General features: G+C 41.9%; 4 protein-coding genes, 1 long non-coding RNA gene and 6 other non-coding genes across 12 annotated transcripts; 3 read left to right on the forward strand and 8 right to left on the reverse strand.

The window, feature by feature from the left end:
* Positions 1-7,991: 7,991 nt before the first annotated feature.
* On the reverse strand, positions 7,992-8,062 carry TRNAC-GCA (transfer RNA cysteine (anticodon GCA)). Its single transcript has one exon. It is a non-coding gene; the product is annotated as a tRNA-Cys (tRNA).
* A 985-nt stretch (positions 8,063-9,047) lies between these two features.
* Positions 9,048-11,818, reverse strand: SPMAP1 (sperm microtubule associated protein 1). The gene is made up of 3 exons (XM_020997755.2): positions 11,569-11,818; positions 9,953-10,052; positions 9,048-9,244 (listed from the first exon to the last, which is right to left on the reverse strand). Exons 1-3 carry the CDS (start codon positions 11,773-11,775, stop codon positions 9,087-9,089), a joined length of 465 nt encoding a protein of 154 aa, XP_020853414.1. The 5' UTR covers positions 11,776-11,818; the 3' UTR covers positions 9,048-9,086.
* Positions 11,819-15,268: 3,450 nt separating this feature from the next.
* RPL23 (ribosomal protein L23) lies at positions 15,269-19,772 on the reverse strand. The gene is made up of 5 exons (XM_020997722.2): positions 19,664-19,772; positions 17,987-18,070; positions 17,510-17,638; positions 15,504-15,617; positions 15,269-15,407 (listed from the first exon to the last, which is right to left on the reverse strand). Exons 1-5 carry the CDS (start codon positions 19,674-19,676, stop codon positions 15,325-15,327), a joined length of 423 nt encoding a protein of 140 aa, XP_020853381.1. The 5' UTR covers positions 19,677-19,772; the 3' UTR covers positions 15,269-15,324.
* Positions 16,628-16,765, reverse strand: LOC144458101 (small nucleolar RNA SNORA21). Its single transcript, XR_013487653.1, has one exon. It is a non-coding gene; the product is annotated as a small nucleolar RNA SNORA21 (small nucleolar RNA).
* LOC144458100 (small nucleolar RNA SNORA21) lies at positions 17,751-17,884 on the reverse strand. The gene has a single exon (XR_013487652.1). It is a non-coding gene; the product is annotated as a small nucleolar RNA SNORA21 (small nucleolar RNA).
* Positions 19,773-21,659: 1,887 nt separating the features above from the next.
* Positions 21,660-21,731, reverse strand: TRNAC-GCA (transfer RNA cysteine (anticodon GCA)). The gene has a single exon. It is a non-coding gene; the product is annotated as a tRNA-Cys (tRNA).
* A 2,014-nt stretch (positions 21,732-23,745) lies between these two features.
* On the forward strand, positions 23,746-23,817 carry TRNAC-GCA (transfer RNA cysteine (anticodon GCA)). Its single transcript has one exon. It is a non-coding gene; the product is annotated as a tRNA-Cys (tRNA).
* A 2,932-nt stretch (positions 23,818-26,749) lies between these two features.
* On the reverse strand, positions 26,750-26,821 carry TRNAC-GCA (transfer RNA cysteine (anticodon GCA)). The gene has a single exon. It is a non-coding gene; the product is annotated as a tRNA-Cys (tRNA).
* A 601-nt stretch (positions 26,822-27,422) lies between these two features.
* LASP1 (LIM and SH3 protein 1) lies at positions 27,423-90,460 on the forward strand. The gene is made up of 7 exons (XM_020997407.2): positions 27,423-27,661; positions 37,045-37,139; positions 51,126-51,210; positions 62,505-62,612; positions 83,823-83,976; positions 84,649-84,764; positions 86,582-90,460. Exons 2-7 carry the CDS (start codon positions 37,084-37,086, stop codon positions 86,753-86,755), a joined length of 693 nt encoding a protein of 230 aa, XP_020853066.1. The 5' UTR covers positions 27,423-27,661; positions 37,045-37,083; the 3' UTR covers positions 86,756-90,460.
* An 11,164-nt stretch (positions 90,461-101,624) lies between these two features.
* LOC110215892 (uncharacterized) lies at positions 101,625-108,262 on the forward strand. Its single transcript, XR_002326639.2, has 2 exons — positions 101,625-104,193; positions 104,815-108,262. It is a non-coding gene; the product is annotated as an uncharacterized LOC110215892 (long non-coding RNA).
* Positions 108,263-115,771: 7,509 nt separating this feature from the next.
* Positions 115,772-142,254, reverse strand: FBXO47 (F-box protein 47). Of its 2 annotated transcripts, XM_020997731.2 has the most exons (12): positions 142,019-142,254; positions 141,061-141,185; positions 137,575-137,781; positions 135,955-136,125; positions 132,736-132,812; positions 130,765-130,842; positions 129,202-129,310; positions 125,811-125,987; positions 123,441-123,587; positions 122,759-122,901; positions 119,765-119,924; positions 115,772-119,471 (listed from the first exon to the last, which is right to left on the reverse strand). In XM_020997731.2, exons 3-12 carry the CDS (start codon positions 137,753-137,755, stop codon positions 119,359-119,361), a joined length of 1,356 nt encoding a protein of 451 aa, XP_020853390.1. In that variant the 5' UTR covers positions 137,756-137,781; positions 141,061-141,185; positions 142,019-142,254; the 3' UTR covers positions 115,772-119,358. The 2 variants fall into 2 exon arrangements, with proteins under 2 accessions (XP_020853390.1, XP_078012143.1); XM_078156017.1 differs by lacking the exon at positions 130,765-130,842.
* Positions 142,255-142,853: the final 599 nt, after the last annotated feature.

The raw sequence follows: 142,853 nt of genomic DNA on the forward strand, positions 1-142,853 counted from the left end.
CTAAAAAAAAATTTACAGTGAGCCATTATTCCAGCTCTGGACAGACTTAGGGAGATAGACTGAGAGGTCTGTGGACTCTGGGGATGGGTCTGGCCAGGAGTGCATGTAGTGCTGAAGGAGAACTGAGGCTGAGCACCAGGGCAAGAAGGACTGAGGCAGAAAGATATCCAAGGGGATCCCTGAGCTAGTGCAGGGTGCAGGAAGAGGTGCCATTTGGCAGCTTTGTAGCCCATTAGGGCCCCTAACTGCATGCATAATGAACAAGGAACAAGCTCCAGGACAAACATAACAATAGCTATATAGCTCTAATCCCAGGAGCAGACTTGGATTGTTTCTAGCCTGTGATCTAGGGTGGAAGCTTGCACAGTGGAATAACCAGGGCAAGAGTTCAAGACAAAGGGAATCCTGCAGGTCAGTCGCTAAACCTGAAGAGCTTCCCAGGAGGCTAAAGTGACTGAGTCCCGAAGCAGTCTAATGAACCTCCCAACCAGGAACAAGCTGACAGACCCAAACCAGGATCAGGAGCTTGAAAAACTCAAACCAGGTGGGAAGTGAGCAGACTTTGCCCCAGATCACATTACTTTGGGAACACTGAGAGCTTGCAGATCTCTAGGTTAAGCTGTGAAAACAGTAGAAGCTCAGGCCAGACATTTCTCTCCAAAAGCGCACAGAACTTAGCATTCACATAAAGTCCATACTTAAGAAGTAGGCTGTGAGAATGAGCAAACAAAAATCCCACATAAAGATGTATTGGGGCAGTTAAGTGGCACAGCAGATAGAATACCTGGCCTGGAGTCAGGAAGACTCATCTTTATGAATTCAAATCTGAACTCAGATATTTACTAGCTATGTGACCCTGGGTAAGTCACTTAACCCTGTTTGTCTCAGTTTCCTCATCTATAAAATGAGCTGGAGAAGGAAATGGCAAATCACTTCAGTGTCTTTGCCAAGAAAACCCCAAATGGAGTCATGAAGAGTTAGACATGACAATAATAAATGCTGTCCATATGACAGGGATGACAGGTAAGCTCTGAGCACAAACCCAGAAGAATAAATTATTTCGAAAACATCCATAAGCAAAATGTTTTAGAAAAATGTAGCCTTGGGGCAGCTAAGTGGTGCAGTAGATAGAGTACCGCCCTGGAGTCAGAAGGACCTGAGTTCAAATCTAGCCTCAGACAAATAACACTTACTAGCTGTGTGACTCTGGACAAGTCACTTAACACCAGTTGCCTCACCCCCCAAAAAATGCAGCTTGAATTTAGAGCTATGCCCAAAAGGCTATAAAACTGTGTATACCCTTTGAGCTAAGAATACCATTACTGGCTCTGTATCCCAAAGAGATTTAAAAAAAAGGAAAAGGGCTCACATGTACAAAAAATATTTATAGCAGCTCTTTTTGTGGTGGCAAAGAATTGGAAATTGAGGGGCTATTTGTCAATTGGGGAATGGTTGAACAACTTGTGGTATATGAATGTAATAGAATACTATTGTGCTATAAGGAATGATGAGCAGGATGCTTTCATAAAAACCTGGAAAGACTTACATGAACTTATGCTGAGTGAAGTGAGCAGAAACAGGACAACATTGTACATAGTAACAGAAATATCGCATGATGATCAACTGTGAATGACAGATATTCTCAGCAATACAAAGATGCTAGACAATTCTGAACGACCTATGATGAAAAATATTATCTACTTCCTGAGAAAAAACTGGTGGAGTCTGAATGCAGATTAAAGCATACTGTTTTTTAAAAAACTTTTTTTCCCATGTGGTTTTTTTGGGGGTGTCTGTTTTCTTTCACAACATGATTAATACGGAAATATGTTTTGCATGACTGCACATGTATAAGATTACTTGCTTTCTCAATGAGGACGAAGAGGAAAGAGGGTAGGAGAAAACTTGGAACTCTAAACTGTAAAAAAAGAAGGCTAAAACATTGTTTCTGCATACAATTGGAAAAAAATTTCCTATTTTAAAAGAAATGCAGCTTGGATAAGTCTAACTAGAATTTTTGGAAGTTAAAGAAAAAATTAGGAGAAGGGCTAAAAAATGATTTTTAAAAACAAATAAGAGCTGTGGAAGAAAGATAGCAAAAGAGGATTAATACCTGAGAACAAGGGATACAAAACCTTATCCAAGAAAATAATTCCCTGAAAGTTAGAATTGACCAAATAAAAGCTAATGGCTGTTGCACGAGACATCAAGAAATAGTAAAACAAAGTCAAAAGATTGAATAAAAATAGAAGAAAATGTAATGTATCTCACAGCAAAACAATTGACAGATCAAGGAGAGTTAATTTAAGAATCATTTGTCTACCTGAAAGCCATGACCAGAGAAAGAGCTTGGGCATCATATTTAGAGTAATCGTAAGAGAACAATGACAAGATCTCTCAGAACTAAAAGGCAAAATAGAAATAGAAAAAGTCTACCAGTCATCTCCTGAAAGAAATCTCAAAATGAACATTTCTAAGAATATTGTAATAAGAATCCAGAGCTCTTGAAGTGGTCAGAAAGAAAGAATTTGAGCACTAAAGAACCACAATTAGGATCACAAAAGACTTAACAGCCACCATTATAAAGGAGTAGAGAGCTTGGAATATGATTTTCCAAAGGGCAAAATATATAAGCTTACAGCCACCTGTAAAACTGAGTAAATCCTATAAGGGGAGAAAAAAGAATCTTTAATGAAACTGAGGACTTCCAAGTATTCCTGATGAAAAGACTAGAACTAAGTAAAAATTTTGACCTACAAACACAGGAGTCAAGAGGAGCATAAAATGTAAACATGGACATGCAATCAAAAGGGACTAAACAAGGTTAGACTGTTTACATTCTTATATGGAGAGAGAATACATGTAGCCCCTCAGAATGCCATCATCATCAGGAGTCACAGAGGGAGTCTAATTTGACAGAAGGTCTAGGATTGATTCTGTTATATTTTAATAATCTTAAAAGAAGCATGGAAAGGGTGAGGAAGAGGAATATATTGGAAGATGGGGGAAGGTATCTAACATAAGTATGGTACAAAAGTAGAAATCTATACTACAAGTAGAAGGGAGTGGAAGGGTCCAGGTGCCACTTTAACCTCATTCTCATCTGACCTAGTCAAAAGAGGGAAGAATGCGCGCACACACACACACACACACACACACACACACACACACCCCACACACAGAGTTGTGTACAGAAATACATTTCACCGAAGAGGAAATAGGAAGGAAAGAAGCTAAGGGAAAATCAGAGAATAAGAGAGGGGGTAAATTAAGGATGAGATTAGTCAGGAGCAAAACAATCTCTTAAAGAAAATAGGAGAAAAAGAGAAAGAAAAGTGTAAGACAATAGAATACAGGGAAATACACAGTTAGCACTCATAATTGTGAGTGTGAATGGGATGACTTTACCCATAAAATGGAAGAGGATAGTAGAATGGATGAGAAACCAGAATCCAATAATATTGTTTACAAGAAACACACTTGAAACAGAATGGTACAGAAGAGTTAAAATAAAGAGACAAAACAGAATCTATTATGTTTCAGCAGAAATACAAAAGGGGTGGCAATCATGATTTTAGATAAAGCAACAGCAAAAATAAATCTAATTAAAAGAGATAAACAGGAAAATTAAATTTTGCCAAAAGGTGCTATAGCCAATGAATTAATATAAATGCTAAACATATATGCACCAAATGGCATAGTATTTAAATTCTTAAAGGAAAAATTAAATGAGATACAGTGAGAAAAGTATAATAGTGGAATATCTCAATTTAATCCTTTCAGGTCTAGATAAATCTAATTTAAAAAATAAACATAAAAGAAATGAAGGCATTAAATAGAATTTTAGAAAAATTAGATATGATAGAATTCTGGAAAATATTGAATGGAATATTATAAAGGAATACCTATTTCTCAGCTGTGCATGGCAATTTCAGAAAAATTTGAAAAACCTCACAAATCCAGAAAAGCAAAATTAATATATCTTTAATGACCATAATGCAACAAAAATTAAATTAATTAAAAGGCCATTGAAGAAAATAATGAAAATTGATTGGAAACTAAATAATACCAAAGAATGGAATGGGTGAAGTCAAAGAACAAATCATAGAAACAATAAATAATTTCTTTTTTTTTTTATGGCAAGGCAATTGGGGTTAAATGACTTGCCCAGGGTCACATAACTAGTAAGTGTTGTGACTGAGGCCAGATTTAAACTCGGGTCCTCCTGGCTCTAGGGTCCATCAATTGGGCTACCACCTGCCCCAATAATTTTATTAAAGATAATGACAGCAATGAGACAATATATCAATATTTTGTGGATGCAGCTGATGAGGTAGAAAGGAGTGCTTGAGGCAGATGGAACTAGCAGCTTGTGAGACAGGAGACAGGATGCAGGATGTGACCAGCCAGAAAAGTGATCAAAGAAGACTATGCATTGAAGCCCCCACCATGGACTTATTTGTGTGCTTTCACAAAGCACCCTCAGTTCCAGAACTACTTTCCCCCTCCCCTTTCCTGTTCTCTTTGCTTATCACCTCTGGACTGTTATACTGAGAAATTAGCGAGTTAGACCGAGACTAACTTAAATTGTAGACTTTATTAGTGCACAGCTGCCAGGGGTATTCACATCCAAATCAAGCAGCCCCCATCAGGGGTCTAGCTAGGGTTTATATAGGGAGTATAGGGAGGGGGATGGATCTTTGAAGTTTGGCAAGAGGAAGAGTTTTTGGGCTGGTCACACCCCTCTCCCTCTGTCTAGACATGATAATGCTCTGCAACAAAGGGAAAAACTTTCTCACAATGGAGGCTTCCAGAGATATGATCTGAGGGCTGGGGCCTGAGCAGCCAGATAAGGGTTGTGCTGAGGCCCATGCATGAATACTGCTAGGCACAGTGTCCTTGGGCTGGGGAGTGGTTGTCAGAGATAGTGTTTCTGAGACTAGGGAGGCATTTCTGGGGCAAAAGTATAAGCACAAGCATCCGAGCACCACATCATTACAGGTCAGGGATCACACAAACCAGACCAGGTGTCCTGGTTTCTGGTATAAACATAATTATCTCAAGCCATTATATTGCAAGTTTTCTTATCCATGTGCGTTGGAGGTACGGGCTGTGCTTAAGCTATGCAAGAGTACATTTCATTATTGTTTAGATTTAGGAGGAAAGAGGTCTAGGGCAAGATTAAGCAGCAACTTCTGCTTTCCATGGCCTAAAGGGTCCTACTACCTAAATGGTAAAATAATGTTCTGCATTACAGGACTACCTGATATCCCAGGCTTTTTGGAGCCATGCTTGCTCCTCCTATTCTCTTGTTCCCTTCCCCTATTCCATAAAATTGAATTTAAACCATACCATTGACCTAGTTAACCACCTTTGCCTCCTACAGGAAGCAGGGGCCACTCTGCCCCCTTAGGGGAGCAGGGCCTGTGGCCTATGCTCTGCTTCCTGCATGGAGCAGAGCCCACTGGGGCTCTGCTTCATGGGGAGCAGGCCCACTTGGGTACGTCACCCCAATAAATGCTTTCCCTTAATTTGGAGACTGTCTGAGTGATAAATGCTTTCCCTTAATTTGGAGACTGTCTGAGTGAATTAGGACTTGTATGTCTATTCCTCATCATTTCAGGTAGCACCCCAACATTCTTGAGGTCCACCCCGAACTCATCACCAATGGCTATAGAGGTCTAAGTGAATTCTTTCCCCTCAACCAGCTCTTCCAACTCTGACCTCAACATAGCCAAAGTAGGGCTTAGGGGGAAAAGTGTATCTCTAAAATGCTTTCATCAAGAAAAAAGAGACAGAGCAGATGAATGAATTGGGCAACCAAAAAAGAGTAGAAAATTAACAAATTTCAAAAATCTCAAACACCAGAATAGAAATCTTGAAAATCATTAACAAAATTGAAGGAAGAAAACTCATTGAATTAATAAATAAAACTAGGGCTGGGTTTTTTTGGGGGGGAGTGGAGTGGGAAGGGAATTGTTGAAGGTTAAGGATTAGGGGTGCTGGGACCCCAAAATTACATTAGCGGTTCCTGTCTGAAAGAATTCAACTCAAGACTTCTATCAGCCGAAGACAAGGTTTATTAGAACATTAGTCATATTGAGCAGACTCTTTAGAAATCTAAGCATTTGTATCCCTAAAGCAAGCAGGACAGATCTTAAGAATCTGAGCCTTTGCCTAGACCTTAAGAATCTGAGCACTGGCTAGATTTTAAGAATCTGAGCACCTTAATGGAGACAAGATAGACCTTGTATACAGAAAGAGTGTGGGAGGGATCCAGGAGTGCCCAAGTAGTCTGGGGTGACTGGAGGAGGGATTCTAAGGAAGATCTAGATGGGAGTGGCCAGTAAGCTGAGGTGAACAGAACCGGGGACCTGGACCACATGGCCCTGGGAGAACGGGAATCTGGTTAGGAATAAGGGTGAGAAGTGGCCAGTGGCCACTGAATTGGGAGATTGAGCATGGCCACGTTGAAAGGCCAGGTGAGTAGATTACAGCCTGAGGCAAAAACTGGGATTTAGGAAAGTCTGAAGATTTTCCTTTTTGGGGTCCAGATCCCAAAGACATGGTCTTTTTCTTTTAGGGGTTCAGATCCCATCCTCATCAGAATCACAATAAAATAGATAAGCCATTAGCTAACTTGATTTTTAAAATGAAGAAAAACAAATTACCAACATCAAAACCAAAAAAAGGTGAATTCACAACCAATCAAGAAGTAAAAGAAATCATTAGAAGCTATTTTGCCAATAAAACTGATAATCCAAATGAAATGGATGAATATTTTTAGACAGCACAGGGAATTTTAAGATTTGGCTTAATCATCTTCAGTTCTCTTCCCTCAGGGTCTTAACTCAGAGGTTTTTCACCACTTAGCCTAGAGGGACTTTGTTTATAAAGCCTTTCCTCTCGGGAACTCCTCCAGAGGGTGGCTTGGTGAGACAACTCACCCTAATTTACGGTGACTATCTAGTACATTTCTCAAATCTTTGTTTTTTTGTAGGCGAGACCATATTTAGGCAATAGTCATTTCTCCAACATTCATCAAACAGTTCTGGGATTTGGAGTTGCCTAGGTTGTTGTTGCTGGTTTTTAAAAAATTGTTTAAAATACTCTAATGATTTTGGGTTGGTTTATGCTAGAGAAAGGTACGGAAGCAAATCTATTCCCCAGGGGCCAAATTTGTTGTTTATGCAAGAGAGAAGGAAAAAAAAAAAGAAGAAGCAATCATGGCCCCTGGGGGCAAATTCGTTGTTAGACCTTTTCTTATGTAAATCGATTACTCTAAGCCTCACTTTCTTGGCGCTGATGAGGCCTGTCCAAGTTTTACGTCTTTTGCTAGGTATGGAAAGCTCCACTTAACATCAGAAAAGGAGCTTGAGGAACAGACTGAAGGCCAGAAGTGGAGAATACGGGGAGCCGTGACTTGGACAGAACTGCGCTTTGGGAAAATCACTACCGGGAGAGTAAAAAGAGGCAGAACAATTAGAAGGCTATTGCAATAGTTCCATTGAGAGATGATGAGGGTCTGAACTAGGAAGGTGGCCTGAGAGAGTGGAGAGATGGGGATTTAGGCTGAGTGATGGTGTAGAAATAGAAATGACAAGGCTTGGCAAATGTTTGGATACATGGAGTGAGTGAGAGTGAAGAATTGAATGTGACACTGAGATTGAGAACCTGCAAAACAGGCAGGTCAATCGTGCCCTCCACAGAGATAGGGAAGTTAGAAAGATGGCCGAGTTTGGGGAAAAAATAAGGAGCTCTGCTTTGGAGGTCTTAACTCTAAAGTAGTTAAGGGACCCCCGACTCAAGTCATTCACTGGACTTTACAACACAAACTGCCGTTCAGCCCTAAGCAACAATTTCCAAAGGAAATTCTTATGAGGAATATTTGCATATCTTCACAGTGTTCAGAAGTTTGGGCAATCCTCCCTTCTCAATGAGAAAGAGTATTTAAATACAGCTGGGTATTTTTATAAGAGAAAATATGGCTAAGGGGGCACCCGGATTTGAACCGGGGACCTCTGATCTGCAGTCAAATGCTCTACCCCTGAGCTATACCCCCACACACCCTGATCAGCCCGTCTTCCTAGTCCATTTGTAGTGACTCACTCCTAATAGGTTCCACCCATACTGGTTTCTGTGTGCTAAGCTCCTCCTTTCTTTCTACGTTCACTTTTCATCAAACAAAAGACACCAGGGTAATACAAACAGCTTGGGTCAGTTGAAAAAAGACTTGGTCCTATCTTCCCTTTGATTGCATACTTGACACACCCTGGAAACTACAACCCCAAAGACTGAAAAGGAAACCAGCCCCATCCTGCATGCAGAAAGCCTACACTTCATAAAAATGAATGGTAATAACCTTCCACTTTTTGACTGAATAAAACTATCAGGACACAATCAGACATTCCTTGGACTAACCCACTGCTTCCCAACATACATACAGAATTCTGGATTTGAATTTGAGCTCTGCTACTCAAGACCTCGGGCAGTCACAACCTCTCAGCTCATTCCTCATTTGTAAATGAGAGAATTGGACTAGTGGCCTTCTAAGTTTCCTTCCAGCTCTAAATTTATGATCCTGTGAATTCCAACTCATCTGCTGAAGGAAAGGCCAGTTCCCAGGAAAGGAGAAGTTCCACATTCCTCCCCTTGGGCAACCCTTATCTTTAGGAAGCCCTTCCTAGAGCCAGCTTTAGGTCCCTCTTAGTGCCTGTCTTGTCCTGGATGAACAGGGAGAATAACTAGGCCTTGTCACCCCATGGGCAGGCAGGCATTGTCATCTCATGGGCAGGCATTGTTTTTCAATTCTGTTTCAGCCTGAGAAAGATTATAGAAATGGTGTGAGAACCCTCCCTTATCTTTCCACTCTCTCCCTCTCTACTATCTTAGAGAAGACTAGAGGTCAGGAAATTTGTGGAATTTTTTCTATTCTATACTTGACTTGCTTATCTAGGAAAAAAGCCACACCAAAGCATTTGGAGCCACAGGTTACTAAAAATAAAGCAGATTAAAAATCAAAATTTATTTAAATGTATATACTGAGAAATAGGGTAAGGAATGGAGAGGAGAGAGGTTAGGCTGTGCTAAAATAGTGGAAATGCGGTGACTTCTCCAAAGACTGATGTTCGCTGGCGAAGGGCAGGGGTATTTCGGCGATAGCCAAATCGCCCATTGTAACCTCTGATTGTTCTAAGATCTGCATTGTAGCTGTCATGCCCGGTCACCTGCTGAAAGGAGTGCCCTTTTGGGGCAAAGAGAGGATAGTTAACTCTCCTAGTTCAGCCAGCATCTCATCCTCTCCCTCCTGCACACTACTTCCCCTGCCCCCAATAAGAACAGAATGGGAAGCAAGTAGAGGGGTGCTTGAGTACTCGGAATTAGGGGCAGATGGAGAGTATTTTAAAATGTTCCAAGCTCTTGGAATGAAGCATTAAATCTTGAGGATCATACAGTCGAAAATCTCTAAATACTAGAGATTGTTAGAGGTGAGATAAGAAACCAAGGGAAAATTACAAATAAAAGTAAGGGGACTGGGCTATCTTAAACATTCCTAGGTAGCAAGTGAAGGAGTCTTGTTCCTTTAGTGGAAGTAAATCTGCATTTCTTCTTTGTTGTCACTGATCCTTGGTCAAAGGAACCCATAGGTTCACCTGAAAGAAGGGGGAAGAGTTTCCCTCCACAAAGGTAAGATCTGTTCTTTGGATGAATGCCTTTCTCATTGCTGCTGCATTTGAACCTCCCTCAAGTGAGAAGGATGCTACAGGTAGGAGGCAGCATAGTTTTCCTGGTGGGGTGTGGAAAAACCCGAGGGCCTAAATCTAAATGTCTAGGTTTCAGCCATGGTCCTGTTATAGCATTCCCCCTCCCCCAACTTGTTTTGTATAGGCTTCAATTCCCTTTGCCCAGTGCCATGCTCCCTCCCCCTTTTGGAAGGTGAAGAGGCTCTTACCTGCCCCTGCCCAATTTCTCCTGTTCAGATATCTCTGTCCTGGCCCAAAGATGTGGAAGTAATCTACTATCCAGCCATCTTGACTTGTCCCACCATGGGTCTGAGGGGGTAGGGAGTAGGAAAGGAAGTATAGTTGTCATTTCTTCAGTGACAACACTTACAGGTCCTGTCTCCTTGAGGCTGAAAGAAGTCACTAGGGTAGGGCAGGGGCCACTAGGATTTGGACACATTTAACGGGTGCCTATGTTCTTCTTGCCAAGAACTTAAGGCAGGGCATAGTACTTTCCAAACTGCAGATAACATTGTGATATAAGGGTGTGTATGTGTGTGTGTGTGTGTGTGTGTGTACATACACACACACACACACACACCTGTATCCACATGCACATATATTGAGGAATAAATAATGATTATGTATGGGCTCAAAAGAGGCAGCTGGATGGCTCACTGGATAGAACTATAGCTTAGTGGACAGAACTAGAGTGCTGGCCCTGGTGTCAGGAAGACCTGAGTTCAAATGTGGCTCTAGATACTTACTAGCTGTGTGACTCTGGGCAATTCACTTAATCTCCATTTACTGGAAAAGAAAATGATAAACTACTCCAGTATCTTTGCCAAGAAATCACCATGGACAGTATGGTCTGAGGAGGTTAGGAAGAGTCAGACACAAGTGAATAACAGCAAAATGGGCTCAAAAAGAAATTTCCCTTAATCCTCATCCTCCCTCCTCCCCAAAGAAATGTACACAGACACACAAACATGGGAAGCAATGGCATGGAATAGAATTTAGAAAGATCAGCAACTCGGAAAGTGTGGACCTACTTGGGATGTATGGTTTTCTTGAGATGATGCCAGTTAGGTAGTACTTAATACTAAAGTTAACTAAGAGCTTAGAGAGATGTGTAGATACTTCCCTCTCACCCATAACTACCTGGAATAGTCCAGAATAATAACAATTGGGAGTCTCCCGATTTTCCATCTTCTAGAAGTCCACCCACTTTCCCTTATGCCATAAAGGTCTAGAGCTACAATTATGACGTCACAAGTCATAAGGGTGAAGATAGACTCCAGAAGCTACTTTCCCTTTGTTCTGTCTCCTGACGTCGTCTCCACTGTCTGGAGACTGTGGATGGCCCCCTGGGAGTCAGGAAAATGACATCATAGAGGGCTATGCAAACGATTGGAAAGCTTAATTCAAGCGGGAAAGAGCTGGGCCACCTCTTCTGGTTGACCCTTCAGCATCCAAAATAGGAACTTCCAAAATTGACGGCTTTATAGATATCACTTTTTCCCCCAAATTCCTCCTTTCTTCCTGCTGTCACATACTTCCCTACCAAGTTTCAGGTTTTTTTGGGGGGGCGGGAGAACGAGGAGGGGAGATTTACAAAATGAGACTGGGTTCTGTCACCCACCTGGGAATTAGAGGAGATGCTGGGGGAAGGGGAGATCGTGGATGTTTAGCTGTAGGAAGCTGGATTATAGGACTTTACTCCAGTTACCTCATCCTGGACAGCTTCTTAGGGGCAGAGAGGGTGGGGTCTACTTGGGAACAGGGAGGGAAAGAGGACCCCCTAGGAAGACCCGTCCTCCTCTCTTCGATCTCCGGACCCTCTCACCTGGTCCGTTTTTCGCAACACGGACTGGACCACAGGAGATTGGAAGTAGGAACGGGCGTGAACGTCCAGCTGTGCGTTATAAGGAGGTAGAGCAGACCAGAGCTTGGGCAAGGTGCGTTCGTAGGAGCTGGCAATGGAGCTCAACGCCACCCCATCTAGAATGAACTCCTTCTCCTGCCGCAGGGAGCGCTCCGACAGCCGCACCATCTCAAGTCGGCCACGCGCCCGGTGGAATTCCCTTTGCCAGGACCCTGAACAGTTCCTCACTTTTCAGGCCCCGCCCACATTGTTACGTGATTTCAAAGCCCCTAGCGCCACAAACCCGACCCACCCTCCTCTTGCACCCAGATTCCGAGGTCCTGGGGAGCCGTAAGGTTCTCAGCCACGGCCAAGACCGCAGTTTAGGGACAGCCTGTCTGAATACCTCTTGGTTGCTACAAAAGGCCAGACAGAGGAAAAGAGGCAAATGTTTTAGGGATGCTCCAATTAAATCTTGGTCTACCGATCCTGCCCTTCCCAAAGGAATGGCAATAAAACCTTGGCCCCTTTTACTGTAAACCTAAATAAAGGATTAACTCTGTGCTCCCCAAGGAAACCGAAATTGGAAAGCTCCCTCTGAGGACTCCCATGTTCCTACTGGAAGTTTTTCCCTCCTCTTCCAAATGTTGGGTTATTTGGATCAGAATATCAGAGGTAGGAGGAAGGACCTTGTTGAACCTACTCATTTTCACTGATGAAGTGGGACTTAAGAGAAGTGGATTCAAGCCCTGGGCCTGTTTCCTCTTCTATAAAATTGAGGGGTAAATCCCAGATGATCCCATATAACTCCCATGACTAGTGCTCACAATCCAAGGCTTTTTATCCAATAGTCAATTCAACATGCATTTATAAATTCCTACTAAACACCAAGGGCAGGGAATACAAAGGCAAACAGAACAGCTCCTGCCAAAAAGGCTTACTTACACTTTAATGGAAAGCACAGAAATGAGGGTCCCTGGGAAGCTCTTCTCTTCAAATGTAGATTTCCTTTTCCCTTAGATTATTAGATTATTGCTAGTTAAGGCATTTCCCAGCAGGGCAAAAGACTTACGAGGGTATTCAAATTTTGTTTTTGTCCACATAAACTGGGCAATGCCCTATCACACACACACCCATTGTGTCCTCTGAATGTTGATTCAAAAAAATGTGGTATGATAACAGGTTCAAGAATGGGTAGGTTTCAAATGTAGATTTTTTGGAGAGGGACAGATGGAAAGACAGGAAATTTACTCCTACATGCCTTTTTGTAGAAGGCAGGTGTGGAGTGAATGAGACATGCCCAGGTCTCTTCCATTTAAAAAACCCTTCACTTGGCTATACTATGATCCCTTCAAGCTATCACTGGATTTCTTTCCTTCACAGTCAAATTCCTAGAAGTTCATTGCCTCCACCCTAAGCTCTGTAATAGACTGCTTTGGGGGATTGTTCTTAAGTACCCAAAAGCCTAAACACAAAACTGAACACAGGGTAAACACTAAGACTTATTGATCCTCACTTTTAAACCTCAATTTGGCTTCAAACATCACCATTCAACTTGAACCACTTTTTCCAAGATTATCATTTTCTTACTGGCTAATCTCATTGGCCTGTATTGTCCTTATCCTCCTTGACCTGTATTAGCATTTGACTCACCCACTCCTCCTATCTCCCCACTTTCTTGACACTGATTTTTCTCATACTATTTGTCTGGCCTACTTCTCAGTATCCTTTGCTGGATTATCATCTATATCCCATTCCCTAATCACAGGTATCCCTCAAGGTTCTGTTTCAGAAGGCCCTTTTTTCTCTCTACACCTTATCTTTGTGATCTCATCCCTCTCCAATGAACTCAATAATCTCTCCTCAACTCAGTTTCCACATCAGGGAGATGTTTAACTGCCTGTTAGGATATTATCCATCTCTAAACAGATATCCTATTAAAAGCAACATGTTTAAAATGTCATCTCGTAACTCATAGGTCTCCCAGCCTATTTCTGTCTAAAGAGGGATCTCCTAAAAAAATTTAAAATAAAAAAAAATATGACTTGTACAGCTAGGGTTATGTATCTGAGGCCAGATTTGAACTCAGGTCCTCCTGACTTCAGGGCCAGTGCTCTATCCACTGTGCCACCTAGCTGCCCCTTTAAGATAACCTTAAAAGCACAGATCTGACCATGTTACTGTCCTGATAAGTAACCTTCATCAACCACGTGTTCTAATACAAAAACAAGCAGCGAGGCTCTTAAAAGTCCTTCTGGCTTATTTCACATTACTCTTCACAAACATAATTATTCCAGACCAAACTGGCTTGTCATTGTTTTGGATGCAAAGTGGATGGCAGTAGGGAGATTCAGCAATTCGTGACTTCCCATCAAGAGCTGTGTGAAAAAAAATCAATCTTTCGTCTCTTCCTTTTCAATGAGGGAAGTAAGACTGTATCTGTTACTTTACTTCTGTGGTTGTAAGCCTTCTCTTTTCCCATCAAAACCCTCTCATTAAAGGATGTCAATTTAGACTTGGCCTTGGAGTCAGGAGGACCTGAGTTCAAATGTGAACTTACAGACACTTGACACTTACTAGCTGTATGACCCTGGGCAAGTCACTTAACCCCAATTGCCTTACCAAAGAGCAATATCACCCCAGGGGATGTTCAGGTACGCTACTAATCCACTACTGTACACTCTAGGGCCAGCATACTACCAGTGCCCTAACTGAGCAACAGACAAGTTGGTTGGTCAATAAACGTTTGTTAAGTACCTACTACCGTGCCATGCACTGTGCTAAGCACTAGACAGTCCATCCCTGCCCTGGAGTTCAAAATATAATGGAGGGAAAACAATATGCAAATAACTATGTACAAATGAACAACATACAGGTTCAATTGAACATAAGTCCAACTCTCTCCCTTGAAGCATCTGTGCCCACTAATTTATAAGTGTTATAGTATAATGGGCTTGAAAAGAATCCCTCTCCTAAATAATCCAAACAGACCATATTCTCTCACAAATCAGACTTTGTCAGTAGATTCTATCTGAAGGCATATATGTATTTCTAGTTGGTACCCAGCTGTTCTATAGATAGCAAACCCAATCAACATAAAGGAACTAACACTCTTTTACTACTGGCAACACAACACAGTGAAAACTCAAAACTACCAAGTCACTGACCCAAGGAAGCAACAAAGAAAAGAAATAACCCTGGTACACAGGGTATTGTATGTCAGTAAAATTACTTGTTCAGTTGCTTTCTATCACAAAAGATTACCAGAGTGGTTTGCCATTTCCTTCTCCAGTTTAGTTTACAGATGAAGAAACTGAGGCAAACAGGGTTAAGTGACTTCCCCAGGGTCATTCCACTATTAAGTATCTGAGGCCAGATTTGTACTCAAGTAGACTCCTAACTCCAGGCCAGGTAATCTATTGACTTCACCACCTAGCTACCCCTAAGATTACAAATCAGATCACATTTTGTTCAAAGGCCAATGCTCTAATTTGTCACTGACACATTGGAGTAGACTGAATCAACCCCAAGCGGATGGTTCTGCTTTAGGATAACAGAAATGCTTTACCACAGGTGGGTCAACTCCAAATTGTTAGAACAAGAAAAACACAGGCTAGTTTTCAGATTTCAATGGCTCTGAAAAAAATCAGGGCAAAAAAGACACAAGGCAAGAAAGCAAATATATAGGCAGACACTTTAATGAGGCTTTTTTTTTTTTACAAATAGGCTTTAGGAGAATCAAGCAATGCTGCCAGCATTAGATGCAATCCTGGGCCACAAGTCAGCACACTCCTTGGCAACAGGCCCTGTGATGGCTGAACCTACAGAAGAGAGAAGGGGGAAAAACAAAAGCTGAATAGGGTACTATTCTTTGGAGGAACTAACCACCCAACCACAGAAGAAACCAAAATCACTACCTTTCATCTCGCCTTTGTTGTTTACTATGACCCCCGCATTGTCTTCAAAATATAGGAACACACCATCTTTTCTCCGATACGACTTCCGTTGCCGTATTACCACTGCTGGATGAACTACAGAGGAAAAGTAAGGTCAACAACAAATGCAACACTAAAGGTATATTAGAGAACATGGAGGAAATACTGACATTCCTTTACCTGGTCTCCCATACTTGCCTCAACTACATATTAAAAATAAACTTTAAAGATACTTGGGAATCTCAACCAGAGTTCAAGCTCTTATCTTCAGCAACAAATATCCTTCATAGATTAAAAATTTAGAATTGTAAAGGACCCTAGAGACCATCTAAACGCAGCCTCCTAAAGAGGACCCATAAAGGTAAAGGTACTTCCCCAAAGTCACACAGGCATTGAGTAGCAGAGGTGGGCTTTGAACCCGGGCTCTGACTCCAAATGCAGTGCTTTCCCTTACACCATGCTGCTTGGCCATTGGTTCTCAAAACTTGTAAACTGAACAAGTCTCCTCTACCTTAAGACGAATCAATTTTGAAAACACTTAAGAGCTTTTCTTCAAAACTACTTGAACTCAAGTATAGGGAATACTGCCTCAAATGCTCTATTTAAACTCCTAAGAGAACAGGCTTTCTACCTTTGAAATGCTAACAATACACTTAGGGGAACGATCCAGAGAAAGGTTCTTAGCTGGGGGTCTATGATCTTCCCCCAAAATTTGATATTTTAAAAATTCATTTGACACATAATCCCATGCATTTTATGTATTTAAAAACAGCATTCTGAGAAGGGATCTAATCTGCCAAAGGGGTTAATGACAAAAAGGGGCTAAGAATCCCTGAAACTAAAGAACATACCACAAATATGGAAACAAATATACTAGTTTGATACACATATAAAGGGATTTTAACAAGGGAGAGAAAATTGTGGACTAGAATAGCCAGGGAAGGTTTCAAACTGGTGAGACACAGGGACTGGTAAACTCAGTACTGAGGGCCAAATCTGTCTCACCAGCTAATGTTTTTTACATTAAAAAAAAATTCTTAGCTAGGGGCAACAAAGGCAGTGTTGCCAAACCATGCTCTAACACACTGATTTAAAAAAATCTGTAGACCTGTCACAACACTGATTGAGACCAACAGCACATCCAGCTGTCACCTCACCCAAAAGTGATGGTTCTGTTATATTCTGCCCTTTCTGGACGACTTCCCAGGTCACTGAAGAGACCCGTAAAGTGCTTTCAAAAGGGAATACAGCTTTACCTACTTCTCCATAAGAACTTGACCCAAGTATGGTAATAAATATCCAGGCATCCTGAGAAACAAGGCTTTGAAACTAACCTAAACTCCAAAATGAGACAAAAACTTGTTATTCCCACATATATGAATCACAGGCTTTTAGAATGGATCTCAGAAACCCTTATTTTACATATAACTCATTACTCCTTCAGGATATGTATATACAATGTGCTCTCCCTACACAAGATTCCTATGATGTATACCTCACAGTGCAGATACTGTCACCCATACTATGAACAGGTTCAGAGAGAAGTCAAAAACCATCCAGATGGTTGTGGAAAGGCCAGAACTAAAATCCACTCATTAAAGGAAGCAAAAGTCAACACCATGGTGCTTCAGGGTGGGCTTAAATAAAATCCCTTATGATGAAGTCAAACAGTTCAGTCTCTTTCAGAGTACATAATTATCACTGAGATCACTACCAGTGGGATCTACATACTTCTCAACAGAAATTCAAGGCTTCTTTTTCCCTGTATCCAGTCTTCTTTCAGAATTTAGCGTCCCCATATTAAAAGTGGACATTACCCTGGTAAAGGGGTGCAGAATCCACCAAGGCAAGCCACTGTTGAGCAGACAGACACAAGGCTTCAGGGCCACAGCATTTGATACAACTGAAATTCTTGACAAGGGATCATATACAGAGTAGGCCTTTTAATTCTCACCAAAAGAATGAGGGGAGATTTTTCCTCTACTCACCCTTCTTCCGGAGTTCTGGTTTCCCCTTTTTGACTGTGGCCATTACCATGTCACCCACACCAGCTGCAGGAAGCCTGTTCAACCTCCCCTTAATCCCCTTCACAGAGATGATGTACAGGTTCTTGGCACCTATAAGGAATAGAGCTATAGCAGTGCTTTTTTCATCATAAATGGCTACCAGCCTCCATAAGACATTTATTCTTACCATTCCACTTCTTCATAATACCTGTATGGCTAGATGTATTGTTACACCACTGATTGAAGCCAAACAGCACAAGCTGCCACTTCACCCAAAAGTAGTGTCATTTTGTTTACCCTTTCATGACGACTCTATGGGTCACTGCAAGAAGGCCCATGGAGTGCTTTTTGAAGGGAGGAGTTAAGTACAGCCAGACAGTCAAATGCTTCTCAATGCTTTCAGACACTTATCAGATAACAGTTAAATCCAATGGAAGAATAAGAGTCAAGCGTACTCACCTGTATTATCAGCACAATTGATGACAGCTCCCACCGGGAGACCCAAGGAAATTCGGAACTTTGCTCCTGAAGACCCACCACGTCCTAGGAAAGATATACAGGAATCAATCCAGGGTCCAAAAAGCCTTTCCCCTAACTATGATTTTATTTCTCCTTAAAAAATTGCTTTTGCTGCCTTACAACACGACTAATGTGAAAATATGTTTAATAGGAAACGTATATGTATACCCAGTATCAGACTGGGTTACATCTTGGGGAGGGAGGAAGAGAAAAATTTAAAACTCAAAAGCTTATGGAAATGATTATTGATAAATTAAAAACAAACTTTAAAAAATGTTCTATTAACGTAACCTAAAGCTATATTAGTTCTTTCGGCTGCCACATCACAATGGTGACTGATGTTGTGTTTGTGTTTTGTATGTTGTTATGTTTGCATATGATATGATCCAGTCACGTTTTACCCATCTTGTGTTCTTTTTTTATTGCAAATGAAGTATTTGTTGCTCTTAAAAAAACTGCTTTTGTTTTTCTACTTACTTAGAATCAAACTTTTAGGTCAGAAGGGAACTCAGGAACCATCTTATTCTACAGATAAGTCACTTTCCTATTGAGAAACTTCAGGCTCTTATAAGCAGAAGCCCTATTCAATTCATCAAGAATTTATTAAACCTGTACCTGTGCTAGGTACTATGGATATAAAGGGAAAAAAAAGTTCTATTCCTCAAATTTATATTCGATTAAGAAGAAATATGTAAACTGACAACTAAATTGAAATGGCCTCATCATGGAGATGATATGTGAGCTGAGCTTGGAAGGAAGGCGATCTCAGCTGAGTGTATTCCAGCTAATAAAGACCACCTATACGAAGGCATACGAAGAATATGGGAAATTTGAAATACGACGGTAGAGTGGGTCTAGGGGAGTAAGGTGCATCAGGCCGGGAGAGCTAAGCTGGAATCAAAATGAAAAGCGTTCCAAGGGATAAACAGAAGAGTCTGCATTTTTATCCTGGGCCAACAGCAAACCACAGCAGCCTTTTGAGCAGGGGAGTGCTAAGGTTAGACCTGTGTTTTAGGAGTAGCAATTTAACAGCTGTGTGAAGTATCAATTGAAAAGGGAAAAAGAAGGCACGGAGAACAATTAGGACTGCAACAATTAAAAATGGCACGGTGGTCGTGAATGTCGAAGGGATATACCAGCCTCCTCCACAACACAACAAAACCCTAAAAGGGAGTTGCATGTTACCCGCACTGCTCCCCCCAACCCTCCTTTTACAAACAGTTCTCTCCCCTCAGTAGAAGCCCTAACACTCCAAGCCTCCATCTATGGTGCCTCCCCTTGGCCTTCTTTCCGGGCTTCCCCTCCGGCGGCCATGCCAGGGGGGCCGGACTAGCCTGTAGCCCACGCCGCCAAAGCCAGCCCCTTGAGAAGATTGCGAGTGGGCCAGAGCCCGGGCTCATGTGTCACCTGGGTCAGGAACAACCAGCTGAGCCCCTTTATCATCCCCTCTCCTCCCACCTCCGGGGCCTTTCCACTGCCTTCTCTCAGGTCCAGGCCTCTCCCAATCGAGGCCCGGGAGGAGCTAAGAGCGCCCACTTCTCCATCCGGCGGCTCTCCAGCAGGCCCTGATCCCGGGAACAACGGATGGCGGCGGATTTCCCAGCTCAGGAAACTCACCTCGCTTAGACATCTTGGCTCCCGGAAAACAGGAAAGAGAGAGGAAACGCGGAGGACTTCGGGATATGAACTGAGAAACTCCGCCTTGTCCCTCTTGTCACGTGACCGGGGGCCTGTGTCTTTTCTGGGAGGAACGTTCCCCTGTCATGTGACTATAGGGAAAAAAACTGACAGCCTAGCGATGAGGCGGTGCAATGCACTTTGGCGCCCTCTTAAGCCCTGGCGGGGAACCTGCAGTTCGGAGCTGGTACTTTCTTCCTTCTCTTATTTGAGTAGCTGGAGGACTAACGGCTGTGGAATATTGTATTATTGTTCAGTCGTTTTTAGTCGTGTCCGACTTTTCGTAACCCTTTTTGGGGTTTTCTTGGCAAAGATACTGGAGTGGTTTGCCATTTCCATCCCCAGCTCATTTTACACATGAGGAAACTGAGGCAAACAGGATTAAGTGACTTGCCCAGGGTCACAATGCTAATGTCTGAATTCATATTTGAACTCAGGTCTTCCTTATTCCTGGCCTGGCACTGCGCCACCTAGCTCCCCCTATGCTATTTTTAATTATACTACATTACTTATATTTAATCTATATTAATTATACTCTATAACAATAAGACATAAAACAAGAGAATACAAAGAATAAAACAGAAACAACAAAGATAAAAAAAGAAAATTCCGTAAAAACCATCACCCATCACCTGGATTTGAATATACACAACATTAATAACACATTAATAATAATAATTCTTTAATCAATATGAAAATCATATAACTACATATTAAGTGGAAATGAATTTATCATTTAAATGATTTATTACATAAGTGTTACATCACTTCAATCAAATGATATCGCAATTATGTATGACCATATATTAATCATTTTAAATGCAATTGCATTATGGTTTTATTATTGATAATTAAATGTTATAATTTCAATTAAATTATTGATATATCATTGTTTATATTGTTTTCATGTCGATTAATAAACTATTTGTATTAATATGTTATTAATATTGTATGTATACAGTTAATGGCTGATTGGTTTTTACCGAATTTTCTTCTTTTTCTTTTTGCTGTTTCTTTTATTCTTTGTAATCTCCTTTGTTTTATCTCATTGTAACAAAATCGTGGCTCTTTGGGCAGGAAAAGGAGAGAGATATATTCAGAAATTAAGAAATTAAGGTGCTGTCAAAACAACACACACAAAGATAAAAAAATCAGTACTATGGTGAAAGAGATATAGGGGTTAATTCAATTCAGTTCAACAAGAATTTAATAAGCTTGGTGCTGGAGATAAAAAGACAAAATGGAAAACATTTCCCTCAAGAAGCTTACATTGTACTTTAGAGAAAACAATAAGAAGAGACTCAAGAAATGTCGTCTGGGCCCTTTCAGTTGTATTGAGTATCTTACCTTACCCCAAATGAGATAGTACATGCGAACCACTTTGCAAATTATGTTGTATAAATGTCAGTTATTGTTCTAAACTTTAAGATGTTAATTTATTAATCTGAGGGTGGGTGCTTACTTCAGTGGTGTAGATCCAGCCCACCCTAGCTTAGCCCTTCCCCATATCTTAATAGATTTTCATGAATTTCTTGTGGTGGAAGGAAATATATCTACACGTCTACACCTGAGCACTACCTGTGCCACTATAGGCCAAGACAGAGATTATATTTTACTGGCAATCGGTTCATGAATCCAGGGCTCATCAGCACTCCCCATATTACATCAGTCAGGTTTGTCCTGTACGACGACATCACACACACACACACACACACACACACACACACACACACACACACACATTCACCTACACCTACATACTTCTATCAATTGGCTTACAACTGACTCCAGGTATGTTCCAGTTTACTTGTAGGGAATTCTGGCCACCTTAAATTCTTTTGGTATACTGGGGTACCATTCTTAGAAGTCTGAAGCATTTGGAACTAAAATGCTTCGTGGTTTTGCATTATTTAATTAATTTAAAAGACACCTTTTAAGGGGGCACCCGGAATTGAACCGGGGACCTCTTGATCTGCAGTCAAATGCTCTGCCCCTGAGCTATACCCCCTACAATGTTTCACTTCATTGTTGTCACTTAACTGGATTATCAGCAAGGCCCTTTGCATACAAAATATTCTTGGTATGTGTAATAAAACTGACTCCATTTTCCCAGACTCAGAGAAACAATAATTCAATTTTTCAAGCTTCTTTTTTTTTGTTGTTCTTTCCATTAACTTTGTTTTAGTTATTGTGTATTTTGTTTTCCTTGTTCTGTTTACTTTACAAAATCCAGTTTTTAGCGGGGGATGGCATTGAAGAATGCGATCTGCACTTAACCAACAGGTCAAATGGAAAGTAGAGGGAGTGCCATCTCCTTACTACTGGTCTTCCATTGTTGCCCTCTTCTGCGGGGAAGTTCTTCATTTCTAATCTCCACCCTACTGGCTTACACATTGGGTTTCATTTCCCTTCGGTGTTAAGGCAGCTGGGAAGTTCTTTGAGTTTAAATTCTATCATAGCAAGTGTTAGAGGCCCCATACTATAAATTTATTGTCCAACTTCGACTGCCCCTTTCCTGATTATTGAGATCTGTTTGTTCATTTAATTTATCCTTCTTATTCACAAAAGAGAAAACTTTGACTTCACCTCTCCCCATCTTTCACTTTTGGCACAAGGCCTAAAATTTTACTTTCCTGATATCAAAATAATCAGGTATTATGTCTCCCAAATCTTTCTTATCTCAGAGGAAGAGATGTTCTTTAAATCCTCGTGATCTCATCCCTCCTTTGCTCCCTTAGTTATCTACTTAGATCTTTAGGTTTGTCAAACATTAGGTTACTATGGTCATTTGCTAATGTATATTTCATATACAATCTATTCCACTGATCAATTGTTCTATTTCTTATCAAGTACCAAATTGTTTTGATGATGACCACTTTGTGATGTAATTTGAAACCTGGTAGTACTAAACCGACTTCCTTCACTTTCCCCCCCATTGATTCTCTTGGTATTCTTGACATTTTGTTCTTCCAGATGTATTTTGTTATTATTTTTTCTCAGTCTATAAAACAAATCTTTGGTAGTTTGAGCTTTCCACACAATAAGCAAGCAAGTAATAAAGGATCATCCATCCATTCATTCATTCATTCATATATTCCTCCCTAACTCAGAATAATCCCTCCATTCTCTATTCTTCTCTAGTAGTTATTACCTACTAGTACTACTATTAATAGTTCGGCACTTCCCCTGTTTGGTAGTTATCTGTCTCTCTGGACTGCCATATTCTTTGTATAATTCTTGCTTTTGGGGTGTATGGGCTCAGTACATAATAAGTGAATAGTTGAGTTAGCAAAAGCCATTCCCTTTCTTTCTGTGTGACCATGGTATGAAGTTAGTATATTTGTTTCAGATTTAGAGGAAGTAATGCAAGTCTTTCCTCATTCTTTTGGTTTAAAGTCAATATATTTGTTGCTTCTTAAAAAGAAACAGGCCGTGTGTTCAAGTTTGGTGACCTGTAGCTCTTTAAGACTTGACTGGCTTGCCTTAATTTTTTCCTCTGCAAAATAGATAAAAAGTAACTATATATTTACAGAGATTTACTTGCTCTGAAGCTCAGGTTTTGTTTTCTTTGGCAGACAGCATGAGACACCATTCTTGTCTAGTCCTGGTACAGGACTAGAAAATAAGATATTATTTGAAAGTAAGACTTTATTTTGCTAGTACCCAGAGGAAGAAAGGTGGATGGATTCCAGAAGAGAAAACTAGGAAAGTTGTTTGATGAGAATAGTAATGTAATTCTTTATTTATTCTCTTTACAATTTATGAAATCTTTGTTATCCTAGAAGTTCTCACATGATCCTGTGAGTCAGAGCACCACATCTTTATCCTCAATTTACACATATTGGAAATGAAATTAATGTTTTCAAAATTTGTTGTCTTAGGTTTGGGATTTTAAGTATTGCTTATACATTGGGGAATCTAATGATGTATATTGGGGAAAGAATCTTTCCAGACTAAATTAAAACTTAGCGCAAGAACTTTACAGCTGCAGAAAAGCAATTGTGGTAGCTTCCATCAACAGAGGGGGTATAGCTCAGTGGTAGAGCATTTGACTGCAGATCAAGAGGTCCCCGGTTCAAATCCGGGTGCCCCCTCAGTAGCAACTTTTGCATTTTCATTGGAAGGTTTCAAATACATCAACCCTCTCAAAAAACAAAACAACAACAAAAACCAACAAACTAACTCGAAAACTCCAGTGCCAACTCCGACGCGAATGAGAAAACCCGGCCAATCGACTGACGCAGAACCAATGGTCACGTATCCCTGATGAAAGGCAGAGTGGAACTGGAATTACTTGGGATGCTGTACCTCTTCAATTTATGTTGTTATGGCCCGAGGCCGGATGCTCCAGATTCCCCATCACCTGTACTTCTCAGAGCTGGGAAGACAGAGGATCCGGACAATGGGGGTGCAAAAGCAAACCAGACCGAATTCCCTGAATTACAGGGCTACACGCATATCTGGGTTACCTGGCTCCTGGACAGGATCGCCTGGGAAGGGGGTTAGGGGCGGTGCTCTGCCAACTACAGGCATCCCCCCAAAAAAAGTCCAGCATTGTGTTTACATTTAATTTACAAATCCCACTCCTTCTCCTTCCTCTTTCACCTAAACCAAGTATGTAGGGCTGCTCATTGCTTTTCTGCTTTTCCAGGACACTCCACTTCATTTGCAGGTTGGACTTCTGTGGCCAACATAAATAAATAAATATAAAACAGTATAATATAAGATACATCTAAGATATGGACAGAACATATGTCATCACATGTGTATAGAAATGTATATGTATCGAAATTTATATTATAAAATATTATAAGTATATACAATTTTCACGTATGTAACCCCTGTTCCAAAGCCCACTGGCTTTGGAACTCTCATTTTTAGTGGAGATGATTACATATTTATTAATCTATGTATATAAAACTATAATACGAAAATGTGTGTGTATATGTGTGCGTATGTGCGTGTAGGTAATGGGTAGCTAAGTGGTGCAGTTGATAGAGTACTGGGCCTGGATCCAACTTCAGACACTGGCTGTGTGACCCCGAGCAAATCACTTAACCCTGTTTGCCTCGGTTTCCTTATCTGTAAAATGAGCTGGAGAAGGAAATGGCAAACCACTTCAGTATCTTTGCCAAGAAAATCCCAAATGGGGTCACAGAGTCGGACAAGACTGAAATGACTGAATAAAATTGTTTCCCCTATAGAATGTAAGCTCCTTGAGGGCAGGAATGGTTCTTTGCTTGTCTTTGTATGAGACTAGCACTATTGCTTCCCAGGTAGCATGCTGTTAATTGATCTATCCTAGCTTATTTTTCTTTTAGTTTTTATTGTAATCAGAAGAGTTAGGGGAGAAGGCACATAATAGGATTAGTTCTGGGTCCCTCTCTTACTTCCCTAAACTTGGCTTTGGGAAAAGATCCAGGGCAGGTAGAGGGAGACATCCCTAGGTTTCCAGGTAAAGTAATTCTGCAATTCTCAAACCTCACCAGGAATATTGTCAAGGGAGAAGATGAAGAGCAACATCTCTTAAAGGGTGGGTTGGTAGTTCAGAGGAATAATTTCTGCCTCCTAAAAGATGAGGTCATGGGTTCAAGTCCTTTGGAGATCTTGGGGAGTAGGAAAGCAAAGGCACGTGGGAAAATTATGAATGGGTTTTTTACAAGGCAATTAGCCACTCTTGATTTTCTTCAGAAATCAAGTCCCCACGGTTCTGCTGGCTGTATTGGTTCTCCTTATAGGGTTGAGAGGGTGTTTTTCCTAATAGAATGGGAGGGTATCTGGAGGAGCTTCATTTTTTTTTCCGCTGTTTGGGTGGAAAGTGAAGTAATAAGAATGGAAAGAATGCAGCATCAGATTCCCATGGGCCGGGTGAGAGATGACAGTCTTGCTCTGGATTTAAAATAACGCGGCTGACCTGTAACCCAGGAAGCATGCTCCGCTCCTTCCCTTATTTTTTCCCTTTTTTGGGGGCAAAAAAGCAGTAGGGAAAAGGATAGTCATTACTGTGGATTGTTTAGGGTCTCTTACTTTCCCCTCCTCCTGTATTTCCCCTGGATGATAATAATAATAACCATATAAGCAGTTCATTGCCATCCCAGCATTAGACTGCAGTGATGAGATTAAGCAACAGGGTTGGTATTTTAATGTTTGCATTTGATTTATCTGAGTTATTTTTTGTAATGAAACAATCACAACATAGTAATAATACTTTGTGTCTGCACGACACTTTTAACTTTCCCTGGACTATATAACTTTTACGGAAACTCTTTCCCTCCTCATCTTCACCTCCTGGCTTCCCTGAAATCTCAGCTACAACCCCACCTTCTCTGCCTTTCCCAATCTACCTTAATGGTAGTGCCTTCCTCCAGAGATGATTTCCAGTCTATCTAGTCTATATCTGGTAAGTACATAGTTGTTTGCAGGTTGTCTCACCCATTAGAATGTAAGTTCCTTGAGGGCGGAGACTTTTCTTTAGCTTTTTTTGTATCTTCAGCGCTTAGCGCAGTGAAGCTAAGCACACAGTAGGCACTTAATGTGGCTTGACTGATAGACGACTAATGCCTAATGGGGATTAAGGGAAACTACACGTCCCTTATCTTCTCTTCCCAATGAAAAGGAAGTGGAAGATGGAGGGTGAACTGAGGTTTGGGTTTCGCGCGACCCTTCAAGCTACGGATAATTGGGGAACTTAGGCATAGCTTTTTCCTCCCGCAACCCCTGACCTCCTCCGCCCTCCACGCTGTACTGAGTACGGAATTGAGGGCTTGCAAGGTAGCTCAGTACTTCCAAAACCTTTGAACTGGAGGCAGTGCAAGGTCCATGCTGGATTCCCTCCCTCTCCAGGAGCAAAGACAAATAGAAGGCCTTTTTCAGGGAGACTTATCCACGGTTAGGGAGCAATAAAAGCGTCCTGCATTCTTTCCTTTTTTTCTTCCGACTTATGGTGTCATTTTAAGACACCGTTCTAGAGACAAGGTCCCAACTAGAATAATAAATAATTCTGTAGCAAGAAAAAATTGTCACCGAAGGGGGCACCCGGATTTGAACCAGGGACCTCTTGATCTGCAGTCAAATGCTCTACCACTGAGCTATACCCCCACGCCGATTTCTGTTTTGGAAGTAACCCTTTTCAGCCAGGAGAGATGGTCGTTGCTGCTACCGCTGCAGGCCACATGGGGTGGATGGGAGAGGGAAGCCGGAGGGAATCTAGAACCCTGCTTCGCAGACAGTTCCTGGAGGTCAGGGTGAAGTTCTTGACCTGGCAGAGATCTCGGCCCTAGAAAGTGCAAGGTGCAGATGCAATTTGCTTGCGAGGCTGCTTAGAGGGGCGTGTCAGGGGGAGATTTCCCTTCCCCTTACCTCCCTCAGCACACCTCAGACCTCAGAGAGAGAGAGAGAGAGAGAGAGAGAGAGAGAGAGAGAGAGAGAGAGAGAGAGTGTGAGTGAGTGTGAGAGTGTGTGTGTGTGTGTGTGTGTGTGTGTGTGTGTGTGTCTGTCTGTCTGTCTGTCCCTGGGGTCGGCACCCCGCCCCCTTCGGCCCCTCTCCCTTCTCCTTCCCTCCCTTCCCGGGCTCGCCCCCGCGCCCCCACGTGAACGCGCCCCGTGGGCGCGCTCCGCTCGCTCCCCAGCCGCCCCTCGGAGCGCGCCCCCGTGTCGGCGGCGGCCGCGCGCTCCCCGCCCCGGTGCAGCCCCTCCTCCCGGCCGTGTTTATTAGGGGAAGCAGGGCGGAGGCGGAGGCCAGTTCCTCAGCTCCAGCCACCGCCGCCGCAGCACCGAGCCTGCCTGAGAAGGAGGGAAGGGAAAAGGGAAGAAGAAGACCAGACCAGACCCGAGAGCCTGGGCGCCCCCGGCCCACTCCGCCTGCCACCATGAACCCCAAATTGCGCCCGGTGCGGCAAGATCGTGTACCCCACGGAGAAGGTGAACTGTTTGGACAAGGTGAGCGAGCTGCCGCCGCCGCCAGGCTGCCCCCTCGGGCTGCGTCCCAGTGAGCCGGGCGGGGCTCAGGGAGAAGGGCGTCCGGAGCCTGGCCTCTGCCGGGTCCTGGAGGAACCGCCTCCCCCTCCCCCAGCTCGGACAATTTAAGGGGGCGGAGGGGGGACGTGAGGTGCAAGATCTCTGCGGGAATCAGCAGGGAGGGTACTCAGCCTGGCTGGGAGCAGCCCCTGCTCCAGCCACGGGGATTCGGGGTTGGGGGCGGGATACTTCCATTTGTAAGGTATCAGTGGAGGGGGACGTCCATGCCTGTCCACGGGCAGCCCCGGGAGGCGGCGTGGGCTCCGAGATGCTGAGGTTGGGGGGTGGGGAAGGGCTCTAGTTTGCTAAAGGGAGGGGCGGGGGATCCAGACTGTAGGACTTTAGGGGGAATAGACTTGAACCCCTCATCTCCAGGCTCCCCCGTGCCCCGGGAAGGAGCCGCTCCCTCTAGCGCGCTGAGCGCCAAGTAGGCGGAAGCGCCGGATTGGGGGAGGGGGGCGGGGCAGAGACTGGGGGCCCCCTTTACACTCTCCCTTTTGGGTGTCTGATCCTCCCCCCAATTTCTTGGCTGTAGGCTGGGGGCCAGCGATGGAGACTAAGCACAAGGATGAGCCCATCCGAGTGTTTGTGTGTGAGGGGATCCCTAGATAAGAGCCTCTTTTAAGGAGAGGCAGACTGAAACACCCCCACCCCCAGGTTCGGAACTCCCTCTTCTAGACTTCCTCTTACCCCTAAAGGGTAAAACCGTCAAACTAGCTGCAGCCTGGAGCTAGGGACTGTGGCTAGGCCTTTTGGATGCCCAGTTGGAGTAGATGGGGATGAGTGGAAGAATGGGGTGGGGGGGCGGTTGTCCTCAGGTGGGGTCGGGGAGCTTGGTTGTAAAACAAAGAGTGAACTGATTGTTCAGTAGGTTGCTGGTGGGGAGGGTGTCGGGGGCCAAAACTGGCTGAGTTTAAGGGAAGACTAAGAAACTGGGGGGAAAGGTGTTGGGAGAGAAATTCCTTCAACACTGGGATGGCCTTTATAAAATCCTCCCTTCCTCCCCACTCCCCAATGCCTTAACTTACTCATCTGATTCCCATTAGTCTGTTTTGGGTATTGGGTGGGGAAGTGGAATGGTTGTGTTTCCAATTCAGGGTTCCTCCCTGCAGTTCTCCGAGTTCTATTGAGGAAATACAGCATGTCCCCACACTACCTTCCCCCCCCCAGGTGGTTTCCCTGGAGCCACGTCCACCTGGCGACCTTGGGAATGTACCTTTTCCTTTTGTCCTGGTCCCTTCCCTTCGGTTCCTATCTCTTCCCCCTCCCCCTCCTCTCTTTTTTGCAGGCCTGAGTGTTCCGTGTCTTCTTTTTTTCGCCCCAGAACTGTTCTTTGGGGAACTGGGGGAGGGGAGGGGCAGCCCACTCTGGGCTGGGATTTCCAGGCCAAGTTTGTTCTGGGACTTGGCTGATTTTTCTTTTGGAAGGCCAGGGATAGCTCACTGGACACTTTGTTTCTTTCCCCCTTCTCTCCTCCCCCTTCCTGCTCTAACTTCCTTGCTGTCCCTGTCCTCCCTGAGTCAGAGGGTGAGGGGGTGAAGTTTCTATTCCTCCAGAACTTGCCCTTGGAGCTCTGGGGCTGATGTTACTGTGTTACCTCTGCCAGGGTCTGGAGGGATTGAAGCTGGGAGAAAAGAGATAGCTTATCTCGACTTCTGCCTAGGAGGAGTGGAGTTAAGGGAGAGAGCCTCTGAACCGGCTCCAATACCTTGGTGAGTGGGTGTCTAAGTTTAGTTTGGACACCCGGAGGGGAGAGTTCTAATGAGAGCTCCTGAAGCCCGTGGTACCCTAGCTTGGCATTTGGGGATGTGCCAAGTAGCCTTTAAAGGGGTATATCTCCCTGGCCCCTTTCCTTCTCCTAGGAACAGGAAACATTCATGAAGGATTCAGAAAGTAATAGAATATAGTGAAAAGGGCTCTAGTTTTAGGTCAGAGGAACTGGGTTCAAATGCTGCTTCTGACAGTTACTACTATGTGACCTTGGCAAAGGCCTGGCACCTTCCTGGGACCTCAGTTTCTTTATCTGTCAAATGAGGGGTTTGAGCTAGCTGGCCAGTAAGGTCCCATCTATAAATCTGCACCTAGTGTACTTGGAGTTGGAGGGTGTATTAGGGAGGGAAGGCAGGAAAGGGGTGCCAGGTCATGTCTTTTGACGATGTGCCCACTTTATACACTGCTGGGCTGCAAAGTACTGCTTCCCTGAGCCCTACTCAGCCAGTCTGGAGGAACTGAGAGTTTGAGGAAGAGTCCTTTTTGTTTGGTGAATGGGAGGGAGGAGAAGTAAGGTCAGGAATAAGGGGTCCCAGAAGGTGCCCTGTGTTCCTCCTGGCTCATAGGTTGCCCTCCCTTGATGCTCCCTTGCCTTGGCTGGAAGAGGAAGTGTAGGTGGGCACTAGGCTTGTCATTGGGAAGTCCCTGTACCTATTCACCATCCCCTATCCCCTCCCTTTCCTCTGTGTGACAGCACACAACCTATAACTGTCTCCTCCAGGTCAAAGCTGGCAAAGAGATTCCACCCTCTTACCCCAAGTACAGAGGTGGACTATGAAGAAGGCCAGGAGTTGAGTGAACAGTTAAGGGGATTCTGGCTTCCTTAGTACCCAAGTGCAAGCCATTTCCCCCTTCCCACTCCAAGGCGGGTCCTTGAATGCAGCTGGACCCGAAAGCTGGCATGGAACAAATAAATGCCCAGCTTCAAGCTGTAACACTTTATGTTTTGGCTCTAACTTTACGTGTCTCCACTTAGTAGAATATGGGGGAGGGGGCTCAAAAAAAGCCCCGGAGTTTCCTATTTGGGGCAGAAGAGATCTTGCTTAGATGCATCTTTGGTTCTCCTCTCCCTTGCTGTGACCCCTAGGAGTGTGCCTTGCACCCAGAGATTCAAGAAGAAGATATTTTTTAAAGGGGTGAATTTTTTTTACTTAGCTATGGGGTAGGTAATTTAGTTAGAGGCAAAGGAAGGGACAGCATGATCTCTGGAGAGGAATATTCCTCTTATTTAGGATGTTAGGAAGAAGGCTTGCCTTCCTCTGCCCTGTTTCCTTGACACATTTGGGAGAACCTGGGGGCTCTGTCCCAGTCCTTAGACCATGGCCAGGAGTGTGGCAGAACTTGTAACACCAGGGGTGGAAGAGACCTTGTACCTCCATTACTCATTCCCTTTCTTCTCTTCTGCCCCAGCTGGTTCTTCCTTTCTCAGACTCTCTGACTTTGGACTCAAATACTGTGGAAAGCTCAAAAAAAGGGAGGACCAGTTTCTTAAAAGCAAGAATATGAAAAAAGTAGAGGGAAGGTTTCCCCCCAACTTTTCCACCAGAGTTAGGAGCCCTTCAACCTTGAGGCCATAGTTGTGAGGGAGTGTCTTCGGGGTAAGGTGCAGAGTAGAGAGGGCAAGAGTTGTTCTTGGGGTTGCCACTAGGCTGAAGTCACTGGACTCACGTAGGACCTAGAGTCACTTTAAGTATTGTTCTCTTTCTTCCCCACACCAAATCCCTTCCCATTTTCTTTAATGTAAGGAGAGTGAGAAGAGGCCTTGTTATTTCCTGAGCCTAGGCCTGGAGAATGGGAGATCTGGGAGACCAGGGCATTAGTCATTCATTATAATAATTATTGTAGTTACTGGTTGCTTAACAAAAAGGTCTGTTTGGACTAGGTTTCAGTCTTTTACAATAGGGTTTTCCTTGAAAGCTAAGCCAGATTGGTGACTTTTCCAAGGTTGAAGGCCCTGGAAGGGGAAGGAAAATTTATTTCCTGGGGGCAATGGGAAGGGGAGGGCCAGGCCTGAGTCATTGCCCAGCCAAAACAGTCTACTAAGTGCAAGGTATGTGGGAAAGGGATTCCCCCATCTGGAAACTTAAGAGACCACAGAAGCCTTCTGGAGTAGGCCTTTCTCCCTCCCCCCATATTGCTGCCAATTACTTAGTCCTTTTTTTGGTACAAGCAGTTAATGGGGCTTGGAAGAGTTGAGGAGCCCCTGGCAGAAGGGGGAAAGGGAACAAGCATTTATTCTTCAACTCCTGTGACAGGCACTGTGCGAGGCTCTTTAGAAATATCTAGTTTGGTAATGCCCAAACAGGCCATACGGGAAGACGTGAGAAGTCCTAAATTCCATATGTCTTTTTTATAGAGTAAGTCCTGGGTAGGGAAGAGGTTGTGGGGTGAAGGACTTTCTGTAGACCTCTTGACCATTCACTTTAGCCTGAGGAGTGACGTTTAAGTTCCTACCCATGAGAACCAGAAAGAAACAATGGGCTCCATCTGTAGTAAGGAAATATTTGTGTTACAGTCTTAGAAGGACTTTGCCCCCTAAGAGTCATGGGACTCTGATATCCTGAAAGTCTGATATCCTGAAAGACAGGGAAACTGCTTGCTTTCTGAAGACACTTAGGTACTGTACTGCCTGGAGGCAAGAGGATGAGATGGCATTTCTTGTGGGGTCCTGGCCGGTTCCATGACTGTCCTAGGGTCATTCTCTCTCTCTAGCCAGGGAGCACCCTCTGAACCTCTCCCCACCCCCCCCTCCAAAATCTATAACACAATATCATCCAGGTGGCTGCTGGTTTTCCCTAGTAACATGTTTTCCTTTTCTCAGGTCCCCTTTGGAGGTGTTGAGCAGACCTTGGCCTTGGCCCTAACCTCCTTCCTCCAGCCAAATGGAACTTAGAGGACTCTAGATTTTTCAGATTCCCATAGGGGAAGGGAAAGAGTTGGGCTAGGAGCTTCAGTCAGCAACATCCTTTTACTGATTTCAACCCCTTCCTCATCATTTTATTAAAGTGTTCCGAAACCTGGTCCTGTCTTCCCTGTCAGTAAGTTGGAATGTCAGTGATTCCATCCCTAGCCTGGTTTCTTCTTCCCTTGTGCTTTCCCCCATCCTTCTTTCTCCCCCTTATTCTCCCTAGAAACAAGTTGTTCTAAATTCCTGGGTGCTCTGCTTAGTGGCTGGACATCCTGGGAGGTAGGGCTGGGGTGGAGAGAACACCTGGGGCAAGGGGGGAGAGGGGAGTCCAGGCCCAAAAGTCCTAGGTCACTGGGTATTTCTGTGTGTGTGTGTGAGAAAGTGGGTCATGGTCTGGATTTTGGAGAATGTTTTTCCTGGCAGGCTTGTCTTTGGAGGGGAGGAGGGGCCCCAGGCAGGGGCATTGGCAAAGACCTGACTGGGTGGTGTCAGAATCGGGGCATTGGGCCAATACCTCCCTCTGAGGGGGCTAGAGGGTGGGGGGTGTTGTGAGGGAAGAGGACCTTCCCTTCTCCTAGGGACCAAGTTATAATCTGCCCCTTTTTTTTTCTTTCTTTTTTTGTCCTGGGGAGGTAAAGAATAGGAGAGTAATTTGAATTCTAGCATTTATCAGCACCTAGTATATACCAAGCTTTGGGCTAGACCCTGTGGATACAAAAATGAGAATGAAACCAGTCCCTGCCTTCAGGACACTTATAGAATAATTACAATGACCCTAGCTCCCATTTCTTTAGAACTTATGGCTCACAAAGTATTTTCTCTATGGCTTTACTGCTGGGGAAATAGAGTTAAAGGAGATAGAGGTGACTGTAATGTAATCATTCAATTCTAAATTTTTCATTATACTCATAGCTGGGAGACAAAGATAAAAACCTGGCCCTGCCTACCTTTGTTGAGCTCCTATTCTAATGAGGGAGATAACACGTAAATAACTAGATAAATGTGTATACTTTAGTGGGGAAGGCTCCAGCTGCTAATGGGGTAGGAGTGGGTGGGGACAAGGAAAAGTTTCTCATGGAAGGTAAGATTAGAACTTATTCTTGAAGGAAGCTGAGGAAACTGAGTCACAGAGGTGAGGAGTAAGGGCATTCTAGAAGGCATGGTAGACTGGCACAAAGCCAGAAGATGAAGTATTTTTTTGGGAGGCAGTTGGGGTTAAGTGACTTGCCCAGAGTCACACAGTTAGTAAATGTCAGAGGCCAGATTTAAACCCAGGTCCTCCTGACTCTGGGGCCAGTGCTCCTTCCACTGGGCTACCTAGCTGCCCCAGAAGTGTCCTGGCTTTGGGTATCCATCCTGATTTCCTTGGCTTGACAAAACTGATTTGTGGTTATGCTGACTCTGGCCAAAGCCAGCCTCCTCAGTCATGTGATTAGAGAGATATCTGCTCCCCCGAACCCCTCTCTGGGCCTTTTAGGAGACTAGGGATGTCTCCACTGGAGAGATTCCTTTGGATCTCAGCATTATTTTCTGGAGTCCCCCTATTAAAAAGCAAAGTCTTGTGGGTATTGAGGGGCGTTTCCATTTACCTTCAGGATATTAGTTGACTGCTTGGAGAGTCTCTTGGGAATGGCTCTGGAGGAAGGGGAGCTGTGGTAGCCAGAGTTGGCAAACTGAAAGTTTGGCCTTAGGCTCACCTTGGCTTCTGGTAGCTGTTCTTCTTTAGTTAGGATTCTTCCCCCTCCCCCCAGGGAAGAAGGGCCACAAAATGTGAGGGGACTGTTTTAGTCTGATCTCCTAATTTAGTTCAGCCTTTTAATTTTACTAAGAAGGAAACAGAGGCTCACAGCAAGGCTGCTCTGTGGAAGAACTGAGGCCTAGATCTCCTGATTCCCAATGGGAGGGGGAAGAGAGAGACCTTACTTGCTTGAGTGCCAGGAGTCCCTGGGGATACCCCCATGTTGGCAGTGAAGTAGAGAAAGATATTGGTGCATTTACATCTCCTTTGTATCTTGTTGGACTCTCTCCCCAGCCAGGAATTTCAATTCAGTTACGTTGTTCCAGCCTCTACAACTCTGGTCTGCCTCCCCTATAGCCCTTCTTCAGTTATTCTGCCTCCCCCATCTTGTCCTTGCTGGCTTTTATCTGGATCCCCCGCAATAGATGTGGGAACCAGGGCTGGGTGAGATGGCCCCAGTAGACACTCCTTTAGAGGCCGATCCAGGAGGGAAGGGAGGAGGGGGGAACGAGATAGGGCTGGTGAGTGGGAGGGAGTTTGGTGTTGATGTAGTCTGTCAGCACAGGGAAGGGGGACCTCAGACAACTTCAGTTCAACCCTGATGTTCAGAAGAGAAGTGAGATCCAAAGTAAAGTGAGTTGTTTGAGGCACACAGTCTTCAGTGTCCAGTTCTCTTATCTACTGAGCCCCTACTTGGCACATAGTAGGTGCTTAATAAGGACATCTGGGTGGCACGGTGTACAGAGTGCCAGGACTAGAGTTAGGAAGACTCTCCTTCCTGAGTTCAAATCTGGCCTCAGACATTTACTAGCTGGGTGACTCTGGGCAACTCACTTAATCTTGTTTGCCTCAGTTTACTCATCTGTGAAATAAGCTGAAGAAGGAAATGACAAACCACTCCAATATCTTTGCCAAGAAAACCCCAAATGGGGTCATGAAGAGTTGGACGTGACTCAACAAAGATGCTTAATGAATGCTTGTTGACTTAGCTGGGACCCAAGGTTCTTTTGGCTGTACCCCATTGTAGCAGGGTCTAGAGCCTTGGGTGCGGCCTTTTGACTGACTGCAAGTTTTACAGAACAAATTTCCTTAATAAAAGGAAGTTTTGAAGTTTGGATTTAGTCAAAGGGCCCCACTTGAGGACCTAGAAGACTGAATTTGGCCTTGAGGCCAAAGGGTCCCCATCCCTGGTTTAGGCTCTTCCTCCTTAGCTTCCTCCGTAGCTGACCTCACATTCTCTCCCCTGGGACTCCCTGACAAAAGCTGGCTCTGGCACTGAGGACTTTTTCCCATCCCGGGTGTTCTGTATGTTAGACTTTGTGACCTAGACCAGGAGACAAGAATGCCCCTGTCCTCTGACAGGGCTGGTCACTGCTCTCCCTTTTTGGGGTTGGTCCAGGAGAAAGAAGCTGCCTTTTCCTCCCTAGCAGTTGCCTCTTAGCAACTGAGCCTTTAGCTTTGCATAAACAATTAGTTTGTGAAGGCCCATGGATGAGCTGGGGGTGGGGAGCTACTGATTGGCCTCTCCTTCAGGGAGCCAGTCTTGCTGGGAAGTATCTGGACTTAGAAGAGTGTTTGGAAATGGTACTTTGTCCTCCCTTCTCCCCATCCTGTCTCCCTCAGCATCCAGGCATTTATTTTGTGCTCCAATTTATAGGAGTCAGGAGACTAGACGCTGCCACCTGTTAATTGCGTGAATCTTTCCTGGCTTCTCTCTGGGCCTCAGTTTCCTCTCACTCATTTCTGTCATATCTGACTTTCCATGACCCCATTTGGGGTTTTCTTGGCAAAAATACTGGAGTGGTTTGCCATTTCCTTCTCCAGTTCATTTTACAGATGACGAAACTGAGGCAAACAGGGTTAAGTCACTCGGCCTAGGGTCACACAGCTAGTAAGTATCTAAGGCTGAATTTGAACTCTGCTCTTCCTCCTCTATAAGATTAGACTAATAGGGTCCCTTCCAGCTTAACCTTCCCAGGAGTCTTTGAGATTCTGAGTAGAAGGGTACTTGAGACCATTCTCTTAGTGAGCTTTCCCTTCCTTTGGGGGCTGATTACATAAGTATATTTCACCATTCTTCTGCCTTCTGACAGCTCCAATGGGCCAGTTCTGGAGAGCGGTTTTGGCTCTTACTGGCAAATGTGTGAATCGCTTCAACTATATAAATGGGAGTGTGAATGTACTTGGCAGTGATATTCTACCTAATGTAGAATTCCCTTCAGTGCCTTCCAGCCTGCTCAGGTGTGACAGACTGGGCAGCCCACTACCACCAGCTGCTCATTTCTTGTCTGTAAGACTGATTTAGGACTGGAAGAGAGCTTTTGAAAGACCATCTAATCCAGGGGTCTGGGAATGTGTTTTCTCAATATGTTGGTATCTATATTGCTATAAAATTGCTTTTCTTTATAGTCCTATGTGTTTTATTTTATGCATTTAAGAAGATTATTCTGAGAAAGGGTCTCTAAGGCTTCATCAGACCCATGACACAAAAAAAGGTTAAGATCTCCTGCTTTTCATGTTGCAGAGAAGGCAGTTGAGGCCCTGAGAGGGTAAGCAACTTGCCTGGAGTCACACAGTAGAGTCTGGAATTGAATTCAGGTCCCTCTGGCTTCAAGTCCAATGCTATATGCCACCTTGCTGGGAAGAGACCCTGTGAAATGAAATATCCTCAGGGTATACCTGCTGCTCTTCTCCCCAGAAAGCAGCAAAAACTTGTGCCAGTGGGTCTGTTCTGTGTGCTCTTTTCCACCCAGTGAATGAGAAGCAAGGCCTTTGTGCCCCTGGCATTGGTTTTGAGTTTTGGGGAAGGGAGAAGAGGGCTTTCTTCTAGGGAAGTGTTCTCTGGGCATTCAGAGCTTTGATTCAGCCTGTCTTTCTCCTTGCCCACAGTACTGGCACAAAGCATGCTTCCACTGTGAGACCTGCAAGATGACACTGAATATGAAGAACTACAAAGGCTATGAGAAGAAACCCTACTGCAATGCGTGAGTCCAGGGCTCTGGGTATGGGAGGGGAAAAGGGGGGAAAGGGGAGTGGGGAGGGAAGAGAGAAAAGAAAAGGGGGAGCAGGGAAAGGGAAGAGGGAGGAAGAGGAGAGGGGGAGAAAAAAGAGAGAGAAGAGAATAAAAGAAGGGGAAAGAGAAGGAGGGAGGGAAAGAAGGGGAGGAGAGAAATGAGGGGGGAGAAGACAAGAAAAGAGGAAAGACAGGGATGGAGGGAAAGAAGGGGAGGGGGAAAGAAAAAGAGGGAGGGAGGGAGAAAGAGGGGGAGAAGAAGAGGTGAAAGAGAGGGAGGGAGAGAAGGAGAGGAAAGAGAAACAGACAAATCACATAGGGACATTTTTTGGACTGTGTCTGAGCACAGTGGTATTTCTGGTTGAGTGTTTGCAACGGGCATTTATGGAGGAGAGGGAGGGTATTCGTGTGTGCACTTGTGAGCAGGCACATTTCTTCCAACTCAGTTTTCCCTCCTTTTACCCTTTCCCTTTGCCTTGTCTCTCAGTTTCCTCTTCTTAGGTCTGCATTCCTTCCTCTCATATACACAAATTCCCTGTAACCTGAAATGCCTTCTGCAAACCTGCTCCATTTAAAAAAAAATCCCTTTTGTGTTTCTCCCCCTCCATCCTCCACCCTCACTGCTCCTCTCCCCCTCCCCCCAAGCTCCTTACTTCCTAGTATCCTATGTTGCTGCCCAACACCACTCTTTTCTCTTTCTCTCCCCCCATATCCCATCCCCCCATTTCAGTGGGGTGCTGGTGAACTGGACCCCTCCTTCCTCTGGAACCAGTGACTGCTACATATGAGGAGGAGAAAAGTCTGTGTCTGGGGAGGGCTGACTTAAGAGAGAGAGAGAGCCTGGCTGCTGCTGTTTGAGTGTTATGTATGGAGGAAGATGTGGAGGAAGAGCCCTTCTCCCTCCTTCCCTGTCTTCTAGCTGACCTGTTATCATTGCAGTCCAGTAGGGAGAACCCTGCATTTGGAGTGGAGGACCAGAGGTGTCTGTCGTCCCTGGGTCTGCCACTAACTAGCTCTGACTCTACTTCCCATCTACCAGCTTCAGTCTTTTTCTCCTTGGTAAACTAGGTGATCTCAAAGTGTATTTCCAGCTCAAATTTTCTGATCTAATAATTCTTTCTGGGTTTGGGTCTATAACAAGGGCTGTTCTTTCAGCAAGCCCTAACTATATGCTGGGTACTGGGATAGGTTCTGGGGTTACAAAGAGAAAAATGAGATCATCCCTGCCCTCAGGAAGTTTGTTCTGTTGTGTGTTTGGGGAAACCAATAGGTACACATAAAAGTAGATGCCACACACACACACACACACACACACACACACACACACACATTTATACACAGTGCATATACACACAATACACACACACACATATACATATATATATATACATTTATACACATATGCAAATGCATATACTTACATATAGTTATGCATACACAATTCATGTATACACATATGTATACAGACATGCATACATATGCACACACAAACCTATAGTAACAGGTGTGGTGATAAATACCGTGATCTCTGCTACTGGGGAGGCTGAGGCCTGTGGACCCCTTGAGTTCGGGTGTTCACAGTTGCAGTTGGGAGAAAGCCAATGTCCTCACTAAATTCAGCGCCGCTATGGTGAGCCCCAGGAGTGGAAGGCCACTGGCCTTTGGGAGGAGGGGCGAACTAGCCCAGGTCAGAAAAATGGAACAAGTTAAAGCTTCCATCCTCATAAATCTTAGAATCAGACCACGAGTGGCCAGATGTGTCTCCTGCCTAGATAAGATCGAGAAAACCAAGCTCAGAATAAATATAGAGCAAACGAATGTTGTGGATTTTTTTCCCCCCTGGTTGGGGGAAGAAGGGGTACCCTGCTCTGCCTGTGCACACCTCCCCATTATTAACAAAGCAGTTATCTGGGGCAGAAGTATCAAATGCATAAGCTGCGTGTGGCCCATAATGCCACAGGAGCTAGATTAAAATGTAATTGGGAAATATGTTGCAAAAATTGATAAAAATGCAATAAAACATAGATGGTATTTATAGGTGGTTTTCTAAGTCAGTATGTGGCCTGCTGAGTATGTGCAGGTTAGTGGTCCCTGTTTCTGTTTGAGTTTGACACCACTGATCTAGGGCATAATCTGGGAGAAAATATGATAATGGTTTTAAATTGTTGCTCCACTCTTTACTAGCCATGTGACCCTGGACAAGTCTTGTCATGGTACCTTCTTTGGGGTGTGGTGGAGGTGGGGACGGGTCATTGGAGGCAGAGGACCAGTCATTCCAGAGTCTTTCTCTTTAGTTGGCTTGGGCTGGGCAGCTTTTCCTATCACAGGATGTAAATGTGAAGGATTATTGTAGGCAAAATCTAGAATGTGCTTTGGAGAGATGGTGAGGACTTGGAGATTTTGCTTAGGTGGGGGGGACCCCTTCCTGTGTCATAGGGAATCCATAGTTCTAAGTTGTTTCTCCATTTAATTTCTGTGGATTAAAATTCCTTTCTGATGATTGGGGGCTAGAAGAGGGAGGGGCAGACTCCCCCCTCCCCAAACTGTCCTTATTCTCCCCCTGCAGCTTCATCTTCTTTCCTAATAAGCCTCTCTTCTTTCACCCCCCCCCAAGGGAAATGGGACATTCCTCACATTCTTACGGGCTCACACAAGTCTAGTAGAGGCTCTGGTCTTTAGCAGCTTCCTCCCAGCATGTCGGGGTGGGGGTAGAAAGAGGGCAGTTAACTCCTCAGTGACTGGATGTTTTTGTCTGATTGAAGTCCTGCCTGGAACAGCCTCTGAACTCCTCTCCTAAGACAATATCTTATTCTGTACCCGAAAGGGTCTTCTGAGGATTTTCCCCTAGTTAAGAACTCCTTGGGCCTTGATGGTGGATGGTCTAGCCTTTGTTTTCTCTCTTTCTTATCTGATGCCGTGGTCCGTTCTCCCCACTGTGCTAGGAACAGTAACATCGGGACCTGGAGGATGCTGAAATGTCAGTGAGTGCCCAACTTGTTGAGGGAGGGCGATGTTAAGGGGAGGAGGAGGACAAGAAGCTATTACATTTCCTTAGCTGAATCCTGTAACCCAGCAGAGCACAGCAGTCTCTTGTCTCACCCTTGGCTCTAGGCCAGCAAAGCAAGCTTTCTTTCCTCCTTTCTTTCTTCTTCCTTTTGCCTTGGCCCTGGGTAGGAGGAGGGGAACCACCTAGCTGTCTTTAATCCAATCAGCTGATTCTGTCCCTTACAGGAAGAAGGCCCTATCATCCCAATTCTTCTCTGAGCTCTGATTCTGCATGTCTCCAGGTGACAGAAACTTGAACGATCATTCCCCAAGGTCTCCTGTCCTTCCCCTCCCAAAAAAACTCCAAAACTCAACAACTCTGCTACCAGTGCTTCAGGTGCTTCTGGCCTTATGCTTATTCTGAGAGTTTTTGGCACCAGGAGCTTGAGCTCTGCAGTTTTTCCACACTTTCCCCTCCCTGCCCCTTTCCTTCTCTTCCAAAGGTTGGGGATATGAAGCCATCTTTCTTTCCCTACCCCACCAACCCCTCTCCTAGGATGCCAAGGTAGTCTAGCATCTAGCATTGTTTGGGGGATGGAGGTGGGACAGACACTTAGCTGATTTGGAGATTCTTCCAACTCTTCAGCTGTAAGCTGGTCTCCCAGATGCTGCTCCCTCACCCCCAGGAAGGTACAAACAGGGCATTTTCTTCCACTGGGCCCTGTGGTCTGTTGGGAGAGTATTTTTTCTACTGTCCCTGCTTCACCCCCAGGGAAAAGCTCATTGGAGCTGCATGCTTTCATGGAATGTGGATTTAAAGGTTAGAAAAGAACTCCAGAGTCATTTAGTCCAATCCCTTCATCTTACAGAGTAGGAAATGAGGCCCAGATAGGGCAAGTTACTTGCTCAGTGTCACGCAGGTAGCAAATAGAGTATGAATTCAATTCCAGATCCTCCACCTTCACATCTCTTGCTTTTAACTGTGCTGCTTTGGGAGGAAGCCTTCCCCCTCTTTTTCCCACTTGCCAGCATTCTGACTCCAGAACCCTTCTGTCTCTGGTTCATTTGGTCCAAGTACAGGCTGTCATCTTTCCCCCTGCTTTCCTACTCCCACCCCCTTAGGAGGAAGAAGCAGCAGTGACTCCATTGTTTCCCTTTGCCCAGACCACAGACCTTTAGGATCTTGGGAGGCCTTGGGAGTCCAGCCCTATGACCTGCTTTTCCCATTCTGGGCAGAGCTTGACAGCCTATGTAGAATCAGCCTTGTGCCAAACCCAAGGGCAGGCAGACATAGTTCCTCAGTGTAGCCTGTTGGGAGGAGTGGGATGTGTCCTACCCTAGTGTGTTGGGAGTGGAGAGTTGAATGGGTAGAAGAATTCCCTGGCCAGGCTCCCAGTACTGAGATGAGCCCAAGTCTTTGAGGGGAGCTGTTGGAGGTGGGGGGTTGGTGGCAAGTAGCTGGAAGTGAGTAGCTCTTTCTTCCTTCTCCTCTTGGCTTCACAAGCTTGGGATGTGGCTTCTGGAAAATGTCTCAATCGACAAAAAGGCCTCTTCAGTTTCTGTGAATTTGGTGGGGGGGGGGAGAGGAACCAAACTGGCGGCATTGGCTCCATGCCAGTAGTGAGCGTTCCTAGGCCCTGAGACTTCCCGTCTGGTGATGGCACCACACACATACAATCTCTCTCTCTCTCTGTCTCACACACACACACACACACACACACACACACACACACACACGTGTTCACAGAGGAGGTGGGGGATAGGGGTGTGTATGGGGGTAAACTTGATACAGGCTATATTGGAAGAGAAGTCTAGTGCTTATACTCACACCAGATCTTATCACTCTCAGAGGTGTAAGACACACATCCTTGTACACACAGGCATGAAGCTGGCTGGCTGTACATAGTCTTATAGAGAGGGGGCCCTGAAAAGTTTATGTCAATGTAAATTTTTGGTAAGGTGGAACGTATTTTAGATATATCAGGGTGGAGGAAGACAGGTTCTAAAGATGCCTTTAGTAAATCTTTCTGTAAAGCAGAGAACCTTTTATAATGGGAACAAATAGACCCCTTTCCCCTCCCCCAAGTCATTCATCTGGCAGGAGTTCTGTATACTGAGTTTTCTTAAAGGGAGGCACACCTTCACAGAGGCCCTCTCTGAGTCCCTTTGCAAATGGGGTATCAGCTTACTCTAGTTTGCCATCGGTCCAGAAGCAAGCTGTCATGGGGGTGGGGGTGGGGAAGAAGCAGTAGAATGGGTTTGTGCGTCTCTCCTCTGTTTGACCCACAGATAATTGGGAAAGGAGATGTTCTGAAGCTTTGGGAGACTTTGCTGGGTCAAGAAAACCTGGTGGGTGGGGCAAGGGGAACTCGGAGGGATTGTGGTACAGTGGAAAGAGGGGCTGGATTAAAGGAGTCAGGTGGGTGTCAGTTTCTTCCTCTGTAAAATAGCACCTACCTGCCGGAGTTGCTGGGAAACTCAAATGAGACCATAGGGAAAAGTGCTTTGCAGACATTTAAGGGCTATATAAATGTGAACTGTTGTTTTTATTAGTCCTGATTCTGCTATTAATAACAGCTAACTACCTCTGTGACCTTGTTGGGCAAGTCACTTCACTTATCTAAAATGGGGGGGGGTTGGTGTCGATGACCCCTGAGCTCTAAATTAATAATAATCCTATTAACTTAGAAAAAGGGAGACAGTCCTAGGGACCCACAGATTTTGGGTCTTTCCTTTTAGAATGAACTAGAAGTTAGGAAGCCTGGGTTCTAGTCATGGCTTTGCCACTGACTAGTTTTGTGACCTCAATTTTCTCACCTCCAAAATGGCCTGAACTAACCCAAACCTGATACTTGGTGGCCCCAAGAAACAAACACACTCATCTCCCGTATAGGACAAAGGCAGACCAAAAGGAGAGGTGAAGGAAAGAGGGGTGCTGGCTTGGGAGGAAAGGCTCTGTTTCTGAGGTAGGTAGGGTGGCCAGTCTGTTGGAGAAGAACTCTTCTTGCCTATCCCTCTGTTTGCCTGTTCCTGATTTCTAAGAAACTCAGCTTTTTTTAGTTGGTGTGTTCTTTGAGAATCTAAATATGGGGTCAGAGAAAGAGAATAGCAAGGTGTTGAAGAGGGTTGGGAACTCACTGAACATAGACTAAGAGATGAAAGTTAGAGGCTCCCCAGGAAGTCATGACCTGTCCAACTTCCCAGAGGTAGTAAATATCAGAATTTGTGCTCTTGGACGAAGGAAGTTAACAAGCAGTTAACAAGCAGTTAACAAGCACTGCTTCCTGATCTGAACTTTCTTCTCAACTTTTCTCCCTGTCACCCAAATACTTTTCCTGGGGGAAGTTGGGGGGGATCTTGGCTTAGCTCTTCCCTATCCCATCTCAAAACTTTTGTCTTCAGGGACTGTGACTGAGGAGGCTTAAGGGGTTGAAGCTTTGACTGGGAAATGTCTGACCTTGATTGGAAGCTATAACCCAGGGCTGCTGACCTTTTTGGAGCCTGTCAGGGGTGGGGGTGGGAGTTAGTGAAGGATTTATATTATAGGATGGTAGGCTCACAAATAGCTTCCCAAATGTTCTCTCACACCTAGAGAATCAAGTTTTTCCAATTAGAAGACTGAGAGTTTGTTCAGCCAAATCTAAGTACAGTTATCCCTTCCACATCCCTTGATCTGGAAAATCCCCACAAAATTTTTTTATCCACCTTTTGTACCAGAGAAGAAGAAATTGTGTATATTTATGGTGTTAAAAGATAAAATATGTGATATTTTATGCATTTCTGAGTTTCTAAACTTTTTCTGTGTCATCTTTTGGCTTTCCCATGTTGTAACTGTTTTCTTTTTGTAATTCTATGTATCTCATGTTACTTTATGCATTTAAACATTGTGCATAAAAACTTTCTGAAAAGGAGGTACGTAGGCTTGACCAGACTGCCAAAGGGAGGGGTCTGTCACACAGAAATGATTACAACCCTCTGGATCAGAACCAGCCAACTGAAAACTAACCAGGCTTCTTTTTTGCCTTGCTCATTGCCATAGGGGGTTTACTGTCTTGTGGCTCCCCATTCCTGAGGTCGGGGAAGTTCTTGGCCTCTACTCTTTATCTCTGCTATTGCCTCATTAGGCCCCTCAGTGGGTCAGAAAGGGAGGAACTGCTTCCAGGAACAGGGCCAGACTCCCTGCCTCCTCAGCACTATTTTCAAGGTGGAGGGTGTTTCTAGGAATGAGCGACAACTTCAGCAGCAGGATGTAGAAGCTATGGGTTATTTGAAGGGACCTGGATTATTTCCTTTGTTTATTTGTCCTAAGTGGTTAGCAGTACCACTTTCTTGGGTCTAAAAAAACAAGCCTGCAGTTTTTGAAGGGGCCAGACTTAGTGAGAAAGGGAGCTCACACTGGGTAGGAGATTGGGAGGGGGGAATGGGGCTGCTGTCCCCACTGGTCTGCCTTGACCTTGTTGCTTTTCCCATCTTAGAAGCTAGCTTTTGGAAAGGTGGGGGAAATTAGGACTGCTAGTCTCTTTAGAAAATTGCCCCCATTGTCCATAACCTTGAGACTAGTAGCTCCAGGCTCTAGGGGAGAGAATGGTTTTCTAATCCACTCTTGCCTGCGCTATGTCCGTCTGTGGGTGAGATGCTGGCCCTTTCTTTCCTCTGGGCCCTCTCAGTAGAGCTTCTCTGGTTATCCCCCTCTTTGTCTGCTGCTCTAGGTAGATTGTAAAACAGAGAGAGAGGAGGTCTCCCTCCAGAGAGAGGACAGTAGCTGGTACTGTTCCCTTCTCAGAAGGCAACCCACCAGTGGCAGTGGGTTGGTGGTAGAGAATTGGGGAGGGGGAAGCCTATGCTATTGACTCTTCTCCCATTTGTGGGAGAAGGCTGCAGTGGCCAGTGCCCTTGGATATCCCCCTCCACCCCCACCTCCTAGATGTGAACATGAAAGATATGAGATGATGGTAAGGCAGAATTGTAGGGGTGGGAAGCTGGGGGCACCTGCTGAATGCCAGAATGCCAACGTTGCCCTTGCCATCATCACCTTAATCCCTGCCTTGGCTGTTAGCGTTGCTGATAGCAACAGCTGTCACACCGCAGGGCCCCAGACACCTGTCTGTGTCTTCTTATCTTGACAGGCGGGGAATAGCTTTGTCTTGGTTTTAGCCTTGTAAATGTTGGATTTTTCCTTCCCTTAGACCTGGACCTGAGCTTGCCCCCAGCCTATGTCTGCCAGCCTCTCCTGGGGATGACCAGAGAAGGTTATGATGATGATGTTGGTTATGGGATTGGAGGGGCAGTTCACAGTGATGTACCAACTACCTGGAAACTGATTTGGGTTTAGGAAAAGAGAGTCAAAGCTCCCCTCTACAGGGGCTTTCAGATGAGAACAGAAAAGGTTTACAGGAACTAGAAGGGACCTTGGAGGCCATCTGTCCTACTCTTTGTAAATGAGGAAACTGAAACCCAGAGAGAAATGACTTGTCCAAGGTCTCTCAGTACAAACCAACAGGATTCAGACCTAGAGCTCCTATTTCTAAGTATCTTTTCCAGTATAACACTCTGCCTGTCCTTATCACCCAGGAAAGCCTAAAGCTGGAAGTTAGGCGGTCTGGGTCCTTGTATCCTTCCTTATTTTTCCCAACTGGGGACCAGTAGGAAAGCTTTTCTGCTGAATTGCTGAGGGACATGAGAGAGATAGATGGGTGTGGGGGAAGGGCAACCTTAGGATGGGAGAGGAAGTATACTAGGGATTTCTTAGCTCCCACTTCAGAGTAGGAACAAAATGGGGGTGGGAACTGGGAAGTCTTAAGGGGTTGAATAAATTTTATGTCTATCCAAGTTACTAGGCCAAAGACTCCCCACTCTTCACCCTCCAAAAGGATACGTGACACTAATTGTAATCCTACTTCTCCCCTGCCCCCCACCTCATTCCCCCACCTGGCCCATGCTTTTTACCCCAAGGTAGAGTGAGCCAAGGCAATAGGTATCTATCTGGAAGGAATCAGGAGAGACACATATGGGCACAGGGCAGGTGCTGACATGGGACCAGGTTGTCTCATCTCCCATTCTAGGGCTCTCCCTCCCCTTGAACTTCTTTGGCTTTATGCTTCATGTCTCTACTGTCTCTGCCTGCTTTCCCTTTCTGTTTAGTTGTCTCCTGAATGGCCTCCCCCACCCAAAAACTCTCCCCTTTCCCTTTGCTGCCTGTGCACGCTTGCTGGTGCTCGATTCTGCCTGGAGCTGGGAATGAGGTTGCCATGGGAACCTAAGGAGCAGAGAACCGGGATGGGGGAGGGGAAAGGAGGGGAGAGCCCTATATGTCTCACCAGTGGTGCTTCGGGTGGTGGGGGAGCAGATTGTGCCTAGCAGCAGTCCTGAGTATCTGTTCTTCTCCCTCCCCCCCATTTATGAAAGGGGTGGGATGCAGGATGAGGACAGCAGTGTTGAGGGTGAATGAGCAAAATTGGTGTCTCTGGCATTCTCTCCAGTTGAACCAAGGTAATCTGATGTGGGATTAAAATTCCCATTCTTAGATTAACCTCTGTTGGCATCCAAGCTGGTTCTCCCCTTGCCTACCCCCACTTCCTCCAGTTGTCAGGGTGGATTGGGCGTTCCAGCTGTCACAGAAGCTAGGGCCTGTCAGGGAGAGGTTGTTTCAGGAGACTAGCTCACAGGGAATCTGAGGGTAAAGCATGTGTGTGTTGAGTGAAGTGGGGGAGCTGGGGTCTCCCCAGAACCCCAGTGAGAAAGAACAGGATGCCAGTGGGTGGAGAATGGTGTGTGTGTGGGTGTGTGTGTGTGTGTAGGAGAGGTGTATGAGTGCATGCTACATGGATGTGTGTGTATGCATTTTTCCTTGGAGCTGACGCTTAGTTTTAACCCTATACAAGCAGAACCACAGGAAATGCTTGAACTTCCTCGTTCTTCTCCCAGCTATGGGTATCAGCCACACTGACTGCTGCTTACCTCCTCCCCTGTCCTATTTCCAGTCTAGCAACCTTAAACACACACACACACACACACACACACACACACACACACACACACGAATGTGCACTACCGCCACCACCTTACAACAAATAAATGCAGGCCAGCCTTTCTCTGTCCAACCTACCAACCTTCCTTCCCCCTCTCTGAATACACACACAGAAGTCTTGAGCACAAAGACTTCAAAGTGAGATGAGCCAGCCCTCGAGGGGTCCTTTCCCCTGCTTCCAAATCTCACCCTAGCCAGCCAAATGAGGCTCTTCTGTATTTAAAAATGCACCACCATCCCCACCCACACACACCCTAGCCCCATCCCAAGAAAAGAATGACTTTGCAGCTTTATCCTGTTCCAGGCTCTCAATGCAAGGAAATTCTTCCCAAGAGTTCCCCTCAAATACTCCTGTTTGCCTTTTGTGGTCCAGTGATGTAGAGGGAATATCCTTCTCTAGAGCCCCCCAGCAGTATGGAATAAAGCTGCTCTGTTGTCTAGACCCATGCTGTCTGGTGGCTGTAGACACACAAGCACACAGCTTGATGAGGCTGATCCAGATGGACTCCCATGTCATCCCACCAACTCTCTCAAGAGTCATCTCACGACTTTCTTATCAGCCCCCCTTATATAGACCTCTCAGGCTTGTCCTTTCCTCACTCCACTGTGGGAACTGCCTGTCCTCATGGAGGGTGGGATTGTGACGTGGCAACCACTGGGGAGGGTTTGGTCATTTATTGGTTTTAGCAGTAGAGGACCACAACATCTGGGGTCAACATGGAGAGTTGGGCTGTCTTTGCCTGGCCTTTGGCACACCGTTAACTATTTCTGTTTTGGGAGTGATGATGATGATAGATTCACATTTATGTGGGTCACATTTACAGTTTACTTGGTACTTTCCTCACAATTAACCCTGTGAAGTCAGTGGTACCAGTTTGTGTGTCCGAGTTTGCATGGCCTTAGGAAGCATCAACAACACTTCTCCAACTTAGGTCTTCTATTCCTACTCCCACAATTCCTCAGTTTTCAATATTGATTGTACTTTATATCTATATCCATACCTATATCTATACATATATACATATGTACATACACATATATGTGTCTCTCTCTCTCTCTATACCATCCTTCCTCCATAATCCCAAAAAATTTCTCTCTGGCTCAGGAACATATAGTTGACTTTTAGTTGTAGAGGTAGGTGGACTTTTCCAATCTTACTTGGTTCAGGCTGATGATAAACTGAGTTTGCCGTGAGCATTGAGGTGAACGGTGAAGGAGATCCAGAGAATTGGTTAAAACTGTGGCTAATCAACAAGAGAGCACAATAGAGGCCTCAGTGGGTAAGGGCTGGCTGGGATATTAGTTGTTCAGTTGTTTTTCAGTTGTTTCTGACTTTTTGTGACCCCATTTGGGATATTCTTGGCAGAGGTACTGGGGTGGTTTGCCATTTCCTTCTCCAGTTCATTTTGCAGATGAGGAAACTGAGGCAAACAGGGTGAAGTGACTTGCCCAGGGTCACACAGCTAGTAAGTGTCAGAGGCCTGATTTGAAGATGAATCTTCCTGACTCTGGACTTGGTGTTTTATCCATTGCACTGCCTAGCTGCTCTGGGATATTAACATAGGCATTATTCTTGGCTCCTCACTCTTCCCCACCCTGAATCTCTGCCTCCATAACATTTCTTGCATCTAAACCCTTCTTACTACTTACACAGGCATACTTTGGGGCTTCATCTCTCACCTGGCCTCCTTATTGTAATGGCCTCTTAATTGGTCTCCCAACTCAAGTCTTTTCACACGTTTAATTAAAATGATTTTCCTTAAGAACAGACCTGAATGTGTTCCCCTCAGTACCTTCTAGTTATTGCCTCCAGGATCAAATATAAACTTCTTTGTTTGGCTTTTAAAACCCAGCCAGCTGACCAAGCCTCCTCCCTACTTTTTCAGCCCCGTTGTACATGACTCCCCATTCCCGGCTCTTTGATCCACTGGGACTGACCTTGTTGCTTTCTGCACATGTTATCTCCATCTCTCCTCCCTGTGCCTTAGCACTGGCCATCCCCCATTCCTGGAAGCAAATGAGATCAAGCTCTTTGCAACCCCCCCCCCTTTTTTTAAAAAAGGCAATTGGGATTAAGGGACTTGCCCAGTTAAGTGTCTAGTGTTTGATCAGAGGCCAGATTTGAACTCAGGTACTCCTGACTTCAGGGCTGGTGCTCTGTCCACTGCGCCACCTAGCTGCCGCTCTTTGCAAACCTTAAAGTGCTATGTAAACACTATTTATTATTGTGTTGCTGTGTGCTCTCATCACCATCTCTAAGAATCATTTACTTCTTTCCAGACAGACCTCCAGCATGCCATCTCCTGAAGCTTTTCCTGATTTCTCTTCCCTTCTCCCCTCCCAAATTACCTTGTATTTTCTAGTATTTATTCTGTGCATAGATAAGTGTATATTATATAGTCTCTTATTGCTGGGGTTAATGAGGTCAATGGGGTCCACTTGCGATCAGTGAGGTCTCATGTGGGTAGATTTGAGGGGGTGAACTTAGATGGGGGAAAAAAACTATTTCCTACTAATCTGCAACTGAAATTTAGCATTTCCTTCAATTATGAATTTTTAAAAAACTACATAATTTTCAGAAGAGGTCCATAAGTAGGTTTATCAGACTACTGAAGGGGTCCATGACAAAAAGAAAAGTTCAGAACCCCTGCTTTATAGAATATAAGCAGGCATTGTTTCCTTTTCACCCCAATCAGCTAGCATAGTGCCTGGCATCTAGTTAAAAAAAACCAAACAATAATAGCTAACATTTATATATTGCCTATTCTGTGCCAGGTACTGGTGGAGAGTTTACAGTTATTATCTCATTTGAATTTTGCAACCACCTTGGGAGGTGAGTGCTATTATTATCTCCATTTTACAGATGAGGAAACTGAGGCAAACAGAGCTTAAGTGTCTGAGTCCATATTTGACTTTGGGCCCAGTGTTCTCCCCACCATGACACTTAATTGCCCCTGGTTTAACAATACTTTTTGGTTGATCTTGGGAAAGAAGTCAAGTTACCAAGCATTTATTAAACACTTTCCACATATCAGGCACTGTGGCAAGTGCTGGGGCTATATTGAAAGACAAAAATTCCTTTTTCTTTCTTTTTCTTTTTTTCAAAAACTCCCTTTTCTTAAGGGGCTTATTGTCTGAAGGCGGGGACAACCTTCACACAACCAGAAACACACAAGCTATGGACAGGACCAATTGGAGCTAATCAAAGGGGGGGAAAGGCACTAGCATTAAAGCAAGGATTGAGACTTCTTGCAGGTGGGATTTTGAAGGAATCGAGGAGGTTAGGAGGGAGAACAGAGGAATAGGCAGTGAAAAGAGGGTTGGGAGAACAGTGGCAGGGAGCCAGGTTAGGGAAGGATTTAAAAGCCAGTCCGGAATTTAGATTTGATACTAGAGATAACAAGAAGGCCCTGGAGATGATTGAATAGAGGGATTTCATGGTCCTACCTGTGCTTTAGGAAAATGGACTAGATGGCTGAATAGAGGGTAGAATAGAATGGAGAGAGGCTTGAGGCAGGGAGACAGCTCCAGGCTATTGCAGTAATCCAGCTGATGGGGCAGCTAGGTGGCACAGTGGATAGGGAAGACTCATTTTCCTGGGTTCAAATCCAGCCTCAGACACTTAAGAGCTGTGTGATCTTGGGCAAGTCACTTCGCCCTTTTTGCCTCAGTTTCCTCATGTGTGAAATGAGCTGGAGAAGGAAATGACAAACCGATATAGTATCTCTGCCAAGAAAATCCCAAATGGGGTCACAAAGAGTGGGGCATGATTGAATAACAACAATAACAATGAGTGTGAGTACAAGTTGCCCTAGGGAGGTGATAGTGTCAGAGGATGTTGGGAGAGGATGATATAGATGGCTTTGGGTTAGGAGGAATGAGGGGTGAGGGTTCCCCATTTCTTCTACCTCTGAGGGTGACCACCCTCCCCTCTTTGTTTTACAGACACTACCCCAAACAGTCATTCACGATGGTGGCCGACACCCCCGAGAACCTGCGTCTTAAGCAGCAGAGTGAGCTCCAGAGCCAGGTAAGGAGGAGCCAGGGCTGGGACCCTGGTGCTGGTCGGTGGTGCAACCTCGGCCTTTGGCAAGAGTTCCTTCCACTTCCAGTTACACAACAGGCTTTGGGGCAGCTACCCTTTTGGTTCACCCCTCCCCCACTGTCGCCTTCCATTTACAAACTGGTACCATGCAGTAGGAGCTAAGGTGACTGAGACCATGCCCTTCTCCTGAAACCCTAACAATGACTCATGTTTCTACAGGGCTCTTAAAAAGATTCACAAGTGTTTTCCTCAGAATACCTTGTAAGGAGATTGGGCAAGTGTTCATTCCCATTTAACAGATGAGGCAATTGAGGCTTTGAGCAGTTAAGATAGAGGAAATAATTGTCATCCTTATTACTTGCCCACGTGTGGTAAGTATTTTCATCCCTGTGTTTTAGATGAGGAAGCTGAAGTTCTGAGAGGTTGTGACTTGTCTGAAGTCATATAAATCTGAAATACCTCCGCTGTCTGTCCTCAACCCCCCCCACCCCCACCCCACTAGCTACTGACTCAGTTCCTTTTTATTTCCTGGAAGTGATCAGAGGGCTTGGTTTTAAGGAACTAGGTCTGGATGGGGTCAGGCCCAAGGCCCCCATTAGGTGTTTGTGGTTTTAGGCTAACATTTATATAGCACTTTACATCCGTCACCTCATCTGGTAACTTATTTGAGCCTTTGTCTTAGTATGAAGGTCTGCGTTTTAAAGCCCGCTTCTGATACTCACTAGCTACAACGATTCTAAGTCATTTAGCTTTTCTGAACCTCAGTTTCATCATCTGTAAGACTGGTTTAATAAAAGTCAAGCCCTACTAACTAGGGGTATCTTGAGGAAAGTGGTCTCTAAACCTTAACAAGCTATAGAAATGTGATTTGTTGTTAATAGAATAATAACTATAGTAAGGCAAGAATGGGGGGGGGAAGCATTTAATTAAGTACTTACTACATGCCAAGCATGATGCTAAGCACTAGGGATAAAAATTGAAAAGTAAGGAAAGCTTCCTGCTCTCAGGCAGGCTTAACTGGGGTCGGATGGGGCAAAGCAACCTGTATGAAAGGTTCCAGCTGCAGGTAAGTTGGAAAAGCCCAGTGACTCTTAGGAGCAGCAAGCAGTAACACGGATAGTATTGCATCTTTTTCATCATTCCATTTTCTTGAATAAAACTCTGTCTGTTGCTGGTGCTAAGGACCTTGGTGGTGAGGACTCTTTTTTGGTTCTTCCGTTGCTGTGGCTGATGAGGAGGTGGGGGTGGAGGTGGGGAGGGAGGCACAGCATTTGCAGAGGAAGTAGACAGGTCCCATCTCTGCAAAGACTGCTCCTCTGGACGTTGGCTGCAGGAGGTGTGGGGAGGAAGATGGTGAAACTGTTCCTAGGGCTCTCGGCCCTACGCTTCCTGGAGGTGGCAGCTGGTATTGGTGGCATCTGGCAGTGGAAGGCGTGTTCCCCCCTGGTGGTGGTGCAGGGCTTTCAGTAATAATATAGCCTCTCATAACTACTCTGTGAGGTGGGTAGGAAGAGTATTATCATTGTGCCCACTTTGTAGGGATAATACCATCCCTGTGATGATAAGAAAAGCTAATTGCCTCTGTTGAGATGCCAACAGTAGTCTGACCTCTTAGTTAGCTCTTTAGCCAGGACATAACAGATGGGACTGTGAAGTGAGGAGACTGGTTTTAATTTAAACGAACACCCCCACGCTCATTCAGCTAAATGAGTGTCATGATATTAGGAGGTCATTGGGTTCTTTCAGCCGTGCTGTTGGTACAAGAGGCAGCTAGGTGGGGCAATGGATATAGAGGGCCACAGTCAGAAAGACCTGAGTTCAATGCAGATTCAGACACTTTGGTAACTCTGTGACCCTAGGCCCTTAACTTTTGTCTCAGTCTCAATTTCCTGAGTTGTAAGATGGAGACAATCACATATATTGTGAGACTTAAATGAGATAATATTTGTAAAGTGCTTAGCACATAGTAGGTGCTTAATAAATACTTATTTCCTTCTTCCCTACTTTCCTCCTTTCCTTCTCTTCCTTCTTTCCCTCCTTCCTTCTCTTTCTTCCTCCCTCCCTCCCTCTCTTAATCCCTTCCTTCCTTCCTTCCTTCCTTCCTTCCTTCCTTCCTTCCTTCCTTCCTTCCTTCCTTCCTTCCTTCCTTCCTTCCTTCCTTCCTCCCTCCCTCCCTCCCTCCCTCCCTCCCTCCTTCCCTTTCTTCCTCCATTCTTCCCTTTCTCCCTTCTTCCCGTTGGGAGTTTTGTTCTTCAGAGTGAGTTCTCAACCACCCAACCAGCACTCATTCTGTTCCATTCACTCAGTTCCCCAGGAGCTACAGCTTCTCCCTCTCCCTGAATCATTCACTTCAGGGCAGTGCCTGCTTTCGGGTCAGGGGAGGAGGCCTGTACTGAACATTTCAGGAAGCTGGTACAGGTGGTGGTCAGTAGCTAGCCATGGCACAGACTTAGGGCAAGAAGAGGAAAAAGCCAGGCATAACTCAGGTTTTCTCTTCAGAGAGGAGTCAGGCCTGGAGGCTATAGAATGTTAGAACTAGAAAGGGCATCAGGTCCACTAGTTCATCCCCCTCATTTCTCTTTTATTTTGGAGGAAACTGAGACCCAGGAAGAGGCCTTAGTAATTTATCCCATGGCACACACATCAGGTTAGTGAAAGAGCAGCAGCTCAGTCCAGAATTTCCTGTGTCTAATTCCATTATTCTTTTGTATCACAGATGACTCCTTCATTCTTATTTTCTAGCCAGGGAGAAATCAGATAGATTTCCTGGAGAAGCTGCCTCCTCCAGGGAGCCTTCTTGGCCCTCAGAAGGCAGCCCCCACATTCTCTGTTCCCATCCAGAGAATATGACTGAGAAGAGGAAGGGAGACTTATAACTAGTTGATCATTTGTGAGTTGATCTTGGGCTACCTCCAGTTACCTGTAGGCTTTTCGTCAATGAATGAATAGGATGAAAGCAATGCCAAACAATGAACGTTAGTAATAAAAAAAAAAATTCATCTGACTTTGGAATGTGTGACTCCTGCCGGAAAATTTTCCTTCCTCGTTCTGTTTGGCCCAGTCTTATAATAAAACAAATTTACTTTTACCAAGCACACAGGTGAGGAAAGCAAGGGGATCATAGGTCCAACGCTAGAAGAGACCCTAGAGGTGACATAGCCCAGCACCCCCATCTCATTTCATAGAGGCAACCCAGGGGCATTCTGAGTAATGGGCTTTCTTTTTTCTACTTTTTGGTGAGGCAGTTGGGGTTAAGTGACTTGCCCAGGATCACACAGCTAGTAAGTGTTAAGTGTCTGAGGCTGGATTTGAACTCAGGTCCTCCTGACTCCAAAGCCAGAGCTCTATCGAGTAATGGGCTTTTTAAAATGGTCTGTAGCGCAGAGAGCTCTTCCACAGGATGAGCATCTTAAGAGCAAGGCCATATATCTTCTTGTTACCTGAGAAGCTTCTGCAGGGTACTGGGACAGGGCTGTAAGAGTCTGGGAGTTAATTACATTCAGTAGACATTTGTTAATTAACTTATTAATCTACTTCATGCAAGACACTGGGGTAGCAATAGGGAAACAGACCAAAAAACCAAAACATCTTTACTGACTTAAGATGACCTAGACTGCCCTGAGGGAAGATGCTTGTCTTTTTGGGCTTCAGTCTTTCTTTCTTTTCTTATTTTAATACGGGCAGAATCTGCTTGGCCCATCTAGGGCAGAGTGAGAAGTCCCCTATAGAAGGATCTGGTTGTTTTTCTACTTGGCAATGACCGTTTCTTTTCCTCCTCCCAAACTGGAACTCCCTGTGTATTTCTAAACTCTGGAGGAGGGAAGAGGGGAAATTCATTTTTACACACAGCAGCAGTTCACATCTGTCTCTTCAGGGACCCCTGCCTCCGCTGCAGGGGAGAAGCTGCAATTACTCGGTAGTGGGTGAGCATGCCAGGCACGTTGGCACAGGAGGGGTGGCGCCAGGCTGCTGCTGGGTGGCATATCAGTAGGGAGGGTCAGGCAAAACAAGGAGTCTTTGGCAGGCTTCCTGGGGTAAGGGTAGGGGCCCAGAAATGCCCGTTTTGGTAAAGATTCCTTCTAGGCCCCCCAGTTTGGGGTAAAATTGGGAGGCCAGCTGGCCTCTGTGACAGGGATGAGATTTCACCAATGTCAGGTTGGAGAGGCTGGGTCTTCCAGAGCTGCCCTGGGACATCTGCCCTCCCCAGCCAAATCCCCCAAACAGCTGAGGGGGATATGTGAGTTTTGGCTGAAGTCCCAGCTTTAGTCCCGTCCTTCCCGTCCCCGTCCCCGTCCCCATCCTCCCTCCCCCCACCCCAACCCCTAACACATTCCCACCCTCTAGACAAATAGGAAACTTTTATGGGGCTGATTTATAACTATAGATTCTCTTGTCAGTGTTAGGGTCTTAGACTGGGGAGATGGGCACTCTGGGAAAGGCCTCTAGACTGTGATATGAACAGAGACCCTCTCAGAAAGACTTGGTCAGAAACACAGTGAAAACACACACACCACACACACACGCATACCCATACATACATACATGATGCACACACATTTATACACACCCTTCCAAGGGGAGAGAAATTCTACACCTCCTCATGATAGAGATCTTAATTCCCTTTTCTTTTGTCTAACTCACAAAGGAGGCAGCTGTAGCTCTTTTCTCCCCCCAGCATCAAATACCTGAGAGAGGAGAGAGAGAGAGAGGGAGAGAGAGAGAGAGAGGGAGAGAGAGAGAGAGAGAGAGAGAGAGAGAGAGAGAGAGAGAGAGAGAGAGAGAGAGAGAGAGAGAGGGAGAGAGAGAAAGAGAGAGAGAGAGAGAGAGAGAGAGAGAGAGTGTGTGTGTGTGTGTGTGTGTGTGTGTGTATGTGTGTATGTGTGTGTATGTTAGGGGTCTTTTGGGTGTTCATGTGTGCTGGGGGCACAGAAAACCGGTAAATCCCAGGACCATGGAGTGGGGCAGGAGTGGGGAAGGGGTTACATCTACCTTTAAGGGACAGACAGGAAGCCAGAGTCATATTTGTATCTTTCAGGCTCCCTAAGCATGCACAGCTGCTTGCCTATTCCTAGCTTGTGCACCCGGGGCCTTGTTTTTACTTGGTGATTTAGGGATGAGGAAAGAGAGTTGTACTGAACACAGAGGGAACCAGGCACAGGAGATGGCCAATAGCTAGAGAGTGTGTGGAGTTTCTGAGGGGTGTGGATAAAACCAGATCTTGTAGAGAGCCTAAGCCATTCATATTTTTTCTTCAGAGAGGAGTGGTGAGTGGTCTGATAGTTATGGAATGTCAGAGCTGGAAGAGACCTCAGAAATATTTTAGTTTTTATTTATTTTTACATCTGAGTAAACTGAGGCCCAGGAAGGTTACATAACTTAAGGGCACACAGATAATAAACATAAGAGGGAAGATTTGAACTCAGCCCCTCTGACTCCAGTGTTGTTTCATTCTGGAGGCCAGTGTTCTCAAGCTCTTTGTAAAATCTTTGCTCTTAAGCGCAGCTCTGGCAACAGCTATATTTAGTGGCCAGTTAAGAAGAGAGAAATGGGGCTGGCTGTCTCCAGCTCAGGCTGCCTGACTCTGGCTGGGGAGGATGAGGTTGGGGAGGTAGTCTCTGGGTGCTTCCTAAAGTGCCTGGGGACTGGTCTGCTGAGACGAGACCATAATAAAGGAAGTCCTCAGCCTTCTCCTACCATGTCCTCTGCTGCTAAGAAGGCCTGGGGAAGCAGCTCAGGCAAGTGGTTCCTTTTTCTGGAACTATCTCTGTGTCTCGACTTTGTGTCTCCATCACACTGGAAATCCAACCTGTTCTGTTTTGAAAATCGACCAATCTATTTTGGTTGGTTTGTTTTTCCAGTGTCTAAACTGGTTCCCCCAAAGTGGCACCTTGGGTGTCTGGGACACCTAGGGCCACCCCCACTGGGTCTGGGAACCACAGGGTTGGTTTACTCCTCTGCCTGAGTGTCCATCCAGAAATGACCACCTTAGTGGCTCCACCCTGAGGCTTGGCAGAGGAGGGATTACCCTGCCCCCTTCTCCTGCCCAGACAGGAATGGACTGGAGGATGGTATCTGAGTTCCCTTTCTCTTAGCCCCGTCTCGTCCCTACTCCATTTCCTTCCTTTCCTTCCCTTTCCTTCCCTTTCCTTCCTTCCCTTTCCCTTCCCTTCCCTTCCCTTCCCTTCCCTTCCCTTCCCTTCCCTTCCCTTCCCTTCCCTTCCCTTCCCTTCCCTTCCTTCCCTTCCCTTCCCTTCCCTTCCCTTCCCTTCCCTTCCCTTCCCTTCCTTTCCCTTCCTTCCTTTTTTCCTTCCTTCTTTAAATAAAATTTGACATCTTTTGTCTTATTACATCATCCAAATATCCCCTACTATCCCTCACCTTCCTGCTGCCAGAGAGCCGTTCTACATAACATAATATTTTTAAAGAAAAAGAGAAAAAAAATCAGCAAAACTTATATTGTTCCATATCCATGGACCTCCCATCTTGCAAAGGAGTGAGGCAAAAGCGTCTTCTCATGTCTCTTCTTTGAAGCCATGCATGTTCTTTATAATTTTACAACATTCATTTTTGATTGTTTCATGGATCTTTCCGTTTTAATTGTTGATGTAATTGTGTGCATTATTTTCCTGGCTATGTTTTATACTGTCGTACCTCCTTCCATTTTGATCCATTTCCCTATTCCCTGAAATAGGGAAGGGCTGGAGGATTTTCCTTTTTAGACATGCAGGTAACCACACCCTAGTCCCTAGCTCTTTGTGGTTGACTCAAATGTCCACTTCTGTGTTGTCCTTGGAGACCAGGTCTGTGTGTTTGGGTGTGGGTGTGGATGTAGTTTATAGGCCATCTTCCTGGTCCCTAGTCTGAGGCAGGTGTGGCCTCTGCTTTCACTCTCTGTTGAGGAGGAGAAGAAATGCTCACTCTAGACAAATTCCACATGGCTCACATGGCGGGGTCCACACGGGCCTGGGTTCAAATCCTACCCAAGAAGACAAAGCACAGATTTGTCTGCAGCCAGTTCTCTGGTACCAAAGATCATTCTTCTCAGGGTCTCTCACAGTGGCTGGCGCGTAGTAGGTGTTTAACAAATGTTTATTCAATTGAATTCTACCTTCTTAAAAGCAGAAGCTGGGATGGGATTGGGGATGGGACGTTGAGAACCATGGGGATGTTCTCCCACCTCTAACTCCCCTGTCTCTTGTGGTGTCTCTTGACACCTCTCACCAAGCCCAGAGACCCATGGTCATGCCAGTTGGAAAAGCCTGAGAGCATCATGAAGATGGAGACAGAGGGGCTTGGTCTTTATATAGCTAGGTGGCACAGGAGATAGAGTGCAGGACTTGGAGTCAGAAAGACCTGGATTGAGATCCTACCTCAGACTTGAGCTATGGGGATTTGGGTCTTTGTTGTTTCATTGGTTTTTCCTCTATTTCCTCATCTGTAAAAAAGGGATAATAATATCATCTATCTAATAAGGTAACATATGTAAAGTTCTTTATCTAAATGTCAGTTATTAGCTATTACTCCTTGTCCCTTCCCCAGGTACTGGAATGATGAGTGTCAAGTGAATCGGCAATTGTGACATGGGGTGCTATGCCCACAGCCCTGTTTTCTGCCCTTTTTCTGACCTTCCCTGGCCTACCATTCCAAGCGTAAAAGTGAATCACCCCTTTGCACAGCTGTGTTGGGATTGGGGGTGGGGAAGAAGGCTGAGAACTAGCTGATGTCACCATAGTGGACTTTACCCTGTGTAAAGGGCCCCAAGCCTTATAAGGACAGGAGGAAGATCAAGCCAGATGGGCCAGAGTTGGGAGGAGGGTGAGGTTTGATGGGGTACTCTCATCAATGAGTTGTCCCTAAACCCCAGGTTAATTATGGCAGCAGTCCTGCCCCCCAGAAGGCTAAGCTGACTGGCTTGGTAGGAGATGGTAGGATTATGAGAAGAGGAGATGGGAAAACACAAGCTATACTTGGAGAATGGCCATCCTAGGATGGAGAGCTAGAAAGGATTTCGGAGGTCACCTAATTCAATAGGTAAAGAAACTAGGGGCCAGAGAGGAGGAGTCCTAGGGTCATATGGAGATCTGCACAACTGGAGGGGACTTGTTCATATTTACTATTTTTAAAAAATTTTTAGGCAATTGGGGTTAAGTGACTTGCCCAGGGTCACACAGCTAGTAAGTGTCAAGTGTTTGGTCTGGGTCCAAATTTGAACTCAGGTCCTCCTGACTCCAGGGCCAGTGGTCTATCCACTGAACCACCTAGCTGCTAGCTGCCTGTGTCTTTAATGTTTTAAAGATGAGAAAATGGAGGGTCAGATGGATTTCAATCCAAGTCCCTTTGACTCCAAATCCAGCACACCATCCATCCCCACAGTTTGTATTTTACTCATTAGGCAGTGGGTAGCCAGTGAAGGTTTTTTGAGTAGGTAGGAAATGGGATCAGAGCTTTGCTTGGAGGGAGATTGAGTGGCTTCTGGAATCATTCATTGATCAGATGTCTAGAGCTAGCAAGGACTGCAAGAGCCATTTCATCTCCAATCCCCTTTTTTTCAGATGAGTTAACAGAGGCCCAGTGAAGTTAAGTAATTTGCCCAAGGTCATACAGGTGAGCACCAGTGGTAGGATTTGAACCTGGAACCTTTGACTCAAGTCAGTGTTCATACTGCCTTCCCTTGGACTTTAGGTAGCAAGTAGATATCCTAGTTGAGAGGTGGCTCTCTTTGAGGCTTAGGCAAGTCAACTGGAATCTCTACTCCTCTGTTTTTAACTCTGTAAAATGAGGTGGTAGGACAGAGATGATGATCTTTCAGGTTACTAAGGTCCTAAGTCTGTAACCTTTTGAATTTAGCAGCACAACTGAGCATGCCACAGATCACTATTGGTGAGCTTAATCGGAAGCAGTCTCTGGTCTAGTGTCTTGCAGCTCTTGCTGTTCTATGGCCCTCCTTTCTGTTCTTTCATATGCAACTCAGAGCTGACTTTCCTCTCTTAGCCTTCCTTCCCCCTTTAAATAAAGTGCACCTTTTTTCTGCAGCCAGGCCACACTCCCATAGTTGTGAACCACATTTGTTATCTTCTGCTGATATGGGGTGAAGTAGAAATAGTCTGTGGTCCGGGCTTGTGATTTCACCAGTATTAGGCCCACCAACATTGGTGTTTGATGCGGAAATTCCGTCTAACAATGTATAACAGCATTCGTTCTCCAGCTTGGAGGTACCTAGTCACTTTCACGAAGCCAGTAGGTATCAGAGGAAAGAATTGAATTTGGGTTTGTCTGACTCCCAAGGCTGACTCTCTCCATTACATCATGACACTTTGCCTCTTATTCTTAAGCTGATTGAAAAAAATGAAAGAAGGGGCTAGCCCAGGGTGCTGTGACATGGCACAGGGGTTCTGACCCAGAGACTGGAAAAGTTCCGGTGTGGCTGGGTGGCATTATTCAATGTAGGTAAGGATGTCTTTGGAATTCTTAGTAAAGAGAGGCACAGGAGGCTAGGTTTGGAGTTAGGTTTAAATTCTGGTGACCAAGGACAAATCACCTCACCCTCTGTGGGTCTCTGTTTCCTCATCTGTAAAATCCGATTCAGCAAACAATTATTAGTGCCTGTGACTACTGTGTAAGGCCCTGAATAGACCAAGCCAAAAATCTGGTACTTGTTCTACCTAATTCGTGCGATGTCCTGAGGAAAGTGTTTTTGTGTGTTTGTGGTGTTGTAATGGCATTTTCACAGGCCCCTGACCCAAGTTTTGGAAGCCTTTAGTGTTTGGTGTTTGGGGGCCAAGTGACAGGTGGTGGGTGGTGGGGGAATGGGGGGGACCGGAATCATCTGGCTTAACCCCTGCTGAAGTACATTCCACCCTAACCTCTGTCCTCCCTCTCCTTGCCTGTGAACCACCCAGATCTCATCCTGGAAACTCTCAGGAGGCTCAGTCATGTGGTCCATGTCCTGGGCTGACCTGCCTTTCAGGAACTGGGCCACCCCCCATGGAGGAAATACAGGCTGGAGGTGGGGGGAGAGAGAACCTAGCAGGAAGGGAACAGCTGCTCAGAGAGAGAGTGAAGTCCCAGGGACCTGGGGCTTACTGGATTCCCAATCCATATGGGAGAAAGGAGGAGCCTTGAGAGGCTCTAACTTTATTTTTCTCTTTCTCTAATTATTATGATGATAATGATAATAAAATAGCTAGCATTTATATAGTGTTTTAAAGTTTGCAAAATACTTTACAGATATCTTATTTGATCCTCACACTGTCCCTAGGAGGTAGATGCTATTATCATCCTATTATACAAATGGGGAAAATGAGGCAGACAGAGGTTAAGTAAGTGACTGAGGCAGGATTCAAATTCAGATCTTTCTGATTCCAAGTATAACACTTTATCATGGAGCTGCCTCTTCCTTAAACTCATTCTAGCCCACTCCTGTATATTCCCAGCGAATTCTCAACATCTTCATCCCTCAATTGCCATCTGCATCTGAAAGTTTTATCCCATTTTTTCTCTAACCTCAGTCTTTCTTACTGTAGTACTGCCCAGATTTCTGCTACAGAATCTTCAGGTCAGGACTGGTAATGTTATTTTCTCTAGGATTACCATCCAAACACTGGGGGATCATTCTAATGCAGGGGTTTCCCCATTTTTTTGGTGCTGTGGACCTCTTTGGCAGTCTGGTCAAACCTTGGATTTGACCCAGAGTGAGGTTTCCAAATGCATAAAATAAAAAGCATGAAATTGCTAGATTTCAGTTAGAGGTTATTGAAAATAAAGATGTAATTTTTTCCCCCTATCCAAGTTTACAGAGATCCTGAAATCTATCCACAGGCCCCAGGTTAAGATCCCCTCTTAAAGTGTGGTCTGTTCTGGTCATCCTCTGCCCACTTCCCTTTCTCTCCTTCCTGTCTTTTCCCATCCCGTTGACCTTTTCTGGAAGTAAGCTCCAAGGTGTTGGCAGTGCCAGCCAGAAGCTGGTGGTTCTCCTCAGTTCTAGCTGCTTTTTGTCTGTTAGTACAGCTTGATGGCAGTGATGGTCACTTACCCAGGGGGACACTTTCCAGGGCCTGGAAGAAACCTCCAGAGATTCAGGTCACTTTCCTGCCTTGAGGTCAGCCCCAAGTGTTTGGGATAGTAGAATGTGCTTCTTATGCCCTTTGACCTTTGACCCACATCCCAATTTGAAGTTCTGCCTCACTCCCCCAAAGGCCCCTGTTTGGGGTCCCTTCCATTTCCTCCCCCCAGCAAGTCCCCCATGTCCTGCCACTCAGTTTCTTTGCTCTTTCCTCCAGGTGCGTTACAAGGAAGAATTTGAAAAGAACAAGGGGAAAGGCTTCAGCGTGGTGGCCGACACACCAGAGCTTCAAAGGATTAAGAAGACGCAGGACCAAATCAGTAATGTAGGTTTCCCCCAGCCCAGTGCTCCCCACCCCAGCCTCTCTCTTCTTTCCTCTTCCCCTGCCCCAGGCCAAGCAATATGAATGAAACTCATTCTCTTCTGGCTGCCTCCCCCTCTCCAGTGGGGCCAGCCTGGCATTCCCAAGCATTCGAGAGAAGCTAAGGGCTTGGTGTTTCCCTGGGGCCCTCCTGCCTCCTTGTTGTCAAGGCCCCCCCATCCTTACCCCCAAAGCAGTGGAGGGAGGGAAGGAGGGAGAGGGTGTGTGTGTGTGTGTGTGTGTGTGTGTGTGTGTGTGTGTGTGTTGCTGCTGCTGCTACTGTTGCTCTGTGGGCCCCTCACACTCTGAGCCCCTCCTTTCTTTCTCTAGAACCAGGAATTTTTGATGTTTGGTATTTTTTTTTTCAAGTTTGGATTATGGGATGGGGATAAGGATGGTCATCTTGATAAGAAGGTTCAACTTGCATTTGGGGGTGGGGGTGAAGGAGGCGAGACTCCCTGCTGTCTGTCTGTCTGTTTGTCTCTAGCTTGCTGAGGAAGCAGGAACTGTGGAGGCCATCATTTCCTCTCTTGTGGTGGCTTCTTATTTCCTTCCTATGCAAAGACCCTGGCCAACACATCCTTATTTCAACAACTCCCAGCTCCCCAACCCCTAGTCCTGCCACCCCCACATAGAGACATTCCCCTCCCCAAGCCCATCTTTGCTGGAAGGGGTGAAAAGGGAGCAGCTGCAGAGAGGGAGGGCATGTAGTCATCGCTTTCCGAGTGCTGGTCTGACCTGGGTACTTCTGAGCACACAGTGGAGGGGCTGGGTACCTTCTGTGGCTTGGACTGTGGTTTCATGCTGTCCACTTCTTGTTAGCGAAGGAAATGGGCTTGGGGTTTCCTACCTGGCACTGCAGAGAGAGAGAGAGAGAAAAAGAGTGTGTGTTCAGGCCTGTGTGAAAGAATATTTGGGGACCTCAGTTGGGGGACAGATCATGTGTTTAGGTGTTCTGTCAGCATCAATTTCTATAATAGCTAATGATAACAGAGAGCATTTATATAGCACTTAGTATGTGCCAGGCACTGTGCTAAACACTTGACATCTCATTTGATACTCAAAACAACTGCCCTGGGAGGTTGGTGCTCTTATTTTCCCTGTTTTACATATGAGGAAACTGAGGCAGAGGTTAAGTGACTTGCTTAGCATCACACAGCTAGTAAGTGTTTGAGGCTAGATTTGAACTCAGGTCTTCTGGCTTCCAGGCCCTGTACTCTATCCACTTTGCCAGTTAGCTGACTCACTTCTCTATTTCATTTATTCTACATGCCTACATTTCCAAGGCGCTCAGGCATTTTCCCAGGCCTCTCCCCACCCCTAACCCCAAGGGCCTGTGCTCAGGGATGAGAGAGCAGTGGTATGGCATTGTAGAGAGTGACCAACTGGTTCTGAGGAGTAATTCATTCTACATTTATTGTCTCTGTTTGGTCTCAAAACCACTCAAGGGAGCAAACCCCTTCTTCCCATGGGACGGATGGGGGAGACTGAAGCACAGACAGGTTCATTGCCTTTTTTTTTTTAAAGGCAATTGGGGTTAAGTGACTTGCCCAGGGTCACACAGCTAGTAAGTGTCAAGTGTTTGGTGTGGGGCTGGATTTGAACTCAGGTCCTCCTGACTTCAGGGCCAGTGCTCTGTCCACTAGGTTTATTGCCTTTCTCAAAGTCACACACACACACACACACACACACACACAGTGCTGGAGCCTGGACTGGAACCCAGGTCTGGCACTCAACCCGATAAACCAGCCTGCCTGCAGTGCTGGGTACCGGAGCCTAGGAGCTGGATAGTACTGTTCCCTACTCTCTGGGGTCTTGCATCCTTAGATCCACCTTGATATAGGAATAGATGGAAAGGACAGAAACATAATGGACCAATGCCAGTCAGTCTTTCAACCCAACAAAGCAATGATGGGTCATCATTAGGTAGGAGGGTGGTTAGGATATGGAGATGCTTAAATCTTTTCCCTCTACTATGTTTGAGGGCTCCTCAACCGGGCATCCTAATATTCTTCACCATACCTGCACACTCTACACATTCCACTGTTGTTCTGTGATCTTAGACATAGCCTTAGGGGTAGGGGCTGGACTTATAATTTTCACTGGTCTAGGGAACGCCCATGTGAGGAAAACTCCCTCTACCAATGCGGATGGGAATGTTCTCTGCGACTTAAGTTTTAGAGAGGTTCCTAGCATGCAGGTGACTTGCCTAGTCGGGTCACACAGCCACTTTCTATAAGAGACAAGATTTAAACTCAGGTTTTACTGACTTCGAAGTTGACTCTTTCCAGTATGCCATGATATATTTCTGCTTTACACACAATAAATTAGCCTTTTTTGCCTGCTTTTGGACCCTAAATGTTATGAACCATAAAGGTTATGTTGGTCTTCGAGTTATATATCTTTTCTAGAACCTCTAGCATGGGGAGAGGGGAGAAGGGGAAGGTGGAAATCTAGGAATCTAGGGTTGCCCAGAAAATCTAGTATGGCCAAAAGAGGGGAGCCAGAGTCCCCAGCTTTTCCATAGATTTCCTTTTTAAAAAAGTTATCTTTTGTTTTTATAATCACTCCTGTTTCCCAATATATCCCCTCTTCCCTTTCAGGTAATGTTCTTTTATCATGAAAACTTTATTGTTTGGCCTGTGTTTATGTTCTCCTGACTTTGGGCACTGTTACTGTATTGAGCTATTAGGGTGGCCCTAAATTCCTGAAGCTTCCTAGAGACCCGGTGGAGAGAAAGACCAGAAGAGTATTAAATTAATTGGTTTAGTGACTGTGTTTGAATCCTTCTTCTGCTGTTTGCTACTTGGGTGATCTTGGGCAAATCATTTAAGTTCTCTGGGCCTCAGTTTCCTCAAAATATGATGGTTAGATAAGTTTATCTCTCTGGACCTCACCAGCTCTAAATCTTTTGATCCACTTCCTTTTGGCTCTTTTCTCTACGTGGTCACCTTTACTCCCTTCCTAAATAATAGAGGTATTAATGTTTAAGGAAAACGTACCTGGGAGCTGGAGTCTTGGAGCCTGGGAGCCTAGGTATCAAAGCTAACTATGGCAGTGATATTCACATCTGGAGAGATGATAATCAGTTGTGACTCCCATTGCCATTTGCTGATTAAGAGTCTTTCCTGGGAGATGTTGACCATTAACTGGACCTGTCAAGTAGTATTAAAACTCCTTTGTTGGTTGACATTAACTGAATCTGTTAAATGGGATGAGTTTTTTAGCTGGGCTATAAGGAAGTTAGGAAGCTGAGTTTTTAACAAAACCTATTCAACCAAATGAGGATCTGCCATTGACTTTGAGAGCTTCCTTCAGCAAAGGACCACACAAGGATCTGTTTTATTATTTCGTGATCACACCTTGATTTTTTAAAAAAACTAAAATAGTATTACTAGTTTGATCCACCCACCTTATTCATCTGACCTGGTTTTCTGATGATTTTTTTTTTAAGTGAAAGAAAAAAAATCTCAGAATTTCTAAAAACAAAAAAAGGACCTCAGAAATCACTTAGTCATGAACTCTCCAATTTTGAGGGACTTTCCAGGATGAATTGGACTGGTATGAGCAAGATCTAAGCCATTGTGGAAAGTCCCCCTCTAGAGAAACATCTGTGGTGACCTGTGGCCATCCAGAAAGGTAACCTGTACTCTACCTCCCAAGATAGGTCATTCTGACTTGGAATAGCTCTAAAAGGCATTTTCTCTTAGGGCCTCAGCCCTAAATCTGATTGTCTGCCACTTCCTCTTATGAAAGCTCTTAGTTCTACCCTCTGGGTACACCCAGTAAGAGTGTGATTCCTCTTCTGAATGGCAGCCTTCCAGATATTTGAAGACAGCAATCAGTTGCCTCTGTGAGTCTTTCATTTTCGAGGTGAGAAAACTGAGGCCCAGAGATGGCAGTTAACTTGCTCCACGTCATTCAACTGACACCATGACCAAGCCAGGATTAACACCTGGGTCTTCAGTCTTTTCTCGATACCTTGCCCCTTCTTGAATGGATATATCCTAAAAAATTTGGGATTTACCATTCAGAAGAATTTGTGCGAGGATCTGAAAGCGGTCTTAAAAGAGAAGCCCCTGAGGGGTCCATATTGGTAGGGACATTTGGGTGTACAAATTCTATTGGTTCATTCCTGTGGTCGTAGGATCAAAGGTTGAGAACTGGAAGGGACTTGTAAGGGCATTGAGTCCCATCTTCTCATTTTGCGGTGGAAGAAACTGAGGCACAGAGGAGAAAAATGACATATACAGGGTCACACAGCTAATAAATAAGGTGGGATCCAACCCAGGTCTTAATTGATTCTAAGTCCTATTGCAAGCTTTCCTATTGTAAGGGACAATATATTAGATTAAGGAGGCCTTTTGACCATAAGATTATAGGACCACAGATTTAGAAATAGAAGGGACCTTAGAGGCCGTAGACTCCAATCCCCACCCTGATTTTCGAAATGAGGAAGTTGAGGCTTAGAGAGATTGTGACTTGTTCAGACACAGCTACTAAATGTCTGGGATAGGATTTGACCTTGCTTCTTCCTGACTCCAGGCCCAATACTCTGTATTCTTGTCTACTACACCATGTACCTGCCTCAGTGGTAAAGCACCCTGACTCTTGAGACATGGGATCTCACTTCCAGAGGTCTCTTCCAGCTTTCCAGTTACAATCCTGTGACCTTATGTTCTGAAATTTTCTTGAGAATCTTAGATTCACCTGTGTGCATATAGAAATGCACATATAGAAATTCAAACAGAATTATCTTCTAGTCATGCGTAGAAATGCCTTTAATGAAGGCAGAATGTTTTAGTTAAAATAGATGATTAGTTTTGATAACAAAGCCTTGTGACTAGTTAGGTATTCTACATTGTATGTTAGATTTGGTCTTTCAGCATTGGCTTTCTATATAAAAAACTAATTTTACCTTCAAAAGTAAAAGTAAGTTAAAGTAAAAGAAAATTAACAAACATTTGTTTTTCTCTCCTACCCATTTCTTCCCTCCTCTCCGCTGGGGGAAAAAAGAAGAAAAACAAAACCCTCGTAACAGATGTGCCTCATCAAATAATCCCACATTGGGGCAGCTAGGTAGCACAATGAATAGAGCACTGGCCCTGAAGTCAGGAGGACCTGAGTTCAAATCTGGACTCAGACCAAACACTTGACCCTGGGCAAGTCACTTAACCCCAACTGCCTAAAACAAAAAACCAAATAATCCCACACTAGTTATGTCTTAAATGTGTATTTCATTCTGTGTCTTGAGTCCATCCCCTCTCTGTCAGAAGGTGGGTGACGCTTCACGTTCCATCCTTTAGTATCAGCTTTGGCTATGGCATTGATCAGAGTCCTTTGGTTTTTCAAAAATTGTCTTCACAATGTTGTGTAATTTGTTAACCTGCTTCAGCTCACTCTACTCTTCATCATTTCAAACATGTCTTCTCAGGTTTCTTTGAAGCATCATTTCTTGCAGCAAAATAGTATATCATTTCATTCACATACCATAACTTGTTCAGCCATTCCCTTTAATTTTGCCACTATGAAAAAGAATGGCAGGGAAGGTGATGCAGCGCAGAGAGTTTTGGACTTGGAGCCCAAACTCATTTAGTCTCCCTCAGCCTCAGTTTCCTTATTTGTAAAATGGGCATAATGATAGCTCTTGCCTTCCAGGGTTGTCATGAGGATAAAATGACATACTATATATAAAGGACTTTATAAACTTTAAAAGTACATAAATTCTAGTTATTACTGTTATTATTAATTATTATTAACTCCAGATATTTTTGTACATATGGGTCCATTTCCTCTTTCTTTGATCTCTTTGGAGTACAGGCCTAGTAGAGGTGTAGCAATCACATTCTGGTCCCTTCTTGCTTTTTGTTAATGGAAGAAAAGCATATATTAATAATCCATAGTACTTTAAAAAATACATCCTCTCTTTCCACTTGGCTTTAGAATCCAGTGCCTGCACACATGCAGCCCTTCTGGGTCTCTCATTTAGACCTTCTGACATGGCCTTTATCTCCATAACCATCGACCCATCTGGGTTGTGGATGGTGAAGAGAACACTCCACATGAATGATAGTCCCGAATTGGCTGTATGTAGCGACATAATCGTGTTAATAACAGCTGATAATTCTGTGAGCTCCTGGAGGGCAGGGGCTGTCTTTTGCCTTTCTCTGTATTCCTAGCACTTAACAATGCCTGGCACTAAGTAGGTGCTTAATGAAAAATTTGAGTTGTCTTAACTTGACTAGTGAGTGCTTTGGACACATTGTCTTATTGAGTTAACACAGAGCAAGAAACTGAGACTTTGGGAAATCATGGAACTTTTACCCCTGGTCTCACACAGTTAGTGCATCTCAGGAGCATGATTTGAACCTGAAGCCAGATTTTCCTGGTTCCTAAGACCAACACTCTCCATTATTCTGTGCTACTTAATTGATCCCTGAGGGGTTGCCTGTATGTTGTATAGATATGTTTATGCTGGCGGCATATTTTATGTGTACCAATCCACTTAAGTCATAGTTTGCATATTGTGGCTGGGGCCCAAGAGATCTGGGTTCTGGTGTTGGCTTTGTCACTTACCATGTGACTCTGGGTGAGTCACCTCCAGTCTTTGGACCTCATTTCCTCATCTATAAAAGGAGAGATAATTCCAAAGTTCCCACATGCATCTATAATTCTGTGATTACATCACTTAATTGCTTCTTCCAAGGGTGGTGTTGTTCACTAGTCTCAGTTGTGTCCAATGCTTTGTGACCCCATTCAGGGTTTTCTTGGCAAAGATGCTCGAGTAGTTTGCCGTTTCCTTCTCCAGCTCATTTTTTTTTTACAGATGAGAAACCAAGGCAAAAAGGATTAAGTGACTTGCCCAGGGTCACACAGCTAGTAAGTGTCTGAGGCCGGATTTGAACTAAGGAAGATGAGTTCCTGGAACTCTATCCATTGTGCCACCTAGTTACTCCTCTTCCCGGGGTAGTTGCATTTAAATTATTCTTACTCTCAGTTATGTAAGTTATCAGTTATATAATACACACACACACACACACACACACACACACACACACACATACATATAGGTATATAGATCTGATATATGTATATATCAGATACATACATATATGTATATGTGTTGTGTGTGTGTATATATGTATATGTATGTATATATGTGTGTGTGTGTGTGTGTCTGTGTAAATACCTAAAGGAATTTTAGGCACCAGGAGGTAGGAGATACACACGCACACGACATGTTCTCTCTCTCTATTTATATGTACATATAAATAAATAAATTTATTATATGTATATCGCATGCGTGTGCACACTCCTCAGCCTACTGCTGTGTGTGTGTGCGTGCGCACATACTTTTTACGTGTAGGCTGTCCTGTTCTCTGTATATGTGCTAGATGTACTAAAAGTCTTAATGCAGTTTTAAGCTTAAGATTTATGGAATACTTTGTTATTATTATTGTTATTATCCTCCCATGGAATGTATTAATATCAATTTCATCTTTATGTAATGCTTTAGCACTTTCCAAAGAATATCTCTATGAGATGGGCAGGGTAGGTAATAATAATAACACTTGACATTTGTCATCTGGAGTAGGAGGGGGCTGCACTCAGGAGCCTCCAAGGTCCCTTTTGGCTCTTCCTCTGTAATCCCACAATCCTGCGATCACTGTTAAAGTTTGCAAAGCCTTGTATTTGTATCATCTCCCTTGGCTGAAATGGGCTTCAAACCTACCTCTTCTTAACCCTCTCCCTTCCTGACTGTTCCCTTTCTTCCCTTCTCTTCCTCCCCTCTCCCCACAGGCATGCACATACCTGTCAGCTATGCTTACATATGAAATGAGTCATTTCCACTGACTTAGGAGACTGTTTCCATGCATGGAGTCAGTCGGGTCCTTCACACCTGGCATTGACATACATACGAGTACAATCCTTTTCCACGGGGATGGCGAGCTCCCACCCCATTTTAGAAGAAAGATTAGAGGTTAGATCTGTTCACCCGGGAGGGAACTGGGCTCAGTGGATGCAGTAAGTGACCAGGGAGCTGCAGTTATAGGTGGCTCATCTCCTGTTTTGGAGATCAGATTAGAGTCCTGAGTAATCCTCACATCTTCCAAACATCTCCCTATCTGTTTATCAGCCTCATTAGTAACGTACTAGTCCTTGAGATTATTTTGTTCCCCCTCTTGCCTCCTTATAAGTTATCCTCTCCTAGCAAACCTATCCTCCCCCAGTTCAGGCCCTGGGGTTGAAGGAGAGAGATGGTATAAGGTAATTCAATCATTTCTTGCCCCTCCTGTCCTACCTCCAGAGATGGGCTCCTCCCTGAGGTTAGGAGCACTGCGTGGGTCCCAGGACTTTCAGAAACCCTTCCAGTCTGCCCCCACGACACCTGCTTCCCTCCTCACCCCCATCCCAGGCTCCTCTTGGCTCTTCTCCCCTGGGATCGGGCCTATTTTCATTATTGGAAAACAAACACCAGAGGCTCTATTGTCACAGAGATCTTAGGAAGAGGGAGACTAGGTCAAGGTATCGCTTTCATTGTTTCCTCTTCACCCTTCCCTCCCTCCCTCATCCCTTTCCAGCCTATTGAAACAAGGGAGGAGAGGATAATGTTTGTGGCAGCAGCTGTGGACCGCTTCCCTAGATATTCTGTGCTTTCACTGGAGTAGAAAATTCTTGTGTCCAGAAGGCTTCTGGACAACAGTGTGTCTACAGCTGCCCCTCATACCCAGTGTGGTCCAGAGCTGGAGGAGGACTGTTTGCTCCTGAGGCCAGCCAGAGTCAGTCTGGCTTCTTACTAATTTATTGTCATCCTCAGAGGATGTAGCAGGGCACTTCTCAGTCATTCTAGACCTGAACCTCCTGCCCAGCCTTCTGGTGTCATCGAATCTTGTGGGAGAAGGGATCTTCAAGGTCCCTTTTTGCTTTGAACCTCATAATGCAGGAGAAGGAGGCAGCACTAGCATCGTGAGCCTGCCCCCAGGGAGCTGCCTGCCTGGGTGACCAAGTCTCTCACCTCCATCCCAGGCTTTGTCACTGCACACACCTCCACCCCACCCCCTTGAGGCCAGTGTTTCTTAGCCCTGACTATGGTCAATAACTGTTATTTAGCCAGGAGACAGAGAGATACAATTGTTATCTGATTGGCTGCAGCTTCATTAACTCTAGCCTAGCTATTAATTTTTAAGCTCTGACTGGCTAGACTTTAACCCTTTTCCTTCCTGTGCAGACTGCTTGAGCAGAGATAGAAAAGGAAACAGGCCTGGATGGGACAGCTTATAGCAGTGCCTGGTCACACCCCAAACCATGAACAGGGTTGGGGGCTCTTTTGTCCCTTTGCTTCCATTTCCAAACTTAACAGGTTTCTCCCGCAAACTCCCCAGGTACAGAATCTAGTACTTCTGGGGAAAGAGGAGGGGATTTTTCCTATCCCATCCTTTCCCCCTACAGATTGAAAAAAAAAAACCAAACCAAACCCAATGCTCGCTCTTACCACTTCTGCCCAGTCCAGTGGGTGGCCTGAGGGGGCAGGGGCAATTCTAGGTCCTATTCTCTTCTCCGTCCCCCTCCCTCTCCCCTTTTAAAGAATCTTTTTTTTTCCATCTTAAAAATGTCTTTTGTTTTTACATCACCTTCTTTGAATACATCTTCCCCCTTACCCAGCTAGCCTTCTCTTGAAACAAATACTAAAAAGGAAAGGAAGAAAAACCCAGTTAAGTGAAGTGAGCCAACATATCAGTCACATCTGACAGTCTGTGCAATATTTCATATCCGTGGTTCCCCCTGTACTCTTTTAGAGTGAGAGATAAAGCATCTATTGAGTGCGTACCAAGTGCCAGGCATTATGCTAACACACACACAAATGTGTTTTGTTGATGTTTTTACTTTATGTTGCCTCTCTCTCTCTCTCTCTCTCTCTCTCTGTCCATGTGTTTCATTCATTCTCGGTCCTCTGCAGTCAAGGTTGGTCTTTGTATTGATCGAATTCTGGTTCTTTTATTTTCTATTGCAGTCATTTCCTAGGTTGTTCTTTTGTCTCCTCTTTCTTGGCTCTGCCAGGACATCCCTCCCCACCTTCTCCCTCTTCATTTTGTCTCCCCGCTGGGTTTAAAGAGCACCTTCACCACCGACAGGGAATGAATTAGGACTAGAATTTGCACACGGATGGCCTGCTGGGACTCTGTAGGGCAGGAGGGGTCTGTGCTGTGGTTGAGAGTGAGTACGAGTGTGTCTAGGCAGCTGATTGCCTAGGGAGGTAAGTAGAGGAAAGGCTGGCAGTCCCCATATTATTTAGACCAGTGTGCCCAGGCTGATTATCTGGGGGTCTCTTTCCACCTGTATCTGCACTCCCTGCTTGTCTGGCCCTCTTTTTGTTAGAGGTCAGGGAGAGGATCAGACATTCCAACCTGTCCACCTTCCTTCTTAGTCCTTTTGGGAGTCACAGTGGGGGAAAAGTTGACCTGGATTATCCAAATACATTTTCTTTGGATTAGCCAAAGATTTGCTTATGTAAAGACCATGCATGGTAAGATCGTATGAACCAGTGCGGAAAACTGGGCTAAGTGTCAGTGGAGAGGCAAACTTAAGTCAGATAAGTTAGTTAGGCAGTAAATTAACATTTAATAAGTCCTTACTATATGCTTTTGTCACTGTTATTCAGCCATGTCCAACTCATTGTGACCCCATTTGGGTTTTCTTGGCAGATATAGTGGAGTAGTTCGCCATTTCCTTTTCCAGCTCATTTTACAGATGAGGGAACTGAGGCAAACAGGGTAAAGTGACTTGCTCAGGGTCACACAGCTAGTAAGTGTCTGAGGCCAGATTTGAATTCAGGTCTTCCTGACTCCGGGCCTAGTGCTCTATCCACTGGGCCACCTAGCTGCCCCAACTGTGTGCTAAGCATTGTAGTAAATGCTGGGTCGACAATTCAGAAAGACAAACAAGGAAGACAGCCCTAGCCCTCGAAGAGCTTACTATCTAAGGAGAAAGGCCACACACAAAAGGAAACTGAAAAGCAGCAGGGGCTAGAGAGGGAAGGTGCCCAGCTTAGGGCATGCTGGAGAAGACTGGAGGACTGCGGCTGAGTGGCAGATGAAGAGACGGCTGGCCTGAGCACCCTCCTGGGATGGGCCTGTCCTTAAGGAGTTCATGATTTAATAAGGAGTTCAGATGCAATCAGACATTTCTTAAGTGCTTATATGCTAGGAAATAAGACTATGGTGACAGAAAAGAATCAGTTCCTGCCCTCAAGCAGCTTACATATTTCATCCCCATGCCATACCTTTGCCCTGGCTGCCCCTGATGCCTAGAATGCATTCCCTCCACACCTTCACCCTATAATATCCCTGAAACATGCAAAAGCATTTCTTCCTACATTATTCTTTTCCCGGTCCCCTCAACTACTAGTACCTCCTTCTCAAACTATCTTTTATTTAACTACATTGTACCCACTTGTACATTGGGGCAGCTAGGTGGCACAGTGGATAAAGCATTGGGCCTGCTGGGCCTGGAGTCAGGAAGACTCATTTTCCAGAGTTCAAATCTAACCTCAGATGCTTGCTAGCCATGTGACTCTGGGCAAGTCACTTAACCCTTTTTGCCTCAGTCTCCTCATCTGTAAAATGAGCTGGAGAAGGAAATGGCAAATCACTCCAGTATTTTTGCCAAGAAAACCCCAAGCGGGGTCACAAAGAGTTGGACATGACTGAACAACAATAATTTACTGGTACTTATTTCTTTGTATACTCAGATATGTATGCTCAGATATGTGAGTATACAAAGGTTCCCTTAGAATGTAAGCTCTCTTGTGAGTAGGGATTATTTCATTCATTGAATTCCTATTCCCCAAATCCAGTATTTAGTAGGTCCTTAATGAGTACTTGTGGATGGGCTGATAAATCAGTCAACAAGGTATTTTTTAATTAATCAGGGGAAACAACATATACAAGTATGAATTTATTCAGAGCAAATTACAAGGTTGTTTTTTCATGGGTGGGCGAAGGAGGAGGCGCTAGCTGCAAGGGAGGATGAGGAGATGATATTTAGACTGATTTCTGAAGGAAGCTAGGCATTCTAAAGGGGGCATATGGGAGAAGAACAAGTGTATTCCAGGTGGGGGAGATAGCCTATGCAAATGCTTGGAGGGTGGAGATGAAATGCTGTGCCCAAGAAATAGCAAGGAAATCGATGTGGATGGTGGAATTCCTGAAGGAAAGTAAGGTGTAGTAAGTCTGGAAAGGGAGGGTGGAGCCAGGAGCCGTTTCTTTATTCAGCAATATTTCAAGAAGCTGCTTGCCATGGCTGAGTGCTGTGCTGGGCACTGGGGTGAGATAGTTGTATTAAACAAGTTCCTAATGGAGCTTGGAGGCTAAGATAAGGAAGGAGGCAAACTAATAACAGCTAGCATTTATGTAGGGTTTTAAGGTTTGCAAAGCACTTCATGTATATTCCTAGCTTGTCTGTGCTTCACAACAACCCTTGGGGGGGGGGTGCTGTTATTATTCCCATTTTATAGTTGAGGAAACTGAGGCTGAGTGAGGTGAAGTGACTTAACCAGGGTCACATAGCTATTATGTGTCCAATATTTGAACTCAAGTTTTCTTGACTCCAAGAGGTGAATGGATATACAATATGAGTGACAGCCTGAGCAGATCACAATATAAACAGCTTGTGAGGCTCCTTTTAGCTTGAAACCTATGATTCCAAATAAACACTGCCATATTAAAAATGCTAGGCGAGGTTAGAAATGGAGGAGATTGCTGCCACTTGGAAGGAGCAGGGGAGGCTTCCTAGAAGAGGTGACTTTTTTGGGGGGAGAAGGGAGTTGGACTACAAAATCAAAAGATTTTTTAAGAGCCTTTCTAGCCCCACAGTTCTCAGATATTCTTCTGTTTCAACTGTGAAGACTCTTCTTCTATGACTTTATTTCCCTATGAGTGTAGGAGTATAATTTTGGAGAGATGATGACCTGTGCCCTCTCTTCCCTTGCCTATCTCTAGTCTCACTCCAGGGAAGCCGGGGTGACTGTGAAGGGAGGAGGGCTGTCACTTCTTCTTGTCTCTTGACCAATGCTGACCACCCCTCTGGTCCTCTGTCCTAACAGGGAGGGATGCAAAACCCCAGATAACACAGAACAGCAGCTACAGTAGGACATTAGTATCTGTTTGGGCTTTGGGATGCACCATTTTATTACAGCATCTGATTTTCTTTAGAAAAATAATTGCTGGGGCGGCTAGGTGAGACAGTGTACTAGCCCAGGAGTCAGGAAGATCTGAGTTCAAATCTGGCCTCAGTCACTTGCTGTGTGACCCTGGGCAAGTCACTTAACTCTGATTGACTCCAAAAAAAAAGAAGAAAAAGAAGGAAAAATAATTGTTAACGTTTATCTAGAACTAAGCTTTGTAAAGTGCTTTACCCATATTATCTCATTTGATCCTCACAAGCACCTTGGGGAGTTAGGTGTTATCATCAGTGTTTTGTAGATGGGAAAAATGAGGCACAGAGAGGTTGTGACTTGCATGACAGTTACACGGTTAGTAAGTATCTGCAGCCAAATTTGAACTCAGGTCTGTTGACTCCAAGGCCAGCACTGTGTGCCCTGCACACCTATCTGCCTCAGGTCTTTATCATTCTTGGCTGTTATTTTCGCTTTTAAAATAGTATCTTATTTTTTCCAACTACACGTAGAGACAAATTTTAACACTGATTTTTAAAAAAAATTTTAAGTTCCAAATTTTCTCCCTCCCTTCCTCATCTCCCCCCTCCCCAAGATGGTAAGCAAGGTTGTATACGCACAGTTATGTAAAACAAGTTGAAAATAATGTGCTTCGATCTGCATTCAGACTCCATGAGTTCTTTCTCTGGAGGTAGATAGCATTTTTCATCATGAGTCCTTTGGAATTGTCTTTGATCATTGTATTGTTGAGAGTAGCTAAGTCATTCACAGTTGATCATCATACGATGTTGCTATTGTTATGTACAGTTCTCCTGGTTCTGCTCACTTCACTTTGCATCAGTTCATACGAGTCTTTCCAGGTTTTTCTGAAATCAGCCTGTTCATCATTTCTTATAGCACAATAATATTCCATCACATTCATATACCACAGCTTGTTCAGCCATTCCTCAGTTCCTCAATTTCCAGTTTTTTGCCACCAAAAAAAAAAAAGAGCAAGCATCTACTTTTTTCAGTGTGGTATGGCAGAGAAGTGGACAGCCTTGAAGTCAGGAAGACCTGGATTCAAATCGTGACTTTGAAAGACTTGGGTAAGGCGATGTAAGGTGGAGTTAGTTACAAAGGAGGTGCTGACGTGTGTGTGTGTGTGTGTGTGTGTGTGTGTGTGTGTGTGTGTGTATGTGTGTAGGGGGGGGTCTCACACTAGAAGTATCCTGCATTGATGAAATTACAGATCTGGCTCCTCTGTCTTTCCCCCTGTTATGTAGTAGGTACTATACGAGGTATCCGGGGAGACAAAGACAAAAACAAGCCATTGTTCCTGCTCTGAGAAGTTTGTTCAGTTATGAAAAAATGTGCCGTGGCTCATACAGCTACTGCTGCAAGGAAGTATGGAAAGAATAGTGGATTTGAAGTCAGAGGACTTGACTTCATATCCCTCCATGTTACTGTTCATATTACCTTGGTCACGTCCCTCTGATAGCTACAAATATCCTCTTGGACTACATAGAATCAGCCGGGTAGTTCGGTGAATAGAGCACCAGTCCAGAAGACCTGAGTTCCAATCTTGCTTCAGACACATACTCGCTGTGTGGCTTTAGGCAAGTCCGTTTGTGCAGAGTCTGCCTCAGTTTTCTCATTTGTTGAGTGAGGAAATGGGACTTAATGGCTTCTTGTAGCTCTAAGTTGATGGTCCTCTGAGCCCTGGAATCACTGGTTAGGAGACCTGAATGGAGCTTGTGGGTCAGGTGACAGCATATAATTCACTTTGCTTCAGTTTCTCCATCTTTGAAATGGGATAGAAACACTCTTGTCACCTGCCTTGCAGGGCGGTTCTGAGGGAAATGCTTTCTAATCCTAAAGGTACTCTGGAAATTTAGCATCGCTGTTCTGCCCAGGAGGAGAGGCTGAAGGACACAGATTATCCTCTTTGTTTATCGCAAAGCAGATCATGCGGGCTGTAATGTGCCAGGTGCCCAATGTGCCATGTGACTTTTCCTCAAAGATCCGGGCCTTTAGACTTGGTGCTTTTCTGGCCATGCTGCCCTGATACCTCTTAAGTCCTCATAAGTACAGCTAAAGAACTCATTCTTCTTCGCTGTCAGGTTAATGTCAGCATCTCCCAGGGAAGACAATTAGCAAATGGTGGCAGAGTTGCTAGTGATTGTTATCTCTCCAGGTGTGAATGTCTCTGCCAGAGTTAGCTTTGGTACCTGGGCTCCAGCTCTCTCCTTCACCATGGGGATCTTGTCCCTGGGCAGACTCTGCTCCCAAGGGGATGCTCAGCTTGTACTGGGGGTGGAGATAAAGATGTCCAGAGCAGCGTGGGGTCAGAAGCTGGGCACCCAGCACAGCATGGCAGGGCTTAATGCTTCTCTCAGAGCGTATCTGGTATCCTGAGGACGGGCAGTGGGGACAGGAGACGGCTTCCCCCCTCAGGGTGTGGGTGTCTTTGACATCTGGGCCACAATATGTGGGCCACTCTGTTTCATTAGACGTGAAGCCTAAACCACATTGCTGGGATGTTTGTGTAGGGCAAGAGAGTGGTACCCCTGGCTCAGGGCATCTCCAATAATAATAGGATAATAGATAATAGATTTAGAGCTGGAAGGGACTTTGGGGAAACTGAGACCTACACAGAGTCACACAGTTGTCTAAAGCAGGATTTGACCTACTGCCCTTTCCCGGCCTTGAGCTCTCTTATGGAGAAGGGGGGAACGTACTGTAGGAGCATCTGAAGTTAACCACAAGGGAAAACTTCCAGGCATTGAGAGGAACTAAAAGGGATTAAAGTCATCTTCTCAGCATAGGGGGAGAAACCCGGAATAAATTCTCATCTGGCTGAGATAGCAGGGAGGTGAACAAAATTACTTCAAACTCCTGAACCTCAGAGTTGACCCGGTTGTTAAATACAATTGTTAAACCTTCCTACTTCCCTGTTTACTTCGTAACAACTGCACCAGGAGTTGGTGGGCAGGCAGGTTGTTCCTTTCCCATTGGTAAAAAGCCATTCCACCTGCCTGTGTTGGCAAAGACTCAAGTATGCCTTCCTTGTGGTCTTGGCCCCTAGATTCCTATGGCAGATTGTGGAGATCCCTTCCTCCAGACAGAGAATAATTGAATTTTAGCATGGGAAGGAATCTTTGAGGTCATATAGGGAATAGAACCAGTAGCTGTAAGAGTGGTTGGGAGACAGGGAAGCCACACTGGCACTCCTTCTCCTCAGCCACCTCTGCCATAGCCAATATACAAAAGAAAACCCTCCTGTAATGTAAGTGCCCGGTGGCATCCCCAAGGACCTGTGAGCCGCTGGGCCAGGATTAGAATCCACTTCTCTGAGATCCCATGGAGTTGATCTCTCTAGCCCTGACTTAAGTGGCTCATTGGCTAGGGGCATTTTAATTAGATCAGTTAATCAATAGGCATTTATTCAACTATTGCTATGTTCTGGGGACTGTGCTAAGTGTTAGAGATACAAAGCAGAAACAAATCTATGCATAAAGCATTCTGTATGAGATAATACAGAAGAGATGGAAGGTAGTTTTAGTGAGGAAGACCTTCACTGCTACGGGGACTAGGATAGGCTTCCTGGGGGAGGTGGCTCATGAGTTGATCCTGGGATTTTCTTTTCTTTTTTCTTTTTTTTAATTTTTTAAATTTTAAGGCCATTGGGGTTAAGTGATTTGGCCAGGGTCACACAGCTAGTAAGTGTCAAGTGTTTGGTCTGAGGCCAGATTTGAACTCAGGTCCTTCTGACTCCAGGGCTGGTGCTTTATCCACTGTGCCACCTAGTGCTGCCCCTTGATCCTGGGATTTTAAGAGTCAGAGACCTGAGTTCAAATGTGACCTCAGACACATAACACTCAGTAGCTATGTGACTCTGGGCAAATCACTTAACCTCAATTACTACACCAAAAAAAAAAAGTCAGCGGTTAGAAGGGAGAGTATTATAGGCATGGGGGACACCCCGTGCAAAGGCATGGAGGTGGGAAATGATTGTGAGAGGAATAGCTAGGAGACCAGTATGGCTGGTGTGTAAAATTCAGGGAGGGGAGTAATGTGTTAAAAAGACCAGAAGATAGGAAGGGGCCACATTATTAAGTGCTTTAGATGCCAAGGAAAGGAATTTGTATTTGATTGTAGCAGTAACAGGAAGCCTTTGGAGTTCACTGAGAGGAAAAGTAACATGGTAAGACCTGTGTTTTAGGAAACTGTGGAGGATCAGCTGCAGTGGGGAGAGACTTGAGGCGGGGAGACCAGGTGGGAGGCTGTTGGGATGGTCCAGGCACAAGGTGATGAGGATTTGACCTAGGGTGGTGTCTGTGCCTGGGGAGGAGTTGTGTTTGAGAGATGATGAGAAAGTATTGGATTGGATTATGGAATGGATGAGAGACTGCTTTAGAATTTGTTTAGAGCCATTTTTTACAGGTATTCGGAGGGGTTTGGGGAGAGCTCAAGCAAGTCACTCCTTTTTCTCCGCCATCTTGGCTCTACCCATGGATGAGAGACTGAAGAGGAGTTGGGTGACAGTGAGAGACTAGATTGGTTATGGGGTAGGGACGGCTAGGTGGCACAGTGGATAGAGCACCAGCCCTAAAGTCAGGAGGACCTGAATTCAAATCTGGCTTCAGACCAAACACTTGACACATACTAGCTGTGTGACCTTGGGCAAGTCACTTAACCCCAATTGCCTCACTTAAAAAAAAAAAGATAGATTGGTTATGGGGCTTGGAAAAAAAAGTGGGGTGGAATGAAGAAAGGAGAGAAAAGAAGAGAAGGGGAGAGGTTCAGGAGGGGGGAGGAGGGAGAGAGCTGAGGTGACGCTGAGATCATGAGCCTGGGTGACTGGACCATGAGAGGGAAGTTCATGAGACAGGGAAGGGTTTAAGAGTAGGGGAGGAGAATGAATCCAGGTTACCCTTCCTTCCCTCCCTTCCCTGCTCCCACATCCTCCTCTGAGTCTTCCCCACATAACAAAAAAAAGCAGTTAATAAACCAAACCAACCGAATGTGGGCAATTGTCCACTCCCCCAGCCCCCATCACAGTGGAGGTTATTTTTCATTATGTGTTCACCAGGGCAGAGAGTCACTCCATTTTACAGATTAAGAAACTTCAAGGTTTGCAAAGTGCTTTACGTGTTACTACATTTGATCCTCACAACAACCCTGGGATGTAGGTGTTATTTATAATCCCCATTTTACAGATGGGGAAACTGAGGCACGGAGAGGTTAAGTGTCTTGCCCAGGGTCAGGCTAGTAAATGTCTGAGACAGGATTTGATTTCAGCTCTTCCTGACTCCCAAGCTCCTTACTTTATCCATTATGCCACCCAGTTGCCCTTTGAAAAGTAACAGAGTAACACAGAATTATAGAAGTTAAAGAATTGGAAGGGACCTTAGAAGTCATTTAATCCAACCCATTCACTGAAGGAATCCTCACTATAATAGAACAGACAGATGACTTGATCAAAGCTACCTAATTAGTGATTGGCTAGAATCCAATACTCCTAGAACTCCAATGAGTTTGGTCACTGTCAAATAATCTCTTTTTTAAAATTTAATTTCAATTTTCAATTGGTGAAAAATCCACCTTCTCTTCCTTTCACCTCTTCCCTCCTCTTACCCCTCTCAAAAAGCTCTTATAGTAAATATAGTCAAGCAAAACAAGTTCCTATGTTGTCCATGTCAAAAAAAAAAAGTCACCATCAGTACTGAGTTCGTCACCTCTCTAATCAGGAGATGAGTGGCATGCTTCATCATGAATCCTCTGGAATCGTGGTTGGTCATTGCTCCAATCGGGTCTTTTATGGTTGTTCGTCTTTACCATGTTGTTATTGTATAAATTGTTCTCCTGGTTCTGCTCATTTCCTTCTGAATCAGTTCATATGAGTCTTCCCAGGTTTCTCTGGAACTAGCCCTTTTGTCATTTCTTATGGCTCGGTGATATTCCATTACATTCATGTACCATTGTTGTTCAGCTGTTTTCCCAGTTTTTGGCTATCCCCTTAAGTTTCCACTTCTTTGCCACTATCCCCCCCCAAAAAAAAAGAAAGAAAGAAAAAGAAAAGAATCTGGCAATCTCTGTCATCCCCATTCAAATGAGATTTTCTCCTGTCTTGGGATGGAGGAATGGATCAGGTGACCTCTGAGTCTCTCCCAGAGCTAAGACTTGTCTTCTGCTTACGTCCATGTTGGAGACAAGAGTTAAAGAACCTCTGAACTTTTTTTTTTTTTTAAATCATGGGGTAAGTACTTCTCCCTATATACTTTCACTAATGCAGATCCCCCCCCATTTCCCTAAATATATTATCCTTCTTGTCCCCCCCCAAATTTTCTTTCTTTTGTTATGAATGTCACAAACATCAACAAAACAATATTTCAATAAACAAAGAAAAAGAGGGATATGCGTAGAACTACAGATCTCCTGTACTTGCAGCTTGTTTTTTTTTTAACTGAACGCACTGGTTGCAACGCTATTCTCCTTGTCTGTGCCTCCATCCATCAATCATTAAACGTTTATGAAGTGCCTACTGTGTGCCAGGTACTGGGCCTCCATTTGGTCTTCCCTCTGGTCTTGTCCATGCATTCTGAAAGTGTTTCATTGACGCTTCTTTTTTTCTGTGCTATCCTTTCTCACCTCTCCGTCCCCCAAAGCAGGGCCTGATCATTGGGTTCTTTCCTATGCCCATTGGGTCCACTCTCCCATTGGCTTAATCTTTTAGTGCCATCTGCTGGACAAGAGTAAGGCAACAGCAGAATCCACCCTCATCTGACCCTGATCTTCTTGAGTGTCTCTGAAACCCCAGGGGAGTGATGGGTGCTGCCGTGGAAGGTCTCAGCTCCTTTGTGTGTAACTGGATCAGAATCCCACATACTCTGAAAGTGTGTGCTATCTTCATCCCCTCACAGAGTAGAGGACTGGACTGGGGAGGTCCAGGCTCACTGACCCTCCTCTAGACTGTTCAAGGGGCACCCTGTACACATATACTTAACTGTGATATTTCTTTTGTTTACCTGTGGTGTGTCTAGTCTTTCCTGCTAGACTGAGCACACCTGGGGGTGGGGATGCCCTGTCCATAGTAGATACTTTAAAATAAGTATGTATCTACCTAAGGTCAGAGGCAGAGAAGTACAGCACCTACCAAAATATGGATAGCCCTTTTTGTGATGAGAAAGAATTGAGAGGCAGAGTGGAAGCCTTGGGGGAGTGACTGAAGTGCCTTTGTTACGTGAATGGAATGGAATTTGTGCAGCCAGGAGTGATGAAGATGAGAAAGTCAGAGAAATGTGGGAATATTTGCCTGAAATAAAGAAAACAACATGCTGAGAAATCTATTTAAACTAAAGAGCACTGAAAGGAAGCCAGACTAACTAATTAGAATAGCGGTTGTGGTACCTACGCACAGATAAGGAAGCCTCTCTCCTCTCTTGGCTGAAAGGTGGGGGACTACAAGGGCACATTGTTGCATACTTGATCAGAGGAGGTCAGACAGCAGTTATTTTTGTTTGACTGTACTTCTATTACTAGGGAGGGTAAAAAGTAAAATAAGTAGGTAATGAATGAAGAATGAATGGATGACTTTAACTTCCTAGGTCCAGAATGTACCTTAGGGCAGGGGTGGGGAACCTCCAGGTCCTCAAGTGTGGCCCTTAGACTGAATCAGAACTTCACAGAACAGATCCCCTAAATAAAAGGATTTGTCCTGTAAAACCCTTGGACTCAGTCAAAAGGCCACACCCGAGAACCCAGAATGTTACATGTGGCCTCGAGGCCAAAGGTTCCCCACCCCTGGACTAGGGACTACTTCTTTTCTCTCTATCCCTCCTGGACCCTCAGCAAAAAGAGGGAGGGCCAGTCTGTCCTACATACCCCTGGCCCTTTGGGTCACATGCCACTCTCGTCACCTCTATTTGACTGTCAGGGAGGTGGGGGAAGCTCAGTCCCCAGACTTGTTTTACCTGTTGATCCCCTTTCCCCACCCCTCCTTATTCTCTCTCCCCCAGATAAAGTATCATGAAGAGTTTGAGAAGAGCCGGATGGGTCCTAGTGGGGGTGAGTGCTCTGACCTTGAACGCCGGAATTCTCAAGACAGTAGCAGCTACCGTCGACCCCAGGAACAGCAGCAGCTGCCCCATCACATCCCAGCCAGCGCCTCTGGTAGGAACAGCTGGGGAGAGGGGACCCGTGAGGGTGTGAATACCCAGAGAGGACTTATCTAGGAGGCTGGGAAAAATTAGGCAAGTCTGTCGGGGAGTCAGTCCTCGAGCCACTTAATGGATGTGCACCTCCCTTCTGAGCTCATTGATCAGAGATAGCCTGGTATCTCTATTACTGTAATCAGCTAATCTGCCCGTCTTCTCCAGCCCTCCACAGGTGCATGGTCCTAACTACTTCCTATAGGCAGGATCCAGTGTTGGGCCAATGAGGGAAAGAAATCTAAAGCCAGTCAATACCACCCCCCTCCTGAGAAAGCTCTTTCTTTACTTGGGGAAGGGGTCCTCAGACTCTACATTTGGGACTTCCCAAACACAGAAACAAAGTCAGGTGAATATATTCTGGCTCTACTGCTCACCTGTGTGTAGAAGGCAGATAGTCAATAGTCTGGGAAGACTGCCTGAAGGAGGTGAGTTTAGAATTAGGATGAGGAGGGTATGACTTGGCAGGAAGCAGTTGGTATCTCAGGTATAGAGAATGAAGCCTCCCAGCCAGTCCACGGGCCAGCAGGAGGGATGGAGTATTCTGAACAGGGTTATGGGTTGTGGTGGTGGGTGAAAAGTGTTAGGACAGGACCACTGGGCTTCTTGGCCTTGAGTTGGTGGTATGTCTCAGTTTACCAGCAGTCTCAGCAACACCAGCAGCAGCAGCAGCAGCCATCACAGTCCTATGGCTACAAGGAGCCAGCTGCCCAGGTCTCAATACAGCGCAGTGGCCCAGGAGCGGGCGGGGTGAGTACCGAAACCCCCAGAATCACAGTGTGTGCGTTCAAGCCAGGTGAAGATTAACTCTGGAATTTTATTTTTAGGTTGGCCAAATCATTATTCCTATTCCCTTGATTTGCACAGAGGGGATGGATCATCCGTCAGGAATATTTATTAAGCAGTGCACCCTGGGGATGCCCTTAAGGAGGTTAGCATGGTATCCTGGAAAGTGTTAGACTTAGGAGGCAAGGGATCTGAGTTTGAGCCCACCTGGTCTGACACCTATAAGCTGTGGTGACCATGGGATCCTCATCTGTACAATGGGGATGATAATACCTGTCATACCTGTCTCCAGTTTGCAGTAAACGAATGTTGTAACCACGGAGCACTGTAGCACATGAGAGCGGTTAACTATGACCGGGCTACTTTGGTGACTCAGATGAATTTTGTCTTCGAAGTCCCTTCTAACACTTTCCTTGTTGGGCTGTATTGGACTAAGTGACCTCTGAAGTCCCTTCCCAGGACCAAGAGTATCATTCCAGATCCTGCTGAACACTCCCCTCTTTAATACGTGGGACACCCTTCTCATAACTGGAAAGCTAGCATTCTCCATGTAGTACCATAGGCCTTCTGATGATGATGGCTCAATCATGGGGATATGGAAAGAGCCCTAGATTTAGTATCAGGCTTTGTATCTGTGCTCACTTACTGTGTGGCTGTAGGCAAGCTACTCCTAACTTCTCTGAGTCTCAGTTTCTGCATCTGTAAAATGTGTATAATGATATTTGCCCTACTTACCTTATAGAATTATTGTTAATGTATTTAGTAAGTAGCCACGGAGGCAGCTAGGTGGCACCATTGTTCAAAGAGCGCTGGACATGGGGAATCTCGGGAAGATCTGTGCTCAAATGTGACCTCAGATATTTACTAGCTGTGTGACCCTGGGCAAGTCACTTAACCTCGGTTTCATCAACTGTAAAATGGGAGTGAGTAAGAGTAGCACCTACCTCCCAGGGTTGTATGAGGACCAAATGAGATAATATTTGTAACTATTTGTAAAGTGCTTAGCCTAGCACTCCGCCTGTTGAAGGAGATTCATATGTGTTTATTTCCTTCCTTCCTTCCTTCCTGCTGTGGGCAGGGCACTGTGGTAAATGCTGGGAATGTAGAGCTGAAGGACAATGGGGAATTTACCAGCCTTCAAGGAACTTACAGTCTGCTGGGTGTTACAAATGATTCCAGTGTGCTGGGAGCAGAATCAGCTGTTCCCAGCCCTTCTTGGGAGCCTTTCCAGACTGCTAGGACCTGACATAGCTTTCTGGAATAATAATAATAACAGTGATTATGATGATAATTATAATAACTGACATTAATATAACATTTTAAAATTTGCAAAATGCAAACCCAGGTCTTTCTAACTCCAAGTCTAGCACTCTTTCCATTATGATGATAATATTTGGCATTTATGTAGCTTTCTGCATAGAGAGGCAGCATGACGTAGTAGGTAGAGCACTGACTTGGAACTCAGGAAGACCTGAGTTCAAATCCTACTTCTGACCAATACTCATTCTGTCACTCTGAGCTTTAATATTTGCAAAACATTGTAAGTACACAAGTTATCTTATTTGATCCTCACTACAATCCACTGAGGTAGGTGCTATTGTTATGCTCATTTTATAGATAAGGAAACTGAGGCTTTCCCCCTCTATACTAGATTTGGCTATTGGAGGTTAATTTGTCCAAAGCCCTGATGGGGCCAGGAGGCAGAGTGGAAGTAAGAAATGGGCAGGGAGAAGGAAAACCTTGGCTGACATGGACATGTGTCTACCCCTTTCCCTTTCCAGAAGCGGTACCGTGCTGTGTATGACTACAGTGCAGCCGATGAGGATGAGGTGTCATTCCAGGACGGGGACACCATCGTGAATGTGCAGCAGATTGATGACGGCTGGATGTATGGCACTGTGGAGCGCACTGGTGAAACGGGCATGCTTCCTGCCAACTACGTGGAGATCATCTGAGCCCTGTGCTGTGCCATCCCAGCTCCCATCTTGCCCGCCTGCCCACCTCATCTTCGATGCATTCCTCCATTGCGCTCCTGTGAGACGTGAACCTCTCTCCCCGTCAGTAGTTTCTGTTTTTTAGAATCTGAGACAGGTTGTTCGTCCCCCCCACCCCACCCCAGTTTCTTTGGCCAATTTAAGCTCTGTTTCCTTTCGCTGAGCCCTCCCACCTTTTTTGTAGGCCTGCTCTTCCATAGGGATTTCTCCTTTCCTCTCCCTTGTTTTCTCTCTGGGTTTAGCGAATGGGAAATCTCATCCAGGAGGGGAGCGTAGGGTTGTGTGGGGATGTGTGGAGAGACAGACAGGTTAGTGACTGAGATTCCATGAGCCTTCTTGGGAATAGTTGCTCCTGATTTCTCTCCCTTCTTCCTTTTCCTTCTCCCCACTGGACCTGTCCTCTCCACCCTTTTCCCCCAAACAAAATAAACATTCCAGGGTTCCTGAAGTTCCTTGTCCCCTCTCAGCTTCCTCCAGGGCTGGGACAGGGAAAGAAGGAATAACAGGGTTTTAGGGACCAGTAAGAGGTTCATCACTGTTTCTCACAAGGCAGTGCTTGGGTTTGTACCAGGCTTTTTTCTTGTGGCCTCTCCACCTGGGGGATTCCCCTCTTGGTCTCATTCATCTCTGCATTAGTTTTCATATTTGGATAGATCTAAAAAAGCGAAGAGTGGAGGTGGGAGGTGGGGGGGGGGGGGGAGGAAATCCCCAACCACTCCTTCAGTTTCTGGTTTATCTGTTCTTTCTCCCCATCCCAGCCCCATGTTCTCCCTGTTCACACTGTGATTTAACCAAGGCATCCAGATTCAAACAGTGTAGCTTAAGGAATGGAGCTGACCACAATCCCTGTTTAAACATTTCTGTCTTTTAATTAATTCCTCCCAAGAAGCTACAAAACTCAGAGAAGTCTGCCTCTCACCTTCAGTGCCCCAGAGCTAGGGCAAGGCAGGGGACCAAAGTCGCATTCTCTGGGACATCTGCTTCCAAGGGGGCTGGAGCTCCTCTGTGTCCCAACACCTAGTGTCTGTGGGCATCAGAGGGGTAAACAGGAGGGAGCAGGGTGGGAACAAAGGGATACCTTGGATGGCCAGTGCAGGCCCAGCTTCCTCCAGGGGCTTTCTGTGGACCTGATTAGTGCCTATTTCCTGACTGTTCCCATCATTGCTTCTTTGCCGTCTTCGAAGTCCATCACAGAGGAGAACATAGTAGCTTGGGGCTCTGTGGCCTCACGTTTCTTTCCTGCCCTGCCCCAGACCACCTGCTCACTGAGCCCTGAGCTTTGCTAACTTGGCAGGAGCCGCCGTGTCTGTGGCTCTTCATACAGGAAGAAAAGGGCATCTGTGGGTCAGTGAGTCATTTCATGCCCCTTTTCTGTGTGTGGGTGACTACGTACCTGTCTGCCCTCTCCCAACGTCTGTCCAGTATGGAGGTTGCTGGAGGACAGGAAAAGCTAAGCTGAGAGCAGTGGCTCTCCTAGACTCTCTGGATCCTTCCCCTTTCTGGTCACCCTTCCTCCCCCTTTCCCAGATCAAGTGAGCATGCCTGTATCTCTGTCCCCCTATTTTGCCTGCTGGGTAAAAAAGTGTACATGATGGTGGGGATATCGAGAAAGTCCCCTTCCTTTTGTGTATGACTTTACAAGTCAAAAAAAGTACCATCTGATTGGCTTTGTAGAACTGGTCCTACCCCCACCCCCATCCTTGGAATGGGAGCAAAGGAGAGGAAGTGCGGATGAGTCCTTTTTCCTGAACAGATTCACTGTATAACTAAGTGCTCATGCCCCCTCTGACCCTCACTGGCTGTTTAGGAACTCTGGGTAGGGGAGTGGAGGACTTGGCACTTCCCCAACCTCCCCCCTCCCCCACTAGCTCCCAGGAATGGCCACCCTAGCCCTCTCCTGCCCTAACTTCCCTGGTCCATTCTCTTACCCCAAACACCCACCAACACAGAGCTCCACTTGGAGGTAGGTCCTAGGACAAACCTAATAACTGGAAACTGCTGCCCCAGAGCTGGAGCTCCAGCTGCTAGGGGAGGCATGGGAAGATGGTGCTATATCGAACTTCCCTTCTTCCCATCACCAGCAGCTGTGAAAATCCTCGCTAGGCTCTGGAGGGTCAAGTCTCTGCCATCTCTTTGACCTTTGGGTGTAGCTTCTATCGGTTCTTTTCTCATTGGTCCCAAATTTGCTCATCAGCCTGTCCACCTTCCAAGTGTACATGGGATGAGAGTGGAAGCTGTCTTGGAGAAGGTCTAATCGAAGAAAAGAGCTCATTTGACAAGCACCAAGTCATCAGGGATTTTTTTTAGAATGTGGCTGTGTGTTGGCGCTAGAATGTTTTTCAAACATTGGTGGGGGACAGCATTTCCTGCCTCAGACCTTTTTCTGACTTCATCTCAGCTTCACAGAGAAGGAGATATGATGGGATAGAAGGCGTGCTTCAGGTTGGCAAGCTGAGGGATTTGGGATGCAAGAGGAAGAGGAGATGTCAGTGCCTGGGTGAATTTCTTTCTGGAGAGGCAGCCCAAGGAGCTAGAGTGAGGAGTTGGCCTATTTCATGAAAATCTCAAAGCACAGTGTTGACTCTGGGACCAAAGACTCTTTGAAGGTTTGGGGTTGGTTGGTGGGAAGAAACAGTACAGATAGAAGGGAAAGCTTGAGGGATAGAATGAAATAACCTATTTTCACACATCTCAGTTTACCTCGTAAAGAGCCAATTTGAGCCTATAGACCCCTCCACCTTCTTTTTCATAATCTCCTCTTTTCCCCAATCTTGGGATACAGGGTTGTAGTAGATTTCTCACCATCAGTTACTCCCCAAGAAGTATAGTGGGGAGTAGGGTATAGGGATGGGGTGGGGAGGGAGGGAGGGAAGGGGGAGAATGTCAGACTGGGAGGATTTTTCATTAAAGGTCTGTCATACCTGAGCCTGGCCTAGGTTCTCCCTCAGTTAAGCACTGTTCCAGTAGGGGAGGCAGCCTGGGGTCTCCTTTTCTTAAAGTCCTCAGTTCTTAAAACCAATTCTGATCCAGGAAAAACAAAACCAAACCACAATATAACTGTAATGTGAATTTTACTCAAATGGGACCAAAACCAGAAATATTGGCAAGAAAGGAAGATGATTAAGAATTGTGAATTCTCTGTGACACTGGTTTACTTGTTCTCTTATCTCATTCCCTCTTTTCCTTTTCTCCCTCACCCCTTCCCCTTCCTTCTGTGGGGAATTCCTGGGGGCAGGGAAGAGAATTTCCTCTCTGCTTGATTTCTGCCTTTTCTCTCACATACGCACTTTTGGGCCTTTGTTTATAGCTAAAAAACACCTAAACCTGTATTTAAAAAGAAAATGTAAACAGAAATGACCCTGTTAGATTTGCCTCTGTGTAAACACTTTTTCCATGTGTGTGTGGCGTGTTCATTTGAAGCTTCGAGTTGTGTTTTTAGTGCTGGGCTTTGGAAATTAATCTTTTTTATTTGGAATTGTCTTTTTTTTCTCCCCCCCTCCCCTTTTTTTTGGAGGGGTGGTGGTGGTCTGTTTTGGTTCCCTCCCTGTGGGCATGTGCCCATGATCAAATATTTCTGGCCTTTTTAATTCAGAACAGTTGATAGACCCACAAGAGAATCCTCTTGGCAACTCAAATCAAAATAAAAATATAATTTTTACCTGCTGACATGGTCTGGATTCATTGGCTCTGAGATTTTGGTGTGGGTTGTGGGTTGTGCTTGGTGTGTGTGTTTGGAAGACAGGGTTAGGGGCAAGGGACATGACTTAGTGCCCCTAACTAAGGAAAGGTGACCAGGGCTTCGGCCCAGGGTACTAAAATTTAGAAAAGCTGGCATTCCTTGCAGTCCTTCAGCAACATAGAAACAACAGATGTTAACACCTAGTTAACAAGTATAATTAGTTAAAATAGTAAGCTACTAGTTGCTCTAGCTGCCTTACCCCAGTTTCCACTATTCCCCCCCCTTCCCCAGCTGAATTGTGGGTATTTTCATGCCTACTTGCCCTGGATGAAAAATTTGCTAGTTATGACTCTGCATAGAGTGGTTTTTTTTTTTTGTTAAGGCAATTAGGGTTAAGTGACTTGCCCAGGGTCACACAGCTAGTATGTGTCAAGTGTTTGGTCTGAAGCCAAGGTCAGATTTGAGCTCAGGTCCATCCTGACTTCAAGGCCAGTGCTCTATCCACTGCACCACCTAGCTGCCCCAATGCCTAGAGTGATTTTAATGGATCATGAGTTATAACCATGACCTGACTGAGTTCCTTTCTCCCCATCTCCTATGCTGGGTAGCCTTGAACAGTGTCCAGAGTCTCCAGCTATTGCTATCTCCTCACCCTGAGAGAAGGTGAAACGGTGTAGATCTTTACCCTCACATAGACACGTGTTCCATCGTCTCCTGGAAGGGTCCTGAGGCAGATAGATGAAGCATGGGCCAAGCCCTGAGGATACACGTACAAGCAATGATGTATTGGAAAGAAGACAAGATTTGCGGTCAGAGGACCCGGCTTTACTCAAGTGTGACTTTGGGCAAGCCCTTTACCTTCTTGGGACTTCAGTTTGCTCATCTGTAACAAGGGGGATTGAACTATTTCTAAGGTCCCTTGCTCCAGTAAGGGATAAAGGTACGAAGTTGAAACTTGGACATATCAGTAGGGTTGCAGGGAAAGGGAGGCCCAGTTGTGTGTCCTTAGCAACATCTGCCAGTGCTCAGGTCATGTCCACCACAAAAGGGACAAAGCACTAATTACACCATCGTCCCTTCATTTATGGCCTACCTGCTGGGGTGGCTACCCTCCACTGTCCCCAGGGCTTCCCTCTCCCACTGACCCTGGCCAGCAAGCCAGCTACATTTTCTGTTCTTTTTGTTTAATTTTATTTTTTGGCTAGGCAATGGGGTTAAGTGATTTGCCCAGGGTCATACAACTAGTAAGTTAAGTGTCAAGTGTCTGAAATCAAATCTGATTCCAGAGCCGGTGCTCTATCCACTGCGCCACCTAGCTGCCCCTTAGGTACATTTTCTTTAGGAGGCTTAGGATGACAGTGAGAACTGGGTAAGCCTTCCCTACCCTCAGTTTTATGCCATTGGATGACCTCTGGAACAGCATCACAGGCAAAGATGAAGGTTCTAGTACCTAAAAAGCATCGTTCAAGTCCCTGACTTTGTATTCATCTACTCCCAGCACGAACAAGATCTCAACCAAGGAAATCTCTGACCTTCAGAGTGAGCTGGAGTGGGAAAGAGATTCAGTGGAGATAAAAAGATTTAAGATGTTTTTTGTAATTAGGACACGACCAGAGGGGTAGAAGGAATGTAGTAGAAATAATAGAATTCCCAATTTGAGAGTTGGAAGAGATCTCAGGGCTCATCAGGGGTCATACCCAAGAGGAATTGAATATAATGGAAAGGGGGAAGAAAATAAGCATTTATATAGAGCATCTACTATATGCCAGGCACAAAAACTGCAAATATCTCATTTGATCCTCACAACGACCCTGTAGAGGTGAGTTATCCTTATTTTACCGTTGAGGAAACTGAGGCAAACAGGTTAAATGACTTGTCCAAGGTCACACAGCTAATGTCTGAGGCTAGATTTGAACTTGGGTCTTCCTGACTCCAAGCCTGTTGCTGTATTACACTGTACCACTTCGATGCCTCTAAGGATGGGGGTGGGGGATGGGGAGATGTCCAGAACTTCTGAAAACTCCATAGAAGGAGAAACCAATCACTTCATCAAGGTAGCACATGTCACTTTGGATGTCTCTAATGTTAAAAGCCTTTTTCCTGACCTAAATATTAAATTTACCCATGCAACTTCCACCCCATCCACCCTCCACAGGTCTGCACAGCTTGCATGCCCCTCTGAGGGTTTTTTATGCTGAATAGTGTCAGCTTCTTCAGTTCACTATGTGCCGTGAACTGAAGGCCCTCCACCCCCCCGGTTGCTCTCTTCTGGAAGCTGTCTGGCTTAGTCACACGCTTAAACCGTGGTGCCCAGAGCTGAAGATAACACTGCCAGAAGAGGAACCCTCACCTTATTCCTGCAAGTTATGGCTGTTTTGGTGCACCTCAGTATCATGCTAACTTTTAGGCTGACCTAGCACACTTCAGATTTATTGAGTTTGCCGTCCACTGAACTCCCTGCTCCTTTTTTCAGATAAACTGCTGAATACTGTGACTTCCCTTTCCTGTACCTGTGAAGTTGGTTTTTTTGAACCCAAGTGTAAGACATTACATTTATACCTACTATATTTTTATTAGATTAGATTTATTAGGGCCAATGTTTCAGCCTGACGAAATCTTTTTTTTTTTTTGATCTTGATGATAATCCCCTCAGCCTTAAGTTACCTGCGGAGTTGATGAGCAGGCCATCTATGTCAGAAGTAGCTAGGGGGCAAAGTGGATGGAGCGCTGGGTGTGGAGCCAGGAAGACCTGGATTCAGACTGACCTCAAACACCAGCTGTGTGACCCTGGATAAGTCACTTAACCTCTGCCTGCCTCAGTTTCTTCCGTTGTAAGATGGGGATCATGACAACACCTCCCAGGGTTGTAAGGATCAAATGATAGAACATTTTAAAGTAGTTAGCACATAGTAGGCACTTAATAAAACCTTGTTTCCCTCCTTTCCATGACTATCCAAGTCACTGATAAAAAATGTCAAGCCACAACATTCCAAGCTCAGACCCCTGGGATACTGCACTAGAGACCCTGTGCCAAGCTAATGCTGAACCTTATTAAGGACTTATCTGAGTTTGACCATCCTCTTCATTCTGAATCTATCCTTTCTACAAGAATGATGGGAGAGACCTTATCAAATACTTGGGCTAAAATCTAAGTGCACTATATCCATAGAGTTCCTCTCCCTCTCTACTAGTTTAATGACTCAAAAAAACCAAAAGGAAATAAGGTTGATCTGACTCAGTTTGTTTTTGATAAAGTTCTGCTCGCTGTTGGTAATCCAATTGTTAGAAAAATCTGAAACCAAAATCTACTACAGGAATGAGTGAGGGAAAGCCTTTATTATAGGCCTTTATAAAGGGCACAACGCACTTCAGTAGCATGTGGGTCATGGGTTCAGTGGTAGAATCAACTTTTAAATGGTTAGTAAGATCCATCCATACTCCACCCACCAGGGCCAGGATTGGTCTAGTTCATCTGAACTACACTCTTCCTGGCCAGCCCATCTCATGTTCCTCCGTGTTCTGTTAACTCCTCCCACTTCGTGTGTCCCAGGTTCAAAAATGGCAGCTATCTCCGCCCTTGGGGTGTGTCAGTTAATATTCAATAAGCTTATTAAGCAAGTGCAGTGGAGAAAAGCCTTTGCCCTGTCGAGGCCCAGTCCTTGAACCCAGCAGGTTGCAACTGGTTTAGCCTCCAGGGCTTCTTCTTAAGGAACTAGTTGTTTGCAGAATGTTTGAAGCACTTTCTGATTGGTTGAGGGACTATACACAAGATTTTGGAAGTCCTCAGAATTCCCTTGTTCTGTTGTGGAAGCCTAACTGCTAATCTTTTCTTACACAACTATTCCAAGTATTAATGCTATTTTCTAAAATCTTCTGAAGAATCCAAGTCAAGCTCAGTAGCTAATATTGTGGACTGTGTTCTCTTTGTTTTTTTCTGGGGAAGGGGCCAATTGCCCTTCTCTGGTTTTACTGACTTCTCTCAGTTTCCACAATGTTTTGGACATCAGAGGGAGTGGTTCAGCGATCACTTCTGCAATTCTTTACTCTTGAGAATACAGTCCATTTGGTTTAGGTGAAGTCATCAAGGGCACCTTACTGCTGTCTGTTTCCTCCATGATCCTTGTTCTTGTTAACTGTTTTGTTTTTTAAAGGTCACTTGTGCCACAAAGGTCATTTTTCTTGGAAGAGAAGAATGGAATAGTTCTGATGCCTTTATTTTCACTTATCAAAATCTTATCCATTCCAAGCAATAGTCCCAGTCTTTCTTTGATGCTCCTTTTTCTTTTCTTTTCTTTTTTTTTTTTTTTTTGCTGAGGCAATCAAGGTTAAGTGATTTGCCCAAGGTCACACAGCTCATAAGAGTCAAGTGTCTGAAGTCACATTTGAACTCAGGTACTCCTGACTCCAAGGCCAGAGCTCTATGCACAGTGCCACCTAGCTGCTCCCATGGTGCTCCTTCTTCTCCTAAAAATCTTGTCAATGACCTTAGCTTCCCTTAACAGCTTCGTTCAGGGGTGGGAAACCTGCACCCTCGAGGTCCTCAAGTGCGACACTTTGAATCCAAACTTCATAGTGTTATAAAGAAAACCCCAGACTCAGTTCCGAAGACCGGTGTCTCAAACACTTTTTATTAAAGAGGTTGAAGTACGTCCTTTCGTTTCTTGAGAAGCGGGCACACTTCCTTTGAAGGGGAGAGTATGCCAAGTACAGAAGTAAGAGTAAGCTTTATAGTTAGTAATTGCCTAACTCCTCCCTTCTGGATCAGTATTGGTCCTAATCCTTCTGGGTGGGTTATAATCTTCCTTATATGCCCTGTTCCTGTATTTTATATACATGTGATCCCCACCCCTTAACATACATTTTGTGCCTAGAATTGTCACTCACCCCCTGGACGGAGAAGTTAGCTTGTCTGTGCTATTTTTTATCTACTTATGTGGAAACTTAACTCTTATTTTTCACAATAGACCATTCTGAGGACCTAGAAGGCCTTGTGTGACCTCAAGGCCACAGGTTCCCCATGCCTGGCTTAGCTCATTCTTAGTGTTAGAAATCCTAAAGCCTTTACCTTGAGTCCTTGCTTCAACAAGAAATGTGAGATGCGCAAATTTAGAGACACCTCCACTCCAGATGTTTACATGGACTGCTTGTGCCTGACCTGTGGTAGAGCCTTCCGAGCTCAGACTGATCAGATCAGCCACACTCGGACACACCACACGGTACCTTGATGCCCACACAGTGATGTTTTGATCCTCTTCAAGAATGAAGGACAACAATCAAACAACCTACCCATCTTTCAAAAATCTACCTTGGTTGATGAGTTCCCTATTAATCTCATCAGACAAATCCTATTTTGTTTCTTAATTGGATTGGTTTCACTTTGTGTCTTCAGAATTTCATTGTTGAGAATTTTCCATGCTTTTCTTTTTCCATGCTTTTTTCTTTTGGACGATGCTTTTTCTTTATAATTTTGCAGCATTCACTCTGGATATTTTGGGTGTGTGTGGTTGTTTTTTCCATTGACATTGTTATAGTCATTGTGTATACAGTAAGTCCTGCTGTTGCAGTCTAGGGGTCTTGGGAGCCCCCAAATTCAAGGGCAAAAGGTGTGGTTTCTGCCTCGAAAGAATTTGACCCCTTAAGCCTTCTTTCCATCAGAGACAAGGTTTATTGTATCACCAACAGAAGCAGGCAGGATTTTAAAAATCTGCTCATTTGGTAGACAAGACTCTTTTTTTTTATAGTGAAAAAGATTGTGGGAAGATTTGGATGGAATCAAGGAGGAGCCAATAGCCTGGGGTGACTGCGGTAAAAGAGAAGGGGTCTAGACGGGATTAAACACTGTTATAATGCCTATTTCAAAAACACAAATTTGTTCCAATGCAGTTGACATCAGGGAACATTTTGAGCATAAAAAGGATTTCTTGTGCACAGTTTCTTCCTTGAGAAACCACACAGAAAAGTGTATCTCTTCACAATAACTCATAAGTTACAACCTTTCCAATGACCCCCTCTACAAGCACACTTCAGGTTTTTGTCAAGGTAAGGTGTCATACTCTGTATCTTCTGGTGCAGTAGGAGTTGGGGGTGGAGGGAGGACGGCTGGTCTTCACACCCTCCCTTCTACCTCACCCCTACTTTCACCATGACCTCTTGCTCAGAATTATACCCTGCTCAGGCTGAGTACTATGCTCCTATGTATAGTAGTATCTGTGTGTTTCTTGGGCCATTAGGTGGTACAGTGGCCGGAGTACCAGGCTTGGAGTCAGGAAGATCTGAGTTCAAATGTGACGTCAAAAATACTTACTAGCTGTGTGTTTCCCTCAGTTCCTCATCTATAAAATGGGGGGCACACTGGAGAAGGAAATGGTGAAGTACTCCACTATTTTTGCCAAAAGTCTATGGACTCATGTAGTCAGACACAGCTAAAAACAAATGCATTTCTTAACCACTTAACATGTGTAAAATTACTGTTTTTATTAGGTTCCTCTCTTTTTTTTTGGATATGTCACTGAAAAAATGTTTGAGTGTTGTGGCCCTAACCTCATTTTCCCCACAGTGGTTTCTATTGCTCAATTTTGCATAGTTTAGTGCTTTTTAGGAACACATATCATGTTACAGCAGAATTGACAACTCATTGGGTTGTTGTTGTTGGTTTTTTTGTTGTTGTTACTTTTTTCGACTGCTTATTTCACTCTGCATCATTTCGCGTAGATTTTTCCATGCTTCTCTTTATTCATCACATTTATCATTTCTCATAGCACTTTATATTCCATTATATTCATGTACCACAATTTGACCAATGGGCATCTACTTTGTTTCTAAATTCTTTGCCATCACAAAATATTTTGATTTATATGGGGACTTTCTTTTTATCAATGGCCTTCTTGGGTTACAAGCTCAGCAGCGGATTTTCTGGGTCAAGAAGTATGAGCATTTTAGTTACTTTATTAGCATAATTCCAAATTGCTTTCTTTCCAGAATGGTTGTACCGATTCACAACTCCACCAACTATTCACCAGTGTGTCTATCTTCCCATAACCCCTCCAACTGCCATCTTTTGTACTTTGCCAATTTGCAGTTTGCAAAGTGAAACTTAAGGGTTGTTTTGATTTGCATTGCTTTTGTTAGTAATTTGGAGCATTCCTTCACATGCTTGTTAATAGTCTGAAATTCTTCTTTTGAGAACTGTTTATTTATATCCTTTGACCACTTATCTATTGGGGAATGGAGGCCATGGATTTTTGCCAATAGCTCCTTGCTTGGATTTTGTCTTTTATGGATTTTCAAATGTCTCGACAGCTATTCTCTTTCCTTCTTTCTAAGATGTTCTTATAATATGAATTCACATACACATTTTCCTCCCCCATCTCTTATTTTTCAAAAATAAACTTTACTGAAGTCTATTGTTTTTATATCACTTACACTTCCAAATGTATTTTTCCACACCCCTTCCTAGAGATCCATTTCATAACAAAGAATAAAAAAGAAAGGGGAAAACCCTCCAAAAAAACTAGTTCAACAAAACCAACATATTGACATTATACACAATGACATCATATGGAAGATCATAGTATCCCAATTCTGCAAAGAAGTGAGAGGAGGTTCCATCTTATTTCTTTGTAGCCAAGTTTGATTATTATCATTTCACAGCATTCAATTATGGTTATTTTGTTGTTGCTGTTTCTATTTACATTGTTGTAGACATTGTGCATGTTGTTTTCCTAGTTGTGCTTACTTCGGTTTGCATATATTTTCCCTTGCTTTTCTGTATTCATCATCTTTATTGTTTCTTACAGTACAGTAATATTCTAGTACATTTCTCTATCATGACTGGTTTAGCTATTCTCCTAATCCATGTTTCCAGTTATTTGCTAACACAAAAAGTGCTGCTATGACTATTTTGGTATATATGGGATTTTTCTTTTTGGTGTAAGTGTATGTATGTGTATGTGTGTACATATACATATGTGTATGTATTTATGTGTGTATATGTATGTACAAACACAAAAATGTACAAGTATTTTTGCATAATTTAATTTAAATTCAATTAACAAGCCTTTATTTTATTTCCTTCCAATTCCTCCCCCCAATTCCAAAGAGAAAGAAAAATACAAGTCTTGCACAATCAAGCGAAACAAATTCCCTCATTGTCCTTGTCCAAAAATGTATGTCTCAGGCTGCGTCTTGAATTCATTACCTCTGCTATAAGGTAGATAGCATGGCTCATCATCAGTCTTCCAGAATCATGGTTGGTCATTGCATTGTTAGACAAATACATTCTTATCCTTTGTCAGAGTCTGTCCCTGTCCAGGAGACTGTCATATCTACATTTTAAGTACTGGTCCAGAAATCAAAATCCCATTCACAGATACCACCTTCTTAGCCTGCCAAAACCTATTTTGCACTTCTGTATCCCTTGTCTTCCATTAGCAGCTTTGAGGAAAACACACCCAACCAGTATCTCTATGGTTTTCAGTTTCTTGTCCAAGGCTTTGTAATCTTAGACAATACTTACAAAGTTCCTTCTGTCAGTATCTTTTGTGCTCAAGATTCATTAGAAGCCATAGTCATTATCTATTTTGAAAAGTCTTGGGAGATTCTCTGCTCTGTCTTGAATACATGCCTGGGGGAGGACAATAGACTTCTCTACTGTTATCACATTGACAAGTGATAAATAGCTACTTCTGTATCCCAGAACAAACCCCCTTTACTCTTCATTTCTTCTTCTGGACATTCCTGGATGACCTCTTACCTGATACTTTGATAACTTTATAATTTCATTCCTTGGAGGACTAACAACTGATTTATCCTCTTCAGGAAAAACTTTGAATTTGTTATTTTAACTCTATGTGTACTTGTCCTTCTCCTTGTCTTCCTCATCTAGATAACATCCTTTTTTTCTCCAGCTTCCTCTTAAGGAGGTTTTCTCTCATTCTCTTCAGATTCTCTCTCTCTTTTTTTTTACTCATTGACTTTTGTTTCTCTTTTCTAGGGGTGGGTAGGTGGGAAGACACTTCATTCTCCCTGTTAATCTGGAATGTGGAGTGTGGCATTGCTAAATTTCTTCACCTTCTTTTCTAGGAGGTAAATCTGCCTCATCCTATATGGCAGCCCCTTGGCTGTGTCAGAGATATACTCATTGCAAGTCACTGCAAAATTCCACATGGTCTCTATACTGAGATTTTTAGCCTTTTTTTCCCCCCAGAAATACTTGTGGGTATTTACACTTCACCTTTTATTACTTCATCAGGGCCTTTACAACCTACTGTTCCCTCTTAGGGACTTGGCAGCCACACCTAATTTCCTTTCCTTAATTTTAGCAGCTCCTCAGCTATATCCTGCCTCCTCTCCCCCTTACACCAATCTCCTATATAGATGCTGCACTAACTTGCCCTACGGACAAATACTCTTCCATTTTGCTTTAGCCATCCATTTACTCTGCTTACTTTTTCCTGCTTTTTCCTTGCCAACTATTTTATCCTTAATCTTCCTTTTTTTTCTTCAAGGTTCTCTTACAGAACTAAATGTCATAGAAAAATGTAAAAATTAAGAATGATTATTGTCACTTTTTCTCTGCTTCCCCCAACAGCTAAACAATAATGAAGGCTACATTCATATTTTTATATATTTTTTCTTACCTTTTTAATATTTTATTTGTTTTAATCAGTCAAAATCCACCTTCTTAATCTCTCATTCCCTTTCTCCCAACTGATAACACAAGAAAAACAAAGCCAATTACAAACATATATTTATAAATCAAAATAAATTTCCATATTGGCCATTCCTACCCCTTCCCCACTCTGTTTTATCTTTTTCTGTATTCTGAATCCTTCGCCTCTATATAAAGAGGTGGCCAACAGGTTTCATCATTAGTCCTTGGAAATCATTATTGGTCATTATGTTGATAATATATCAGCACAATAGTATTCCACATTTATATGCCATAAATTGAGGTGGCCAACAGGTTTCATCATTAGTCCTTGGAAATCATTATTGGTCATTATGTTGATAACATATCAGCACAATAGTATTCCACATTTATATGCCATAATTTGTTAATCTGTTCCCTTTTATCTTCTCCCCATATTTGAACATAACTTTATCTTTGTTTAGTCCCTTATCATTGTTTGTTTATGTTTACCTTTTTACATTTCTCTTCATTATTGCATGCTCTTGTTTTTTCATCAGGAATGCTTGGGAAGTCCTCTATTTCATTAAGGATCCACTTTTATCTCTGTAGCATCATAGTCAGTTTTCCTTGTTAAGTTAGTTTTGGCTATTATCTTTTGCCTTCTGGATTATTGTATCCCAAATTCTTTTCTCCTTTATAGTAGTGGCTGCTAAATCATGTGTGATCCTAACTGTGGCTCCTTATTAATTGAATTTGCTTTCTGAATAATTGCAGTATTTTTTCTTTGACTTGGAAACTCTGGATTTTTGTTATGATATTCCTGGGAGTTTTTGTTTGGGCATTTCTTTCAGGAGATGACCAGTAGATTTCTGTCTATTTCTATCCCACCCCCTTGTTCTAAGAGATCAGGTAGTTTTATTTTAAGATTTCTTGAAATAGGATGGCTAGGTTCTTCTTTTGTCATGATGTTCAGATAGTCCAGTGATTCTTAAATTTTTCTCTTTGATTTGTTTTCCAGGTTAGTTGATTTTTCTACGAGATACCTAACATTTTCTTCTATTTTTTTTTCAGTCTTTTGACTTTGTTTTAATATTTCTTATTTCCTTATGGAGTCATTGGCTTCTGTTTGGTCTATTTAAATTTTCAGGGAGTTCATTGCTTGGGAATGGTTTTGTACTTCTTATGCAAAAAAATTCCCTTTCCAAATCTTTCTTCCAAAACTCTCATTTCTTTTCCATTTTTTCCCTTAAGCACTCTCATTTCATTTATAAAATTTTTAAAAAAATTTTTGGTTCTTTTCTTAAAAAAAAAACTCTTGGTTCATCTCTTCCAGGAGTATTAGTTGAGTCTTTTGCCCAGTCTATGCTTTTCTCTGAGGTTTTGCTTGTAGATGTTTGCAGTCATTCTCTTCTTCCGAGTTTATATCTTGAGTGTCCCTGCCATCATAATAGCTCTTTATTATGGGCTTCCTTTTGTATTGTTTATTCTTCCAGCCTACTTTCTGACTTTAGACTTAATGTTAGGGCTGGGCTCTGCCATACTTCTTCAGGGAACGTCTGGACTGCTTTTTGGGGATATTGAATTGTGTTATATCAGGATCTCAGTGACAGGCAGGGGACTTGCAACATTCAGTGATTCCCTGCATGGTCTGATTCGGGGCAAAGTCTGTTTACTGCCTATCTGGTCTGAGCTCTGCAAATTCTTGACCTGAATATGGGTCTGAGCAAGAGTAGACTGCTGTTAGATTCAACCCTTATCATCTGGCTGGAAAGCTCTGTTGGTTCATAGTGGCAGAATTAGAGGTTCCTCTTTGGTTGGGATTATCTGGTTATTCCTCTGCAGGCTGGGATAGATGCTGGAAATGAGACCTCGTGTTGCCTCTGAGGCCTGAGACACACTGCTGCTACTGCCATTGATGGCTTCTGAACTTTGTCTTTTCTTGGTATATCATTCAGAGCCTCCCTACCCAAAGAAGTCCGTTTCTCAGTCCACCCTGGGTCTATGACCTGAAACTGAGTAATGGGAGACAAAGCTATCAGTTCGCACCTGGTTCCAGTGTGCTGGCATGGGTCTCAGATCTCCTCTTGGCCTGGTACACAGCCTTTACCTGGGCACTAGAGTGCCCTAGGTGGCATGCTTCTGTTCTGACCCCAGTCCTCAGCATCCATGACCTCCCTGGCCCTCTCCTTATGCCAAACTGTGCTAAAGAAATAAGTCACTGTGACTTTTTCTGGATTTCCCCATCAGGATTTGGGAGCTCCACCATACTGGTTTCTACCACTCCACCTTCTTAGCTCTACTTCCACATAACATTTTCTAATAGAATGAAATTCAGTTGGCAAATAGTGTGTCCTTTTGTTGGTTGCTCATTTGCCCTCTCTGACTTGGAAATGCTGTTATGTAAATTTAAGTCTAAAAGACTTAAAACTAAAAGTTTTCTTTTTCTTTCTTTTTTTTTAAAGTTGTTTAGTTTTCATACCAAGTTTGCTGCCTTCATATCATTTGGGGGAAGTGAAAAGCCTCAATGTTCTGACCTCTGGACATTTTCCTCCTTTGTTTTGATGTTGGTGCCTTCTGCCTCTTGAGGCTTGGAGAGCAGAATATAGGATTTTTTTTTTTCCTAGCGGCAGTGATCTGAAGCTCTGGACATTCCTTGGTGACCCGGCCTAGGTATGGGGAAATGACAGGATGGTGGAAAGCTGCTCAGCAGGCTACGGGAAAGGTATTCTACTCTGGCCCCAGCTATAAACATGTTTCCTCAAACCAACTTGGGTGACAAGAAGAGGACTGAGAAACTAAGTGTTCAGGGAGTTGGAAGCCAAGATGTATAACCAGAAATTATGGTACATACATACACTATCCTAAGATTGGTGTGGGTACCACCAAAACTAGATTAAAAGCTTAGTGCCTTCAGGGAGCTTCAGATAGGACACGGCCATTGGTGGGGAAGGGATATGATGAGGGGGGTGCACTGGGTGGAGGACAGTTGTGTACCCCTTCTAGGGTTGAAGTCTGTACCCTTTGCATCTATCATCTAGTGATAGGACCTACAGTTGGGAATCTGGCATATGATCCTAGCTCCAAGGAGGGGGAGTCACAGAACATACTGATAAAAGATTTAAGAATGCTTACAGAGTGCTTCCAAATGCTGCTAAGCTGAGCACTTAATGTACCTAAATGCTGAGAAGATCCAAGGAAAAGGAGATATCATTACCGAAGTAAAGGTAAAGGAAGGAAAGATTTTTGGAGAAGGTGGATTAAATATCAATGATCCAGAGATGATAAACTAACCCCCTCCTGCACAATATCTTATTTGCCTTAATATATATAGCAAACTAACCATCTTTCGGACTGGTCATTGAGTCACAGCCTATTGGTATTTTTCCAGGACCAGAATTGTGACTAGGGTGGAATCAGGGAGGAGAAAGGGAGAAGGAGTGAGGGGTGGATTCCCTAGAGATTAAATCCTTTAAATCCTGATATGCCAATTTGCTATGTGGATACAAATGAATGAGACTACATTCCTGGAGAGGAATTAATGTCTCCTCTGTGGTACCCTGTCTAAATCTAGCATTTCCCAGGTTATTTAGACACTGGAGTTTTGATTGGCTGACATGGAGCAGGGTAGAGAAAGAAAAGGGTGGTGATGGAGTAGCAGCGACATCTCAATCCCACCCCCCTCCCCAGCCAGGGAGTGGGGTGGGAATAAGGACAGGGGGGTGGGAGGGAGGAGGGAGCTTTCCGCTTCTCCTGCTCACTGTCTCACCCCCCTCCCTCTCTCCCTTTCTCCCTCCTCTCTCCCTTCCTTCCTCCCTCCCTCCTTCCCTTGCTGCAGCATCAGTGCCTACAGCTCCCGGGTTTCCCAGAAGCCTAAGCATCCACCATGCTGGATATTTTCATTCTGATGTTCTTCGCTATTATAGGTCTGGTTATCCTGTCTTACATCATCTATGTGCTCTAGCATCCTAGGAGCCTTCTTGGTGGGGAGGAAGGCTTTGTGGAAGAGAAGGATGGAGTCCAGAGGCCGAGCAACCTGCCTGCCCACGTCCAAGTGGACTTGTGCTTCTGATCATCAGATCATCACTTCGGGTACTAATGGATCCAGAAACCCTTTCCTCCCCTAAAAAAATATTTCTTTTCGTTTTCCTTTGCTGCATTGCTCTAATGCTTCTTAAAGTATCTTGAAATAGTCATTTAAAAATAGTTGTTTTCTGGTTCAAAAATATGTTTGGGCCTAATTTAAACTATTATGGGATCTTGTTTTTATGTAACCATTCTTTTCATAATAAAAAAAGATTTAAGGGAGGAAGAAGGCAGGGGCTGGAGGAATTATTGTTCTTCATTTCTTGTTCGAGTCAAATTTTTAGTCGGCAAACCTCCTTTCCCACAAGCTGTAGATAGAGTGTTTGTACTCATCAGCAGACAGGTTTATAGAAACAGTGCAATTATAAATGCATTTGTCAGTGACTCATTCTGGCTTGAAGATGAGACAAATGAGATTTATTTGCGGGAGGGAAGGTCTTGTGTTTCTCTTCATCTGGGACACTCCAGGGACATATTCATGCACATGTGTTGAGCTGGATTTGGTTTTCTCCTTCATAGGGAAAATGGGGGGTGGGGGTGCAGCGAGGGAGGGAAGGGTGGATTCTGAGCAGAGGTTGTTGCTTGTGTTCACATCTGTGCTGTCCCTCCTCTCTGGATTTTCTGCAGCTCCGGGTCCCCCAGTTCAACAAGAGACTTCTTATCTTCAGCAGCAGCCACAGATTACTGCCCTAACGGGACCTCTCCCAGAGCCTTCTGGAGACTGTTAACCCTTGGCAAGCAAATGGCATTTTGAAATGGAAGCCAGAGGCAGGCTGAGAAGCAGCTGCATCTCAGCATGTCCAGCAGAATTCATGGATGTTGCTGGCAGGCTATGCAGGCCGCGATGAGTTCAAGTGGCAGAAGAAAAGCCCCAAGAAGAGAGTTGGAATGTGAAATCACCAAAGTCCCCATGAAGGGCTGCTAGAAAATAAGATTTGAGACAGCCTTTTGTTGGTTCTGTGGGCAAGTGAATCTTATTGTACAATCTCTCATGTGTCCTTTCTCCCTTTTCCTTCTCACTAGGGCTTCCACATGCAAGGATTTCCCATATAAAATCAAGGACAACTTGTACGTCTCCATATATGGACTAAATACATTATTGCAAGGGAATAGGATCCATTTTTCACTCCTTCGTCAAAACTTTGGGACCTCATTTTTAGAACTTGTCTCCAGCTCTGCTCTCTTTAGGCTGCATAAACTCATCTTTTCAGCTTTTAATGCTGCTTTATCATTCCTTCCCCATCCTACTGCCCCAGGTCCTCATTATAAAGAGAGAAATTGTGGTATGTAAATCCTCATTCTTTGTGCCAGATGAATTGAAGAACTGGAATTGTAAATCACAAATAAGATGGCCACATTCTGCACCTTTGGCCCAGAGGAGAAGGGTTTGTTATGAAATCTCTGTATATATTGTACCCCAAATATGAATGTTGTAGAGATAGTTGCACCTTCCTCCAAAAAGGCATTTTTTGTGTCTTTGTATTATCAATCAGCATCATCTGAATCCTCTATCCAAATAGGGTTGAAGAAAGCATAGACCCAGTCTAGAGTGCAGATTAGCCTCAGAATTTAAAAGTTGAGGCTGGGGTGTCTAGGAATATCCTTTCCATGTCCTATGATCTATTTTTAAAAGAAATGAACATGAAAAATTAACATCTTGTATTATAAACTTAATACAAATTGAAACATTTGTACTGTGTTTTCAAATAACGAGGACTGAGGAGATACTTTTTAGTTATACTGGAAATGAAAAACTTACATTCTTTAAGCTCACGGAAGGAGAATCAGGTCAGGATTCTATACACAGAGTCCTGTTCCAGGCCCAATTTGTCCACTAATTAGCTTTATGACATTGAGCAAGTCAAGTCCCTTCTCTAGACCTCAGTTTTCTCATTTGTCAAATGATGAAGGGGGAATAGGTTGTCTCCAAGGTGCCTTCCAGCTTTAAAATTCTATGACTCAATATTTACGAAGACTGGGTCTTTGGAACAAACTCTTAAGAATTAAGCAATAATCTCTTCTTCTCATTCCACAAGTCAAGTTTTGTAATGAAAACCCTGATGCAACATAAACTATTGTATCATAAATAACCACATACTGAAGAGTAAATGATGTATTTTACCACTTGTGATTTTAACATTTTATTGTATGATAATATTTGGCAATGACAATTTGAAAGATGCATAAATGCCAAGAGAAGAATTTTGAAAAAAAAATTTCTTTAAATGCTGGAATATTTGAGGATATTAGCAGAATTCTTAATGCATTATTTCCTATTTATTAAATATTCTTCTGTAGTAAAGATCTATGGTATATGTCCCTATGGCATATGTATAAATTCTAGTCTGAAATTCTCCATTTTAGACCAGAGTGCCAAGTCTGTGATAGCTTCTAGATAATTCAGACAAAATTGGCAATTTTGGGGGAGACCTAATGATGTAGTTAATATAGCTCTTTACAGAAGAAGTTCTTTCATAAGTCATACACCCTTCTTTTAAGAAAACTTTTTTATTTTTATGAACTTGACAAACATGAAGAAACATGATCATTTCCATATACAAAGAACAGAAAAAGAGGATTCTATAAGAAACTAAAAGTCTATTATGTATAGCTTGTTTCTTTTTAAAGTATATAATAAATTTAATACTGTAGTTCCAAAACTATCCTGCTTCTCTGAGTCTCTCTGAACTTCTTTTTACTCTCTTCTGTATGTACATCTTAAAAATGTTCCATTAACACTTTATTTCTTCTTTTTTTTTTTCTCCTGGGCATTGCTATCACTAGCCTTCCTTTCCCTCCATACCTCTCCTTGGGGGAGAAAAAGCCTGCCCTTGTAACAAGTACAAATAAAAGAAACCTACACATAGGCCATGTCTGAAAAATGTGAGTCTCATTCTGCACCTCTAGTTTATCATCTCTCTGCCAGTAGGTGGGAAGTATGATTTATCATCAGTCTTCTGGAGTTGATCAGATTTCTTATGTCTTTTACAACAGTTTTTCTTTATAATGTTGTAGTTATTGTATAAATTGTTCTCTTGCTTTTTCTCACTTCACTCTGTATTACTTCATATAAGTCTTCCTAGGCTTTTCTGGATCTATCTTTTTTCATTGTTCTTACAATGCAACAAACATTCCATTCTGTTCATATATCATCATTTGTTCAGTCATTTCATAGTTGATGGGCACCTCCAGCAGGGGATAGAATGCTAGGTCTGGAGTCAGGAAGACTAGGTTCAAATCTGGCCATAGATACTTAGTAACTGTGTGGCCCTGTGTGACACTTAACCTCTGTCTGTCTCCTCTATCCTCCTAGGATTGTTTTTGAAGATGAAATGAGATAATATTTGTAAAGCATTTAGCATTGTGCCTGGCACACAGCAGGTACTTAATAAATGCTTGTTTCCTTCCTTTTTTCCTTCTTTCCTTCCTTCCTTCCTCCCTCCCTCCTTCCCTGCCTGTCTTTCTCCCTTCCTCCTTCTTTCCTCTCAGTTTCTAATTATTTGCTATAACAAAAGGAAATGCTATAAATATTTTTGTATGGGTCCTATTCCTCTTTCTTTGATCTCTTTGAACTTAAAGCATAGGAGTGGTATCACTGGGTTGAAGGGTCTGCTATAGTCACTATAACTTAATGACTTTCTGGGCACTGTTCCAAATTGCTTTCCAGATATGACTGGAACAATTTATAGCACCAATAACAGTATGTTAGTGTTCCTGTCCTGTAATTTACATTTCCCTTTTTGTTATCTTAGCCAATCTGTTGGGAGTGGGGTAGAACTTCAGAGTTGTTTTGATTTGCATTTCTTTTATTAGTGATTAGAAGCATTTTTTTCATATGGTTGTTAATAGCTTGGATTTCTTCCCTTGCCTGTTCATATCTTTAGATGACTTATTTATTGGGGAATGGCTCTTGTTCTTATTTATTTGACTGAGTTCCCCTTATATCTTGAATATCAGACCTTTATCAGAGAAGTTTGCTGCAAAGATTATTCCCCCCAGTTAACTCCTTGCTTTCTCATTGATTAATTTTGTGTAAAAACTTTTCAATTTTATGTAATAAAAATTAACTATTTTATCTTGTGATCCTTTCTATACTTTGGTCAAGAACTTTTCTCCTTCCTATACTTGGGAAAAGTACCTTGGTTCATGCTCCTCTATTTTGTTTATAACACAAACTTTTATTTCTAGGTCATGTATCTATTTGGAGTTTATTGAAGTATAAAATGTGAGATATAGGTATAAACCTAATTTCTGCCAGATTGCTTTCCAGTTTTCTCTATAGTGAACTCATTCCACAGTTCAGTTTTTCTATTTTTAAACCAGTGCCAAGTAGTTTTGATGATTACTGCTTTGTAGTATAGTTTGATATCTAGTACTGCTAGGCCCTCTTCCTTCTCAATTAAAAAAATTATTTACCTTGAAATTCTTGATGTTTTTGCTCCCCCCCCAAAAAAAAATTAAATAAATCTGTGGAAAAAAATCTTGATGTTTTGCTCTTATAGATGAATTTTGTTGCAATTTTTTTCTAGTTTTACAAAGTAACTATTTAGTAGTTTGGTATAGTACTGAGACTTGTAAATTAATTTAGGTACTATTATAATTTTTATTATGTTAGCACATCCCAACCATGAGCAATTAATATGTCTCCTATTATTTAAGTGTCTTTTTTATTTCTGTAAAGTGTTTTATAGTTATTTTCATATGATTCATGTGTTGGAAAATGGATTCCCAAATATCTTACACAATTTGTAGTTATTCTGAATGGTGTTTCTATATTTCTTCCTGCTGGGTTTTGTTGGTAATATACAGCAAGACTGATAAGTTATATGGATTTATTTTATGATCCATTGCTTTGTTAAAGTTATTGTTTCAATTAATGTTTTAGTTGAAGCTCTAGGATTCTCTTGGTAAATCATATAATTTACAAAAGGCAATAATTTTATTTTCTCTTTGTGTTTATTTCCTTTTTTTCTCTTGTCTTATTGCTGTACCTAGCATTTCTAGAAATATATCAAATAATAGTAGTCATAGTGGACGTTCCTTACTTTACCCCTGATTTTATTGGAAAAGCCACTAGTTTCTCCCTTACAGATAATGAGAGCTCTTGGTTTTAAATAGATACTCTTTACTTTATTAAGGAAAGATCCATTTATTCCTATGCTTTAAAAATTTTGAAAATACAGTGGGCATGATGGCACACTCCTGCTGGAGAGGCTGAAGCTTGAGGTCAGGAGTTCTGAGTTGCTGTAAGACTACCTCCAAATAGATGTGTACACTAAGTATGGCATCAATATAAAGAGCCTTTCTCTAGGCTGCCTAAGGAGCAGTCAACTGGCTGGAGTTGAAAAAATGGAACAGGTTAAAGTCTCTGTGCTAATCAGTTTTGGATTTGGGCCCTGGAGTGACCCCTGCACTGGCATTGTAAGTGCAATTCACCGTAGTGGGTAATTCAGGGAGATCAGGGCTCAAAAAGACAAAAGCAAAACCAACAAATCAAAAAAAATCCCAACCCATAAATAGATGTTGTTTTTTGTCAAAAGCTTTTTCTATTACTCTTAATATAATCATGTGATTTTTATTGTTTTTTGTTACTAATATGGTCTATAGTTTCCCTAATACTGGACAAACCTTGCATTCTTGTTAAAAATCCAACTTGGTTATTATGTAGCTTCTTTGTCAATATTTTATTCAGATTTTTTTTACCAATGTTTATTAGTGATATTGATCAATAGTTTCTCTTCTTTCTGCCTTATATCTTTTAGACATCAAGGCAATATTTATTTCATAGAAAGAATTTGAAGGATCCCTTCTTTTCCTGTTTTTGCAAACATTTCATATTGTTAGAATTAATTGTTGAATTTTTGAAAGAATTAACTTGTGAATCCCTCCAATCCAGGATTTTTTTCCCTTTCCTCTATAGTTTGTTCAGTTTCTCTGAGATTAGGTTATTTAAAGTCTCTATTTTTTCTTCTGTTAATATGGGGATTTTAGATTTTTGTTAAGTATTCATCCATTTCTTTTAAGTTATCAATTTTGTTGGCATATGATTGAGCAAAATAATTTCTAATAACTTTATTCCATCTTCAATTGTTAATTCTTTTTCATTTTTGAATTTAATAATTTGTGGTTTGCTGTATTATTAGCAGATTATATATGAACATCTCTTCCCTTTTTTTTCCTTTTTTTGTGAGGCAATTGGGGTTAAGTGACTTGACCAGAGTCACACAGCTAGTGAGTATTATGTGTCTGTGGTCAGATTTGAACTCAGGTCCTCCTGACTCTAGGGTCAGTGCTCTATCCACTGAGCCACTTAGCTGTCCTAGAATTTAGTAATTTGGAACAAAACCACAGCCAGGCCTTGAATTTGTTTTTTATTAACTCCCTTTGTCACCTTTGGAGAAAGTGTGGTTCTGAAGGGGCACTTTTTCTTCTTTCCCCATTAGGATGTAAGTAGATCATCCTCAGTTTCTTCCAGTTCTTCAAATGTAACTACCCCACTAGGTTCCTCTCAAGTCTTATGATTGCATTTCAAAATTTCTATTCCTCTCTAGATCTTTTCATCAGGAATGCTTAAAAGACCTGTTAAAGATCCATTTTCCCCCTATAGAATTATATTGTCTTTCAGGTGTACAACTTGTAGTTGTAAGTTTTTATCTTTTTTTTCATTGCCTTTTAGAGTATCTCAAAGTCCAAGATTTTGACTTCTTTGATTCCTTGATATTCAAACTCTTTATTTCTGCCTGCTTGCAGTATTTTCCCCCTTTAATCTGGAAGTTCTGGATTTTGGTTATGACATTCTTGGATGTTCTGAGTTTGGTATTTCTTTTTTTTAATTAATTAATTTTGATTTATCAACAATCACTTCCATAAGCTTTTGAGTTTTAAATTTTTCTCCCCCTCCTTCCCTACCTCCCACCCCAAGATGATGCACAATCTGATATAGGCTATACATATACATTCCTATTAAACATAATTTCACATTAGTGATGTTGTAAGGAAGAATTAGAACCAATAGAAGGAACCACCAGAAAGAGGAAACAAAACACAACAGAAGAAAAAAATAGCAAAAGTATGCTTCAATCTGCATTCAAACTCCATAGTTCTTTCTTTGGATGTGGATAGCATTTTCCATCGTGAGGCTTTTGGAGATGTCTCAGATCCTTGTATTGCTGAGAAAGGTTAAGTCTATCAGTATTAGTCATCGCACAACGTGGTTATTACTATGTACAACATTCTTCTGGTTCTGCTTACTTCACTCAGCATGAGACCATACAAATCTTTCCAGGTTTTTCTGAAGTCAGCCTGCTCATCATTTCTTATAGCACAATAGTATTCCATTACATTCATATACCACAACTTGTTCAGCCATTCCCTAATTGATGGGCATCCTCTCAATTTCCAGTTCTTTGCCACCACAAAAAGAGCTGCTATAAATATTTTTGTACATGTGGGTTTCCCATTTGTATGCTCTCTTTGGGATACAGCCCTAGAAGTGCTATTGCTGGGTCAAAGGGTATGCACATTTTTATAGCCCTTTGGGCATAGTTCCAAATTGCTCTCCAAAATGGTTGGATCATTTCACAACTCCACCAACAATGCATTAGTGTTCCAATTTTCCCACATCTTCTCCAACATTTATCATTTTCCTGTTTTGTCATGTTGGCCAATCTGATAGGTGTGATATGGTACCTCAGAGTTCTTTTGATTTGCATTTCTCTAACTGATGGTGATTTAGAGCATTTTTTCATATGACTATAGATGGCTTTAATTTCTTCATCTGAGAACTGCCTGTTCATATCCTTTGACCATTTATCAATTGGGGAATGACTTGTATTCTTATAAATTTGACTTAATTCTCTATATATTTTAGAAATGAGGCCCTTATCAGAGACACTGGTTATAAAAATTCTTTCCCAATTTTCTACTTTCCTTCTAATCTTGGTTGCATTGACTTTGTGCAAAAACTTTTCAATTTAATGTAATCAAAGTTATCCATTTTGCATTTTGTAATGTTTTCTATCTCCTGTTTGGTCATGAATTCTTCTGTTCTCCATAAATCTGATAGGTAAACTATTCCTTGCTCTCCCAGTTTGCTTATAGTATCAGCCTTTATATCTAAATCATGAACCCATTTTGACTTTATTTTGGTATATAGTGTGAGATTTTGGTCCATGCCTAGTTTCTGCCATACTCTTTTCCAGTTTTCCCAGCAGTTTTTGTCAAAGAATAAGTTCTTATCCCAGAAGCTGGGGTTTTTGGTTTATCAAATTATAGATTACTGTAGTCATTGACTACTGTGTCTTGCATACTTAACCTATTCCACTGATCCATCACTCTATTTCTTAGCTAGTACGGAGCAGCTTTGATGATCAGTTTGGTACTTCTTCCAGGAGGATATGAGTAGATTATTTCTATTTTCACTTTGCCTTCTAGTTCTAATAGATTTGGGTAGTTTTATGATTTTTTGATATATGACATTCAAGTTTTTGTTTGGCTATAGCTTTCAGAGTTCCCAAAAAGTCATAAATTATCTCTCCTGGGACCTGAGTTCAAATCCAGCCTCAGACCTAACACTTGATACTTACTAGCTGTGTGACCCTGGGCAAGTCACCTAACCCCAATTGCCTTAAAAAACAAAAAAAAAAATAAATAATCTCTCCTGAATCTGTTTTGCAGGTCCATTGTTTTTGACAGCAGATACCTTGTTATTTTCTTCCATTTTTTTTCTCTATCTTTTCATTTTGTTCGAGTATTTCCTGTATCCTGGAGTCAAATTTTGTTACTCCATTATAATTTTCAGGTAGTCTGTTATTGTTGTTGTTGTTTAGTAGTTTCAGTGGAGTCCAACTCTATTTGACCCCATTTAGAGTTTTCTTGGCAAAGAGTGATTTGTCATTTTCTTCTCCCTCTCATTTTGCAGATGAGGAAACTAAAGCTAACAGGATTAAATGACTTGCTTAGGGTCACACAGCTAGTGTCTGAGGTCAGATTTGAAGTCAGGAAGATGAGTTTTCCTGACTCCAGGCCTGATGCTCTAGCCACTGCATCACCTAGCTACTTCAGAGAGTCTACTACTTAAGTAAGACTTTCTACCTCTGTCTTAAGCTTTCTCTGCTCCTCATTTTTTTCTTCTATGGTTCTTATTTCACTTATAATTTATTTTTTTTTAGTATCTTAATTTTTTTTGGAAATTGAAATCAATTTTCTTTATTTTTTCCAGTCATACTTTTAAATCCAGTCAAGCCATTTCCCCTCCTTGAGGTTCTGTTTCTGCTAACTGTGGAGTAATCTTCTTCTTTTGGGTTTACCTCTTGGCATCTCTAGATCCCCTATATTTCTTCATTGTGCTTGGTGTTTTCTTCTCTTTACTTATATCTACAGCCTCAGTCTTGGTTTGGGATTTTCTTCCAGATCCAAGGTCTGCTCCCTCTGACCCTCTTGGCTGGAGTAGCAATGCCCTATTGGTTTTGTCTCCAATTTCTTGGGTCTCTCTGCTTGTTTCCATTTTCCTTGGTAGGTCTGCTGTCAGGGTACTGACTGGGTTTCAGGCTCCATTGACCTCATTGGAGCATCCCAGCTGAGTTCTATATGTTTTTGGTAACCCCACCCTTGCATGTATGCCTGAGAGTGCATCAAGGGATACCCCTGGGAGTCAGAAACTTCCGTACTTATTTACCTAAGCTTGTACTGGTTTTCCTGGTGGGACCACTCTCCCAAAACACACAGATGTCTTTTGTGAAGTCCTGGGTCAGAAGGAGTATGCTATTGTTTCTCTTTGGTTATTTTAATCATTATTCAATCTGGTATTCTTTTTAGCTCTTTTCTGGAACATATGTAGAAGAGTTGAGCTCTTCTATGATCTTTCATGTCACATCTTAGCTATATGTCTGACCCTTCCTTCAAATGTTGAGTCTAAGGCTCCCCAGTGATATTACAACAATTACTTGGGCAATACTACAACAACTAGTATATTCAGTGAAAAAAAAAATCAGCCAAACCAGTCACAGTAGGATTTATTCAACAGTGTTAATAGAGAGAGGACTAATACCTATTTCATCAACTGATTATTAGATTGTTTTTATTTTATTTGTCTTTCAGGGGCTATAATTTGGCTGGTTGTATGTTTGAATTAATTTAGTAACATGCTGTATTATAACATGGTTATAATATATTTGGCATCATGGAGGTCAAAAACAGATTGATTGACTTTTAGCCAGATGTGTTATAAAATGCACATATTGTAACAGTCAAAGCAAGAAATTCTGTAATATAAAATTTTTGATAAATTTACATTTCAATGTTATAATAATAATGTATAACAGAGATAGCCTGATTTGGATAATCAAAACAAAACACTTTCTCAGACTGTAAATAACTTTGAAAAAACTGATATTCATAAAAATGAATATAGTATTATATTAAAATAGTGAGTTTGTTCAAAAGAGAGATTCATTTGTGATAAGAAGGATTGCCAAGGGAGGACAGTCTGAGAAGCAGCACAATGTGTAAGTGGCTATTGCTAAATTCAAATCAAACAAGAATTCTGGGATGAGAGTTTTTAGTGAAATCTTATTGACATGACAATTTCTTGATTTTTAGGAACACTGCACATTTTTAAAAGGTTCTCAGAATCTTAGACTTCAAAAGACTCTCTAAATTTAATTTAAATATAAGATGGCTTAGGAAAATTGGGATTACATTTCTCTTAGTGATACTTAGACTAAAAAGAGAAGTGAAAAAATGTCTTGGGAAAATGTATACGGTGGATTTATCAAATCTTAAACATTTGCTAAGCCTGGAATAGCCTCTCAAAAGTCTCTATTTCCCTCTAGTTTAAATATAAACAAGACCTAATTTTTATGTTTGGGGGAAAAACAGTTGACCTCAACCATGGAAAATTTCTCTACCCCCAGACCAAACAGTTGAGTAGAAAAATTTAGTCGTATTTAAGGCTTTTCTCCAAAAATTGATGATTGAAGAAGATACAGTAATGGGAAATTTCAAATAATCCAAAATATTTATCTATTTTGTTTTAAAGCAAAACAAAAAAAAACTTTCACATGGCAAATAATAACAGATATTTGTAGCATATCTAGTTTGACAACCACTGGAATGTAAATTCGTTGAAAGTTTCCAGTGAGAATAGAATAATGCAGATTAAAGTAATATTTAACGCACATTAAATGTTGTTTTACTTTCGTTAAACATGATGGGCAGTTTGCAATTTGTATCACTGTAACCACACAGATTAGATCATAGACCCACTGGAGTACTGAAGTTAAATCTTGATTAACAATGCAAATTATTGATGCAGTCACCTGCTTTTATGTCAGTGGGTATGTGTATGTGACTAAGTGTTATTTAAATGCAAAACATCACTTCTTGACCCTGATAGGATCATAATCAAAATTGATGGAAAGATGAGTTTTCACAAAAACATAAATAAATTGATCTCCAAAGGCTTTAATAAAGTCAAACTTTGAATAAGTTGGTGATACTTTCCAAATTTACAACTTCACTTTATTAATATGAAAAAAATTAAAATTTAGCAAATATTAAATATTAGTCACTTAAATACATTTGATCATAAATATAAAACTTTTATAACAATATATATGTTTCAGTAAAATATATTTAAGAAAGCGATGATCTTGGAATTCTACCTATATTAAATATCTTTTTTTCAAAGTCAAAACTCTTGCAAGATACAAACAGTTTGCTTTTCTAAAAAAAAATCCAATTACTATTTTTGTTGTCAGAGATATGTTCTGGGGTTTTTTTCCCCCCCTACTTTCTTAATGAAAAGTGTTCAGTATTTCTAATTATTTCTCTGCCTGGAGAAGCTTATATAATATAGGTATCTTTTAGTTTATCCCTTCATCCTCAATCATGTTTCAGCTAAGTAGGTGGCATGTGAATATATCCTGATTTCTTCTAGGCTTCATAGCTAACTGATTCGTTGAATTGGCAGTGAAGTCATATTTCTACTTGGGAATAACTAAGCAGGCACCCAACAAATATTTCCTTTTAATACAACCTTTTTTGACACAGAAATCTGGAAAGATTTAACTGTATAAGCTACTCTATACTTTTCCTGGCATAAAAAGATGGTTTCCAATTTTACATATGTACATATACACACATATACACCTATACATATATATGTATACACACATATGTGTGTGAGTACATATATTATGGTTGTTTCAGTCCTCAGAAAGAGATGACAGTTCTAGCACTAACTCTTTTGTTATTAACAGAGGAACTGAGAGTATTAACTACATTGTCACAAGAGCCAAAATGCATAAAATAAGGTATCCACCCCTCCAAGCATGTCATGATGATCAGCAACTTGACTAGATCAACTTCTAGGTAACAATTTAGCCACTTACCACTTGCCAACTGAGTAAGATGAAATTTAGGGGTAAAAATTGTACAAAAAACCAACAACTGTAACAAGAGATGTATCATGAGATATAAAGCACTTGTCACTAGGTAAAAACTGTGAATTCATTTTTAATGAGTGTTATTATTATGATTAATGGCACTTTGGAAACTTTTCTTGCAGAAGTGGCCTTTATGCTATCAACAAGTCACATGTGACTAAGGATACCAATGAAAGAAAAGGCCAGCAGACATGCATGTCAATCTAATTTATGGGGAAAAATGCATGTAATTTTCAGTATTTTTTTTTGGGAGGGGCTGGGCAATGGGGTTAAATGACTTGCCCAGGGTCACACAGCTAGTAAGTGTTACGTATCTGAGGCCGCATTTGAACTCAGGTCTGCCTGAATCCAGGGCCGGTGCTCTATGCACTGCACCACCTAGCTGCCCCATTTTTAGTATTTTCAATACTATTGTTATGATTTTTTGTTATTGTAATTAGTGAAAATTGACTAACAGCCCTTCTTGCAGAGCATTAATGGTATTTATTGCCCCGAAATGCTTCTGCTTTATAGAAATATTATATATCTCTTCCTTTAATTTAGCAGTGGTAATTTTTAAAACAATAATAGGAAACTTTCTTTAAAAGTTTAACTTTACAATTTATTCCTGATGACAAATATATAAGTATCACTTCATGGAAAACTGGACTGGTTGGCTTGAGGAAATTGGAAATCTGGTTTCAAATGTTGTTTGTAGTCCTCAAAGACAGGCCTTAAAATCTGTCAGGTTATTTTTTGTTGGTGGCAAAATACGTCAAGTTAGCCACCATTAACAAAGAATGAATGTAGTTTTTGCTTTTTCCCCAAGTTTGGCTGGAGGGTACTATAACATTTCACAGTGAAAAAATATAACAAAATATACTTTTTTTCTTCAAAGTAGTCAACTTGTCAATACAATATAAGATCTAAAATCCAGGTTGGACTATATTTGACAGAAACCTTACTATGCTAATTTTGCAATCTTGCTGAAAACAACCAAATAGCTTTGATAATGTTTAATAATAACCCAAGAGAAACCTCAATATGCCACATTTCTACCACTAAGATGCATAATGATTAGCTTTTTACAGTGAAACAATATGAAAAATCATTACTACCTACATGTAAATAATTACCTTTCAAGCTATTATGATCACTTTAAAAAATAATTTCCCCTTTTCACCCTAAAATTATTCAATAGGGTGTATTTTCAACTTAGGTTCAACAATGTGTGTATTAAATAAATTCTGGTATGTACAAGGCTTTAATGGATATGACACTATTATATTAAAATTAAAATCATATTACATATTCTGGTTATCTCTCAACTTTTAATTTTTAGACCTCAACTGTGGGAGAATTCTTATCAGAAAAAGAACAAAATGAAACCAAAGAAAAAAAGCAAGAATCTTTGTCTTTTGCAGAAAAAGCTAAACCAAAACTGGGAACAAAAAAACTCCCACCATCAAAGTAATTAAAGTAGGACCATTTGTTGTTAAATGCTTTAAAAAGTTCCCTGCAAAAACTTTTATCATAGTAAGGAAATATTTGTTTCTGAGTGCAAATTTTCCAAGATAAATTCTGTTGGAATAGAAACTCTGGTGAAACCCTGCTTTTATGTTATCACAACTAATATTTTCCCACAACTTATGCTTTTCCTTAGTTTTGTCCATTTCCTGTCTTTTTCATGTACCAAACACAACCAAATATGCCAGAATTTCCCACAATTTGCATTTCCCCATGCACTAGCCTCACTTGCTAGAGCTAACCTGTCTTCAAGTAATTTTTTACTTCTTATTCAGGGTCCTTTCTACATTCCTAGGTGAGTCATTTCAAGTGGTTTGGTGAAGGAAGCTGGAGGTCTGGTGAAAGAAGTCAAACCCCGATTGCCAAACCCTAAAAGAATCACAGCAGGACACCGACAGTTTATCTTTAGTAGAAGTGAGTGATGGAAGGCAGAGCTACAGAGAGATGAATTCCAACATGATTTTAGCCCCATTGGGGACTTTAACTTTTACTATAATTGTAATGTGACAGAGACAGTTGGTTAGGTTCAAATTATCCTAGACCTCTGCTCTTACCAGGTTGCTCTTCCTGGGTTTTCATTAGTTGGTTGCAGATACAGCCACTATCCTTTGAACTAGATCTGTGGCTAATTCATCTGTTCTAAGCTCTGATATTTCCAGTTTCCTTTTTCAGACCTCCTTGAAGTAACTCACTTTCTGAGGATGAGGGGAAAATCTTATGAAAAAACCTAGAAAAAGTAAAAGCTACTTCTGAAGTTGTTCAGGCAGCAAGATAGGTAATTTCCTTCCTTTTATACTTTTCCTCTATTTGCAGCATTTATCTCCATCCCTAGCAAAGTATATGATTCACTTTAAAGAAAAGGAGCAAAATATATTTTCTTTATATCTAGATGATCTGTTATTTTCTGCAAAAGTGAATAGTAATGTGAATAATATTCTCATAGTGGTTATATGTTCAGAGAGATGGCAAAGTGAATTTGTATTTTAAACAGCCTCAAACTCCTCTACAAGTCTTCACAAAACATTCTAGATTCAATGGTGTAATCAGTTGTTGCTAAAACTAGAGCACCTTTTTTTGGCTCTTAGGACAGGGTAACTAGTTGAAAAAAAATCACACATACATCATATATTTCATGTGTGAAAAGATGAGCATGGAGAAAAAGCAGCTGTCTATTAAAAGTTGGATCAGTGAGGCCCTCCCTAAAATCATGTCTGAGTATTTAGGTGGAGGTACTGTTCATGGTTATATATAAAACTTCCTTATGGAAATTAGCCTGTGCATTCACAAGATGAAACAAATTCAAAAAGCTGCTATCCTCTTCATCTTGGTCTCCTAAACGCCAGAAACAGGATAGAGAGAGTGGGGAGAGGAAGATAATCAATTTTCAAATATGATTTATTTGAAACACAAGATTTCCAAATTTTCCCTGAATAATTTAACAGAAGACAAGTCAGCAAGCTTCACCCAATCAAAAATCAGTTATGACAACCATGGAATCCTGTAACAAAGTACACTGGACTAGGAGTCAAAAAATGTGGGTGCTACTTCTAACTCTCCCCTTTCCTAGTAATGTGACCTTGGGCATTCTTATTGCACACTAGTGTAATGACTATGTAAGTACTCACCAGACATAACTGACTGCAGCATGTCCATTATAACACGTGCAAATGCATTTTCCACATTCTGTAGGAAGTTATTTCTCTCCACCTGCGTGCTAAAGACTTTGCAGACTTTTTGCATCATTTTTACTGCCCAGTCCATGCAGTACAGGTCCTTCTCGCAGACCTGATTTAGACAAAGATTATTATAAATGTAAGTACTCCTGGAGTTGGGATTTGGCTCTTCCTTGAATATGAGACTCTATCTCCCGACACTATGCATTTTCATTGGCTCTGTCCCATTCCTGGAATCCTCTTTCTCTTCAACTCCGGGCTTTCTTGATTTCCTTTGAGGACCAAGCAAATCCCATCTTTTTGCAAGAAGCCTTTCCTGAACCCTCTTAAAGCTAGTTAGCATTTTCCCTTTGTTTATTATCTCCAATTTATACTGAATATATTTTGTTTGTACATAGCTGTTTGCATGTTGTCTCCCCTATTAGACTGTGAATTCCTTGAGAGCAGGGACTGTTCTTGATTTTCTTTGTATCCCTAGCACTTATCTAGTGCCTACCTAGCACATTGTTGGCACTTAATAAATGCTTGTTGACTTGACTTGGCATAGACTATAACAGCTGTGGTATAGTGGTAAGATAATTAGATTAGAAGTCAGGGAAGTTGGCTTTGCTACTTACTAACTATATGAACTTAGGCAAGTTACCACATTCTTCAACCTTAGTTTCCTCCCTCTTCATAAAATGGATATAATTATTGTACTGACTCCCTTAGGGGAGCTACGTGGTGTAGTGTAGAGAGTGTTAGACTTATAGTCATGAAGACCTGAGTTCAAATTTGACCTCACACACGTTCTAGCTAATGTGTGACCCTGGGCAAGTCACTTAACCTGTTTGCCTCAGTTTCCTCATCTGTAAAACGAGCTGGAGAAGGAAATGGAAAACAATTACAGTATTTTTGCCAAGAAAACTCCAATGGTGTTACCAAGAGCTAGATGCGACTGAAACTACTGAACAACAACTACGTTGCTGGGGGAAATCAAATGAGGCACTAACATATAAAACAATTTGTAATTTGCAAAGTGCTATTTAAATATCAGCTGTTATCAGGATGATTATTGCTAATAATAAATAATCACAGTTATCCTTTCCACATTGTGGGGGTTAGGGGCATGGTGCCCCTGCAATCTAAACAATCATGTAAAATTTTTTGGCCTTCCTTTTGTACTGGAGAAGAAGTCTAAATTTTTTTTTTCTTTTTTGTTTATGGTGTGTTTACAGAAACTTACTATAAAATTTGGGTTAAGAATTTGGTCATAGGCTCTGTGTTGTTTGCTGGCCACAGCTTCTGCAAAACTCCCCAAAATTCCCATTTAATTTCTTATGCTAACCCAAGATATATCGAAACCATGATGGGGAAAATTGAGATGTGGAAGGGATAACTATAAAGGGAATGTTGAACTAGATACACACAATTACTTTCTATATTATCACTCTTTGACTTTTACAGATATCTTTTATGAGGAAGAAATATTATTGTTGATTTTTAAAGTATAGAACTGTTAAATCATCATATGCTTTGAAAAATATCAATTTTAGCTATGTAACACTAGAATGAAAAATGCTTTCAAATCTAATATCTCATTCGAAAGCTGCAAATTTAGAAAAAAAAATTTAAATCACTCCTTCACAAATTGTATTCTGTGAAACCCCACTGTCCTACATGCTGTGATTAGAGATTACATGAGAACGTTTTGATGCTAGGGATATTTTTCCATCTGAAATATTAATTATGGAATTGTGCATTATCCTAATGATAGCCATGCTAGTAGACCTTCTCATCTTCCTTCCTCCAATCCCACCAGCATATATGGCTTTTATTAATATTACTGCAAGTCTAAAAGTGTTCCACAGCTTACTTAATTTTGAGAAGCACTGCTAAAGAGATGTTCAAGTCCACGATTGTCACAAAATATTATTACTTAACATAAGAACCATTATAGAAGTTATTGATTACCTTTTAAAAAAAATTTAATAATTTTAACAAAAATAGTAGCTTAGAGGTTATTTATACTAATTTAACTATAATATTTATGAGTAATGATAGCATATTTGTAGCTGAAGTTGTACATCAAGGGGGGAAGTTTTATTCACTAACCTTTCAGATGACCAGTTCATCATGTGTAGCAGATATACATCATGAAAAACTTCATCAGAATATGGATAACTAATTATTATCAGTTAGGCAGCAAGCACTTCCTGAATATCTCCTACATACAAAACACCACACTAAGGTCCTAAAGAATAAGAAGACAATCCCTTCCTTTAAAGATTTTACAGTCCCTTAGGGGTGATGAAACATATACATACACAAATGACTTAAGAATATTAGCAAAGATTGTAGAGAAAGTAAAGATTCTAGAATCACAGAGTTGAGATAGAATACAAACTGAACATAGAAGTTTTAGAGAAAAGGAATGCTTAGATTGAAGTGAAGTTAAATAGGAAAGTATTCCTGGAGGAAATGTTGGTGTTTTGTTTTTTTTTAAATTAGGTTCTGGAAAAAAAAGTCACATGGTACAATAGAAAGAACACTAGATTTGAAGTCAGAGAAACTGTCTGAATTCTGGTTGCTACTAATTATCTGATTGACATTTGGTAAGTCAGGTAATCATTCTGGATCTAAGTTTTCTCCTTTGTCAAATGAAGGGATTGATGATCGATCACCAAGGTCTGGCATTAATTTCTGTCCTCCTAAGGTGGTGAGGGATATGAATTGGAAGGGGCAGGGGATAAGGCAGGGAGTGACATATATGAAGTATGTTTCAGAAGATGTTAGTTTATTGTGTATATTTTGAAAACATGATATACTTAATATTCTTAATCTCTCAAAATAATTGATATTTTAAGTATATTTCAGTTACACAGGGAGAGCGATCCATCAGGTTTTTAGGTGGTGGTGAATACAGTATTAGTCTGGGTACGAGAAAAGACTTTGTTCTGTACTTACCAAAGCCAAAAAGACTATCATCCGTGCTAGTTCATTGGCCCGTCCATTCACAGCTTTGCTAGCCATGAAGGTGAAACATATATTGTTCCCACTTAGGATAAGGAGACGTGCATTGTTCTCCAAAAGCCATTCTCGGGGAACCACTTTTGTTGTAGAAAAAAAAAATTACTTAATGAGAAATTGCCCAGTGATGACAAAACACATATATTACATAATTTTATTGAAGAGAAAATGAATAACTCCAACTCTCTGACTCATATATACAAGGCAGGATGGTATGAACCTATATATGGTGCCTTTCTTTAGGATTGTACAGGGATCAGAAAATACTCTTCCCTTCCCTATAACAGTGGCAAGTGGAGAATTTTCTCCCTTATTTATCCTTAGACAGTAATTTGTTAACCTGCAGGGATGGAATTTGAGGTCTGGTATGATTAATTTACTATGGTTCAACAAAGAATCTATACATTATATATGCATATACGTAACTGTGTAGATGGTATTTGGACTAAGTTATATCCATTCTCTTCAACTTTAAAATTAAATTCATTACCAACAAAATATTTTAGTATTATGATTTAAAATAGGAAATTTATTCCCTGTAGAAGTTGCCTTATGTTTAATAATTATGCTCTGATAGCAGAATTCTCAGTAATCAACACTGGTAAACAAACAGTTTTACCTGATAGTTCATCTACAAGACTGATTACATCATCTGCTGTCCACTCTTTAGTGTCATTGTCATACAGTAATTTAATGGCATCAGCTAAGCCTTTTAGACTGGTTTCATCTGTAGGTCCTTCTGTCATTTTCTGCCAAACCACCTGTCCTGAATAATTGGAACAAGCAAAATGTGACAGAATTTCTTTGAGGCAGATGGTTTTAGTAGTTTAAAAAATAAATAGGATTAGAAAATGAAATCTCATTATTTAAGCACATTACATTTATTTGAACTTTCATAATGGTAGATTGGTTTAGACTGCAATATAACTTTGAAATGTTCCTTATTAGAATGAGGAAACATGTTAACAGCATTTAAAGGAGCTAAAAGAAAGGTTGTTTTAGTAGGCGAAATAATGCTTTCAGAATAAAGATAATGCTACTGACATACCACAAACAGGGATGGAGAAAAATAAGATTTTTGTAACTTCATTGAATTGTTTTTATCAAATAAATACTAACCACTAATTTATACCAAGAATATGCTTATCCTTGGTATCTTTATAAATATTTTTAATCAGAACATACAAATCATGTCAATTTAAAAATTATCTGCTTGTGGGAAGGAAAAAGTACATATGGGCACACATACATCACAATACATTATAAAAACCAAATATGTATTTTGACTGCTCTTTTGGATTATTGGCTGCATTATTCTCTTCTAATTACCTAGACAACAAAGAATTGATTGAATGTTGAAAAATGTATAGCACCTTTTTAATTTAAAAATTGGAGATAATGGAAATATATTTGATAATGAACTGTAGCAGAACAGTTTCCATCTTTGAAGCTTTTGAAGTTTACACAAGCTAATATAAAGATATACCTGTATAAAAAATTCTGGGAAAAGTGGAAACAGTGTGGAAGAAATTATATTACATATAGACCAACCTCTTGCACTAGTACTAAGATAAACTCCAAATGGATACATAACTTACATATCCAAATGGATATGGATAATGACATCATAAACAAATTAGGAGAGCAGGGAAGAAATTATCTTTCAGATTTATGGATAGGAGAAGAATTCATGACCAAACAAAGGATAGAATGAATCACAGAAGATAAAAGAGACATTTTTTATTATGTAAAATTAAAAAGCTTTTGTACCAACAAAATCAGTTAAAATTAAAGGGGACACATAACAGGGGGAAAATTTTTTCAGCAAGTTTCTCTAACAAAGGTTTCATATCCAAGATATATAAGGAATGGATTCAAAGTTATAAGAACACAGCCATTCCCCAATAGATAAATTATCAAAGGATATAAACTGGCAGTTTTCAAAGGACAAAATCCAAGCTATCAACAACCATATGAAAATTGCTCCAAATCTCTAATAATTAAAGGAATGCAAATTAAAACAGCTCTTGAATTCTACCATGAGATTTGCAAAGATGACAAAAATGGAAAATGACAAATGTTAGAGGGACTTTGGGAAAACAGGCACTAATATATTGTTGGAGAGCTAGCAGTTTAGAACCATGCCCCAAAAGTCACCAAACTTTGACCTAGCAACACAAAGAGATCAAAGAAAGAGGAAAGAGATCCATATGTATAAAATATATATAGTGGCCCTTAATAGTAGCAAAAATTAGAAACTAAAGAGGTGCCCACCCATTGGGGAATATCTAAATGAATTATAGCATATGAATGTAAAAGAATATTACTACACCATTAGAAATTATGAAATGGAAAGTTTCAGAGGAAACTAGAAAGATCTCTATGAATGATGCAGAATGAAGTGAGTAGATGAAGCTGAACAATTTATACAATGGCAAAAAAAGAAAAGCAACTTTGAAAAACTTTAGAACTGTGATCAATGCAATGACAAATCATGACTCCAAAAGATCAAAGATGAAACATACACTAATCACTTTCTGCCAGAAAGATGATAGACTTGAAATGCAGAATGAGACATTCATTTTTGGACACTGCCAATATGAGAATTTGTTTTCCTGGAGTATGAATATTTATTACAAGTATTCTTTTTCTTTTTATGGTTCAATTTTTTTCGGGGGAGCAATAGGATGGAAAGTAAATGCTTGTAAAAAAAAAGTAAAATTAAGGTTAAGTACAGAAAAAAAAGGAAACTTCAGAGAGTAAGATTTAGGTTTAATAAAAATAAATACTTCCTAAAAGTTAGGTTGATACAAAGTAAATGGGCTCCCCCAGGGAATACTGTGTTCCTTCTCACTAAGGGTCCACAAATATACCTGTATAATCATGAAATATAGCATGATTGCCAAATACATATAACAAAACTATATTTCCCCTTTAAAACAAATTAAGTTAAACAGAAATGTGGCTTTACTGGAAAATAAATGCTTACCATCCTGAGATGATATTGGTCCAAAGATTATATAGAGCAGTCGTGCCTGATTCACCATTGGCCATGGTTTTAGTATTCGAGTCAACCAAAAGGCAGAGTCACTTTGCTGTGTCCAGTGATCTAATAGGACACTCCGACAAAATAGTCTAATTCTTAACTCCAACTTTCGTGCACTTCCTAAGAAAGAAATTAAATCAATCTACCTTCAAAAAATTTCTGGAAAATCAGAAGGCAATACCACAGTGATTACAGAGTGATTCTAAATGGGCTATCAAGTCAGAATCTCCAATAAAGTCCAATTTTGATGTCCTACTGTGTTGTGGAGGTGACCCTAGGTTCTCAGAAAATTGTCTAGCAAATGATGCATTCTTTTTTAGTGACAGAAACTTATAGATTCTCTACTATGGTGTAGTGGGATTGCAATCTACATTGATAGAGGGAGCAACCCATCAATAAAATAACAGATCTTTGAAGAGCTGAAATCTCTAGACAAGAAGTAATCTAGGAGTCTTCTCTTACCTGCCCCAATTTTCTAGCTTTGCTAATCTGCTCATTGTTTTTGCCCTGTTCTATACTTTAAAATTAGGAGCATGGCTAATGAAAAGACAGAACAATTTGGTCAGAACCTCATGAGATTTCCAATTTTAAAAAATAAGTACATAGAGAAACGTAGAAGGTATGTATCACATCATTAGTCAGTATGGAATAAAAGGTTTCTACTAGTCTTACACAACAAAGCTCCGGATCATCAAACCCGCTAAGCCACTCCCACATTCTCTTTTTCAATACCTAACTTCATCAAACACTACTGAAGGAAGTCACATAGTTGTGAATACTGGATTCACTATGTAAACTGATGTTATCTGATTCCAACTATGCCTCCACTGCTGCATTGCTATCTTTTATTCTTTTTTATTCTTCCTCTATTCCACTTCCCTCCATAACTGCTTCAAACTTTATTCTCTCTCTTTTAACCCTCCTGTGACTTCCCTACTTGCTCTTCCCTCCCCCTGCAAATAACCTTGTCTATTTTGCTAAGAAAATTGAAATCATCATGTACTCCTCATCTCCCCTAACTCACCTCTCAAAACTCCTCCAAAATTTTTACTTTTCCTCTCTTCCTGTTCAGCCATCAAACAAAGCTCTTCTTGTCAAAGTTAACCCCATTACCAGATTCTGTGGCCTAGGTCCTAGATCCCATATCCTGCTGTCTCCTCTAGGTGTTAATTAATTATGGCCCCATTCATAATTCTCTTATCTTCAATCTCTCCCTATTGGCTCCTTTTCATTGCCATCAGACTGGCCCACGTCTACCCCAGGGGTGGGGAACCTGCGCCCTTGAGGCCACATGTGGCCCTGTAGGTCCTCAAGAGCTGTCCTTTGACTGAATCTAAACTTCACAGAACAAATGAAGTTTGGATTCAGTCAAAGAACAGCACTTGAGGACCTAGAGGGCCACATGTGGCCTTGAGGCCACAGATTCCTTACGCCCGGTCAACTCCATTCTCAAAAACCTTTCCTAAAAGCTATAATTCCTTCAAGATATCATCTTAGCTCTCTCCTTTTCACTGCCAAACTCCTAGAAAGACTTGTCTAGACTCACTGCCTCTTCTTCCTCACCCCCCCAACTCATTTCTCAGCCCTCTGCAGTCTAGCTTCCAGCCCTATCCACCATTCTACTCAAACTGTTCTAATTACCAGTGACCTCACATCCCTTAGCCTCTTTGACTTCTCTGAAGCTCTCCACTCTCTTTTCTTTTGTGGCACTGTTCTCTGTTGCTTCTCCACTTACCTGTCTCACCATTCTTTCTCCAGTTTCCTTGCTGGTTCAACATCTGTCTCCCACCCTCTAAGCATGGGCATCACCCAAGGTTCAGTCTTAGTTTTGTCTCATTCTGTCTCATTCTCCCTCAGTGATATCACCTACTTTCATGGATTCAACTGTCATCTCTATGCAGATGTTTCCTAATCTATAACATCCTAATCTTAATATCTCTCCTGAATTCCAGTTCTCCAATTTCCACTGCCTGATGGATATTTCTACTTGGGTGCCTCATTGGCATCTCAAACTCAACATGACCAAAATAGATTTCTTCTTTCCTACCTATACCTACTTCCTACTTTCACCTTTATTTTTGTTGATGACACTACCACATTCTCTGAGGCACTCAGATTCATAATTTTGGGGTTATCTATGGCTCTCCCTTTCCCCCTCCTCTTTTATCTTCTCATTTGCCAAGTCCTGTCAATTCTAACTCCACAACATATCTTGCACCTATCCCATTTCCCCCTACTTACTCAGCCACTGTATCTCAAACCCTCATCACCTCTCACCTGAATTATTGTAGTAGTCTCCTAATTTCTTTCTGTTTCCAATCTTTTCCCTTTCTAATTGATTCTTCACACACTTACCAAAATAATCTTCCTCTTGGGTAATAATCTCACTTCCTTGTACAAAAACCTTCAGTGTCTTCCTGTTGCCTTTAGGATTAAATACAAGCTCCTAAATTTAGTATTAAAAGCCTCCCATAATTTGGTTCTAGCCTAATTTCATTATTACTCCCTCAACTTTATACACTCTAAGTTCTGGACAAATTGGTCTATTAGGTGTTTCTTACAACTCAACATTTCTATCTCTTCCCATTCACATAACCTGTCCTCTAGTCCTGAAAAGCAGTCTCTCATTTTTATCTTTCGTAGTCACTATGTTCGTTCAAAGTTCTACTCAAAGCCTTCTCCAACATTCCCATTTGTTAGTGCTCTCTCTCCCTTCAAATTTTATTCACTGATCTGTGTACATATTGTATTGCCTCGTAGAATGTAAACTTGAGGGTAGTAATTATTTCCTTTTTTGTCTTTGTATTCCCCATACCACCTAGCAAACTACCCTGAATAAAGTAGATACTTAATATTTGTTGAACCAAACTGAATCAAAAAGGTTGTGACCAAATTATTGTCTAAATTAACTATGTTTCCTTTTTAATCAATCACTATATTTATGGAAAAGCTACCATGTTCTAGGTGCTATGGGGAAATAGAAGCAAGTATAAAATACAGTTCCTACCCTCAAGGAGCTTACAATTTTATCAGGCTACTTACTCTTTCATGTATAGAATGCCTCATCTAACAAGACAAGGCAAAATATAATGAGTAACGAATGTGACATAAATGTGGCATTGAGCATCCCTAGACTGCAACAACATTAAGATAGGAATATACAAATAATATTCAGGGGATTGAAAAAAGATTAGTCTGAAGCAGATGAAAGTGATATTTAAAATTAAAATTTTCAATATTGTATTGGGCTACTGAATCTGCTTTTGAATCTGGGTCTTTATTTCTTTTTTTTTCCCCCCTTTTAAAATACTCTATTTGAATATCACATTTTTACCTGGTTTACTGCAAACAACTGTATGCATCTTGCGGGGTAGATTAGTCAACTCACATAGGAAGTTATAAACACGATGGCACTCCAACTCATCCCAACCTGCTGTTAGGGTCTAAAGATAACAAAATAAAGGAAACATTGCAGGCCATCAAATTGAAGTTCAGGTCACTTTTGCTCTTTATGAAGATGATCTGCAGCATATTTTGTTCTCATACATTATGGATTTTCCATATATACAGGAAATAGTTTTTATAAACAATATCTTTAGATGCTCCAAATCCAAATTCCTTTCTTTTGTTGAGAAAGGCAATAAACTTTTCAATGGACTTTCTAAATGACACCTGAAGCTCTTGTACATACAGTTTATTATTTTGTTGCATGCACTCTGACTTGAACTTTGACAGTAGTATACTGCGGAAAATTTGATTCTTTAACAAGACCTATTTTTTTACAAGACTTCAAGAGCACTGATTTAGGGATTTCACTCAGAATTATATTGTGGTACTGAGTTTTAGAATTATTAACAGAGATTGTAATGAAAAATAAACAAAAACCTATCATTTACCAATAGTTAAAATATTATAAATATTAGCATTCATTTGTGACATTTAGATGTAGTAAGCAGTGGAAGAGTTTATTACAGTTAAAATTTATAGTTATCTATTAGGAAAAATAACAGAGCTAAGTCAGACATCTGTGAAAAAGAAATTAAAAACAAAAAGGTAATTAGGTACATAAATTCTTCACTAGAATAATTAAATTGAATTTCTTCCATTTAAAAATGTCTTCTTTATTTAGAATTCCTTCCAGCAGATTAATTTAGAAAAGTATTCAGGTTTTTTTTTAAAAAGATATCCCTAAATATAGTCTCAGAATTTATTAGTCTTTACTTTTCCTGTTTACAAGATTAGCAATATTACAACTTTTTTTCTTTTTTTTAGGCAATTGGGGTTAAGTGACTTGCCCAGGGTCACACAGCTAGTAAGTGTCAAGTGTTTGGTCTGAGGTCACATTTGAACTCAGGTCCTCCTGACTCCAGGGCTGGTGCTCTATCCACTGCGCCACCTAGCTGCCCCCAATATTACAACTTTTTATTGAAATAATAGTTTCAATAACAAAAACACTGATTTCTGAGAGTATAGATGTACCAGTGCTTGCAATATATTTTAAAGAGTTAGCCCAAGTCCTTGAATTCATTAGATGTACTGTATTTTTAGGACCACAATATATCACAATTTTTGGTGCAACAGTCTTATCAAGGGCAGCTAGGAACAATATTATAAATGGGCAGTTGGTCAAAGACATTAGGGTTTCACAACTTTAAGGTAGGAATTTAGTAAAATGTATTAATAATTACAAAATAGTGTTGGTCAGAACAATGTAGTTAGGGCATATGTGAGGTATGCTGCCCATAACAGAATAATATAGTCAAAGATTCAATTATTTACTGTTCTCTTTAGAGTTGTTTCAACTTCTATTAATTGGCCATAGGATATACTTCTATGTTCTATTTACTACTAACTAATAAAAAATGCTTTTTCTCCTTTGTTTAAAAAGGTACAGTACCTGTAAAAACATTCCATAACATGGCAATCCTAAACACTGCATAGGAATTCCACAACCACTGAATTTAAAACATGAAACCTATAAAGAGAAAAGCTGTCACTTCCTCATCAATTAAACCATAACAGTTTGACTTTCAAATTCTTTTAATAACATTTATTGAGTACCTGGCTATGTGCTATATCTATGTGTGGTTGATACAAAAAACCCCTGTTAAATGAGGTCTATGTTCCCAAGAAACTTACGATTTCTTTAAGGGAGATAATTTTACACAGTTAAATAATAATATAAGATCGTTTATGTATAAATGCTAAATTGGTTGGAAAAGCAATAAATATTGTAAGAATTCAGTGGAGAAAGAAATCCATTTGGGGTAGAACAATGAGAAAACCTTCATGAAAGAGGTGAGACTTGACTTAACCTCAAAAGACTGGTATAATTTAGACAGGCAGGGAGGAGAGGGAAGACATTTCATGTGGCAAAATAGCATGGTCAAAGGTAAGGAGACAGAAATTAATATGGTAAATTTAGGGAATAGTAAAGAGAACCATATGCCTGGAGAAGGTTTCTGTTGGATTGGTTAGACAAAACAAATTGGACAGGAGATAACGATTAAACAATTGGATTTTATCATGCAAAAAATAGGGAAATCTTGAAAGTTTTTATGTGGGAATATAACAAGAATATAGGAATTTTTAATTATATTCAAGGAGGATAAACCTTGGGTTAATGTATAGAATGTATTAGAGAAGGGAATCACACAAAGCAGAAAGGTCAGTTTTAAAGATATTACAACAATTTAGGCCAGAATTCTATTCCAAATGAATATCATATCAGCATAATAAATAATATATAAGAAATATTTTATACCCTATTAACTGAGCACTGTGACTAGATTTGTGATTTTATTAGCATAGGGAACTTCTAGGTGAAGGAACTACCTCCACCAATTCAGGTGCTTGTAAGTTGCCCTTAATGTATTAGACTGAATTACTTGATTTAGATGATTGTTTCTGTATAGTGAAAGTTTTTGAATACCAGATCCAACAGTGTTGTCATAAATTTATAAAACTATTATTGGTCTCTTCTAAAGTTGATGTTTTTGTTCCGATTAAAATCAACTTTACTCTTTCTGGATGTCTAAAAATAAGTTGTTTTTAATAAAAAAATGACTATTACAATGTAGTAATAGAAGGAAAGAGCTATCTATGCTGTCTACCTCATGATAATGAGGCATTGGATTCAGAGTGGAGATTAAGATATGTATTTTTTCTGGATATGACCAATCAATTCTGGAATTGTTTTGCTTGACTATACATGTCTATAACAGGGGTTTTGTTTTTCTTGCTTTCTCAATGAGGGAGTGGATGGAAGGGTAACAGGAGAGAAAAGAGAGGTGGGAGAGAAAGAGGGTGGATATTCCTTTGAAAATAAAATCAAATTTAATTAAAAAAAACATTATAATTCCAACATAAATAAAAAAACACGGGAAATCATAATAGCTCAGATTTATATAACACTTTATAGTGCTTTCCACATAGCAGCCCTATGAGGTAGGTGGTACAAGTATTGTTATCCACATTTTATACATGAGGAAACTGTGATTTAAAGGGTTAAGTGACTTTCCCATAGTATGTGGCTAGGAAATGTCTTAAACTAGAAAATGAATCCTGATTTTTTTTACTCCAAACACAGTGCTTTTTATACTCTCCCATAGAATCTCATGAATTTGAACAAAGTCCTTAGTTACATTTAAAAGGTGACTAAAAAACAAGATAAACATGTCTATATTTTATATCTGAGCCCATGAAGCACTTGATCATTATAAATAAATTATTGAGTATACTTCATTATCCTAAGACAAGAATTGAAAATTATAAGAAATAGATAAAAAATTACTGCAAGACAGTTATAAAACATGTTTACTTAAAAATAAATTCATATAAACATTCAGAAGTATACATTTATTCTTACTTCTGAGAGTATCTTGTGAATGTACTTTAGCCTTTCTTTTGTGGGCAGCAGCAATGTACACCTTTTAAACAATAAACCTGAGAAAGAAAATAGATACACATATAAGAAAATGGCAGATAATTTGAACAGACCAAGTAGACACATGTCTCTTGAATATATCAAAGTAATACCATACCAAGTGAGCTGGCAAGACAAAGTTTGTCAAGAAGGTGCAAGGCATATGCTATTTACTAAATTCTTTTAATGTCCTTTTATGACACCCAGGGCCATATTCTGCAAAAAATATATTGTAGTTTCATGTGCAATCATCTTTTTTTTTTAATATACTATGATATGGAATTGCTTATTTTATTCTATAAATTAAAAATAAAATAAAAACATAGTATAGTAAAATATGATATTGGCTTTAAAGTATAAATGTGGAAAAATATTTGTATTAAAAAAGGCATAATGAGTAAAATTTGAAGATATATCAAGGAAACCTATATGTCTTGACATCATGTCTCTGTAGGGAAGCACAAGAAAATACTCTGTTGTCAATGAAGAATCTGGCTATAGTGGCAAAAACAGTTTTAACCTTTTCCCCAAATACATAGAAATTTAAAATTATAAGTATTTAAAATTCCAGAAGTTGGAAATAGTTTTGTTACTACAAAGTATTCGGTTTGGGATAATGACTGCTTAAAACTTTTCCTTCAAAATATTCTAGTGGGAGAATCATATAAAGGTTTTATAGCATTGTTTTTAGATAATTTTAAAAAACCTTTAATTTTCCATGGAACTGTGCATCTTGAACTGTTATTGCTACATTGTCAGTAAGTGGATTATGCACTTTCTGTGACTTTACATGGACTGTACTACTAAAATGAGATATGATCTACTTATCCTTATTCTGTTTTTTTTGTTTGTTTTGTTTTTTGGTTGAGCAATGGGGGTTAAGTGACCTGCCAAGGGTCACACAGCTAATAAGTGTTGTGTCTGAGGCCAGATTTGAACTCAGGTTCTTCTGAATCCAGGGCTGGTGCTTTATCCACTGTACCACTTAGCTGCCCTATTTATCCTTATTCTGAAAATAAACTTATTTCAGTGGAGGAAAACCTAACCACATGACTTTCAGCAGCAGTAACAGTAATAATTCTTTCATCAAAAAATGTCATATATGACTAATGCGGAAATATGTTTTGCATGACTGCATACGTACAACCTATATCAAATTGCTTGCCTTCTCAAAGAAGGGAGATGGGAAAGAGGGTGGAAAAGAATTTGGAACTCAAAACTTTTAAAAAAAAAGCCAAAAATAGTTTTTACACATAATTGGGAAAAAAGATTTAAAAATGTTACATAAACTATATAAACTTGTAAATTCTACTGATAAAAGTTTTGAAAATTACTCTATTTGAGCAACTTATGATTAAATATGAAGTTTAAATATTGACTTTGCTTAGTTTTATATGTAATAGACTCTTTCAGTGGTGTTTTCCCTTCATATTTTGTTGCTTGGTCTCTAGTGAAGAAGCTGTAACTGAACATTAGTTGCTTGCCATAATCCTTACTTTCAAGGCATATCATTATGTCCACAAAATGTTAACAATGCTAGCAAGTTTTCCTTTTCTTTCTTTTTTTTTAGATACAGGTGCTCAGAGCAGTTACAGACCAAATTCTTAAATTTTTTTTTCTGCTGCAAAAATAGACTTAGATGCAATGCTCTCTCCATATTAGCCATCTGCTCTGTTTCTTGTGTGAAGGCAGTAAATTAAAATTCACAATCTTCAGAGTGAAAGATTCTGAAAATGTTATCCTACTGCTTGAAACCTATAAAAGATCAGGGAAGAAAAGCAATAGGAAAAAATGGTCCTTGCACTTAAACATTAAGAAACCTGAAGAACTAGATATCTATAGCTAAAGGAAAATAGAAGCTTGAAGAAAACACATGGAATCAAATGTAAGTACGTGATCAAATGAAATGAAATATAAAGAGCTATAGAAATCTAAGATTATTATTATACAACTAATTCAAGAAATCAGGAAATTCAGGCTAATGAGGATTTTTGCTTATTATTCAGGCTGTTTTGTTTAAGTAGCAGACACTTGACCATAGTGGGGAAAAAAAAAACAAGCAAAAACCTGTACTAATTTGTGCTTTCATTTGGTCAAAACCAAATATTGAAATAAGCATTGTAACAGCCCTCCCATAAACCTTGAAGAAATGTATACTTTTTAATAATAGCTAAAAATAATGGCTAAATTCAGTTAATCTTCATTAATCTGGTTATTAACAATGAAAAAAATGGTAAGATTATACAGCAAAATTTATACTCATCTTGTCTTTGTTAAATCTATTTATATAAATATTCTTATTTTATGCTTGGAGTCTCCCTGATAATTGTCTTAAAATTAGGCATCCTCGAGATATAACAATACAGTATTTGCTTAGTTTGCTCTTTTGCCTTTACTTAGCTCTGAATTTCACCCTGCTGTGTTCTGATTTTATTACTATGCTAAGGTTAATTATATACAGCAGTTTTGTGATTAAATTGATGCACATCAGTAAGGTCCAAATTAGATTTTTATTTCATTATTCCTCTTAGAGAGAATGGAAACAGTAAACCAGGAGAAAAAAAAAGATAAATGATTACAGGCCAAGGGAAGAAAAATTATATAGAACTCTCTTTGATAAGGGCAATTTAAACATATAATTTATTAGTAAATGTGGATAGTATGTTTTTAAAAGGAAACCATCATTTCTTATTAGAGAATAAGTGATTTTATTCAATATATTATTTTAAAATCTTGACTCACTTTTTTTTTTACAGGATTAGAATATGATTGAAAGGGATAAGAAATTCAGAAATAAAGCTCATTCATTATGTTTCACAGGAAGCTGCTGCACAGAAATATCAGTTCCCTAACCTCTTAAACTCCAATTCAAGCCACATAACAAAGAGAAAAAGTGACCACATGTGTTTGTTCCTTTCAAATATACTCTCTTTTACACTTATCTTTGAAGATAAGCATATCACAAAAGAACTGCTGGAATTATAGTTAGAAGGAAATATATAATTAATGGGAAAAGATCATATTGAAAGTAATGAAATCATCCATATACTAGGCAATATTTGGAAAATATCCTCACTTCCCACTGGCAAAAGAATTATATAATAGGATCCCTCTAAGTAAGTTTAACTCTTTACTTATCATAATTCTCATTTCATAGGTCACCTAGAGATCTGTAGTGCTCCAACATATAGGAGCCTTGTTTTCTGCCAGACAGCTCCAGGTTATGAAAATCTTGCTGTAAAAGCCTTCTGCTTCCGGATGAGGTTGAGATGTAATTAATAAGGCGGTGGCTGATGGTTTTCGACACCATGCTTAGCATGCTGATATCCTTCACTAAAACAACAAAACCCAATATAACTAGCTTAACTATAAGAACTTAACTTTTGCTATACTTTATAGAACTAATCATATAAATTAACACATTAACAAACTACTGAAAAAATGTAAGAGTATGAATTCTTTTCTATCTTTTACGAATACATTAGGAACACATAACAATGAAATTACTTCAATGAAGCAAGGGCCCTGCCTTAAGGAGTTGGAGCTATTTTCTGGCACATCCTAAGCCAGAGGTTCTTAATCTGGGGTACATGACAAGGTCAAGGGATTCCTTCACAGCCCTTAACAGTATCCACTGTGGATATAAGAAGTCTGTCAAGGGCTTGTGAGGAATGTTTGGTAAATAAATATATTATACTATTGAAATATTAGTTAGTTTGTGGATCAGAAAGAGAATGTGGTAGTGGGAGGAGAGCTTGGAATGAAAAGAAGAAAACATTATAGTACATCTGAAAAATCTGAGACAGGTGAAGGGATAATTTCTGATCAAAATAAAATGAATTGAAGTTTGTTACAAAATTCTTTTTATATTGATCTAGAAGAAATCAGCAAAAATGACCAAATGAAAGATAAGTTAATTGATCTCTGAAATAACCAGGAACTTCGAACTAATTTCCAATCAGTGAAGCCACAGAATTTTTGGTGTACCCTTCGAGAATATCCCATTCTTATTAAACATGTTTAGTTATAATATAGTGTATAAAAATTAATCTCTTTGAATAATTATTCTCAGTTCTTTTTTATTCAAATACAAAGGAAGAAACAAACTGGAGGCTGAATATAATATGCAGGTATCTCTTTCAGAAACTAGATCTTAACTTTTTTGTGTCACGAATCCTTTGGCAGTCTGGTGAAACCTATGTACCCCTTCTCAGAATACTTTTTTTTAATGCATAAAATAAAACATATAGGATCATAAAGGAAACCAACTATGCTGAAATACAGATATTAAACTATTTTTTAAAAAACAAACTCACTTATCCCAGGTTAAAAATAGCTACCATGAATAAAATTGTTGGCTGACAAGAAACAGGTTTAAGGATCTCACAAATTTATTTAACTTTCTGATAAACATTTAACAACTTTATGATATTAAAATTTTATTTACACTCAAATTGTTTTCTGAAAAATTGATCTCTTTATTTTTATATGCATATGCTTGGTAAATAATAGAATTTATTTCCTTTCATATTGAACTGGAAGTGGAGTTTCAAGAAAGTTACCTAAAGCCAAGGGATAAAGTAACTAAAAAAAAGGTTTGGGGGACCCCCCCATTATAGGCATCTATTGTTATCCCTCAGAAAATTAAATTTAGAAACTAGTTTAAGCTATGTTGAAATATATTAAAAATGCTGCAGGGCCCACTGAAAAGTATAGTTTCTTAGGGAAAACAGAAATGGTGAACTCTATAGTTTAGCAATATTTCCTCTCCAAAAACCTCACCTGACAGATATTCCAAAATTATCTGGAAAAGCTCTAATGGTAATGCTTTAAAGTCCCCAAGTGTTGATAAGTTTTGAGAATCTGAGCCAAGGATGTTGCAAGAATGGTTGGATCGTCGGCTGCTACGTCTGTATTTCTGGTTGGGAATCAAGGTAAAGCTGGTACTTACAATGGATGTCATCCTTTTACTTATCCCATAAATTTCTCCTAGTTAAAAAAAAAAGGGAGGATTTAGAGGGAAGAGAATTAAAGCAATGGAAAGATTCAAAGATGAAGATGGGAATGAATCCATCACCATCTTACTGTTGTAGCTTTGCCTCTTGCTCTTTGTTTCATTGACTAGTTCACTTTACTACCTCCATTCCTTTGCTCACATTGTCCTCCCTAAGCGTGGAATGCCTTCCTTCTCACCTCGCACTTCCACCTACATTAATTGATATTCTATCCACTCTCCTTGGTTGGGCCTGCTTAGCATCATAAGATTTAGAACTGGAAAAGACTTCCAACTCTGTAATTTTATAGATGAGGAAACTGAGGCCTGGGGAGAGGATGTGCTTGCCCAAGGCGACCTCTTCTATTATACTTTCCTTGAAGTCTCTGGTCAGAAATAATAAAAGTAGTTGATATTTCTTTTAAAGTTCACAAAATGTTTTATAGACATTTTCTCATTTCCATTTTACTCTGTATATATTTTGTATTTGCTTATTGGCATATGTGTTATCCCCTCCCCCGAGAGAATGTAAGATTCTTGAACATAAAGACTTTTCATTTTGTTTTTAAATCCCCAGAACCTAACATATTGCCTAGTAGGCTCTTGATTAATACTTGTTGGATTTAATTGGATCCTAGTTCTTAGACCCACAGATCTAGAGATAGAAGGGGCCTCTAGGGCCATCTAGTCCAAACTCCTCATTTTACAGATGAGGAAACTGAGGCCCAAGGAGGTTAAGTGACTTGCCCAAAGTTATATAGGTAGCAACCATCAGAGACAGGTAACTCAGGTGCTCTGACTATAGAAAGAGTTGCTTTTTTTTTTAACTGAACCAAACTGCCTCTGTTACTTATTGGCTAAGAATAACCTTATACACGTCGCCTAACTTCTCTAAGCCTCATTTGTAAAATGAGGAGGTTGTACTGTCTGGCCTGGGAGGTGACTTCCAGTTCTAGATCTATGATACTGTGATTTTTTTAAATGTCCAAATGATATCTTGATAGGCTACAAATGTCTTCCTATATAACAGAGGATACCATTTCTGTCTTAGTTAATATGATGTGCAATTTATGCAGTTACCTTTGTGGAGCTGTTGTATTTAAATCATTTGCTCTTCAGTATTGCCTGCTGAATAGGGCAGCTAGGTGATGCAGTGGATAGGATAAAACTCATCCTCCTGTCAAATTTGGCCTCAGACAGTTATTAGCTGTGTGACCCTGGGCAAGTCACTTAACTCTGTTTGCCTTAGTTTCCTCATCTGTCAACTGAGCTGGATAAAGAAATGGTAAACCATTCTTTGCCAAAAAAAAAACTCCAAATAAAGTAATGAAGAATTGACCAACTGAAAAATAACTTAAATAGCCACAACATTACCAGCTGAAACATTTCTAAACCAGTAACTTCCAGCCAAAGGCTTTTTACTAGCTGAAAGATATGTGAATGAGATACTCTTCCTCTGCATTATTCCCACTAATATCAAATTATAGGGTGATAGAGCCTAGCTACATCTACAGCCAAAAGGAATCTCACAGGGCATCTAGTCCAGTGGTGTCAAAGAGAGGCAAGCAACATTCCCAAGTACTGCAGCAACCAGATTAAAATGTAATTGGGAAATATTTAACAACAACAAAAAAAATAAACAATAAAACATAGCTAATATTACGTTTTAAAATTAAGCCAATATACAACCATCAGGGATCCTTATGTATGGATTAGTGGACCCCATTTTATTTGAGCATGATTCCATTATAATCTAGTCCAATCCCCTTATTTTACAGATAAGTAAACTGAAGCCCAGCAAAGTTAAGAGATTTACCCACTGTAATATAGATAAGAAACTTAACAGGCAGTATTTGAACCCAGAGTCTCTGACCTCAGTGTTTTTTCTTTAATGCCACTTTACTTCCTCAACTCTCCTCCTCTGTTGTTTCCCAAGCCTTTAATGTCCTTCCCACAATCTTTGTCTGTTGAAACCCTTTCAAAATTTAGCTCAAATACCACCACCTCCATAAACCTCCCTAATTCTTAATCCCTAAATCCTCTCTGTTCCCCTAATCAAAATTTATCTTTCCTTCCCTGGACCTGCCATGGCTTTTTGCACTTCTCATATGTGATATGCCAACCCACGTTGTACTATAGTCAGCTGCATACATGCAGTATTTCTTTAATAGGTTGTAAATTCCATGCAGGCAAGGACCATGTCTTATTTATCTTTGTGTCCACTCTATCTATTCAATAGCTCCTATTCAACACAGCCTCTGCACACAGTAGTAAACTTAACATTTAACTGAATTGAATATATTCTAAGACAAGGAAAATCATACCAAGTGTGAAAAATAGTCAATGTGTCATGACAAAGATGAAACTGCTAATATAAAGCATGAGTTTCCATCAAACAGTATGGTGCTTCAAAATAATTGTAAATAGAAAGCAGTTAATGTGTCTTTAAAAATAGTATTTTTCTTTTTGTCTCTTTGGAACTAAGTACAATCATGTACCTTGTTTGTAGGAAGAAAAAGAAACCAAAAAAAGAGAAAAAATGTAAATTTCAAAGAGCTCTAATATATTGAGATTATAATTCTAAATGTATGTTTTATTATTCACAGACAATGTGAATAAGAAGTCGCTTGTTACATGACTAGAACTCAAACGGGAAACAACTAAATTTCCCTTTGATTCCATTTTAAGATAAGAATTACTAACTCCTTAATGAGAGACTGGACAATGATTTGAAGAATGAAGATTTGCTGATAAAGTTTATAAAAGTCAATAGTTATTTACTTGAATGAAGCAGTCAGTTATAAAGCATCTTTCTTGTTATGTATAGCCAAATTGGCCAACATGATTTGATTACTGCACTTCAGAAAATACTTAACTTCAGTGCAAATGTTGTTTTTTTTAAAAGAATTAAACAATCAAGACATTTCACTAAAGCACAGTAAATGTGCCTGAGCAAAATTTATTTTCTGCTTTGTGCCCAGAGTGTTGCTCTAGCTAATTTGTCACATATTCATTTATGGAACTGCACTCTATTTAACTTAGCTTGAATTAGTTACATGATATTTGAAATATAAATAAACTTAAAGCTTAATTTTTTACTTGGCTCATGCACAATTTTAGCAACTTTTAAAAACACCACAAAGAACTTTGCATCCCTTTTTATAGATCATGCCCTGAAGACAGAAAAATTAACAGGCATTTTTAAAAGTCACTTTTGTTATATTTACAAATGAAAAGCTCTGTCAATGAAAATAGAAAATCATAACATAGCTTACACTTCTCAAGGATTCCAACTAAAGCATGACACTAATAAGGGCCTGCAGCTTTCTTCAATGACTGAGGTCCAGTAGTCACTTGTCTTCTTTCTGGGACATTCACTTACACCTGCAGCTTGACTAAACTAGGGAAATAAAAAGCAGTTTAAAGTGCTACACACTTTCACACACATTTTTTTCATCCCCTCAAAAGACTAACACATTTTTCTGTCATAAATTCACTCTAAAAATGAGTATCAGTGATCCCCTTACAACAAATCCCCTTTGCTATTCTTCACTTGCACATGCATAAGATCCTAATGTCATATCTTTAGGTTGGAATAGACCCCAGGGGTCGGCTAGTACAATCTCCTTTTAGGGATGAGGAAACCAAATCCCATATTTTAAGGTAGAGGATGGAGAGGGAAGCAGGCTTCTTTGTACATCTCCATATTATGCTTACAATCCAGTTACCTCAGGCTTTTCCCCCCCTGCCTTTACAATTACCCTCTGGGGTGTTTTCATGGCAATCTCCTGAAATACTTTTTTTTTTTTTGCTTTTGATACAGTAGCAAGCCTCTGAAAGCCTACCAGAGCAAAGAATTTTCTCGAGGGAAGAAGTATCAAGTCACAACTAATTTCTTTTTCTTTTTTAAAGAATAAATCCAGCAGCCCTGGGGCAGACAGGCCCCGGAAGGCTCAGGTCCGTCCAGGGGTCAGTCACCCCGTAGGCTCTGAGGTTGGCCCAGGCCTTGGCCTTGGAGCCTGTCTGGTCCAGCCCCTGGGGAGAGTTCTGAGAGGACCTCCAGGGAAGGGAGGAGGAAGGGAAGGCAGGGGGACAAGGGCGAGGGTTTCCAGGAGGCCTCAGGGTCCCGAGGGGGCTTCCTCTCTCTCTCTCTCTCTCTCCCCTCCCGCCCCCTCTTTCAGCTCCATCCGAGCTGCTGCGAGCTTCTCCTCAAGGAAATCGCCTGGAGCTCACTTTTTACCACAGAGTTTGACAGTTCCCTGGCCAGGGTGTCACGAGAAAACGAGGCGGGATCGATTTTTTGCCTCTTAACCCCTCACTCGAAGCCTAAATCTTTAAAAAAAAAAATTTTTTTTCTAAACAAAAAATCCCCCTCACTCAAGTTCTCCCCGCGTGGGAGGAAGTGGGGAACGCAGAGAAGTGGGGTGGCTCGCGACCAGGAGGTGCTTCCGCTGCTTTCCCGCCCTCGCAACCTCCTCCGCCACCGCCTCCTACGCGGTCGCCCGCGCGCCCTCATGAATAGTCAATTTGGAACCCGCCCAGGAGCGGGGCGTTCCCGGCTGCCTCGCCCCGCCCCCTCATGAATAATCAAAATGACCACTTTTAAACTTCCCACTCCCTTCCAGTCAAGGCCTCGCCCTCAGGCTTAGACACTTGTAGACGATGATTGTCCCTTCAAGCTTTGGAACCCTCCCTTTCTCCTTCCTCCGCTCATGAATAATGTGGGAGGGTTAACTCACCTCCGCTCACGAATGGTTAAATGGAGAGTGTTGGGCTCACCCCTACCTTCGGTTCATGAATAATTAATCTAGAGAACCGGGGTCAATTATCTTGGGTTTAAGTGAAAGGTTGGACCCGCTCACCTCTGTCATTAATATAATTATTCCTATAAAATTAATAATAATATAATTGTATTCGTGAATATAATTATTCAATGTGGAAAAATGGGGCCACTTACCTCAGGTTTAAGTTAAAGGGTTGGACCTGCCCACTCAGCTCATGAATGGTAAATGAATGTTGGCCTCACCCCAGTTCATGATAATTAATGTTGAGGCCCGACCCACTTTTC

This window comes from Phascolarctos cinereus, unplaced genomic scaffold, assembly GCF_003287225.1.
Source record: "Phascolarctos cinereus isolate Bilbo 61053 unplaced genomic scaffold, phaCin_HiC Scaffold_5;HRSCAF=322, whole genome shotgun sequence".
NCBI classification, from domain to species: domain Eukaryota; kingdom Metazoa; phylum Chordata; class Mammalia; order Diprotodontia; family Phascolarctidae; genus Phascolarctos; species Phascolarctos cinereus.

Coding starts and splice junctions, on each gene's coding strand:
- SPMAP1 (XM_020997755.2), bottom strand. CDS start 11,775: ATGGTGCGGCTGTCGGAGCGCTCCCTGCGGCAGGAGAAGGAGTTCATT. Junction 10,053..11,568: donor TGTTGCGAAAAACGGACCAG/GTGAGAGGGTCC, acceptor CTACCCCCTCAG/ACCCATGGTGGGACAAGTCA. Junction 9,245..9,952: donor GAGAAATTGGGCAGGGGCAG/GTAAGAGCCTCT, acceptor TTGCCCCAAAAG/GGCACTCCTTTCAGCAGGTG.
- RPL23 (XM_020997722.2), bottom strand. Junction 17,639..17,986: donor CAATTGTGCTGATAATACAG/GTGAGTACGCTT, acceptor TATTCCTTATAG/GTGCCAAGAACCTGTACATC. Junction 15,618..17,509: donor ACCAGAACTCCGGAAGAAGG/GTGAGTAGAGGA, acceptor TTTCCTCTGTAG/TTCATCCAGCAGTGGTAATA.
- FBXO47 (XM_020997731.2), bottom strand. CDS start 137,755: ATGACATCCATTGTAAGTACCAGCTTTACCTTGATTCCCAACCAGAAA. Junction 122,902..123,440: donor TCTTGTAGATGAACTATCAG/GTAAAACTGTTT, acceptor CTACAACAAAAG/TGGTTCCCCGAGAATGGCTT. Junction 119,472..119,764: donor GCTGCAGTCAGTTATGTCTG/GTGAGTACTTAC, acceptor TCTGGCGTTTAG/GAGACCAAGATGAAGAGGAT.
- LASP1 (XM_020997407.2), top strand. CDS start 37,084: ATGACACTGAATATGAAGAACTACAAAGGCTATGAGAAGAAACCCTAC. Junction 37,140..51,125: donor AAGAAACCCTACTGCAATGC/GTGAGTCCAGGG, acceptor TTTGTTTTACAG/ACACTACCCCAAACAGTCAT. Junction 51,211..62,504: donor AGAGTGAGCTCCAGAGCCAG/GTAAGGAGGAGC, acceptor TCTTTCCTCCAG/GTGCGTTACAAGGAAGAATT.